At 40.5% G+C, this 144179-nt stretch overlaps 7 protein-coding genes and 1 long non-coding RNA gene across 13 annotated transcripts in view; 3 read left to right on the top strand and 5 right to left on the bottom strand.

The window, feature by feature from the left end:
- Positions 1 to 316, top strand: part of LOC117815317 (golgin subfamily A member 6-like protein 1) — a 3051-nt gene extending 2735 nt beyond the window's left edge. The window contains exon 1 of the mRNA XM_034686957.1: positions 1 to 316. This exon is cut by the window's left edge and continues 2735 nt beyond it. Within this exon, the coding sequence (XP_034542848.1) occupies positions 1 to 131 (131 nt within the window). The 3' untranslated portion in view covers positions 132 to 316.
- Positions 317 to 21625: 21309 nt separating this feature from the next.
- Positions 21626 to 29297, bottom strand: LOC117816038 (polymeric immunoglobulin receptor-like). 5 transcript variants are annotated; one of them, XM_034688118.1, is made up of 9 exons: positions 29274 to 29297; positions 29044 to 29107; positions 28614 to 28940; positions 26694 to 27014; positions 25060 to 25356; positions 24893 to 24970; positions 24558 to 24668; positions 24398 to 24468; positions 21626 to 22499 (listed from the first exon to the last, which is right to left on the bottom strand). In XM_034688118.1, exons 2-9 carry the CDS (start codon positions 29084 to 29086, stop codon positions 22347 to 22349), a joined length of 1401 nt encoding a protein of 466 aa, XP_034544009.1. In that variant the 5' UTR covers positions 29087 to 29107; positions 29274 to 29297; the 3' UTR covers positions 21626 to 22346. The 5 variants fall into 5 exon arrangements, with proteins under 5 accessions (XP_034544009.1, XP_034544008.1, XP_034544010.1 ...); XM_034688117.1 differs by lacking the exon at positions 29274 to 29297 and having other exon boundaries at positions 29044 to 29153; XM_034688119.1 differs by lacking the exon at positions 29274 to 29297 and having other exon boundaries at positions 24398 to 24465; positions 29044 to 29153.
- Positions 29298 to 39711: 10414 nt separating this feature from the next.
- metrnlb (meteorin like, glial cell differentiation regulator b) lies at positions 39712 to 49495 on the bottom strand. Its single transcript, XM_034688141.1, has 5 exons — positions 49176 to 49495; positions 47808 to 47991; positions 47478 to 47703; positions 44133 to 44192; positions 39712 to 41587 (listed from the first exon to the last, which is right to left on the bottom strand). Exons 1-5 carry the CDS (start codon positions 49268 to 49270, stop codon positions 41271 to 41273), a joined length of 882 nt encoding a protein of 293 aa, XP_034544032.1. The 5' UTR covers positions 49271 to 49495; the 3' UTR covers positions 39712 to 41270.
- An 8451-nt stretch (positions 49496 to 57946) lies between these two features.
- On the bottom strand, positions 57947 to 78218 carry b3gntl1 (UDP-GlcNAc:betaGal beta-1,3-N-acetylglucosaminyltransferase-like 1). Its single transcript, XM_034689043.1, has 12 exons — positions 77811 to 78218; positions 77303 to 77419; positions 77101 to 77200; positions 75813 to 75877; positions 73708 to 73773; positions 71485 to 71580; positions 65310 to 65405; positions 63451 to 63575; positions 60782 to 60917; positions 60624 to 60692; positions 60374 to 60448; positions 57947 to 59445 (listed from the first exon to the last, which is right to left on the bottom strand). The coding sequence occupies exons 1-12, from the start codon at positions 77898 to 77900 to the stop codon at positions 59365 to 59367; spliced, it is 1116 nt and encodes a 371-aa protein (XP_034544934.1). The 5' UTR covers positions 77901 to 78218; the 3' UTR covers positions 57947 to 59364.
- A 4683-nt stretch (positions 78219 to 82901) lies between these two features.
- Positions 82902 to 106829, bottom strand: epn3b (epsin 3b). Its single transcript, XM_034687121.1, is given in 12 exon segments — positions 82902 to 85433; positions 85435 to 85526; positions 85614 to 85907; positions 88102 to 88197; positions 88283 to 88453; positions 88570 to 88693; positions 93315 to 93401; positions 95786 to 95904; positions 101524 to 101839; positions 102177 to 102260; positions 106334 to 106492; positions 106707 to 106829. Coding segments are annotated over 12 exon segments (1818 nt in total). The 5' UTR covers positions 106776 to 106829; the 3' UTR covers positions 82902 to 85226.
- Positions 106830 to 112438: 5609 nt separating this feature from the next.
- Positions 112439 to 112736, top strand: LOC117815419. Its single transcript, XR_004631814.1, has 2 exons — positions 112439 to 112554; positions 112677 to 112736. It is a non-coding gene; the product is annotated as an uncharacterized LOC117815419 (long non-coding RNA).
- Positions 112737 to 115806: 3070 nt separating this feature from the next.
- On the bottom strand, positions 115807 to 140519 carry mycbpap (mycbp associated protein). 2 transcript variants are annotated; one of them, XM_034689073.1, is made up of 19 exons: positions 140410 to 140519; positions 137143 to 137247; positions 136900 to 137035; positions 134903 to 135000; positions 134586 to 134769; positions 134274 to 134389; positions 133976 to 134126; positions 133747 to 133865; positions 128477 to 128598; positions 127882 to 127990; positions 124454 to 124646; positions 124120 to 124307; positions 123846 to 123992; positions 122052 to 122150; positions 121760 to 121887; positions 121509 to 121636; positions 121283 to 121422; positions 118999 to 119178; positions 115807 to 115973 (listed from the first exon to the last, which is right to left on the bottom strand). In XM_034689073.1, exons 3-19 carry the CDS (start codon positions 136985 to 136987, stop codon positions 115890 to 115892), a joined length of 2274 nt encoding a protein of 757 aa, XP_034544964.1. In that variant the 5' UTR covers positions 136988 to 137035; positions 137143 to 137247; positions 140410 to 140519; the 3' UTR covers positions 115807 to 115889. The 2 variants fall into 2 exon arrangements, with proteins under 2 accessions (XP_034544964.1, XP_034544963.1); XM_034689072.1 differs by having other exon boundaries at positions 136900 to 137037; positions 137146 to 137247.
- A 1270-nt stretch (positions 140520 to 141789) lies between these two features.
- Positions 141790 to 143342, top strand: si:dkey-27j5.5 (GTP-binding protein Rhes). The gene is made up of 2 exons (XM_034689074.1): positions 141790 to 142495; positions 142658 to 143342. Exons 1-2 carry the CDS (start codon positions 141868 to 141870, stop codon positions 143203 to 143205), a joined length of 1176 nt encoding a protein of 391 aa, XP_034544965.1. The 5' UTR covers positions 141790 to 141867; the 3' UTR covers positions 143206 to 143342.
- Positions 143343 to 144179: the final 837 nt, after the last annotated feature.

Genomic DNA, 144179 nt, shown 5'->3' with positions numbered 1-144179 from the left:
CTTTAGTGGGTATTTTGTCCAGTGGATTGGTTGTTCACATTAATTCAAACCCGTACTGTAGCCCGCTGGATTTCCTCCCCTCCGTGTTGGAACAATACGTCACCATAAACAACGCAGGATGCCCCTTCTAAACAGACAAACTGCTTCCACCTGAGACACAGTTTCCAATGTCCCCCCCGTCAAAATGCAAATTTGGGTTTACCCCAGGAACTCTGGTTTCTCCCAAAAAAACACAAGGTAGTTAGGTATGAATGAGATTATGTATGTATATATATATAAATGTATTATAAATACATATATTGCAAATAAATGTATGAAATGATTACATGAAGGAGGTGTGTTTTTTTAAAGGCGGCCCAGTTCACCACTTAGGAGCTGAGGCTCCAGTTCATGCTGAGGCTGATATAAATAGGCTTCATCATAACCTTAATCCTATAGGCCACTGGACTCTGTTGAAGTTCTTGTAGTTGTCTCAGCTCTCATTTAAGGGGCTTGTCTCTATCTTAACAGCCCATTAAAATCAAATAAGAGGTCCTTTCAGTGTACAGTCAGTGGTCGGGAGCAGCAAAATAGTCACATGAGGATTATTTAGACAATTAATCAGTTAGAACTCTGAACCAGACCATGTCCCCGGCAAATTGGGCAAATTCTAGTGACGTCTTAATGTGTCGACATATCTGAACTTTTATATAATATTAACTAAGATATAATTATCTTTGTTATATTAAATCATGTTATATTACATTAGAATGGTTTACTACAACTTGCATTCATATGATATACACATATTTATTTATTATATTGCTTAATTGGTCATTACTAAACCATAATCACACCACGTCAACCTGTCACTACTAAATCATTTTTAATAATGCCTGTAATTACCAAGCGGCAACCTCCGGTCTAAAAATATGAGTCCAATGCAGAAGTGCTAAAAACTGCAGTTCATCGAGGATCCGCTTGAGGCTGGCTCTTGAAGTACCAGAAACCACATACACACCAATTAAAAAAAAGCCGATCTTTACAGCAGAAATAAACATGTTTACAGTCCAGTACAAAGGACGAGTGTAGTCTGGATAGCTCATTTCTCGATCGGCACACACTGTACGGAGGGTGCATTTTTTTTCTTACACTGCAATTTCGAAGATATTGAAATTATGAGTCTTCCAATGAGAGGCACAGCTGACTTGATTGGCAGGTGGGAACACTGTAGCTGTTGGCGATGAGGCTCAAAGCCCGGCTCTTCGCGTCACAATCGCTCGACGGCAGCAATATGGCTGCCGCTGCCGATTGGCTTCAAAACAGCGCTTCAGAAACAGATGGTTGACGTCAAGGAGACTACGTCCATATGTAATACAGTCTATGGTAATCACTACTATTCAAACCATTTGTGACACTTGTATATATCTAAATTTGTATTCTAGCTTTATTTTTACTTATTTTGTTTTACTAATAGAAGCTTTTTTCTTAATGTGCTTATGTCTGGGTTGCTGCAAAAAACAAAAACAAACGGGGATCAATAAAGTAATATCTTATCTTAAAGTGCGCATTGAACATTGGAGTTTGTTACACAAACACAAGCGTCTAACTATTACAATGATTCACACCTCAGTGGCTATTTTAGATGATATAAGTATTTTTTAAAAGTACAGTGGCCACGTTTACATGATGTTTTTAATTCTTCTTTAATTCAGAATGAAAATTAAATCCTCTTTACAAAGATTAAAAATGACCTTGTAAACACCTAATTCCAAATGAAAATGACCATTCTGAATTAAACTTAAATCTGAAGTAAGTGTCTGGTTTATTCTGATTTTAAATCCAAATTGAATAATTCCTCCATCATGTATACGTTGATTCCACTTTAAATCAATTCCGGTCATTCTGCACATGCTCGTTCCCTTGTCCTGTCGCGATGACGCACATATTCCGTGCTGGCGGGCACATATTCCAGGATGGCCGCCCGAAGCAAGCGTTGGACTCGAGCCGAGACTATTTATTTCATAGGAGCCTTAGAAGAAATGGATGTCATGAAAAGAGTTGATGGACGGAAGCATAAAAATGTGGACCTTTTTAAAGCTGTAGCGTTCAAGTTAATCGAGGGACTTGTCACTTGTGTGGTCTTCCATGTTGTAACCGAAAATAAAAGAAGCAGGACCTGGAGTCTGTTTTCTTCCGGTAGACTTAAATACGTCACGCCCGTCCCTGTCCAATCAGAACCCTTCCCAACCCCCAGACCTTAAGTGGAATTGAATAAAGACGATTAAAGGTATTTTCCATGTAAACCTCAATTCGCGAAGTAGAATACTTTAATTCTGAATTATTTAATTCTGAATAATTAATTCCAAATTAAAAAACATCATGTAACCGTGGCCAGTGTGTAGAAATGGGACTATTTATGGGTCAAATTCTCGGTTGGATAACTCCCTTACTCACTCTTGTCAGTAATGCAACGTTGGCCTTAAAGGACAAAAAGCTCCTGTTATGATCCTTCTTTTTGTCAGATTTTTAACATCAACAACATCTAGTATATATATATATATATATATATATATATATATATATATATATATATATATATATATATATATATATATATATGGCAAGCCGTTCAGGAAATTAATATATATGGAATGAAGTCTGAATATATGGAATGAAACTTGATATATATGGAATGAAGTCTGAATATATGGAATGAAACTCGATATATATGGAATGAAGTCTGAATATATCGATTGAAAGTCTGAATATATTGAATGAAACTCGATATATATGGAATGAAAGTCTGAATATATTGAATGAAACTCGATATATATGGAATGAAACTTGATATATATGGAATGAAGTCTGAATATATTGAATGAAACTTGATATATATTGAATGAAACTCGATATATATGGAATGAAACTTGATATATATGGAATGAAGTCTGAATATATTGAATGCAACTCGATATATATGGAATGAAGTCTGAATATATTGAATGAAACTCGATATATATGGAATGAAACTTGATATATATGGAATGAAGTCTGAATATATTGAATGAAACTTGATATATATTGAATGAAACTCGATATATTTGGAATGAAAGTCTGAATATATTGAATGAAACTCGATATATATGGAATGAAACTTGATATATATGGAATGAAGTCTGAATATATTGAATGAAACTTGATATATATTGAATGAAACTCGATATATATGGAATGAAACTCGATATATATGGAATGAAGTCTGAATATATTGAATGAAACTCGATATATATGGAATGAAGTCTGAATATATTGAATGCAACTCGATATATATGGAATGAAGTCTGAATATATTGAATGAAACTCGATATATTTGGAATGAAAGTCTGAATATATTGAATGAAACTCGATATATATGGAATGAAACTTGATATGGAATGAAGTCTGAATATATTGAATGAAACTTGATATATATTGAATGAAACTCGATATATTTGGAATGAAAGTCTGAATATATTGAATGAAACTCGATATATATGGAATGAAACTTGATATGTATGGAATGAAGTCTGAGAATATTGAATGAAACTTGATATATATTGAATGAAACTCAATATATATGGAATGAAACTCGATATATATGGAATGAAGTCTGAATATATTGAATGAAACTCGATATATATGGAATGAAGTCTGAATATATTGAATGAAACTTGATATATATGGAATGAAACTCGATATATATGGAATGAAGTCTGAATATATTGAATGAAACTTGATATATATGGAATGAAACTCGATATATTTGGAATGAAAGTCTGAATATATTGAATGAAACTCGATATATATGGAATGAAACTTGATATGGAATGAAGTCTAAATATATTGAATGAAACTTGATATATATTGAATGAAACTCGATATATTTGGAATGAAAGTCTGAATATATTGAATGAAACTCGATATATATGGAATGAAACTTGATATATATGGAATGAAGTCTGAATATATTGAATGAAACTTGATATATATTGAATGAAACTCAATATATATGGAATGAAACTCGATATATATGGAATGAAGTCTGAATATATTGAATGAAACTCGATATATATGGAATGAAGTCTGAATATATTGAATGAAACTTGATATATACGGAATGAAACTCGATATATATGGAATGAAGTCTGAATATATTGAATGAAACTTGATATATATGGAATGAAACTTGATATATATGGAATGAAACTCGGAATATATGGAATGAAAAATCACGTCATGTATGGCCTGCGCCATCTTGTCTTTCTGGGGTGTGATCATAGGGGTGTGATTCTGTTTTCCGGTTAGACGTAGCTTTTAGTAATGCAACCATGAGGGAGGCACGAGATGTTTTCACTGCAATTTTAATTAATGAAGGGGTTATCAACCCCTTGGGTAATGCATGTGCTGTTTAGTCAATCCGTATAGGAAAAAGGAACCCACCCCTCCTCTCTATTAAGTTGCTTTCATCCAAAAGTGATGATCGGACCGTCTGCACAGAGAGACGAGAGGAACAAGAAGCAGTGGGCTGCAGAAGCATTTAGGAGGGTAGTAAACAAGTGAAAATACGAAAATATTAAATGTCACAGGTTGTACACACTTCTACAAAGGCTAAAGATATTGCCCCTTCTTTATTCAGGTGGTTCAGTCCTCTAGCTCGCTAGCTAACTTTTGTTATGACTTGTGATAATGTAGCATCCTGTTCAATGTTAACAGGTGGAGCTCATACCTGTGTGCATCATCTGACAGTGAGTGAGTGTAATGAAAAAGTACGACCAAATTACCACAGGTTACAGAGGTAGAGGAAAATGTGTCCCCTCAGAAACACTAAAAAGAAGTGCAAAAGGTTATTTTCAGAGAGACATTAATAAAAGATGAGTCTCTTTGATGACAATAAAACAATACGATTATAAGTGGTGTTCAGAGTACTTATTTAAGCTTTCATTCAATATATTCAGACTTCATTCCATATATATCAAGTTTCATTCAATATATTCAGACTTTCATTCCATATATTCAGACTTCATTCCATATATATCAAGTTTCATTCAATATATTCAGACTTCATTCCATATATATCAAGTTTCATTCAATATATTCAGACTTTCATTCCATATATTCAGACTTCATTCCATATATATCAAGTTTCATTCAATATATTCAGACTTCATTCCATATATATCAAGTTTCATTCAATATATTCAGACTTTCATTCCATATATTCAGACTTCATTCCATATATATCAAGTTTCATTCAATATATTCAGACTTCATTCCATATATATCAAGTTTCATTCAATATATTCAGACTTTCATTCCATATATTCAGACTTCATTCCATATATATCAAGTTTCATTCAATATATTCAGACTTTCATTCAATATATTATTTCCTGAACGGCTTGCCATAATATATATATATATATATATAGTGTGAACATAGTGTGAAACATCTATAACAATCAAACAATTAAATTGAACACAGGACTTGCCCTGGAAAAAGTAGAAATAAAACTGCACATATGAAAAAACATAAGGCAATAAAAAATATGATGTGCAAACACAGGACTTGTCCTGGTGGTGGTTCAAAGAACAATAAGTTTAAAATACAAAAAAACACACTCACATGAACACTTTAGTGCAAGTTTTTCAATAACTTAATATAAGTACTTCAACATCCTCATATTAGCTGCAATTGCACACTGTCCATGTTCTCCTGCCACTGGAACAACAGTCTGTGCGTCTCAAACATTGCAGCTCCTCTCTGGTCTTCTGGCAACCTCCTAATGAGGTCTGTCCGAACCGCACATACTCATCAGTCCCCATCAACAGTGTCTGCTGTAACTGGAGTTTACGCTCCTCCAGTTGCACTTTCAGAGCCTCATCCTGCTCCCTTCTCTTCCTCTTTCCTGCCATCTTTACTCTAGAGGCTTGAGGAGATTGCAGATTGGGCAGTGGGGATGACTGGGAGGGAAAGGGTGCAGGCGATGGAGAGGGCGCAGGCGTTGGCCGGTACAGGACAGGCGATGGAGAAGGCACAGGCGATGGAGAAGGCACAGGCGACGGACAGTCTGAAGACAACGGGGAGAGTTCACTGGTGGAGCCCCAGGCGTCTGCAAGCCCCAGGCGTCTGCAAGCTCCAGCTGGGCACTGCATCCAGCAGTGGATCTAGCTTCTATCTGGGATCATGAAAGAGAAAGAAAATATTCAGTGACTTTGAAATGACATGTATCCATATGATTACATGCTGAAAATTTTTACCTACACACAGTGATAGGTGACAGTGATTTAAAAATGCTATATGGCGACACTGATATAATGCAAGTCTGTTTGTTTTCTTACAAACCACAAAGAAAGGCAACATTCAACGGTCAATAGTACTGCTTCATGCATGTTCACGCTGTGTTTACAACTTATTAGCATTGTTAGCTCAGGCTGCTAGCTACCCTTTGTGAAGCACATAGGGTTAATGATTCAAACAATATATTTACCTTCTCATCGTAGTTGGACTCTGTCTCACGATGCTTTATGTGAGGTGAGAGCCAGGACAACAAGATAAACAGGGCTGGAACCTTCTTTACCCCTGGATCGCCACTCTTTCCAGACATTTTCCTGCGGAGGCGGACAAACTTGTCGCGACTGTTCTTCCACCGCTTCGTGCATTCTTGGATTTCCATCCCGGTGTTCGTGGAGATTTCTCTCCACGAATTCACGGCCATCTTGCAGTCCTTATAGTGAACCGAGGACGAATCGTACAGATGAGGGTACCTCCTCGCACAGTCTCTCGTTGGCTTGCTCCATGGTTTAATCGGTGAAACCTTGAAAACCTTGTAACCTGATTACTGATTACTCCTTTAAAAAGTAACTCAGTTACTTTACTGACTACTTGATTTTAAAAGTAACTAAGTTAGATTACTAGTTACTTTTGGCAGCTGCTGAAAACAACCCCCGCCTCAACATAAAAATGACATCCGGTTTTGCCAATACTCACCTTATTGGAAGTGCATTTTTAACACATCGATACGAAAAACAAAAAATAAACAATGTATCTCCTGACATTTTAAAGGGGCTATGGGGACTTTCCGTCGAGCGTTGTTTGCAGTGACACCTTTGGACTGAATCGGTAGCGCTTTTCTGGGATAAAGACTCAATTTCCCATGAGCACTGTAACGGGTTGAGTTAGGACCCACAAGCAGTACCGGAAGCCAAGAGATCAGTTGGTAATGACCTTTATTGAACAGTTCATCAATAGACACGGGCAACAGGTGAATAGTCTCTCTACCTTGAACACAGGTAGGGAATCGAGTCTCTCTGGGCTCGATGACAGCCTGACGAATCAAGCACCTGTGACAGACAGATCCTGGAGAGAGTTGAAGAACAGACTCACTCGAACTCCACAGGAGGACAGGACACCAAACGGCCACGAGGACGGACAGGCAGAACCCCGGAAGGGCGAAGGCAGAACTCGTAGTCAGGGACAGAAGGCGTAGGTGTTTTCCTGGGAAGCGGTGAGGAGGGATGGTCACAGGCAGGCAGGGTCGGCAACGGGAGATCAGTCCGGAGAAGAACGCTGGAAAGTCTTGCATGAGGTCAAAGAACAATCTGGCAAGGAGTGGAGAGTGGCTGCTGCTTGTAAACCGGCTTGATTGCAGATGAGGAGCAGGTGAGTGTGCAGGTGAATTGGGTTGCCTGATGAGGGGGCGTGGCTGGCCAGCAGAGTGGAGCAGAGGCAAGGAGAGTGGAAAATTACTGACAGAGGGGAGGAGGTGAGCAGACTGTGACAAGCACCCTTGCCCACTGTCGCAAAGACGTGCCTCTTACCAAGGCGTGCATTTGTTTTGGGAGCAACAGATGGAGAACAGATCGTCTTTTTAACTCTACTTTTCTTCGTGCAAGACAACTTTCTGCAGGATGCAAAGTGACGAGGTAAAGTATTTATCTGTATTTACGTAGCTTTATTGTCTGAAAAGTGACAACAAGTAAACTTTGTAAACTCTGTATGTACCGTAGTTTAGTTTATAAAGTGTGAGCAGACTGTCTGTGTAACGTTACTCCTCACAGCCCGGTGCCCTAAGACGAGTCTGAATAATGTGAATATACACGTTTTAATTCTTTAGTCCTCTTAGAGCAGTAAAGCATTCACACACCGGTATAAACATTATATCCCGTCCACAGTCATCTTACTCTGACCCTGCTCAGCCCTGGTTTAGCTGCTGTCTGTAACGATGCTGTTGTAGGTGGTGGAGGAATCCCAGGAAGATGTCAAAGTCTCCTTTGGTCATCAGGTCTTAGTGTTCTTGTTTTGGGAAGTCTCCTCCCAGATTTCAACCATCTTCCAATGATTCTTTTCTGAAAATGAGGGATGTAAAGTTACATGGGAGACTACAGTTGTGCAGTCTTACGGCTTCTTCACTGTAGATGCTCCATGTTTTGGTCGTCTTATTGTGGTAGCTTTTGTTCCCGTCACAATGCAGAATTTATAATTCAACGTTAGTGAATGATTTTTTCTTCCCCTGTTTTGAAAATTCCACACAGGTAAATCGCAAATATTTTAGTAATATTATGTGTTTATGAATGCATTTTGTACTGAAGGCAGAGAAATGTCTAATAAGAAACTTTTAGTATTAATGCCATCACTCACATTGTTACCATCAGAGTCCCGGGCTGCAGGCCTGTGGTGCCAGAGGAGTGTGCGCCTCATACGCTGAATGAAAAGCGTTTTGCAGCATACAAGAGGATGTGGTTCTGAAAGGATTCCAGGTCCATTTACAGTTCATCAGTAATTGCCATAATTTATATTAGTAAGATTCATCAATGAATGATTTTGTCTTGAAATACGTTTGTCTTACTGAAAGTTGTTAAACTTCTTCACATCCTTCATCCAGCGTTTATCTAGGAAGATGGATGCACGAGCCTGATGTAATCATAGACTGTAAATAAAAATGGACAGCGTTGCTCCGCCTCTTCCCGTTGTACGGTTCTGAAGCCAAAAAATCCCGCTCCTGGGCGCCGCCATTGTGCAGCCAGAGCCTGGGAAGCCACTGTAATAAGCTCTGCCCTACAGCGTGACGTTACAAGACGCTGTGTGTCCTTTGAAGTTTCATTCCACGGCGGCTGTGAATCAAAGGAAACCCGGAAGTAATACCCCGTTTTTTAAACTCTAATAACTAACGAAAAATAAACTTTTCAGGAAAAAGAGGCCTTGAACACAAAACACTCAAATACTAACTACATATCACCACAGCATACGGATGTGAGAAACATTCGTACGATGTGTATTTATTTTTTAAAGTTTGACTGCTCCCCCATTCAAATGAATGGGGGAGACGGATTTTTTGACCTATACTGCAGCCAGCCACCAGGGGGCAGTCACACTGCTGAAAGCCTCCCCACCAGCCACCAGAACCTCTCCCTTGGATGTGATGGAGAGCCTGTGTAAAACATAACGGAGAACATTGTAGGATCAAATCATCAGCTCAGTATTTGAGACTTCAGTGTAGAGATCTAAAACATAATCACATAGTCTGACAACTCACCTCACACCCTCCATGGCTTATCTCTGCTGCTCTCATCAAGTGGCCTGGGGTCACAGCTTCCAAAAGAGCAGCAGTGCTGGTCTCTGACATGGAGGAGGACACGTTACCACATTATCTGAGGAGACATCACAGTGAAACACATAACGAATTGTTCAATAAAATCCTTCCCTACTGACATCTAATTGATAATGTTTAGTTAGCACGTAGTTATGTATAATAGCATTTCATGGTACAAAAACTCTCAACTCTCGGACTGAGCCCCTACATCGGAAACTGGGTCCTGGACTTCCTCTCGAACAGGAAGCAGGCTGTTAAAATCCACGACATCTCCTCCTCCTCTGTCACCCTCAACACTGGCTCCCCCCAGGGCTGCGTGCTGAGCCCCCTCCTGTTCACCCTACTGACATATGACTGCTCAGCCAAACACCAGAGCTGTCATATTGTTAAGTTTGTGGACGACACAGCTGGGGTGGGATGCATCACAAACAACGACGAGTCCCAGTACAGACATCTGGAGGGTTGGTGCAGGGAGAACAACCTCTGCATCAACTCCAAAAAGACAAAGGAGATGATCGTGGACTTCAGGAAGGGCAGACACCAACCCCCTCCCCTGCACATCGGAGGAGCAGCTGTGGAAGTGGTCCCCAGCTTCAGGTACCTGTGAATACATCTTTCCGAGGACCTCACCTGGAGAATGAACACTTCCTGTCTGGTAAAGAAGGCCCACCAGCGCCTCTACTTTCTTAGGAAGCTGAGGTGTGCAGGACTTGGGAGCTCAGCTTTGAACTTCTTCTACAGATGTGTGGTGGAGAGCGTCCTGTGCTCCTGCATCACTGTGTGGCATGGCAGCTGCTCTGCTGCGGAGAAGAAGACTCTGCAGATGGTGGTGAAGGCCACACAGAGGATTGAAGGGAACAGCTTACCACCAACCACTGACATTTACACCAGCAGATGCAGAAACAGGGCCTCTGGCATCATGAAGGACACCTCCCACCCTGCACACAAACTGTTTGCTCCTCTTCCCTCAGGCAGGAGGCTGCGGAGCATCAAGAGCAGAACCACCAGAATGAGGAACAGCTTCTTTCCTGAGGCTGTAAGACTGCTGAACTCTGGTGGTGCTCTGTAGTCTCGGCCGCTCCCAGCCATACAGACTCTGACATGAACAGTACAAGAAAATGGACTACCTCAAAACTTGCACACTGTACATTTGCACATTCAATTGCACTATGCACTATATTTTTTTGTATTTATATTTTTACATTTTTACTATGTCTTCCCTTAATTGTATGTTCTTTTTTGGCTTAATACGGGACCTGAGAAACCGAATTTTGTTCTATATCATGCGATGGCTTGTATTGGTATGACAATAAAAAACCTTGAATCCCTGAGCTAACGCTAAAGAGCTAGCCGTGTGGCTAACGCTGTTTGACTTACATACAGACGATTATTATAGTGAAATAAAATATTACATTGTGATTTACAACAGAAATGCAGCATTGCGTACCTGTCTCAAGGAAGAGGGTCCACCCAGCATCTGTTTTCAGTCATTTTAACTCCTTTAGTTCTCTCCATCTCTGAGAAGCTATCCCGAAGTGTTTCAGATGGGGCTCTGTCACTCTCCGGTTTGCTTTCTTCATCTCTTCTGTCCTTTCTCTGTTTGCCAGTCCAGCTCCAGAGTCCACCATAACTTCAAAATATTTCAAATAAATTGATTTCTTCAAGGAAAAGGCCACCGATCACTTTGTTGCTTCTCTCTCACTCTGCTCACGTCTCTCTGCTAAACTTAGCCGGTTGGCGTAGTGTAAACAAGGGGACACCCGGGTACTGCCGTATATCGTTCCATTTGTTCGCAGTAAATGGTCGGGTCGGACAGGGATTTCTGACTGTTCTGAGAAATAGCATTTAGAAATGACCTTTTTTTGAGCTGATAATCTCATTTTATAACATGGATTAAGAGCAGGAATATATATAAAGGTGAGACTATTTCAAGATCACTTATAAAGTCCTCATAGCCCCTTTAAGTTGAACTCAAAGTGATTTAATGTGGCTTCATTTAGCTGGTCTGCAGAAAAAAAAAACATTCTGGAAGACATCTCACGACCCCCCATTTGTGTCTCGCGACCCCCCAGGGGGTCCCGACCCACACTTTGGGAACCCCTGCTCTACAACATACCTCCCGACCAACTCCTTCAACTCTCCCCCACTTACTGGTTTTGCACCTAATTCCAGCTTGCGTGGGTGGGGGACCTCCTGCAGAAGTCGATGTCAAGGCTTTGCTCGCTGCTCTCTGCTTAGCATCACCTGGTGGGACTTGCTCTGTAAGCTTGACTGTGCTGTGCTGCGATTCCAAATGTTTCTTCGAATTAGACGTAGTGTTTTTGAAGCTAGATAGTACTTTGTTACCAGCAGCACAGAGTTTACAACAAACCTTAATATTGTCATCTTTAGCTGACATGAACTGAAAATAGTGACTATATTTCCAGCTAGAAAACGCATATCTCTCCTCCCTCCATAGTTGTTTACGTTTGGGGAGCCGTGTATGGTGGTACACGTGAGTTCGTTCTTGACCGGCCGCATGCTGAAAACATGACTTGTCGCATACGTGATGTCACTCCCCGAGACGCAAGAAGAAAACAAAAAATACATATATTTCTACTATCAGAAATGACAAAAACAGTAGTAACACAAGGTGACTGGATAAGTAACTTTAATCTGATTACTGGTTTGTAAATATTAACGTGTTAGATTACTTGTTACTGAAAAAAAGTGGTCAGAACGCGTTACCGCCATCACTGATAGAGATATTATGGCCAGTAAAGGCCTCATTGTATTATGTCACTTCAAGATGTACTGTGGTTAAGGCTGATTTTTGAGACCTGATGAATTCTCCGGTGTTCATTCTCGAGCTGTCAACAAAAGAATTGGGGATAACCAGTGTTGCCAACTCCTCAGTAAGGAAAGTAGCTATTGGCTGTCCTAAAAGTCGCTAGAAGTCGCTAAATGACGTCATGGCCTAATTTGCACAATCTGAATTGTAATAGACGCTGTCAGAGAGACGTGTAACGTCGAGGGAGAGACATAAATAGGTTAAAAAACACCCTAAATTTGTTCATAACTACACTTAGGAGTCTAAAATAAATCAAAGTAAAACATTTCATTTTTCAACAATATCATTTTCAAAATATTTATTGTGTACAATCTACATGAACTATCTAAATGGATCGGCCAGCGGTGTCTTTGTACATACACGATTCATTTGCAGTCTGGACGCGGAGGGGTTAACATCTCTGCTCTGACTGCAGGTATGAGGGACTGCTGCGGGACTGAGCCGTCTGTGAGTGCTTTTGGACAGGGGAGGGGGCAACTGCAGCACCCGCTACTCATTTAGAACGATACATGCTTTCATTTCAGAGTCTCCAAAAGTTTCAAACAACACCAGTCGCTTTTTTGAAAAAGAGTCGCTAGAGGGGTCTGAGAACTCGCTAAAAATAGAGACAAAGTCGCTAAGTAGGCAGCACTGGGGCTAACCATAGACTGTATACAAAATGGACAGCTTTTCCCGTTGTACGGTTTTGAAGCCAAAATTTCTGCTCCAATGCACAGCCATTGTGCAGCCAGAGTCTGAGTGTCGCCACGGTAACGAGCTCCGCCCTGCTGAAGCTCCACCTTTAAAAAAGTTCAATGCATGATGGGAGTGTGTGCACAGTTATGATGTCATAGTCACATTATGACAGGCAAAGATCAAAGGACATTTAATTTTTCTGTCTCTTTTAGATCAATGCTAACCTGCGGTTGGACAAACACTGGTTTGTATTAATTAGTATAACATCTTTCATTGTGTTATCTTTTAGTTATTTAGCAGTAACTTTGCCCATCAACAAATATGTCTCAAAGTAACTCTCATTCCACTAAATCACCAATGTTGGAAACTAAATTGGAAGAAAAACAGACAGAGAATGAAAGTCTGCATGAACGCGTGCTCGACTTACAGGAAGAGAATAAGAGCCTCAGAGACTGCCTCACTGCTAAACAGGAACAACTTCAGCATCTGGAGGAACAATTTTACGAAAAGACGATCCTGGAAGAAAGAAACGCTTACATAAGGAACCTAGAAGAGGAAAAATTGTTTCTAAAGAACAAGAACCAATGTATGACTGAGGAGCTTGAATCCCTTCAATCTAAGAATACAGTTCTCCAGGAAGCAGTGCATGCAATGAGGAGTGAACTACAAGAAGAAGAGGAGATCAAAAGAACTGACATGATACAGAATCAGATGCAGGCTGAATCTTTTAATGAAGAGATGCAGAGAGAGATCCATCAGTTAAAGTATGCACTGCAAAAGAAAAAGGAGTGGGAAGAAGTTCTGGAAGGAAATAATAACGACCTAGTAGAGAAGCTGGCAGAACAAGAGGCTCTGACAAAGAAACAAAGGGAACGTATTGATAACTTGAATTCTAAAATACATATCCTAAAGTTGGAACTGGACGAAGCTGATCTGACAATCAGTGAGCACAATGAGAGTGTTGCAAAGCTAAACAATGAAATTGTCAATAAGCAGGAAATCGCAGACAATCTGCACGCTCACAACACCAATCTGAAACAAAGACTGAACGAGCTTGAAGAACAGCTAGAGGCGAAGCAGGAGGAGGAGATTCTAGCTGGCATAACTTTCACAAGGGAATGCAAGCAGGCTGAAAATGCAGAACATCTTAACTGGCCACAGGAGGAGGAGACGGACCAAAGCCCCCTTGAGACCACACAAGCTGCTGAGGTTCAGGAAGCAGTGCATGCAATGAGGAGTGAACTGCAAGAAGAAGAGGAGGTCAACAGGACTAACATGTTACAGAATCAGATGCAGGCTGGATCTTTTAATGAAGAGATGCAGAGAGAGATCCATCAGTTAAGGCATGCACTACAAAAGAAAAATGAGTGGGAAGAAGTTCTGGAAGGAAATAATAACGACCTAGTAGAGAAGCTGGCAGAACAAGAGGCTCTGACCAAGAAACAAAGGGAACGTATTGATAACTTGAATTCTAAAATACATACCCAAGTGTTGGAACTGGACGAAGCTGATCTGACAATCAGTGCGCACAATGAGAGTGTCGCAAAGCTAAACAATGAAATTGTCAATAAGCAGGAAATCGCAGACAATCTGCACGCCCACAACACCGATCTGAAACAAAGACTGAACGAGCTTGAAGAACAGCTAGAGGCGAAGCAGGAGGAGGAGATTCTAGCTGGCATAACTTTCACAGAGGAATGCAAACAGGCTGAAAATGCAGAACATCTTAACTGGCCACAGGAGGAGGAGACGGACCAAAGCCCCCTTGAGACCACACCAGCTGCTGAGGTTCCGAAGACAAGTTCGTGGAGACGCTGTTTTAGAGGCCTACTGAAAGCTGGGATGTATGTTGGAGTTGCCTCTGCATGTACACTTGCTTTAGTGGGTATTTTGTCCAGTGGATTGGTTGTTCACTGTAATTCAAACCCGTACTGTAGCCCGCTGGATTTCCTCCCCTCCGTGTTGGAACAATACGTCACCATAAACAACGCAGGATGCCCCTTCTAAACAGACAAACTGCTTCCACCTGAGACACAGTTTCCAATGTCCCCCCCGTCAAAATGCAAATTTGGGTTTACCCCAGGAACTCTGGTTTCTCCCAAAAAAACACAAGGTAGTTAGGTATGAATGAGATTATGTATGTATATATATATAAATGTATTATAAATACATATATTGCAAATAAATGTATGAAATGATTACATGAAGGATGTGTGTTTTTTTAAAGGTGGCCCAGTTCACCACTTAGGAGCAGAGGCTCCAGTTCATGCTGAGGCTGATATAAATAGGCTTCATCATAACCTTAATCCTATAGGCCACTGGACTCTGTTGAAGTTCTTGTAGTTGTCTCAGCTCTCATTTAAGTGGCTTGTCTCTATCTTAACAGCCCATTAAAATCAAATAAGAGGTCCTTTCAGTGTACAGTCAGTGGTCGGGAGCAGCAAAATAGTCACATGAGGATTATTTAGACAATTAATCAGTTAGAACAAGCTCTGAACCAGACCATGTCCCCGGCAAATTGGGCAAATTCTAGTGACGTCTTAATGTGTCGACATATCTGAACTTTTATATAATATTAACTAAGATATAATTATCTTTTTTATATCATATCATTATTGTTTACTACAACTTGCATTCATATGATATACACATATTTATTTATTATATTGCTTAATTGGTCATAACTAAACCCTAATCACACCACGTCAACATGTCACTACTAAATCATTTTTAATACTGCCTGTAATTACTACTATTTAAACCATTTGTAACACTTGTATATATTTAAATTTGTGTTATATCTTTATTTATCTATTTTTAGTTTTACTTTTTTTATTTTACTAATTGAAACTTTTTCTGGATTGTACTTATGTCTGGGTTGCTGCAACAAACGAATCCCCCCCCCCGGATCAATAAAGTAATATCTTAAAGTGTGTATTTTTATAGTGCGCATTGAACATTGGAGTTTGTTACTTAAACACAAGTGTCTAAATATTAGACAATATCTAACTCATGGGCTATTTTAGATGATGTTAGTATTTTTTAAAACTACACTGGCCACAGTTACATGATGTTTTCTAATTCGGAATTAATTATTCAGAATTAAATAATTCCGAATTAAAGTATTCTACTTCGCGTTTACATGGAAATAGTAATCCCAAATTGAGGTTTACATGGAAAATACCTTTAATCGTCTTTATTCAATTCCGCTTAAGGTTCAGGGCTTGGGAAGGGTTCTGATTGGACAGGGGCGGGCGTGATGTATTTAAGTCTACCGGAAGAAAACAGACTCCAGTTCCTGCTTCTTTTATTTTCGATTACAACATGGAAGACCACACAAGTGACAAGTCCCTCGATTAACTTGGACGCTACAGCTTTAAAAAGGTCCACATTTTTATGCCCCTGTCCATCAACTCTTTTCATGACATCCATTTCTTCTAAGGCTCCTATGAAATAAATAGTCTCGGCTCGAGTCCAACGCTTACTTCGGGCGGACATCCTAGAATATGTCCCTGCCAGCACGGAATATGCGCGTCATTGCGACAGGACAAGGGAACGAGCATGTGCAGAACAACCGGAATTAATTTAAAGTGGAACGAACGTATACATGATCGAGGAATTATTCAATTTGGATTTAAAATCAGAATAAACCAGACACTTAAGATTTAAGTTTAATTCAGAATGGTCATTTTCATTCGGAATTAGGTATTTCCAAGGTCATTTTTAATCTTTTTAAAGTGGATTTAATTTTTATTCTGAATTAAAGAGGAATTAAAGACGTCATGTAAACGCGGCCAATGTTGCCTTAACGGTATAAGTTATGTTAATGGGAATAAGGATAAGCCTTGGCTTCAGCCTAATCCTTATTCTGTCATAATGTGATTGGCTAAAATATATGTGGATGTGTACGTATGCATGTTTATATGTATGCATGTTTATACGTATGAATGCATGTGTTCATAATCGATGCATGTTTATATGTAGGTATGCATGTTTATATGAACATATGCATGAGTACATGTATGCATGTTTATATGTAGGTGTGCATGTTTATATGTATGCATGTTGACATGTATGTTTATATGTACGTATGCATGTTTACATGTATGAATGTTTATATGTATGCATGTTTACATGTATACATGTTTATATGTACGTATGCATGTTTATATGTAGGTATGCATGTGTACATGTATGCATGTTTATACGTAGGTATGCATGTTTATATGAACGTATGCATGTTTATATGAACGTATGCATGAGTACATGTATGCATGTTTATATGTAAAAATGGATGTTTGTATGTACGTATGCATGTTTATATGTAGGTATGCATGTTTATATGAACGTATGCATGAGTACATGTATGCATGTTTATATGTAGGTATGCATGTTTATATGAACGTATGCATAAGTACATGTATGCATGTTTATATGTAGGTATGCATGTTTATATGAACGTATGCATGAGTACATGTATGCATGTTTATATGTAGGTATGCATGTTTATATGAACGTATGCATGAGTACATGTATGCATGTTTATATGTAGGTGTGCATGTTTATATGTATGCATGTTGACATGTATGTTTATATGTACGTATGCATGTTTACATGTATGCATGTTTACATGTATGCATGTTTATATGTATGCATGTTTACATGTATACATGTTTATATGTACATATGCATGTACATACCGATTTTTGTGTGTATGTACATGCTTGACTCTATATATTTTCTGGATGAATCCCTCAGTGGTTGTTTTGGGTTTTTTTTACTTTTATTTGTAAGGAATATTTATTTGGAGGGAAGTGTTGGTTGTTGATGCAGACCATTTTAAACCTTATCATTTAAATCAAACACAACTCATATACAAGATAAAGAACACCATATAGATTAAAAATAAAAAACAGCACTGACTTACTGAGGAAACTCAATCATGAGAACTGACCCCTTTCTTATCTCGTTTGAGGTCTGTGGTTTTTGTAATGCAACAGCTTCTACAGTGTTTATTGGTACCATGGTGTTAGTAGTCAGATGTGAAGTGACTTGAGAGAGAAGGATTCATAAGAGCCTGAATCTGCAATGAGTGTGATCTTTATTTAAAATAGATATATTTAAATGACATCCTTTCTCTAATGCTGTTTTCATATTCTTACTGACAGCTAAATCTTCTGCTGGTTTCCAACTGGCCACTGTGGGATAATAATACAACATGACCTATAACCCTCTGCTTTCAATACAATATATTTGATCATATTTAGCAAATTAATGCTTCATTCAACACAATAACCTTTAACTAAAGCTGCTAGATAAATATGATGAGTGAAAAGCAGAGTATTTTCCTCTAAAGTAAGTAACTTCAATAGAGTAAAGGCTGGCACACATTACAGGATTCTTCAAACCTTCACACATTTAGAGACCACTCACTTGATGACAACAAAAGACAGATCACACAAAATCTCTCTCTTCTGATCTTATAGTGTGTGGTGTGCACTACGGAGCACACCGCACACTAACCGATTCTTCAGCAGAGTATCAGGTTCTTCACGATCAGTATTCCAAATCTTGCGTAGTTAAACGTGACTTTGGTGTAAACAAACATGGCCGACCAACGGACCAACAGGAAGAGGCAATGATAATTGTTTTCGGCCTCTTACTTTCCGAAAACACACACACAAAAAAAAAACCGATTATGGGAAAAGTTTTCACCGGTGTCATGTTTTTGTTTGTTTTTACTTCCTCTTACTTCAGTCAGCTGAGTCAGCTCGCATCTTGATTGGCTTTTGCTCCGCTACACGTGACATTACACACTGTGCGTGCTCGGATCCTCTCGGTAGTGATGTGTGGATCGATACTGAAATATCGATACTTCCGATACCAGATCTTTGTGCTCTAAAATCGATTCTCAAATCAAAATATCAATACCTTTGATACTTCAGTCATTTGAGGCAATGTATATCATTAACAGGAACACAGTGGAAAGAAACTAAACCATTGAGATCTTGTCTAAATGATACGCGGTTGGTGGGAACTACTAGTTCTAGTTCTTAATAAACAATAATTTATTTTAATGGTGTTATTGTTTTACTTATTTTCTTTTTTGTGTGTGTTTAAAACACCATTTTCACATATTTTGTATGATTGTGTCCTCTGTTTGGTTTTTCTGTTGTGTTAGATTTGCTATATTGTAAATGAGGCCACTACCTTGACATATTTACGAGTTTAAAATAAATAAATAAATAACTCAGAAATACACTACCTTTTTTAGATTTACCAGACACATTAGGTGTATTTGCACAAAGTATCGGTATCGGATCGGTATCGCCGATACCAGCGTGAATTTTACTCAGTATTGGATTGGAAAGGAAATCGGTGGTATTGAACATTACTACCTGTCGGAGCATCCCACACACTACAGGATTTCTAGTCGCAAATATTAAACATGTTCATTATTTACGATATCTACTTCTGAGGCCTTCCAAGCGGCTCCGACCGGACAAAATCACTCTTAACACACCCCACACCACAGGAACATCAGACACCATACACCATATTGTTTGCAAACATCAGACAATCGGGCCTTTGCTGGCTTTGATCGTAAGGGGGAGATCGGGACTAAAATCAGCCCGATTATCCTGTAGTATGTACACCTTCCCATAGTTTTATTTACGCTTGAAAGATATGCCCACACCACACTCCTCTTTCTCTCAGCCCTGCTTCACCTCAGACGTGCACAGCCAACAGACTGAACGGTAGCTAGCAGGCTAAAAACAGCTAACTGGAGCACCACCGCTACGCCACAGTCATGGAGCGCTGCCTGCAAGCTAGTTCAGGCAGACAACTCGAGCCGCGCTCATCATACTGACACGTCACCACCTCTCCATCAGCTGATCTCAACATCCTCATTCGGCGGTCTATTTAAACGGCAAGCCTCCTGTCTCTGCCTCTGCTTGCAGTGCTCCTGCTGTTCTGCTCAGTGCTGTGTGAAGTTTGTCCCCACCTCCTCCCCGGCTTCCACCTGCGGGCTCCAGGGGGGTTAGTCCTCTCTCATTGCTCCTAATGTCTGCATTTAAATAATCTACGAGGAGTAATGAAATTCGGAGCCCACACGCCAAACACAATACTGTATGCTGCAATAAACTTATTAAGTAAACGTGAGTTGTCTGACTGAATTATGTTTGTTTGTTTGTACTCACTGCTCTGGCATGCAAACTCCAGCATTTTATTTATTTTTTTGCATTTTTGCATTAATAAGTGATGGGGCTGTTGATGGGGTTGTTCTTATATAAACAAGACCTCAATGTACTTTGACACAATCTCCCTCGCATGCACTTAGTGTGAAAAAAATAAGTGTTAATGCAAAAGTGATGCTCAGCCCCACAGTTCCTGTCATTACTAAGAATGGAGTGTTTGTCTTCTACAGTAGACTCTGAATATAAACCAATGTGTGAGAAACCTGACTAACAAATACAGAGGTGAGAGAGAGAGGAGCTATGTTTGCTGTCATGGTCAGACTTTTCTACCTTAGCTTCAACAGAAAATAAGTCTGGTCTTGTTTATAGACGTTAATCTAAGAGCTAACTGAGTTAGTTTTAAATGAAACTGCACATACTAAGGGATCTTCAGTCTCATTCAAAACATGTGTAACTATTACTTAACTCTATAATGCATAAATAAGACAAGTCATTTTGTTCAAAAACCTGGAACAACTTCACGTTTTTAATTGACCGGTGGATCCACATCTTCTGCATCCAAGTTAAAAGGGAGTTCTTCACTTTGAGGATGTATACGTCTTAGCCCTCATAAATGTTCTTCTTTCTTAGCCTCAGTCCTCTAGATCAGACACACACTTATCTGTGCACAGATGTACTTCTCAAAGGATACGAATCCCCTTTTTAACAAAACACAACTCTAAATTAATTCCTTTCAAAAACAAACAAGGCTAAAGGATTAATACTGTGAAATAAAAGAATGAAAAGAATATTCAGATATCGAGGTAAAATCCTTCTCTTAAGGAACTCATAAATGTATTTGCTTAATCTCAATCTGAATAATCACTGATAAGATAAATCTCCAAGGTAATGATGGTGATTAAAAAAGTTAGATATTACCATCTGAAATTCAGAGGATCATATTTAAGCTTTAGTTTTTTTTTTTTTTTTTTCTGTTTCTTTGCGCACACACTACACGTTATAACAAGAAAAAAACAGGAAAACAAGAAAGTGTGTCAATATGTGTCGGAGAGGTATGAAACCTGTGAGAGGGCCTCCAAGAAAGAAGACAAAAAGAAAAAAAGAAAATTAAGGGGACTTCATTTTTTGTAGAAAAAGACAAAAATAGAAAAAAATAATAAAATAAGATTGAAAATGTTAATCATAAAAGAACATAAAAAGTAAATTATGAAATTATGAAACAAAACAACAACAACAAACATTCACTAAATTAGCTCAGAATCTGCTGAAATGACTTATTTTTAGTTCAGACTGATGAGCGGCTCTTTGAGATGATTTTTAATGTCAGATTTTATTGATATAATGTTCAGTTAACTGATCTCACATGGTCTTAAAGAGAGCAGTGTGAAGATCAGATGACATCCTGGTGGAGTAACTGTGCACTTGATTTTTTGAAGATCCACATTACAGAAATGATTGAGTTACAGATTCAGTCTTTGTTGAGACACAAACAACCAAAGAAACTTAGCACAGATTTATTTCATTATATGAAGCATTTTAAGATTTGGAAAGAGGAGCCTGAGCTGAAATATGTGTCGGAAAATCAAATTTTTCTTTTAAAGCACTTCTGCACAGCAATGTTAAAAGTTTGATTTGTAAGCCCTTTCCCAGACACGTGGTCAGAGAGGTAAGGATATGTTATATTGTAACAGAGAGAAAGCAGAGTATTAAGTCTGGAAACTGTATGTACATGAATGATATATTTAATTTTACAATTCAGTTTCACATCAGTAAAACACCCTGGAACTTAGCGTGCTGTGCTCTAGCTCTGTTAGAGACATATCCTGTGTCCTTGGCTATAAAGAGCATGTAAGATTTTGTTTACACGTGGTTCTGTCGTTCAAATCCTGATCATTTTGTCCGACATGAAGGTAAGACAAGACAAAGTTTGGACAACACTGACCCAGGAATATGTGCTGCTGCTAATGGAGACAATATAAAAAGGATATGTTATTTACAAAAGTGCCCAGAGATGAATCAACAGGTTATGACTCATCTCTTGGATGCAGCATACATCTGGTTACAGTAGATCTCGTCTGTCGAAAAGTTCTGGTACACTGAGTCGTCCTCATTCTGGTGTTGGGGGCTGAGCGGTCTGGAGGTCCTCTGCTTTGAGCGCACAATCACATCACTATTCTCATAATCCTAAAAAAAGAAGGAACAGAAAAAGAGAGAGGACATGTTTCGATGTCAGGCGCACTGAACATGAATCATATTTTTTTATTTCTGCATGGGTGTGTGAATCTCTGCAGGCGCACTAAACATGAATCATATTTTCAATTTCTTCAATTTGCATCTGCATAGGCGTGTAAGTCATAATTCAACAGATCCTTAAAAATGTAACTTGGTCTTTAAAGGGATATTTCAGTTTTTTTGAAGTGGGGTCGTATGAGTTACATTACACTATTGCTCCTGCTAGCCACAATGAGACCTGGTGAGCTCTTCCCCTTTAATGAGAAAATTCCCAGAGGACCAGCTAGTAAGCTAGGCTATTTTCTCTGTGTACGGGGACACCTATTTTTAGCGTAATTTCACTAAAGTTAAGAAAATATGGTCCAGGAACTCATCACAGTGCAAATGCATGAACCAGTAGAAAAATTTGGAGCCCTTTGTTTTGGCACTATTTTCAGACGAACCTCGCAGACAGGTGTTCTTGCGCTGCATGAGCACGGATACACGGCGATCAGCTGTTTGGATCTGCCTGCACTTTTAGGAACAAAAACTACAAACTGCAGAAATTAGTGATTCTGACAGCGACGATGACATGCCTTTAACTGTGGACACAAGAGGATACCTCTATGAACCAGAGTTTACAGAGGAAGAACTCCACATGCAGACCCAACGTACCAACGAAGAAGAGAGGGGAGAAAGTTCTGTGCTAACAAGAGAGCAGGAGAGATCCCAGGTTACCTGGTGGTGCCGGTGTGTAAACTGTGAGCCCATGTCAACGAACCCAGAGAGCATCTGCTGTCAGGAGCGGGACTTAGTGACAACAATACTTTAGGACCTTTCAGAATCAGAGGATACCAGCGGCTCACATACGGCTCCAGTCTGCATCACTCATCATCCAGAGTTCCCTGCCTTACAGGAGGTTTGCTTGTTTGAACAGCTGGGATAAAGACACGTACGTACCATCTTTTAAATTAGCAGAAGGTGAGTTTAATTCACAGTAAAGACCGATACTGCTACTTGATCCTGCTACGTGCTTGTTGATCCAAACAGCTGATCGGCGTGTATCCGTGCTCATACAGCGGAAGAACACCAGTCTGCGAGGTGCGTCTGAAAATAGTGCCAAAACAAAGGGGGTTTCTGACGGCAAACTGAATAGCTCCATTTTTTTCTACTGGTTCATGCATTTGCACCGTGATGAGTGCCTGGACCATATGTTCTTAACTTTAGCGAAATTACACGAAATAGGTGTCCCCGTCCGCAGAGAATTGTAGCCTAGCTTGCCGGCCGGTCCTCTGGGAATTTTTCTTATTAAGGGGAAGAGCTCACCGGCACTCATTGTGGCTAACAGGAGCAATAGTGTAATGTAACTCATACGACCCCACTTCAAAAAAACTGAAATATCCCTTTAACTTCTCCATTTAAAGACATTCTTCATTACTTGCTCAGTTTTCTGTGAAATCAGTGATCAGTCAACATCGGCCAAGGGGAAGGATTGCTCATGAGAAACATATTAACTGTAGCACCACTGTCAAGTAACTAAGTCAAATGTTGTTGAGTGGCTCTGCAGGAAGTTGGTCACAAACCACAGAGGGGGCAAGCTGACATTTTCGCCTCATGGTTAAAACAAATGAGGCCACATCTGAACTTAAGCGTAACATGTTTTCAACATCTGTGCAAGGTTTCATTCAACATTCATCTCAGCTTGAGGGAGAACTTAGGGATATGTGGCCTCAGAGTGAAACTGATCGATTTTGAAACTCTTGCTCTTTTTCATTAGAGCCTCACCTTAAGAAAACAATCTTTTCACATTCAGCATACTCTCAATAGGTTTCTATTTTCATGAGCAAATCTTTGGACTTTCGTTTCCTTACATCTGCCACACTGATCACCTCATCTGCTTCTGCTTTCTTGGTTTGGTTCCTTTTCCCACTGACTTCAGCTCCTCAAAACACAGAAACATAGACAGTTAAACAAGCTGTCAGCAGGCACAAGAGTATGTGTGTCTTTATAATGTGCATTTGTTAAACATACCTTTAACTTTGCGACACTTGTATCTGCAAATCATGACTGAGGAAAAGGTTAGAGCGAGCAGCAGAAAGACACACACAGTGGGCACCGCGACTCCCACAGAGAGGAAGTGTGCTGCATGTTGAAGAGAAATAAGAGGGTATTTTTAACCACTTCCTCAGGTCTAATCAGAATCACATATTTGGTTATATGTTAGTCAGTGTGGGTTTTTAACAGTGAGTGCAAAACACACACACACACCACACACACCACACACACGCACACACACACACACACACACACACACACACACACACACACACACACACACACACACACACACACACACACACACACACCTGTGACATTTCTGTCAGTGGGAGATGCTGGTTTTGACCCATCAGGGTTCACCACTATGGCGGTCAGATGTGGAAAGTCTGTCAGGGAGAACACTCTGAGGATCATGACTATTTCTTTGAAACGCTCTTATCATATCATAACTCTGTGGCTCTCATTACAATCTTACCTACTGACAGCTGAATCTTGGTGTAGTTTGCCACCTTCCACTGTGGGTCTGAACCACACCAGTATGTCCCAGTATCCTCTGCTTTAATCTCTCTGACCCTCACCAAGAAAAAGCTTGAAGTGACATTTTCCTGCAGTGAGAACCTGCTGTCGCTCATCATGTCTGTGCAGGTTGCACGTTGGTCTCCCTTGCAGATGAACTTCCTGTTATCCCTGTGCTGTGGTGGATGGAGACACTGTAAGGTAACCGGACGTCCCACAGTGCCGCTCAGCTGACTGGATCTCACGCAGCACCACTCTGTCAAACACAAGGACATTTTTAGGATTTGAAAAACCCTGCAGCCTGTAGGGAGCTTGGCGCATTCACTGCAAAACCTCAAAATCTTACCAAGTGTAATTGTCTCATTTTTAGTCTAAATGTCTTCTCCCACTTGATTTAAATAACTTTACTTAACAAGTAACATTTGAGCAAGACAGAGGGACTTGTTTTAAGACATCCTAAATATCTTGTTAAGTCAAACAATCTTGAAAGGATCTTGTTTTGAGTTGTAATTTAGAAGAAACAAGGTTTATTTTACATTTCATACATTTTTCAAGCTGAGATCTTATTTGTAGAAGATGGATGATCTTGATTTAAGAAAAACACTTTACGTGATTTAAGTAAATGCATTTTATTGGAGAATCTATCAGAAAACAGCTCCATTGATAAAAGAAAGAAAGAAAGAAAGAAAGAAAGAAAGAAAGAAAGAAAGAAAGAAAGAACAGTTGTTTTTTTAAGGGTGTGTTTCATTTTTCAGGCACTGTGTCTTCTAAATCAGATAAAAATAAACATCCTCAAACTACATGCACACAATGAAACACCTACTTTAGATCATAGCTGGCTTATCCTAAAAAACAACATGACTGAATATTAGTATATCCAGCTCACTATGAGAAGACATTATATCTCTAAATGCTCAAATTAAACTTTGTCATCTTATTTCAAGTACAAGATGGTCTTAAACCTAGAGAAGTGCTGCTATAATACAACTCAAATTAAGGTGGATATATCTCAAATGAAGAAGTTGACATGAAATGTATTAGTGCAAAAATCTTTTTTTGAGTGAAAAAATACTAATTGTTATCATTCCTGTCTTATTCTGAGACACTAAGCTTTAAAATACTGGTCAAGTATTGATTCAAATAAGTTTTCCCTGCTTATTTTAAGATCACAGTTTTCTAAATATTATGCCTTATTTTAAGAAATCTTACCAAGCAAATTTTCACTTGTTCTATTGGCAGATTTTTTAGCTTATTTCAAGGTAAAAGTAGCTTTTTTCTCTCTTTTTTGTTCCTCTATTTATTTTTTTTACTTTATTTATGTGCAAAGAGATATAGGGGGTGGGGGGTTAAAGGGAAGTAAAAAGTTTTTATTTGTGAGTGTTTTGGGGGGTTTTTCTTGTTTTTGGAGGGGCATTTTTTCCAGTGTAACTCACATTTTCTTTGAAGAGTTCATACATTGTAAAGCTTTTCCCCCTGTTTTAGACATTTATTCCCACTATTTTCTACCCCACCCCTCACACACACTTCTTTCTGACTTCTGAACACAAAGGTTTACTTAAATAGGATTTTTTTTTTTTTTTAAAGAACTCTGACCTTTGACTTCCAGATCAACAGCAGTGAAAACATCCAGGTTGTTGTTTCTTTGGACACCGCAGAGGTACGACCCAGCATCCTTTAGGATCAGACTTGCAATGCTGACTGTGAACTCGTTGGACCGCTTGTTATCGGTGAGATTGAACCGTCCCTGTTGGTTGTTGTTAGATGTGATCAGTGCCTGCTGCAGACACGTGGAGGTCTGCCTTCCTCTGCAGATGTACTTCAGGTTCTTCTGATCCTTAGGCTCGTATGGACAACTGAAGGACACCGAGCTTTCCTCGTAGCTTTGATGTTGGGTCGACTGATCACAGCAGCTGTCTGCAGAGAAATAGTTTACACCAGAGAAGATTAAAGACACAGATTTACATATTCCAGTTTTTCTCTGGAGCCTGAGTCAAGCCTGTCACAGACAGTGGGATCACTGCAGGGGTGTAAAATCACCCGCTATTGACCAGAAACATCTTGGACCCAGTGGTTGAGTCATATAGTTGTTAACATCACAGCTAGCTTGCTAAAAGTAACATTATCAACAGTCTGAGTAACTCTAGCATCTCACTTTTCTATGTGCAGCCTGGGCATTTGTCTGTTGCCGTCTCCTCCTTTTTTATTTTAACATATCCTACATGTTGCATTGAGTCCTTTTCTGTCAAATCATTCATTTCAGCATTCATTCCCATTGCTCAAAAATGAATAAATAATTAGTGCCAAATACAGTATATATACACACAAGTATGATGATACAAATATACACTACCTTCTCATTCAACAGTTTCATTTATTTTAATTATTGTAAACACTGTAGATTAATACCAAAGACATCATAATTATGAAAGAACATATATGGAATTTTTCATGTTTTAAAAAGTGTTAAACAAAGCAGAATATGTTTTATATTTTAGATTCTGTAAAGTAGCCCCCTTTTTCCTTCATGACAGCTTTGCACACTCTTGGTATTCTCTCAGTCTGCTTCATGAAGTGGTCTCCTGGAATGGTTTCTAATGAACATGAGCCTTGTCAAGAGTTCATTTGTAGAATGACTTGCCTTCTTAATGTGTTTGAGACCATCAGTTGTGTTGTTCAGAGGTAGGGTTAGTACACAATGGATAGCCCTATTTGACTACTGTTGTAATCCAGATTATGGAAAAACAGATGATTTCATAGTGTTGATGTCTTCAGTATTAATCTACAATGTTGAAAATAATTAAAATAAATAAAAACCATTGAATGAGAAGGTGTGTCCAAACTTTTGACTTGTAGTGTATATATATTACATATATATAAAGGTGCTGTGATATATGACATTTAGGTTGATCCATAGAAATATTTTAAACATATGGTCTTCAGTTCAAGCTGGTCTTTTCTCCTCTTATTGATTCTATACTCTACAGTGAAACTTTCCATTTCACTCAGTAACTGTGTATTGTTGTGTATTGTTGTATGTTGTTGTGTATGGTTGGTGGTTCTCGTAGGTTGTTTCCTCCCCCGGTCACACAGCACTTCAGCGTGGTCAGCGTGGGTTGTTTTCAGACGTGCTTTATGAATACATTTTACCTGACTTGGTCTTTCACTTTCTAACTGGCGATACAAACAATACATTAACTTCTATAGCATTATCATATTTTTGATGTAAAAGACATTTAAAATGTAAACACAAACATCAGTCAGATCTGAGTAAGCCTTACATTTACCAAATAAAAAGCAGAGGTATAAAGTAGGAGGACATTTAGGATGGTCTTTAAAATCTTTATGAATGCTGAAGTCCCTGAAGTATACATTTGGTAATTTTCCTCTTTTTCTGACAAGACTAAAAGTTTAATGTTTAACATTTGAAACACATTTTAAGTGTTTGAAAGAGAGTCTAACAACATGTATTGAAATGTTGAACACTGAGGACATTTTATCTATTGTGTCACGTACCTTTTCCAACTTCCAGCTTCACCTCTGAGAACAAATCCTTACCAGTCTTGGTCACCCCACACCAGTACTTCCCAGCATCGTTACTGGTCAGACCAGAGATGGTTGTAGTGAAGACTCGTTTCTGTTTGTCATCAGTGATGGAGTATTTGTTTTTCTTTGGTCCTGTCGTCTTAATAAGAACATCATTATCGTCGCAGTTGTCCCTGCACAGGTACTTCTCATAGGATTCATAACCAGCAGGGTAGGAACAAGAAATATCAACTGCATGTCCCTCATATCCAAGTGCAATGATCAGCTGTGCTGTTCTGGTGACAAAGCTCAGAGCGACTGTGAAGAAACACAAGAAAGAATGAAAACAGGTCCTCAGAACATCTTTTATGGTGCTTTTTTTAAATTCATCTTTACACAAAGAAACAGAAACAACACTTACTGCACAGGATGAGCATCAAGCTTTGTAGGCTCAACATCTTCATGCTGTTTCAAGAAAAAAGAAACTACATAGGAAGTCTCTCCGTGAGAAAATGTCACACCCAGATGATACGTCAGCAGTCATGTTGAGCCCTTTCACTTCTGCATTTATATCACTGGGCTTAATCACATCATAACTTTTGTGAAATGAAAAATGACTTTTAGTCCCAGTTAAAGTTTAGAATGACTGACCTGTTTCCTGTATGATGGCTCTAAATCTGTGAAACAAAATGGGACTGTGTGACTGTGTGGTCAAACTAAAACAAAGTCCCCTTCACTTAACTGAGACCAGCATGTTAGAATTATTATTTATGTTGGTATTCATTTATGTATGTGGAATTTTTAGACTCGGGTGGAGTTACTCAATTATTATGCCTTTTATAAAATAGAAATTAAGCATTCTTCTACAGTTTAGAGTCTAAAAAAAGAAAATGTGCTACATTTAAATATAAAGAAATCTACCAGCAGCCTGTTGAAACACAGTCCAAACAGCTCATTCTAACATTAGTCCCTGACACTGCAAAGTATCCAGTCATACAGTGGAGTATCCAGGACCTTTCTACTGAGGTGAAGAAGATGGGAAACTGAGCTAGTGTGGGGTGACCATACCGGGAGAACTGTGTCATTAGAGGTGGAAGCTGATTCAGGTGCCATCTTGTGGTTAAATTAAAACCCACCAATCCACTCAAAAGAACACACATAAAGTCAAATTCTATCATGTGCACCAAATTGTCTTAAAGTTGAAATAATAAATGATAAACTATTTTTGTTGGTAATACTTGATACAGTATGGTCAACATTCTACAAGAGTTTGTGTTATAAGTTTTGTCTTTTGACTGACTGCCTCAGTGTCTTAAGTAGATAGAGGTAACAATGCAGGTGATACAGATGATGGCCTGATGACTGAATGTCATTTCCTAAAACGCCAAATGCAATTCAGTCAATCAATCAATCAATCAATCAATCAATCAATCAATCAATCAATCAATCAATCAATCAATCAGTCAATCAGTCAATCTGTCAATCAATCATTAACTATAACTTCCATGTCCCGCTAACTGTCCAGAGATCAGCTCACACAGCCTCAGCCCAACAACACTATCACAGTTGGAAAGTAAAACTGGCCCTGGGTCAGCATAGCTCCAATTCAACGTATCACCTCCACCATTGATTGACAGGCATTTCTTGATTCTTAAGATGAACTTCCAGCTACCAATCAGGTCTCAACTACTTCCAGAGGGGTGGCAATGGGCCCCCATTGAAATCTGATTTGTCACACCAAAACCCTTCAACAATGAAGTCAACAAGGGATTTAGGGTGGCCAATCAGATTTCAAGACGAGCTCATGTGTACCCTGGACACGCATCTGAAAGTAGGAACTGCAACTTTGAATTAATAGGTAGTTAATTTGATGCAGAAGTTCAATCATGATGTCCACATGTAGCCACCAAGAGACTATCTGAGGGTATACAAATAAATCAACAAGGTACAAGGTGTGTTACAGCAACTGGAGAGTTAATGAACTTATATTATATATTTAACTAAATATGTTAATATGATTGAATTCCCTCAAAAGATGTAATTTACAGCCTCCCTGCCACCTTCAAGTGGTAATCAATTTGTCCACTTGTACAGCAGGGGGAGCTACTGCCCTTCATTTGTCTTAGCTTGTCTAGCTTCAACATATACAGCATGATTAGTTTAATGTAAGCCCCTGGAGCCAGATCTATTCACCTAAAGTCTACAAACAGATCAGAGAGCAGCAGATATCTCATGAACTGGATACTTCCTCACATGTCTGTCGTATAACCAAGTGACATGATCGCTTGCTGCTCCAAAACAGCAATCTCCTCAGTTCCAACACTGTATTGCTGCATCAACCAGGTATGTATGACAAGTCTGCAACATGAGTTTTATTCTTTTAACAGTTTTATTTCACCTTACTTTATTTATTTATTTATTTATTTATTTATTTATTTATTTATTTATTTATTTATTTATTTATTTATTTATTTATTATCTAGTTCACATTTTAATCACTTTTTATTTATTTATTTATTTTAAGTATAGCATCTTATTTTCTTTTAATGGTTTAATGTTTTAGTGTTATTAATGTGTTTTATTTTGGTGAGTTTAATTTCCTGTGTTGAGTTTTAACATCTTATTTTACCTCCAGTGTTTCCTCATTAAGATATCATGAGAGCGTTTCCTCAGTTCGTACAGCAACTTCTTTTATCTTTATTTTATTATTATTATTATTATTATTATTATTATTATTATTATTATTATTATTATTATTATTATTATTATTATTATTATTAATTTATTTTATTTTCTATTATTTTAATATTGTTGCATATATTTTGTTCTTAACTTTAGGATTGTGGGGTGGGTTTGGGATTAGGATGGGGAGGGTCTTTTTATTTTTATTTCTCTATATATATAATTGTTTTCCTTTTTATTCTATTTTAAGTTGTTTTTATGTACAGTACTTTTCATTAAAATTTCATTGTATGAAAAGCCCTTTATAAATAGAGTCTGATTGATTGATTGATTGATTGAGCGGTGGCTGTGGGAAGAGATGCATGGTGAGCAATCAATTGAAGGTTTGAACGTTTTCCTGAAGTCTTCGTAATCCTTTCCATGGTCAGGACTCTAAACTCTGAATGAATATGTTAGTAAGAAATGAACAGATTGACACTTTTTTGTGAAAGGTTGATAGTGACTTGAGTAGTTTGAAGCCGCTATAAAAGTGCTGTCCACTTACCTTTAACTCTTAACCTCATCTATCAACGAACCCTTCCTTAACAGGTCATGAAAGGCTCAATAATGAAGTTCATTCACTTGCAGCCCTATTGTAAGTAGGTCAATCTTATGCACTGTTCCTTTGGAATAACTTCTGTCTGTTCCAAAGTTGTAATAAATACTGAAAGGGTTTGTACAGTAATGCTTTTGGACACTTGAAAGCCTCACAGTCAACTTTCTGCACTTTAGGCCTTCCATCCAACCATCTCATATATATCATTTGCAGCTGCTGCAATGTGATGCAATGTTCTGATTTATGACCAGCCACTGCCGGATTTGTGAGGCCAAAATCCTTCAGAAATTGGACCTTAAAAATATTTAGCACGTCAGCCTGCCACCTTCATGTCTACTCTGTCTGTTTAAGGGCCTGTTTTGACTTCTGCACACTGAGTACATCCGTGGGGTCAACAGCTCCGGTCTGCATATCCCTGTTTTACTAAGTTTTACCACTTTAAGACACAACACTCCTGAAAATGCTCACGTCAATATGAGGATGCAAATCTCAGACTTGGAGCAGGATTTTCATAACAGTCACTTAGTCCTAAATCTGTGTGCAGTCTGTCCCCCCACCTCTTACCCAAACCAAACGGATTCATACTAGTAATGAAAATAACAGCGATATGGACAGTGTCCAGCTGTGTGGTACACAAGTTAGAAGCAGGGTAATAAGCAAAAAAATGTGAAATTGACAGACGGATCAGGGCAGCTTCGGCAGTGGTGCGGACACTGTAGGCTACTGGTGTGTCATGGTGAAGAGAGAGCTGAGCCAGAAGGCAAAGCTCTCAATTTACCGGTCAATCTACGTTCCAACCCTCACCTATGGTCACGAGCTGTGGGTAGTAACCGAAAGAACAAGATTGCAAATACAAGCGGCCGAAAGGAGCTTTCTCCGCAGGGTGTCTGGGCTCAGCCTTAGAGATAGGGTCAGGAGCTCAGAAATCCAGGAGAGGCTCAAAGTAGAGCCGCTGCTCCTCCGCATCGAGAGGAGCCAGATGAGGTGGTTCAAGCATCTGGTCAGGATGCCTCCCGGACGTCTCCCTGGGGAGATGTTTCGGGCATGTCCGTCTGGGAGGAGGCCACAGGGAAGACCCAGGACATGCTGGCCAGATTATATCTCTCAGCTGGCCTGGGAATGCCTCGGTATCCTCCCAGAAGAGCTGGTGGAAGTAACAGGGGAGAGGAGTGTCTGGGCTTCCCTGCTGAGACTGCTGCCCTGGACCCGGATAAGCCGAGGAAGATGGATGTAGAGTGAACAGGTGGTTGTGCAAATTTAAATCCCTTTGAGGTGAGACAAGACTCAGATGTGAAGTGTTTTGTCTCAGTGTACCGGGAATCAGTTGTAGACCCACACCTGGTATCAGTTCAAAGCAGCTGCTCAGTCGAAAACCCCAAATCAGACAACTTGTCAGCCTCCTTCAGTGCCAAAGTACCAACCACTACAAGATTTCACTGTCCAGCCTGATAACCATCATATTTATCAGCCTCTTTCCACAAGGCTCACATAGCACAGCGTCTTTTTAGGGTGACACCAAACAGGGCCACTAACTCTCTCTCTCTCTCTCTCTCTCTCTCTCTCTCTCTCTCTCTCTCTCTCTCTCTCTCTCTGCAGGAAAGCCAAACAGTGCTTCACATAGAAAATAATACAACTTAAGGTTCTTCATTTCACTGCTCAGTTTTCCATGAAAACTCACACTTTTATTTATCAAATGAGTTACAAAATTAATAGAAAATATAGTCAAGACATTGAGAATGTTAAAAATAATGATTTTTAGTTGAAATAATAATTTTGTCCTTCAAACTTTGCTTTCATCAAAGAATGCTCCCTTTGCAGTAATTACAGCATTGCAGACCTTTGGCATTCTAGCTGTTAATTTGTTGAGGGAATCTGAAGAAATATCATCCCACGCTTCCTGAAGCAACTCCAACAAGTTGGATTGACTTGATGGGCACTTCTTGCGTACCATACGGTCAAGCTGCTCCCACAACAGCTCAATGGGGTTGAGATCTGGTGACTGCGCTGTCCACTCCATTACAGACAGAATACCAGCTGCCTGCTTCTTCCCTAAATAGTTCTTGCATAATCTGGAGGTGTGCTTTGGGTCGTTGTCCTATTGTAGGAGGAAATTGGCTCCAATCAAGCGCTGTCCACAGGGTATGGCATGGCGTTGCAAAATTGAGTGATAGCCTTCATTATTCAAAATCCCTTTTTTTTTTTTTTTTACAAATCTCCCACTTTACCTGCACCAAAGCAGCCCCAGACCATCACATTACCTCCACCATGCTTAATAGATGGCGTCAGGCACTCTTCCAGCATCTTTTCACTTGTTCTGCATCTCACTAATCTTCTTCTGTGTGATCCAAACACCTCAAACTTTGATTCGTCTGTCCATAACACTAAATTCCAATCTTCCTCTGTCCAATGTCTGTGTTCTTTTGCCCATATTAATCTTTTCCTTTTATTGGCCAACTGTTGGCCTTTTATTATATATCTCAGATATGGCTTTTTCTTTGCCACTCTGCCTAGAAGGCCAGCATCCTGGAGTCGCCTCTTCACTGTAGACGTTCACACTGGCGTTTTGCGGGTACCATTTAATGAAGCTGCCAGTTCAGGACCTGTGAGGTGTCTATTTCTCAAACTAGAGACTCTACTGTACTTGTCTTCTTGTTCAGTTGTGCACCGGGGCCTCCTACTTCTCTTTCTACTCTGGTTAGAGCCTGTTTGTGCTGTTCTCTGAAAGGAGTAGTACACATAGTTGTAGGAAATGTTCAGTTTCTTGGAAATTTCTCGCATGGAATAGCCTTCATTTCTAAGAACAAGAATAGACTGTGGAGTTTCATATGAAAGTTCTCTTTTTCTGGCCATTCTGAGAGTATAATCGAACCCACAAATGTGATGCTCCAGATACTCAACTAGCTCAAAGAAAGGCCAGTTTTACAGCTTCTCTAACCAGCAAAACCGTTTTCAGCTGTGCTAACGTAACTGCACAAGGGTTTTCAAGATGTTTCTAATCATCCATTAGCTTTCTTTTTTTTTTTTTTTTATCCTGATGATTGAAGGTTATCTTGTTGTAAACAATGAAAGGATTGTCAATAATTATGAGCCACGGTGACAGATTGAAACAGGAACATTAAGGCTACAGGTTTCACTGAGCATAGCTTCATCAAGTGCCTTTTTTATTTACTTTGGACCCCAAGCAGAAGCCAGTCATACTAACAAGCAAAAATACTGTACCACCATTTAAGATAACTGACCCCACCCAGGGCAGCGCATTGTAAAATACCAGCAGTGGTTTATGTGGGTGAAAGCATGCGTCTGTATTTTCCCCGAGCTCAGCCATTCCCTGGACTCCAGCTGACCGCTCAGCTGTGCCGCTCGCATACTGCAGCCCAAACTGTTTCCATATCTCACACACTCTCACACCCAAAGGTTAGCTTTAAGACCCGCGAGCAGAAGGATAAGTGTGTCCTGAATTAGCGAGGATGCCAAGGCGAGCTGGGACGTTGCCAGGTTGGGTTGCCAAAGGGGTTTCTGGTGTTTCGACTCTGGGTTAGGTTTCTGCACTGTGGCCTGTTTGCATGTCAGCAGTGTGCAAGACGCGTGTCTTATGGTCTCCTCAAAGTACTACCCAAGACAAACACACACACACACACACACACACACACAAACACACATAGCCCTTGGCGTGTGAGGGAGTAACAGTTATATATATTTATAGCTGACCCTCTTAAGTCTTTGGGGTGTATCTTAAAAAGCTATGTCTTAATGTCCCCTCTTATGTCTGACTCTTCTTTGCTTATGCATTTGGATTCTTTATCTTAATGTTCGGGATCATTTCATATCAACAAACAAACTGAACATTAGATTTGAAGGCTGTTGTTTGGTAACCAGACAGGGACAGTCCTACAAAACATACACGGGGTTGATTTTAACACTTAATGTAGCTAATTCTGAGAAGGCTATCGGTGCACACTGTACGGGAGTGAATTTATTTCGAAGGCGACAGTTCAGAAGATATTAAGATTACAAGTTTTTGCCCAAATAAGGACATGACTGACTTGACTGACAGGTGGGAACACATAGCTGTTGGCTAGGAGGCTCAAACTCCGCCTCTTTATGTCACACTAAGCTTGGTTGAGTTCAGCATTTCCAATATGACTCCCGCCGATGATTGGCTTCAAAACAGCACTCAGGAACAGATGGGTGACATCACAGATACTACGTCCATTATTTATTCAGTCTATGCTCATGACCAGCGGATCACATTCGCTGCAGTCTGCATCACTCACCATCCAGATGTCCCTGCCGTACTGAGAATCGGTGTTTCATTAATTCTCAGAAGTTAAACTAGAAAAGCAGAAGTACATCCTCAAAGTATATTTTCATCTCTCACTGTTTGTCATTGCACAATGTCCCAAACCACGGTCCTCACGATATGCTGACCTCATCGTTATACAATGTGTTAGCTGCTGAACAGGAAGACTGAGAGGGAGTAACAAACTCTGCAGACATGACTGTCAGCGGATAATGATCAACATTTATTGCTTAAATTATTGCAAAATGTGATGCACTACTATGAAAATGAACAACTTCACTATCAATGAACAGGTCAAGTTGACATCTGATCAGTGCTCTGCAGGTGGAGGAACACATTTATGTTGGGTTTGGTGAGTTGTGCTGAAAGACAACAAAGTGAAATGCTAAAAAATGTCTTGATATAGTGTTTATTTACGCTGGCCTTAAAGCTGGGGTTGGTAGTCAGATTTAGATCCACTTTTTGTTATACTGCTTAAAATGATGTTTATGTCCCGATGGCAATCAATACATAATGTGTTCTTAAAAAAGAGGTAAAAAAAGCTGCTATCTACAGCCGGAGTAAACCTGGGAAAACACCAACCAATCCCTGCCATCAGGAGCCAAATAATGAAACCAATCAAATCCTGTCCTGCCGTTCTGCCCGCCTCCTGCAAAGCGTACATTTCATGTTTGTTTGTGTTTTTAACTTTCACTATGAGAATGTTTTGGTGTTTTCTCACCGCTGAGTGAGACATGAGTTGACGTAGTGCAAAACACAAACCATGTGCTGAGGACCGGTTTTGAATCAGACACCATCATATGGTTGAGAATCAGCGGCGCTCCTGCATGTGAGCGGGGGCGTCGTGTTGGAGGAGCTCCGAGGGGAGGGAGGAGAGGGGTTAGACGGAGTCCTGAGGAAATACTACATTCAAATGCATGCTAGTTTTCCGTGACTTCCAACCCTAGCTTTAATGTTTGGGTTGGAGCTCTCTTGATATGAGCTAACTTGGGCGTTGATATTGACCATGTTTGCAGTGCTCGATAGTGTATCCTCTGTATTGGTAATCCAGCCGCTTTCTTAACAAAGCGGCCAACTGAGCCGTAATACATTCACTATTAATAACAACATGACTGAACCATTCTTTATATCTTTGTTTTTCTTTCTGTCTTAGCTGTGGCATCGCAGCAAACATATGAAGTTTCACAGACCTGCATGTTTTTGAAATGTTCAGGATTTAAGAGTGGTTTGTTTGATTCTGTGTGTGTGTGTGTGTGTGTGTGTGTGTGTGTGTGTGTGTGTGTGTGTGTGTGTGTGTGTGTGTGTGTGTGTGTGTGTGCGTGTGTGTGTGTGTGTGTGCGTGTGTGTGTGTTTGTCGGTGTGTGTGTCAGTGGGCTGGGACATTCCAACCATTCTTGGTCTTCCTGAGGAAAGAGGGAAAGCATCACACACACAACTGCTGACAGCAGGCGGAGGGAGAGGTGCAAAGACACTCCTCCTCAGTCATTCATACATCCGCCTTTCCTTTCAGCTCTCCACCCATTCAGCTCTCATAGTCTCATCCATCCATCTGAAATGTATTAAAACCGTTACAGGCAACTTACTGCTGCTTCCCTGCTGCATTAGACTTACAAAAAATACTCACCTGTCTTGTAACTTTTTCTCCAGGCAGAAACGGCACCTTTAGTCCTGAAATAACTGAATACACACAGTGTTCATCATGCCTCACCTTCAGCTCAGCCATTAGCTGGTTGTCTTTATAATGAGATATCACAGTGACAGTATCAGACGTTGAAATAACATTGTATTTGTGCTCATAGTTTCAGCTTAGGTGCATTTCGACCCAGAGTTCCAGGGTCTCTTAGCCCCCAGGACTACTTTACCCTGAACTAAAAGGTTCCTGTGCCCCCATTGTTGTCTGCGTTTCGACCACGGGCTGAAGTCCCGGGTAGATTGTGCAAATCAGGCCAGTGACGTATGGAGGAAAAAAAAAGTAAATGCACTACACCACCAGACCAGTAGAGGGCAGTAAAACAAAGACGAATGCCATTCATTACAGAGGACACCATAGAAGCAAATGGACAGGCAGGTATCATTATGAGCAACACAACAGTTAGCCTGTTAGCATGAAGACACTCAGCTGGCGCTGTTTTAGATGGTGCTATATTTCATTACAGATGGATTCACTGAATCAACACGTGAGAGGAGATAAGCGCGAGTAGCAAAGACGTTTCAACACGGCTTTAAAATCCTTTTGAACTCAAAAAGCTGTGGCAGAGATCGGCCGGTGTTTTGGTTTAAACAGCGACCCTGTTAACTGGAGACTTTCAGCCGGATGCATCCCTCATAAACGTCTTTAGACGATCATTAAATATCTGATGAGGATATTTAGAAATCTTAATAAAAACCAAACTAGTTTGCATTCCCAGGAACTCCCTCTGTGTTTCAACAGCTGTGTAAACTCCACAAACACTGACATGTTCAGCTGAAGGCCTCCAGTTTACAGGGTCACTTTTAAAACCGTAACACCGGGAGAGACACATTCACGGTGGGCTGAGAGAAGACTACTGTTACAAGCTGCTAAATCAAGAGAATCACAGCTTCTTCTTTTGAAAAGTACACACACATACAAAAAAGATAGAACAAATAAAAACTAATGAAAGAAAGAGAAATCAAGTGAATCACAGATGTGTGTGATGTTAGTGTGGACGGCAGGCGGAACAAAAACACTGCGGTTAATCTACCAATGAGACACGTTCAGCATTGCAGGCCCTGCCCCCCGAAAAGTACTACCCCCCTAGCAGGGGCTTTTTAGGGGGGAGATTATCTACCCCTGAACTAAATGTAGACACGCTCGTAGTTCTGGGGTAAAGTTCCTATGGTCACCTCTAGTATGCAAATTCAGGCCTCAAGCGTCAGCCTTTATAAAGAGCACGAGCACTTTTATCTTTTGAACCAGACCTGTTTGGCTGTGTAGTAAAATATAATTGCTTCTCTCTCTCAGCCTGATAACCATCACATTTATCAGCCTCTTTCCACAAGGCTCGCATAGCACAGCGTCTTTTTAGGGTGACACCAAACAAGGCCACTAACTCTCTCTCTCTCTCTCTCTCTCTCTCTCTCTCTCTCTCTCTCAGCTGTGAACGCACACAGGAACAGGAGATGCCAACCAGAACAGTGGCTCCTCAAAGCTCCACAGGAGCAGCAACGCCAGCACTGACGCACGGCTGCTCTGCTGCCAGATAATGGTCACTGAACACTCACAATGCTTTTTTCTTTTGGGGAGTTCAGTGAACAATATCTCTTTGTTAGCATCCGTGCAAGCAAACGGAGAGGCTGGCAACTTTCAGTCCTTTAATTTTTTTGCTCCTACTACTAAGTTGAGTCAATGTTTGTTATTAATTATCTGCAAAACCGACCACACTCGGCGTCTTTGTGCCAAACAGGATAAGATACATATGAACAGGATAGATATACAGTTCAAACAACAGGGAGGTGCCTGAGTCAGACTCCTATGAATTAGAAACACAAGCTAAAGGATTGTTTTTTATTTTCTGTAAATATAAAGACCATTTGAACTCATTAGCAAAACTTACACACACACGCGCACCCGCACACGCACACACACACACACACACACACAGTAGATAAAGACTCACAGAGCTGCATACTTTACACTTCTGTCAGAAGACTCCTAAATTTTACAGAAAGCTTTTTACAAAGCAAACTTTCATTTCAAGAATGATCACACAAGCAGGAAAAAAAATGAAACCAGTTAGAAACAAAACTAATTTAAATTCATTTTTCATTCATTCGCTGTCTTACTCATGTGCAAACACTTCAACACACACACACACACACACACACACACACACACACACACACACACACACACACACACACACACACACACACATTCACACACAAGGGTTGCCACCTTGGATTTGTGAAAAAAATGGGACACTCGACTGATTGTTTGGGGCGAAGGACTCGGCCACTACCAGTTCATTACCAGTTCAGACTGACCAAATGAACATCAAATTCAGGCATAGGACACTGGTAAGCTCTGTCGCTGCAACCTCATCTTCTTCTGGTGAACCTTCTTTGGTATTGAAAGTTTCAATGGCTGCCTGTTTTTGTATGTTTGATTCCACAGCTTGATGCCTTTTTGTTTCTGTATGGATTTCCAATGCTTTTTTTCCTTCATATTTTACGGAGATTTTCGCCAGACACAAAACGCATGTGGCAGAAACATTGTCTCCCTGGGTCGGCCGTACCCATTCAAACTCTGACAGTGTCCCCAGTCAGGATTGTAACTAGTATATGTTTTTTTTCGTGCTGGTGGCTTGCATGTATTTGCTCTATCTCCTTCCTTGTCAGTCGTCTCTCCTCCCATTTCAAGTGGTGACGCCAAAAGTTGGTGAAAAGAAGACTTCAGCGTGGAGAACGTCAGTCAATTTAACTTGCTGTCTCTCTTCGGTCAAGTTTCCCTCCCTGCTTGAGCCGCTTTAGAGGGTTAGGGTGCGGGTGTGTGACATACCCATAGACGGGAAGAAAACAGAGACAATTTTAAATAGCTGCAGAAACACGGGGGACCTTTCTAGACTACAGACCGAAGGAAATCAAATGAGGTTTTTGCATTTTCCCCCAAAAAACGGGACAAATTGAGAACAAAAGAGAACTGTCCTCTTTTTTCACAAGCTGTCCCGGAAAAATAAAAATCTCTCCTGGGACAGCTGGTGAAAAACAGAGAACAATTCTTGGAGAAACGGGACGGTAGGCAACTCTATCACACACACACACACACACACACACACACACACACACACACACACACACACACACACACACACACACACACCACAAATATCAGTCAAAGTTCGGGACATGTTAAATTGGGCCTCTTGGAATAATCCAACTGTCCAAACTGTCTTCTCGGCTGCAAGGCATCAATGAGTCGCACAGCACTACGAAAGAGAGCAGAAGTAGTCTGAAATAACGTCTGCAGGTTTATTCCTCTGCTTATATTACTGTCGCTCCATCCATTTTAGTCCTGGACCTCCTGTTTCACTCAGAAACATGAGAGCATCTTTCAGTCTGTGTCTATCTCACATGGGTTTGTTCCAGCTTTCAGAGCTCTGCTGTAAATCCTCAAGAAGTCCTTGTAGCGAGGCGCACAGCCAAGCCAGGCTTCGCCAAAATGAACCGAGCCGGTGAAAAGATACTCATCCCCCCGAAGGTCCACACCACACTGTGCAGGAACATTGATACGTCCGCCCCAACGCCGCCCTCGGGCTCTGCTCCAAGAGAACACCCTGCTCTTCTGACGGAACAGACGAGTCAGAGTCACAACAGCAGGAGAGTGGTTGCTCGTACCCGATGACACACCTTGGAAGACGCCACTGCCGGCTACAAGAGGACACAGATGGAGATTCAAACAAGGGTTTTATGTATAAGTATAACTGAGTCTTTTTGATGACTTTGCAAAGTGGTTGGTGTTACGTTGTATTTAATGACCTGGCTCAGGAAAATCTTTGTAAATACAGGGACATTCAATGTGCCAATTTCTTACACCTTTGTCAAAAAAGGGCCACTTCTGCTGAGGTGTAGTTGTGAGGAATATCTTGTTATGAAAAAGACTGAAATGATTATCCATACCTCTGTGTGACTTACAAAAGCAACCAGATCATCAGCGTAAAGATTGACTGTTACTGAGTTACTTTTAAAGTCTGAAATACACTGCAGGAGTGAGGCAAAGGGATTGACAGAGAGCTGCAGAAACCGCTTATCTTACATTCTTAATTAGAAAAACTCCCCATGACTTATTTAATTTACTGTTAAAACCATAGACTGTATAAAATGTGGACGTAGTATCCGTGACGTCACCCATCTGTTTCTGAAGCGCTGTTTTGAGACAAATCGTCTGCGGCAGCCATATTGCTGCTGTCGAGCGATTGTGACGTGAAGAGGCGGGCTTTGAGCCTCCTCGCCAACAGCTACAGTATTCCCGCCTGTCAATCAAGTCAGCTGTGCCTCTCATTGGAAGACTCATAATCTTAATATCTTCAATATTGCAGCATTAGAAAAAAAATTCACCCCCCTACAGTGTGTGCTGATCGAGAAATTAGCTATCCAGATTACACTCGTCTTTTGTACCAGGCTGTAAACATGTTTATTTCTGTTGTAAAGATCGTCTTCTTTGAATCGGTGTGTATGTGGTTTCCAGTACTTCTGGAGCCAGCCTCAAGCGGATCCTTGATGAACTGCAGTTTTTAGCACTTCTGCATTGGCCTCACATTTTTAGACCAGAGGTTGCCGCTTGGTTAAAATCCAAGTGAATGTTATAAAACAAGTAAAAAAAAACACAACTCCATGTGTATGGGACAAGCAGAAAACTCTGGGGTTAAAATATGAAGCCAATGCAGAAGTGCAAAAAAACTGCAGTTCCCCTAGTTTCCACTTGAGGCCGGCTTCAAAAGCCAAGGAAACCCCATAGACACCCATGTTAAAGACTCATTTTGCAGCAGTAATAAAAATATACAGCCTGGTACAAAAAAGTTATTTACTAATTTTTTTATTTCTCTACCTCAGCTGCTTCAACATTTCTCTGTTTTTACACACTGTTCTTGGGGAACTTTTTTTGGAACATTAAGGCTACAAGTTCTGTATAATTGGACATTCAAATGAACACAACTGATTTCAGTGACAGCTCCAAGCATTGCAGCTGTTAGCCAAATGCTAAATACCCGCCTTAACTCTGACTCTTTGCCTAAGGACTAAAAGTTATGTAGAGTCAACATTCCCAATAAGACGACCGCCATTGTTGCGCTTAAATCCCTGCATCAGGAACCAGTGAGTCAGCATGTTTACATGATGTTAAGAATGACATCTATTGCATTAGTCTAACTAAATCTGAAGTTTTAAAATATACACTACCAGTCAAAAGTTTGGACACACCTTCTCATTGAAGGGTTTGTATTTATTATTTATCTTAATGATTATAAACACTGTAGATTAATACCAGAGACATGACAACTATGAAAGAACATATATGGAATTATTGAATGAACAACAAAGTGTTAAACAAAGCAGAATATGTTTTATATTTTAGATTCTGTAAAGTAGCCCCCTTTTTCCTTCATGACAGCTTTGCACACTCCTGGTATTCTCTCAGTCTGCTTCATGAAGTGGTCTCCTGGAATGGTTTCTAATTAACATGAGCCTTGTCAAAAGTTCATTTTATAGAATGAATTGCCTTCTTAATGTGTTTGGGACCATCAGTTGTGTTGTTCAGAGGTAGGGTTAGTACACAATGGATAGACCTATAGGGTTAAAGCCCTATAGTAGTCAAATAGAGCTATCCATTGTGTGCTAACCCTACCTCTGAACAACACAACTGATGGTCTCAAACACATTAAGAAGGCAAGTCATTCTACAAATGAACTCTTGACAAGGCTCATGTTAATTAGAAACCATTCCAGGAGACCACTTCATGAAGCAGACTGAGAGAATACCAAGAGTGTGCAAAGCTGTCATGAAGGAAAAAGGGGGCTACTTTACAGAATCTAAAATATAAAACATATTCTGCTTTGTTTAACACTTTGTTGTTCATTCAATATTTCCATATATGTTCTTCCATAGTTGGGATGTCTTCAGTATTAATCTACAGTGTTTACAATCATTAAAATAAATACAAACCCTTGAATGAGAAGGTGTGTCCAAACTTTTGACTGGTAGTGTAGTCTGGCACACAGTTTTGCATGGCTAAAAGAAACCAATATAAATTGCTGGTTAATGAGATAATAATTTGCCCTTGGGCCAGTTTTGTGAACAATGTGACTGAATCTTAACACAAATTTGTGGCATCCAAATAAATAAGTTTATTCACAAACTGCAATCATTCCTTAGATGTATGTTTGTGTGTGTTTGTGTGTGTTTGTGTGCGTGTGTTTACCGAAGTCACTGGTGCAGACGGCCAGAAGGACCTCTTCGTCTGAGCACGGTTTACATGTGACTGAAACAAGAAGAAAGGAAACATTAGACACTTTAAAATAGGAAACCATATAAGATCTCTGTTTCCTTCCCTCATCTGCTTTACGTCATCCTGTGAGAAGCTTCTCTCTCAGTCTGCCTCCTGTTCCCTCCTTCTCTTTTAAATGTTCACGAGACCAAAGAGACATCCAGAGAGTGTGAATGAAGACAGCAGGTGAGCGAGGAGACATAATCACAGGAGCGCCCCTTGACCCTGTCAGCTATAAAAACAGCTATAAAGCACTCAGACTCCCTCTCACACACACACACACACACACACACAGACTCAGAGAGGCTTTCTTCTGTCTCATTAGGGGAGCAGTCCAGCCCTCTTCTCCACCCACAGTCTCTCCTCTCTCCCAGACAGATTCTGTATTCTGGTGTGCTGCCTAAACTGCCCCTGGTCGTCGGGGGAGGTCTGGTCTTGATTGACAGTTGAGAGACGATTGGCTGACACTTGTGTTTGACCCGAGCGTGATCTTTTGATTGGCCTGCTTGTTTTTATAAGTCTGGCAGAGACAGGGGAGTGTTGGAGTGAGGAAGTGGGGGAGGAGAGGGTGTGAGAGAGGGGCAGCATGTAGGTGAGCTGAAGAAACTGGAGTGAAAGAGTAATGTGGCGTTTTGTCACCTTCACTTTCTGTCAGTGCAGCCTTTGTCCAGGAAAAGTAAAACTTCTGTTTGAGTGTAAAACATTAATCTGCAAAGAAACTAGCAACTAACCTAGCAGATAAATGTTATTGGAAAAACACTCATGTGTTAAGAAGTTTTTTTTGGAAATAAGCATTGAGTTCATGTTAAATTTGCATCCATAGAATACAGAAGAACATGGACAGGGACAACAGCTCCCCAAAGTGAAGCCAAAACTTCCAGAGCTCCCCTGGTGACTGGCTGCAAAAGGTCATAAAGCCAACCTTCACCATTATAAGAGATAAAACATGGGTCAAACTAGAAAACCTAAATGTGCATCAATTAATTTTTTCTCAAACATACTTTCTGGGGTAGCTGTCGGTTCTTATTGAGCTGATTAATGAGAAGAGCTCATTGTTCTTAGATGTTTAGTTTAGCACTTAATTGTTTTATTTGATGCCGAAATGAGGGGATGTGACATCATGATTGACAGCTCTGTTCTTTAAAAGCGACAACCTGCGGTCTACAAATGTGAGTCTAATGCGGAAGTGCTAAAAACTGCAGTTCATCGAGGATCCGCTTGAGGCTGGCTCCAGAAGTACCGGAAACCACATACACACCAATTCAAAGAAGACGATCTTTACAGCAGAAATAAACATGTTTACAGCCTGGTACAAAAGACTAGTGTGGTCTGGATAGCTCATTTCTTGATAGGCACACACTGTACGGGGGGGTGAATTTTTTTTATAACGCGGCAATATATAAGATATTGAGATTATGAGTCTTCTAATGAGAGGCACAGCTGACTTGATTGACAGGCGGGAACACTGTAGCTGTCGGCGAGGAGGCTCAAAGCCCGCCTCTTCACGTCACAATCCCTCGACAGCAGCAACATGGCTGCCATTGACGATTGGCCTCAAAACAACGCTTCATAAACAGATGGGTGAGGTCACGAATACTACGTCCATATTTTATACAGTCTATGGCCCCAAATGAAGCCTATTGTACGACCCAATTAATTTGAAAGAGTTGAAAAATCTGAACTCCAGGGAATCATTCATGCTGCGGTAGCCAATCAGCGTGCAGATCATCTGCCGGAGGTTCATCATTGATCATCTCTCTGTGCAGCTTCTCCAAACTTTGTGACACTACCTACTTTTCATGGGAACGGGAATAAACAGGAGCTCACTTTTAAGAAAGTGAATGAGGAGGTTGGATTATCTGCTAAAGCCTGATTAATACTTCTGCGTCGAATTGACGGCGTAGCCTACGCACGTAGCTGACGGGCACCTCCTCCGAAATGTAACTAGCCTTAGAAGTGACGCGGACGGCAAGCCCTGTGATTGGTTCGCTCGGCTGCATTGTATTTACAGCATTTACAGCACTTCCGGGATCCCAGCTCAACGGCCACACATCGGCCGTGTATTTCATCTCCTCCTCTCTATTCTTCATGTAATCATGTCTGTATGATAAACAGCAACATGTATCTGCTGTAGATTAACATAACACGCTCTGAATCTCTGTGGAAAAGTAAACAGAGATCGTAGCGGGGCCGGAAGAAGGCGACCTGCTATCAGAGAGACCACACTGCCCTCAAGCGTTTCAGCAGAGAATTGCTGCACGACACGGACACATCGACGCACAAGTATGTGGGGCTCATGTCCGCGTCAGCCCCTGCTGTGTGGGGTGACGCAGAAGTATAAATCAGCCTCTCGTTGTGAAAACCTTTGTCTGCCTGTGATTCCAGCTGTCGGTTGTACTATGAAGTTAGAATCCCCCCCTTTGGCAAAACCGGCTTCCTCATTCAATGTAGTCAAGATCAACCTTCGTTCGTATTTGCGTGAATAACATGATCGTTCACGTTTGTTGATAACACTACATAAGGAGCAGTGCAAGGAAACGTAACACTTACACAAGAGTCATTGAACTTTCCATAACCATGAGTGTCCGCTTCAAATTAGAACCAGAATCTGTTCCGCTGGGGACTGTACCAACCTGAGGGTTGTTTGCTGTTTTAGGGGTAAGTTAAATGTGTGCTTTGGTTCAAGGGAGAGGCGTAACATCATCATCATGAAGTCCACCAGCCAGATCGCTTCTGCACACGTCTACGTTTCAAAATGTTTCACCAGAGCAAAATGTCAGCAGATTTTGGCTCCAGTTTTTTTTTAAATGGGAGGAGATGGAGGCGTGTCGTCCATGTCAATATACAGTCAATGTTTGCATTTCTACAGTGTCTATGACTGTTCAACAACACATCATGATTTCAATGAATTTAAAGCTGGATCAGTTAAATGCATCTGAAATGTGTGAAATCAGTTTAAATACTTGTGGTAGGATGTGATAGACGGTCATTAGTGCTAGATTCTGGAATAAAAGGCAGTGATGTGTTTTTACTGAGATATATCTAAAATTAGAATCACTTTGTGCGTAATGACCCTGTGTGAAAATGAGACATGAAGATTTCAAAAGCAGCATGAAGCAAGCGGAAAGATCACGAGGCAAAATCAGCAGAAAATTAGTTTTTCTGGTGGCACAAGTCTCAACAGTTATTAATGAGAGCTACAAAAGAGCATTATACCAGTCAATAGGTCTTTGTCTCTTTACCCTACATGTACAGTCAGAAAGCAATGCTTTTTCTTACCTAAACCAGGGTTCAGGTATGGGTACATGTGCGCTCCAGGCCCCTGACTGGGAACCAGCTCGTACTGGAAAGCGGTGATCCTGCGACTGATGTCTGTCTGGGGCACGGCCTCCACAAAGAGAACCCTCTCTGTGAGGCTGAAGCAGTGAACCGAGCCCTTAGCCTGGTCCTTCTCTGTCATCAGCAGGGTCAGATCCCCGGCATGCTCCAGATACACGTTAGAGCCCTGAACATGAATACATGTAAGCTCCTTTCTTCGAATATACGACACTGTAATAGTCATACCTGAGTGTTTGACTTTGAATTCTAAAAAGGTGTTTGTGTTGCTACCTTGGAGTACGCTTTGGGTTTGATGCACACATGGAGACCTGCCATGCGTCCTGATGAAGGCTCTGTGTTTGGCCGCAGGTTGATAATGATGGCTCCTGTGGGGTAGATCCACTCCAGAGAGCCTTGAGAGCAGCGGAGGTAGATCTGCTCCACATCTCTGCGATGAGACTCATGGCTCAGACCACTGCAGAGAGAATACAGATATTGATTTCATGATTTTGATGTTAGGCATTCTCTGTCCTCTCTCAGCCACACAGGACCAGATACCAAAAAAAACTCACAGTTGATCAGAAAACAGAGCATTAAGGACTCTTGAGAGGTAGTGTGCTGTAGAAGCACACATATCTAAAGGAAATGAAGAGTTAAAGAAACAGGGGACAGATAATCCATCACTGATTCAGAGTAACGTTGGCGCAGCTGTCTGCCGACAAATCTCCCACTTCAGACGGATGTGGTTGCTTGCCTCTGATGTGCATAAGCTACCTCAACACCAGGAACTGATTGGGCTATTAAGTCGTTAGAAGTCTGAGGCTGGTAAACTTTACAGCACAGGGTGCGGAGCACTGGCTTTCATTTTTATGACTTGGGGACTTGGAGGAGGGATCAAAGGGGCCCGTACAGCCGTATTTGCTTTAGATAAGAGCTGGAGCTGAAACACTTCTGTGATCATTCATTTCCAAAATCTTAAAGGGGCCACATTTCGAATAATGCATCATGTGGGGAACCCTGTAAAAAGAAACTCTTGTGTCAAATAAAGCACCTCCTGTCCACATATAATTGGTTTCCGTCGTTTTATGAGTCATTTTCCACTCTGACTAGACATTCAGTAAAATTAGAGATTTTAATTAAGATTTTAACTTGATTTACAAAGATCTGATGTCACAAGATTTCTGAATCATGCAACTGAAACAGCCAAATACATCCTTAACTAGTTGAACACGGACAAGAAAATGAAACTGACTTAGTTTCCTCTAACCTTTTGGTGACCTTCTTGGGGAGAACATATAATCTTTAATTAAAAACCACGAAGCTAGTTATTCTTCTATGCTTAAACCCCCTGTAATGCACCAAAAAAAAGTTCAAAGTCCCCCCCTCCCTCTCACAATCAGGAGACAGTTTTTTACATGACCCCACACAAAATGTAATATCCATAGATTCAAGTCTGCATTGCATGAAAGTAAAGATCACTTTAAAAATGTAGTAGGGTCTTGTTTTGGAAAGGTAGTGACTAAAACATGCACAAACATCCCTGGATTATGAGCCGGGTGTGTTTTCTTTGGCATCTTAAATAATCGAAAGTTTGTTAAGGCATCAGAGTTGCTTCTAAACTAAGATGATCAAAAGTCCTTTGTCCAGCTTCCCCCTCACCTTCCTCTCCAGCTACACTCGTCGCTGGAATACTGCGCCACCGCCTCGCACAGGAGCACAGCTGTGATCCAAGGCGCAGCCCACAGCCGGAGCATGGTGGCCCGTCCGCCCCGGAATTTCCCCGGACCCCGCACAGCAGACCAGCAAGCCGCGCGCTCTTCTGCTCCAAGGCTGCAAAATCCAGAAAGGATTCCCCCAGAGCTCCTCTCAGCACACGCGTGCTACATGGCAGGCTCAGCCGAGGTAAAGGTCGGGTCTGAGGCGGAAAACATTTTGATAAGAGGTGCGTCAAAGGAGCAGTGTGCGCGCGCTGCAGACCAGGACAACAGACTGTTTGACAAAACTGGGTCTTTGTGCGCTCCGCTTCACGTCAGCAGGGGCGCGTGCCAGGAGCTAAAGCCGCTTGAATGACACGCGAGCGCTCGCTCCAAACCACTCCCACTGAAAGATGTTTGCAGAGAAATGCCTCGTGCTCTCATGTAAACATAAAAATACCATCAAACGTTACGCACACCAAAAGAGCTCGTGATTCTGAGTATTTTTTATTTATTTATTTTTCATTTAAAAGGACCATGCATATAAATTAACACTTCTGTAAATATGCCAGAATAAGCCAAAAGGCTAGTTATAAGTAGTTCCTTGCCAGATGTTAAAAAGGCTCCCTAAAAAGATCAAGATTAAACAAAAACAAAAAATAAAATAAAGTAAAATAAAATAAAAATAAGAAGCGAGAGGAGAAACCAAAACACAAACAAAAAAAGAAAAGAAGAAAAGATGAACAAATAGCACCAAGATTAAAAAGGACTAAAAGCTCCATAAGGACATGATGTGACAGTCTTTGAGAAAGTGGCAATGGACATAAAATACATGGAGCAAGACAATCAGGAAGCAGCAACAAGGGAATGTTAAGGAAGACAACCGCACATTGGACAACATTTTAGAGTGCTGTACACATTTGCATCCGACAGTGACTATCAGTCATTAAACTAGCTGCATACAATTCAAGTGAAGCAATGGGTGACATGTCTCGGTTTTTTTAAACAGTATAAGAATATCAAAACCAAAAAGTAACTCGTTTAAAAAGTGTCCTATAAGTTGTGCAATATACAAAAAAAGTCATGGAAGTATCAAAATGTATTATCACCTAAAAAATAATGACGTCTAAACTTGGATAATAGCCGATCTTGTGTGTGTGTGTGTGTGTGTGTGTGTGTGTGTGTGTGTGTGTGTGTGTGTGTGTCTGTGTCTGTGTCTGTGTGTGTTAGTTTATTAGCTTCATAACCAGATGGATCATCTTATGACAAGGACAATTAGAGCAACATGCAGGTTTGGAACAACAGCACCCTATAATAACCCAACCAGAGCTAACGCTGTCAGTGCCAGACTTTAAACATGATGCAGATATGCTCTGTTTGAAGGTTATAGCCTGGATATGATCATGAGATACACATACTACTCTATACTCTTATCAGTTTAGGTCTGTGTCAATTACTTCTTAATCTCGAATCATTATTACCAAGTCATATCAATAGTCGACCTCACTGGAAAAAGAGGCTCTGACTCAACAAACAGTCACACATGTGCGCTAAACGCCTGTTTGGTTCTCTGGCGGTTTTCCCGTGAGAAAACAGTCAGGACAGCAAGCATGTTACTGACTCGTCACATTCCCCCACACAGCCTGAGCTATGTAACGCATTTCGAGAAATACCGAAACACAGACTCCCCTTACACAACCGCACCCCACGTACACACACACACACAAGTACCCACCCACCCCTCACACACGCATCTACACACACGTCTTCCATTATGTCGCTCCCTGGAAATGAGAATTTAGAGCTGCTATTGTTTTGTGTCTCACTGTGTACATGGCCTGCAGTCGAAATATCAAGGGTCATGCAAGGACATATTCCTTTTGTTCAGTGGATGATATTCTCCCTGTTGACATAGGTTGACACATTTCACAACATTTTTAAAGGGGAATGCCACTTTTAACTCTTTTAGATGACTACTTGTTAACTTTATCATATTTATCATTATCATGAAAAAAAATGTAATGAAGTTGCTGTCATATCTTTCAGTGGCTTTCAGTTAATCATGTTCAGTTACTCCATTGAGTCAATCAGATAAACACTACCAGTCAAAAGTTTGGATACACCTTCTCATTCAAGGGTTCAAGGGTCCCTGCTGTAAGACAAATAAAGGAATATCTTATCTTATCTTATCTTATCTTATCTTACATATGGAAGTGGTCTATTTGGGCCAGATTTGAGTGTTCACACTGCCTCTGAAAAATCTGACCTGGTCACTTGACCCCCCAAAAATCTAATTTGGGCCACTTTTATCTGTAGTTTAAACATAGCCTTAGAGCCTCTGGTTAAGATAGTGAAATAAGTACCAACAAAAAATAAAATTGAAAAAAACCCCATCAGAATCAGCTATGAGTTTAATTTCTGCACTTCATTGCAGTCAGCATCGGCCTAGTTTTATTAATGTTTTACTATTAGTGCACCACTGTTAATCAGATATCACACTTTAAAGTGAGGTTGACATTTTCCCCTGTCTGTTTCAACCCTTCCTGGTGAAGCTGTGCTTTAAGGAGAATGACAGCAACTTTACGCTTATCTGTAAATCTGCAGAACTCAACTGAATCAACAGAAACTGAATGAATGAGTCACTGTTTTCCACTTTCTGATAAGACTTCTTTTCATACGGTTTGATGCGTTGTAACTTATGGCTTCGTTCATGGTTTATTAAACAGTTTACTAATGCACTGCAGATCAGATATAGAACATCAATGAGGGCAACATTAATGAGGTTATTACATCTCTTGTACAGACCATATGACCGCTCGTGTCCTGGAAAAGTGACAATTAGCTCGGACAAATTTGAGGGAATTTATAAATAGACATTTTACACCAACATTTTACAACAGCATTCAAGAAAAGGATGGACACTAAAGCAAAGGAGGTGGTCCCAACATGGCAACCCTAAAATGCGCTTATTAATGTTCAAAAAGCATCAATTTGTGATTTAATCGTTAAAGCTGTAAGTTATGACTTTCATGAAGGTGATTTATTCAAAGGTTATAGATTTTAGGATCATTTTAAACTCACAAAAACAAGATTTGGTTGGCCTCTTTGTATAAAGCGCTGCACATCTGCACCACTCCTGTCCAGAAAAGTCCCCCAATCCCTAGATCCGAGAAGTATCCCCATTAACACACCTGAAACCCAAATATCTGGAGGTTGCAGGCAGCGGGAGTCTGATCTGAGTCTAATCCTGTCATCACAGCAGAAGACGTCTGAGCCGCCGACGTGCTGTTTGACCTCATGTGCCCCTTCACCATGCTGAGTATTTACAGAGCAGCAGAGCCTCTGACCTGCCCTCTTGTCCCCCACACTCCTCCCCCAGCTGTCACCTGGCTCTTCTCAAGCTGCCTGACAGGAGGAACGCTCTGTCCGTCCACACACACACACACACACACACGCACAAATACACACATTCTTGTATCTCTGATTTCAGCCTGTGTGACCTTTGTTTTCCTCACTACAGCACACTCCTTTCCTTTTTAAAACCTTTATTTACCTACGAGGGGCCACAGAGCGGCTCCACCGGATCTGTTGAGGGTGGGTGGGTTGAGTGCCTTGCTCGAAGGCAGTTTGAAAGTAGTTGATGATGGAAGTAAACAACGTCACCTATTCAGCTGCAGGGCTTACAACTGACGAGGTCCCATCAGCATGAGTGTCACAGTTTGAATTTAGCTTCTGCTTTATTCAGTATAGGGATAACAATATGACCTCTGACTGACAGATGTTGGTTTATCAGAGTGGATATTTTACACTTGACTAAGATCAAGTTAGCTTTATCAGAGGCTGGTAGGGTTGCCACCTTGGATTTGTGAAAAAAAGGGACACTCAACCAATTGTTTGGGGCGGAGGGCTCGGCCACTATTATCAGTTCAGACTGGCCAAACACTACAAAAACTCAAAATCTTACCAAGTGAAATAGTCTCATTTTTAGTCTAAATGTCTTCTCCCACTTAATTTAAGATACATTTACTTAACAAGTAACATTTGATCAAGATAGAGGGACTTGTTTTAAGACATCCTAAATATCTTGTTAAGTCAAACAATCTTGAAATGATCTTGTTTTGAGTTGTAATTTAGAAGAAACAAGGTTTATTTTACGTCATACATTTTTCAAGCTGAGATCTTATTTGTAGAAGATGGATAATCTTGATTTAAGACAAACCCTTTACTTGATTTAAGTAAATGCATTTTATCGGAGAATCTATCTGAAAACAGCTCCATTGATAAAAGAAAGAAAGAAAGAAAAGTTGTTTTTTTAAGGGTGGGTTACAGTTTTCAGACACTGTTTCTTCTAAATCAGTTAAAAATAAACATCCTCAAACTACATGCACACAATGAAACACCTACTTTAGAGCATAGCTGGCTTATCCTAAAAAACAACATGACTGAATATTAGTATATCCAGCTCACTATGAGAAGACATTATATCTCAAAATGCTCAAATTAAACTTTGTCATCTTATTTCAAGTACAAGATCATCTTAAACCTAGAGAAGTGCTGCTATAATACAACTCAAATGAAGGTGAATATATCTCAAATGAAGAAGTTGACATGAAATGTATTAGTGCAAAAATATTTTTTTGAGTGAAAAAATACTAATTGTTATCATTCCTGTCTTATTCTGAGACACCAAGCTTTAAAATACTGATCAAATATTATTTAAAATAAGTTTTCCTTGCTAATTCTAAGATCACAGTTTTCTAAATATTACGTCTTATTTTAAAAAATCTTACTAAGCAAATTTTCACTTTTTCTAGTGGCAGATTTTTTTTGCTTATTTCAAGGTAAAAGGTTTTTTCTTGTTTTTGGAGGGGCATTTTTTCCATTGAATGAACATCAAATTCGGACATAGGACACTGGTAAGCTCTTTCACTGCAATCTTGTCTTCTTCTGGTGAACCTTTTTTGGTCATATGGCCGTCTGTTTTTGTTTGTGTGATTCCACAGCTTGATGCCTTTTGTTTCTGCATGGATTTCCGATGCGTTTTTTCCTTCATATTTTACCAAGATTTTCGCCAGACACAAAGCGCATGTGGCGGAAACATTGTTTCCCTGGGTCGGCCGTACCCATTCAAACTCTGACAGTGTCCCCAGTCAGGATTGTAACTAGTATATGGTTTTATTCGTGCTGGTGGTGTGCATGAATTTGCACCATCTCCTTCCTCGTCAGTCGTCTCTTCTCCCATTTCAAATGGAGACGCCAAAAGTTTGTGAAAAGAAGACTTCAGCGCGAAGTACATCAGTCTCTCGTCGGTCAAGTTTTCCTCCCTGCTTGAGCCGCTTTGAGCGCTAGGGTGCGGGTGTGTGATATAAGCATAGACGGCAAGAAAACAGAGACAATTTTAAATAGCTGCAGAAGTACAGGGGACCTTTCTAGACTACAGAGCCAAGGAAATCAAATGAGGTTTTTGCATTTTCCCCAAAAAAAGGTACAAATTGTGTCCCAGGAGAGATTTTTGTTTTCCCGGGACAGCTGGTGAAAAAAGAGAACAATTCTGGGAAAAAGTGGACGGGTGGAAGCTCTACTGGCTAGCATTTCTTTGATACGGTGTTAGCTCTTTCACCGAAGCACTCTATTTGTCCGGCCCTGTGACATTTATACACCACTTTAAAGAAACTGTCAATCCTTAGAACATATCTGAGGTCAAGAAGTCAGACTGAGGCATCAACAAAATAGTAGACTCTGTACTGCACTTTGACTTTGGCAGATTTGTCTCCCTTAAAAGGCACACTATACACACACACACACACCTTGCTTTTTTAAACAGAGCAATGTTGAAAGAGAGGAATGTGGTGAAGTTCCAGGTGAATGAAAAAGCCTTCAGTGTCTGACCTCCCTGAGCTCTCTTCACCCAAACATACCAGCCTGTTATCTCTTCCTCCTATCAGCTGCACTGCCAGAGGTCAAAGGTCATATAGTCTAGTTAGTGCATATGGGTTTTTGTGTGTGCACAATCAGTTTATACACAGGGTTTGACCAGTGAGTGCAGCAGGTCCTGGGTCAGGGTCATTCATTGAGTGTGTGTGTGTGTGTGTGTGTGTGTGTGTGTGTTATCAGGTCTGATGTCTGCAGAGAGATAAAGTGTAAACACTGAAAGAAGCTCTGTTTACTTTTTTTCATAGTTTCTCCATTAGAGCTCCCTTTGATTATAGACCTGGTGCTTCATCATGAGGGCAGAGCGGGTTGAGAGGACAGCATGTGTGTAGACGGCAGCGTGGTCGTACTTAAACTAAACACTGTGGTTTGTATCATTTTAGAATATATGGTGTGCATTAGGTGGACACTCATCCAAGACACCTTATAGCTCATTGAGGACCACTGACTAAGATCCACTTGAGTACTTTGCAACAGGCTTGGTGCACGGAGGAGGGAAACACTCAGTGTTCAGTCAAGTGTTTAAACGAAATACTGTCTGCATGCAAATATACTCAAAATGTCCATGACCTTGTCCAAACTCACAATCTATCATATGTTTTATTATCAGTGTGGCATCACATGAAGTACACTACCAGTCAAAAGTTTGGATACACCTTCTCATTGAAGGGTTTGTATTTATTTTAATTATTGTAAACACTGTATATTAATACTGAAGACATCAAAGCTATGAAAGAACATATATGGAATTATTGAATGAACAACAAAGTGTTAAACAAAGCAGAATATGTTTTATATTTTAGATTCTGTAAAGTAGCCCCCTTTTTCCTTCATGACAGCTTTGCACACTCTTGGTATTCTCTCAGTCTGCTTCATGAAGTGGTCTCCTGGAATGGTTTCTAATGAACATGAGCCTTGTCAAGAGTTCATTTGTAGAATGACTTGCCTTCTTAATGTGTTTGAGACCATCAGTTGTGTTGTTCAGAGGTAGGGTTAGTACACAATGGATAGCCCTATTTGACTACTGTTGTAATCCAGATTATGGAAAAACCAGATTATTTCATAGTTTTGATGTCTTCAGTATTAATCTACAATGTTGAAAATAATTAAAGTAAATAAAAAACATTGAATGAGAAGGTGTGTCCAAACTTTTGACTGGTAGTGTACGTGCAATGTTCCCAATTCAAAGCATGCAATTTTGTGTATGTGAGAAATGCCCAAATGTGATTCCCCTCCATACTCCTCCCATTGGGAGATGTAAAGCCAGAATGCCGCCTCTCTAGGTGCTGACATATTGCATGGGTGGAGCCAAGGCATGCACAGAAGTATAAATTCCACTGTCCCAACTGGTTGGACTTCTTAATCAGAAAAGATGTACTTTGTTTCTTTGTCTTTTGTGACTTGTAACTAAATATATTTTATTTTAAAGCTACTGTGAGGGATTTTTAAGTAGTTATGAACCAGAATGAACTTAGTAGAGATGCCTTTTTAAGTGCTACAAAAGCAGACAAGAGTATAAAAAACAAGAACATATCTATTTGTAATTCGTCATACCTGTAACTACTGAGGGGGGAGGTATCACACCAGGTTATTGACACCACGCTGACAAAAAAAAGCTGTTAACTACTTCCATAGGAAAGATTAACAGTGATCCGTTTGACTGTTAAAACAACACAGGATGAGATTTTATTGTTAGAAAATTATTGAAAGGTGCACAAACAAGATCAGCATAAAGTTTAGAGGAACAGCTTTGTCCACAGGGGGCACCAAAATCAACAAAAACCAGGAGCTTTAAGAGACTTGTAAGAGAAAATAAATTTCTTCATTGTTCAACCTTAGGTTTGAAGAAAATTGAAGTACACGTCTGCATTTATTTGCCTCCTGATAGATAAAGTAAGTGAAACTGCCTAAAATAGTGAATCAGCAAAAAATATAATGAATCCAAAGCTGTCAAACTGCAAAGAAGCACATCTCAGAGGATGACACCTTCTTGTTCAAGTGTTTGTGTGTACAAACACAGAGAGAGAGAGACGAGGTGGAGACTAAGTGCTAAGTAGACGTGATATTTTTCCCAGCGTCTACACAGCACTGGACTGTGGGTGGCAGAGGGCTGGAGTTTTCAAACCTCAGGCTGAATCATATCCAAACAGTCCTCCTAGTCATCAAACACAATAAATTCAAGTCTGACTTTTAATACGGTACAGTGACTCTGCCTCTCACACCACCGTGAAGCTGTGTGTTCAGTCTACTGTAACAAACAAAGGTAACACAAATAAAAGAGCCCGTCTCCAGAGTCGCTGCCACTGTTGCTTCCCTACAAATTGCTGCGGCCGCATTTACAGTAAGACGGACCACGTCGCCGACCTAGGAAACTACGGGGGAGAGTTTGTGGAGAAAGGTCTGTTTACCTTTGGGTAGAAAAAAGCCTGCACTCTGTGAGGTAAAATAAACTCTTTGGGTGTGTTTATGTATCAGAACTGCTCACTCTTAAAGACGTTATTGTTCTTAAGATTTCATAAGAGACCCAGGGAATGAAAAACAAACATGTGCAGGATCCATGTTTGAAGCAGATGTGTGGGTGTGTGGGTGTGTGTGTGTGTGTGTGTGTTGTGTGTGTGTGTGTGTGTGTGTGTGTGTGTGTGTGTGTGATTTTGCATGGTTGCATCAGGGAGAACTGCCAACACTGTGATCCCACACATGAGACATCCTACCTTCTATAAATTGTGGTAAGGGATTGACACGGAACACCTCATTTGACATAAAATATGAGTTTTACAGACTGGTTCATAAAAAGTCTCAGTCCACTTCATTAGAAACAAAACAACACTTTAATCCTCCAACAGTCAACATCGGTAATCTCTTTCTCTACTGCATGTTAAACATGTGTTCTCTATTGAGTCAAATACAAGGAAGTAACATCACTTTAATTTTCATACAATCAATGAATCATCCATCTTTTTTTCCTTTCTTGTCTTTTCCTTTTTAGTTTAAGGCTACTCATATCAGTTGAAGCCCCCATTCTCAAGCTTCAAGATAATAACTTCACATTAAAATAAAACAAATATTCCTCTTCTAGTCTACTTTGAGACAAAAGATAGAAACCGATCTGATATCTGTCAGTTATGTAAATGTGAACAAAAGCCAGGGGATTTTTGACTTAGCTTAGCATTAGCACTACCTGGCCACATCCATCCATTATCTTGACCGCTTATCCCGTTCGGGGTCACGAGGGTCTGGAGTCAATCCCAGCTGACTTCGGTGGAAGGCAGGGTACACCCTGGACAGGTCACCAACCTATCACAGGTCAAACATGGAGACATCCATACACGCACACACTCACACCTACGGGCAATATAGAGTGATCAATTAACCTGGAGAGCATGTTTTTGGACTGTGGGAGGAAGCTGGAGTACCCGGAGAACCCACACATGCTCGGGGAGAACATGCAAACTCCACACAGAAAGGTACCTGCCAGACGGGGGACTTCAACTAGGAACCTTCTCGCTGTAAGGCAACAGCACTACCCACTGCATCACCATGCAACCCAACTGGCTACATATGAAAGGTAAATACAATTTGGATTCATGTGTGTCTAAAGTTCCTGTTGTAAGCAAGCTGAAACCTCTGGTGTTGAGAAATGAAGCTGTTTGCGGAAGTGCAAAAACCTGCAGTTCCTTGAGTGTCCATTCGAAGCAGGCAGCAAAAGCCAAACCCCATCAGACGCTGTATTAAAATGATGTTTACTGCCTGGTTCAAAATACCATGTTGGTCTTAATGGCTCATTTCTTTGTTCGCAAATTTTCAATCTGGGTGGCTCATGCGTTTTGATTTTATTAAGGCTAAGAAATATGCAAAAGTTTGATCTTTCGGGGTAGATTGGTAGATTTGAGAAGCTCTGCATGTTTGTAGCTGTTTGTCAAGCAACAAGACGACGCCCACAACTCCACCTATTTGCAGATTTGGAGATTAGATTGAAGTTACCTGGAGTCAGCATTTTTAATATAATACTCCAATATTATCATCATGTCAGGGAATCTACATCCACATTTGACACCTTTTGTGACCCACTCTCAGTGTTTTCAGTGTTCAGTTCACACTCCTCCTGATATCACCTGCTTATTGCTCAGTTTGTGTATTTGTGCATGAGGACTCCAGTAATCCTCTGCATTCCTCTCATCTAAACCCATCAGAGCTGCTCTGGTCTTTCCCAACGCTCCGAGCGGTCAGTTGAAATGGTAGTAATCCTTTCCTTCCTTTAGCAGTAAAGAGTTGAGGTTTTCCTCCAGAACGCCTCCCGTCATGTCCTGCAGAAGAAGAAACAGAAACACAAAACATGCAAGAAGCACGCTGCAATTACCATTTTCTGAGTCTGTTATAATAAAAGTCTTTCATTTTAATGCACTCAGCAGCAATACTTCAGTTTAATCATGGAAAAGTACAAGGTCGGAGTCATTTGTATATTTGTTGTAATAGTTATTCGACATCTGGATATAAAAAACAATGTGTGATTGAGTCCAGGTGTTTATGTATGTTAGTGTGTGTGAGTCATGGGGAAGAAGAGAGAGAGAGAGAGAGAGAGAGAGAGAGAGAGAGAGAGAGAGAGAGAGAGAGAGAGAGAGAGAGAGAGAGAGAGAGAGAGAGAGAGAGATGTAGTCCAGGTCTGCAGTCCTCTGGCTGTGATTACTTCTTCCAATTCGCATAATTGAGCAATTAGCGGCCCCCCATAGGTGGGGTCACTCTAGATTTGATGTCTGGAAAGGTGGTAGCTGGGCAATTAGGGATTTGGTTGCCACAGCCACAACTTGTGTGTGTGTGTGTGTGTGTGTGTGTGTGTGTGTGTGTGTGTGTGTGTGTGTGTGTGTGTGTGTGTGTGTTAGTTGTAAGATAATGTATAAAACATTGTATATTGTTATCTAAGGCGATGGCTGAGCAGTAGCTTTGAAACCTGAAAATAAACTAAAGAACAAAATGTACAAAACTGAAAGGTAGCAAAACATCTGATGTTTGTACAAGCATCATGTGATCAAAGATCAGGCTCCTGTCTCTACCCATTTCCTGATGGCCTTCTTCATGTGTGTGTGTGTGTGTGTGTGTGTGAGTGTGTGTATGTGTGTGATGTCCTGTGCCGGGCACACGCCCTCGCTCATTATGTTGTTAACTTAGATTACAGACCTGAGGGACAGGCGGTCAGAAACAGCAAACATACAACACACAAACACACGTCCTGCTCACCAGTTTGACACAGACAATGAAAGGAGCCGAGGCCTCTTTGTAGTGCAGTATGGGGATTTTTGGTTTGGGTCTTTCCTGCAGAGATATTAACCAAAAGAGAAACACAAAAAACACTTTTCATTGTTCTCATATTAACTGGAAAAAAAGTTAGGGGGAGCTCATAAATTAGAAACATATCTTTAGAGCTCATATCCTCTGTCTTACATTGAAAACAACAACAGCATGTAACGTCAAAAGTGGTTCACCTCACCTTGGACTCTTCATACGTATAATAACCCTTCTGGATCTTGTTCTCATCGACGTCACAGAAGCCCTTCACCTGATACACAAACCAAATAAAAGCTGGTGCTCATAAACAGGAACAAAGATGTTGCTCTCTTTAAATGGCACATGTTAGAGGAATCGTACCTTCTCCTGATGGCTCGCGCTCAGGGATCGGTACAGCTTCCTGCCTTGTTTCCCAGCGTTCCATATAGTGAAGCTCTCCCATTGGCTGAGAGCTCTCTCCTGCAGGAAGTCGACTCGCAGCTTCCAAATGGTTTCCCTGGAAGAGAGTTATTACATTATTACTCCTGATGATAGGATGAGATGACTTCCTGGGCAATTAATGATCATTTACTCACTGATTAACATTTCTCTACAACCTTAGAACGCTGTGTGAAATGTTGATACAACAGATCTTGATGTAAAATGGAAAACTGACCTGGGTGTTGTTTTGAAGCCAATTGTCAGCGGGAGCCATATTGGTAATGCTGAACTCAACCATACTTAAGGCTGGTTTATACTTCTACATCGCCCCTAAGCAGCAGGGGCTGACGCGGACATGAGCCCCACATACTTGTGCGCCGTTGTGTCCGTGTCGCGCAGCAATTCTACCCCGAAATGCTAGAGGGCAGTGTGTTCTCTCTGATAGCCGGTGAACTCCTTCCGGCCCCGCTACGATCTCTGTTTACTTTTCCACAGAGATTCAGAGCGTGTTCTGTTAACCTACAGCTGATACATGTTGCTGTTTATCATACAGACATGATTACATGAAGAATAGAGAGGAGGAGATGAAATACACGGACGATGTGCGGCGGTTGAGCGGGGATCCCGGAAGTGCTGTAAATGCGGGAAACACAATGCCGCTGAGCGGACCAATCACAGGGCTTGTGGCCCGCGTCGATTCTACGCCTAGTTACATTTTGGAGGAGGTGCTCGTCAGCTACGTGAGTAGGCCTCTGTGTAGGTACAGGAGCTACGCGGACCTCCGGCGTAGGCTAAGCCATCGATTCGACGCAGAAGTATAAATCTGGCTTTAGTGTGAGGAAAAGAGGCGGTGTTTGTTCCCGCCTGTCAATCAAGTCAGTCATGTCCTTATTTGGGCAAAACTCTTAATCTTAATATCTCCTGAACTGTCGCGTATATAAAAAAATTCACCTCGTACAGTGTGTGCCGATAAAGAAGTTATCTACGTATACCCAGCGTTTTTTTGTACCAGGCTGTAAACATTTTTATTTCTGCTGTAAAGATGTGGTTTCCGATATTTCTGCAGCCAGGCTCTAGTGGACGCTCAATGAATTGCACTTTTTAACACTTCAGCATGGGCTTCATATTTTCAGACCGGAGGTTGCCGCTTAGTTGGGACTCTAATTTACAAAACTAAACGTTCACCGTGCATCATCCCTTACTCATGCTCTTTCCCCCGTTCCCACTAACTCTCTCTCCCACACACACACACTCACACTGGTCCTTAGTAATCACACAGACACGTTCTCAGGAGGTTCTCCGCTCTCTTCTTTGATGTGAGCGTCTCACTGGGTCTAACACCAGGCCTCATATGACAAACAAACACAAACCCATCCCCATGTTGGAACACGGGTGGTCTCTGCAGAACCTCGGTTCAGGCTTTGATTGTAAAGCATGGCAGAAACATGGCAGACGCTTACTATAAACTGTATCTGTATACACACGCTGAAGCTGTTATCCTCCTAATACCGCACAGATCACAAAGGCAAACACACTTCCATGCACTCTGATGTACATTCTCTCACAAACACACAGAGCGGACAGATGCCTAACTTCAATCCTCATCTCAGTTATGTTTATCCAGCATCTCCACCTTTAGAGATACACCCCTCTCTCACCTTTCTGACACACTCTTTACAATGAAACGTGTGCTGGTGTGAGAGGCAGCAGGAAGAGGATGGTTCCATTTGGCTAAAGGGAGGAAGTTGGTTTGCTGTTGGTGTGAATAGATGACAAGAAGTGGGGGACAGTGGAAAGCAGCTTGAAATAGACATCCCGAAATAGACGGATGATAGATGAAGACGGAGAGGAGGATGATGGGTGAAGGAGTGCGTCAACACAAGCAGATATACGAGACATGGTCACACGTAGGAGGGAAGGAAGGAAGGAAGGAAGGAAGGGAGGAGGAATGGAAGGAGAGATAACAGGAAAGAAGGGATGAAAGGCAGGGAGGACAAGGTGTGTGTGTATGGGGGGCAGAAAAGACCTTCTCCTTTGGTGTCTTATACATTTTTAGGCACACACACCTGCAGACACTTTATGACCTTGCTGAAAAACAGGCAACAGCAGGAGTTTCAGGCACTTCAGACACACACATTCACACACACACACACACACACACACACACACACACACACACACACACACACACACACACACACACACACACACACACACACACACACCATCTCAAACACAGTGTGTGTGAGAGATAGTGAACGTTCCACCAAGGAGAAAGCAGATTTAAATTCCTGACTCATTCGCTGGGAAAGTTTCTGGAATTCCAAAATAATACTCCAAAAATCTCCAGATTACGAAAACATGCCTGTCCGTGTGTGTGTGTGTGTGTGTGTGTGTGTGTGTGTTTGTGTGTGTGTGGTTGCATATACATGAGTCTCAAGCCCTGAGAAACTCTGGGATGCCAATGGGCAGCTGTGAGTAGGTGGGGGATCAACACAGTGTCCAAGTATCTGGTGTGTGTGTATGTGTGTTTCTCTCTTTGTGTGTGTGTGTGTGTGTGTGTGTGTGTGTGTGTGTGTGTGTGTGTGTGTGTGTGTGTTGAGACTGACTCTGTTACAGAGTGAGTTGCAGCCTTCTCATGGTAACGGTACACCAGCAGGCACTCCTCCACTCTGGCCACGCCCCCTCCTTGACGGATACTCTGGTAGAAGAAGAGTAGGTCCTCCGGGACTCCCTGCGGGGGGAGGAAGTTAGGTGTGAAATACTTGTTGCAGATGTTCAATACTTGCTGATATTTAAGGGCTGGGTGGGGATATTTGTATTCACCCTTTACCCTAACAAGTCCAAACCAGTAGACGAGGTTGGTCATTTTAAGAGGACCAACTGGACACATTATTTTCTGCCAAAGAAAACTGACACATGAAGAAAGGTAAATGACAGAAAAATGACGAGACCGTTAAAGTCTGCACCTCTTTAATGCCTGCAGGCTACATTAGCTGCTCCCTGTGTACACCGACCAGCCATGAGATTAAGACCGCTCACAGGGGAAGGGATAATGATGTCAGGGAGCGGGGGAACAGTTTGTTCTCAAAGTTGAAGTGTTGAAAGCAGGAACATTTGGGCAAGGGTAAGGATGTGAGTGACTTTGACAATGACCTAATAGTGATGGTTCAACAACTGGCTCACAGCATCTCCAAAGCTGCAGCTCTTGTGGAGTGCTCCAGGTCAGAGGCTGCCAGGACTCATTGATGTCTGCTGAATGCCTTAAAGCTAGGGTTGGTAGTCACGGAAAACTAGCATGAATTTGAATGTAGCATTTCCTCAGGACCTCCTCCCCCCCTTGTAGCTCCTCCAAAACGATGCCCCCGCTCACATGCACGAGCGCTGCTGATTCACGACCAAATGATCGTGACTGATTCAAAACCGGTCCTCAGCACAATCGTTTGTGTTTTGCACGACGTCAACTCATGTCTCAAAACACCAAAACATTCTCATAGTGAAAGTTAAAAACACAAGGGAGGCGGGCAGAACGGCATCACAGGATTTGATTGGTTTCATCATTTGGCTCCTGATGGCAGGGATTGGTTGGTGTTTTCCCAGGTTTACTCCGGCTGTAGATAGCAGTTTTTTTTACCTCTTTTTTTAAGAACACATTATGTATTGATTACCATCGGCACATAAAGATCATATTAACCAGTATAACAAAAAGTGGATCTAAATCTGACTACCAACCCCAGCTTTAATGCTGGTTTGGACAGAAAGGTTGAAGAACACACACAGCATCATAGATTGCCAGGTATGAAGTTGTGTAATCCAACAAGGATCAGGGTGCCCATGCTACCCCTGTCAACCACCTAAAGCACCAACAGTGGACACATGAGCTTCAGAACTGGACCACAGAGCAATGCAAGAAGGGGACTTAAACAAGTACAAGGTTTGTTGACTTCTCCTCCAGACTCTCAATGAAATTTAACATGTGTGGGATGTGCTGAAGTCTGATCCACGGAGGCCCCACCTCACAACCCACAGGACTTGACTCCTGCTAACATCTTGGTGCCAGATACCACAGTGCACCTTTAGGGGTCAAGCAGAGTCCACGTCTCTTCAGGTCAGGGCGAAAACAGCCGTGACCCGAAGAGTAGGAGTCTACACAATATCAGACAGATGGTGAACATGTTATGGCTGATCTGTTTGTCCAAAAGGACAGAGTCAAGTTTCTAGGTGAGTGATGCAGGGCCAAGGTTCTCACAAGGAGCTCATAAAGTGGCCTCAATGTGAATTTCAGTCCGTTTCATTTCCAGATTAAGCTTCTCACAGGAGCTTTAATATAAACATGGACAAAGGAAGGAGGCTCATTCGAGATGGACTGATGCTTGGACATGAGATATCAAAGTCAGATAAGGGTTTCTAAGAAACAAACAAAAACAGCAAAGAGGCTTCGGGAACAGTTGTGGGTGTGGTTGCTCACCTTGCCTCCCTCGTCAAATGGTCCAACCTTCAGGAACCAGTCCCTTGAACAGAACCATGTTGGCATTATGACTGTGGGTCCGTGAGACGTGTACACCTAAGACACATGAACATAACACAGAATATTTAGATACTTGCAAAACAGAATTCATATCGTATAAAACCACTACTTGTTGTGTGTATCCAAACTGTTTAAAGGAGGAAAGTCTGATTTCAAGAGTTAAAGAGTGCTGATAACAGTTATGTTTGGTAAGGTGAGGAAGCAAAGAAATATAAATTATGTATCGTATGTACGTCGCTTTGGATAAAAGTGTCTGCTAAATGACATTGTAACATTGTAACATTGTAAATTAAGAGAGGCCTGTAGATCTTCTGGAGTAGCTTTTACACCCCTCAACAAGACCAAAGTCTCTGAATTCAAAATATATTGTTTTGCTACTTTATTGTAAGCAATATTTACTTAAAGCTCCACTGAGGACATTTTAGCCGGGTATGAAACAAGACAATCAACGACAAGACTGCCAGTTTGTGTAATGTAAATTGTAAAGCCTGTAAATACTTTGATCCAACACCTAATGGATAGGTGTCAGGTGGCTAAGAGGGTCCTCCCAGGGTTGTGGCAGAGAGTCAAACCAGCAACCGGAGAGTAGGGATGGGCAATGATTACTGAATATTCAAATATTCGTTCACTTATTAAAAATTGAAGAGTTACTTTGAATCTTCTCTCATTTTAAAAGTACAATAGTCCATCATTTGTACCGGTGCCTGGTTGTAATACGGTATTCCCGTATATGAAGGGAACACTTAAAAAATACAATGTCACCCCCTAATCAATCACACTTATATAATATCAACCTGTCCAGTTAGGAAGCAACACTGATTGTGAATCAACTACACCTGCTGTTGTGCAAATTGAACAGACAACAGGTAGAAATGAGAGGCAATTAGCAAGACAACCCCTGTAAAGGAATGGTTCTGCAGGTGGAGGTCACAGACCATTTTCCTGTCCTCATCCTTCCTGCCGGATTTTTGGTCACTTTTGCATTTCACCAGTGCCCTCACCACTAGAGGTAGCATGCGGCGGTGTCTGCAACCCACAGAAGTTGCTCAGGTAGTGCAGCTCATCCAGGGTGACACATCAATGCGCTCTGTGGCAAGAAGGTTTGCTGTGTCTCCCAGCACAGTGTCAAGAGCATGGAGGAGATACCAGGAGACAGGCCAGTACACCAGGAGACCTGGATGGGGCCATAGGAGGACAACAACCCAGCAGCAGGACCGCTATCTGCTCGTTTGTGCAAGGAGGAACAGGAGGAGCACTGCCAGAGCCCTACGAAATGACCTCCAGCAGGCCACTAATGTGCATGTTTCTGCTCAAACTGTGAGAAACAGACTCCATGAGGGTGGTATGAGGGCCAGGCGTCCACAAGTGGGGCCTGTACTCACAGCCCAACACCGTGCATGCCGATTGGTATTTGCCAGAGAACACCAGGATTGGCAGATTCGCCATTGGCGCCCTGTGCTCTTCACGGATGAGAGCAGGTTCACACTGAGCACATGTGACAGACGTGACAGAGTCTGGAGACGCCGTGGAGAACGTTCTACTGCCTGCAACATCCTCCAGCATGACCGGTTTGGCGGTGGGTCAGTGATGGTTTGGGGAGGTATAACCTTGGATGGCCGCACAGACCTCCATGTGCTAGCCAGAGGTACCCTGACTGTCATTAGGTACCGGGGTGTGATCATTAGACCCATTGTAAGACCTGCTGGTGCAGTGGGTCCTGGGTTCCTTCTGATGCATGACAATGCCCAACCTCATGTGGCTGGAGTGTGTCAGCGGTTCCTGCATGATGAAGGCATTGATGTTATGGACTGGCCTGCCCATTCCCCAGACCTGAATCCAATAGAGCAACTCCAGGGCATCATGTCTAGTACCATCCACGACGCCACGTCGCACCACAGACTGTCCAGGAGGTGATTGATGCCTTGATCCAGGTCTGGGAGGAGATCCCTCAGGAGAACATCTGTCGTCTCATCAGGAGCATGCCCAGACATTGTAGGGAGTGTATACAGGCACGTGGAGGCCACACACACTACTGAGCCTCATTTTGAATTGTCTTGAAGAATTTTCACAGAAGTTGGATCAGCCTGTGATCTGATTTTCCACTTTGATTTTAAGTATGATTCTGAATCCAGACCTCCATGGGTTAATGATTTTGATTTCCATTGATCATTTTTATGTTATTTGGTTCTCAACACAATCCACTTTGTAATGAATAAAGATTTTCAACTGGAATACTTCACTAATCGAGACCTAGGAAGGGTTGTTTAAGTGTTCCCTTTATTTTTTTGAGCAGTGTATATATTTCAGTGATCACTTTGATAAGTTGATAGTTTTGCACCCAGTGACGTATATAGATGGGCAGGTACGATAGGAGGGGCGGACACCAGGGAAGGTCTCTTCGTCTATTTAAAAAGGAAAACCCAAAACCCAAAACCAAACCAGCAACGGGACACAGGATAAGTGAGAGGACCAAAACGCTTCTAATTGTAAGAAGGCTTTTTTGGTTAATAAAACACCAAAAACATACTTCATTTCTGACTGGACATTTACAGTCTTTAGATCCTGTGTATGATCCACTCTCCCTGTGTGCCATTGCCAGTTTGAGATTGAGTTTCTTTTCTTTTAAATAGACAAAGTCAATTGGCCCTCTCACAAATCTTGCAAGAGTTACAGTATCTAAAGACATCCACTCCCCTGAGTTAATCTGTCAAACAAACACACACACACTCTGTGCAGGAAACAGCACTTTATTTCAGCCTCAACTTCAAATCAAAGAAACATTTGGTTTCCTGGTAATGTAACACTCACATCAGATCAAACCTGTGCAGAATCTGGCGGCTGGCTACGGGAAATTTCCCACTTGGCTTTCAGGACGGAGAAGGAGTCTGCAAAAGTTAACTTCTGATCCAGCAAACACAACAGGTTAGAGTGCAACCACATGTGCTCGAGCACAAGAGTGTGTGCTTCCTGAAGCCAAGACCGAGGACACACACTTCCATCCCCTTTAACTTGATCTCTGACTAATGAGCTTGTTTTGGCCTTTCTGTCTTGTTCTAACCGCAGTGTGTCTTTAACACACAGGGACTGATTTACGGCCGCTCCATTTCTTCCTCGACTCGTGCCTACCCCTCTCTCCAGACCCCGGCTCATCTTGTTCCTCTTTTCTTTTCATGTTTGTGTGTTTTGTCGTTAAATCGGAGGGGTCATATCAGGTTGATCTGCTTCTTTGTCCAACTGCGTCACTTTGTTTCGTATGCTCCCAGTTGCCATGTGTGTGTGTGTGGATGTGTGTGTGCGTGTAACCATTCTCTGCTGAGGCATAATACTACTGTATTCAACTGGAATGAATCACAGATGAAAACTGTGAAAAACATCTGGATTCAGCCAACTGAACAGCTGGACAAAATCTAGTGATTGTGTGTGTGTGTGTGTGTGTGTGTGTTTGTGTTTGTGTTTGTGTTTGTGCGTGTGTGTGTGTGTGTGTGTGTTTGTGTGTGTGTGTGTGTGTGTGTGTGTGTGTGTGTGTGTGTGTGTGTGTGTGTGTGTGTGTGTGTGTTTGTGTTTGTGTGTGTGTCCACCTACGTACAACTCCTCTCCTTTCTCTTGTGATATTGCAACACTTTGCAGATGCAATCTGTGGCCAAAGGCATGAATAAGAGGAATCAAAATGAGTTCTGGGAAACCGGGGGACACAGAGGGAGTGGATGGGGTAGTAAAGGTTTAGGATCACCATATCTAATGGCCAACAGATGAACACCCAGGGAACAGCTCTGGATCAAGTTAGACTAGCACCACTTGGAGTAAATCTCTGCTTTAACACAGTTAGATTCTGTTTCTTTCCCTACAAACCTGAAAGTTAAAGCAGCTAAAGAGAAGAAAGAGAAGGAGCTGCTTTTAAGCCTTCAGAATCAAAGTATGATCTCATTCTCATGCTCCATGAAACTTAATATCACATGAATAACCTGGAATGTCTGCTAAGGAGTTATGCAGACGTGTGTGTGTTTCTCTCTCTGTGTGTGTGTGTGTGTGTGTGTGTGTGTGTGTGTGTGTTAAGGAGAGACTGGGTCCAGGCTGTCTTGTATCCTTGGTGACAGTGTGTGTTGTTCAGATGACAACAGTAGGAATCCATCTCTACGTAAATAGAAATCCATCAAGTGGTTTTGTGATGCTGTGACTGGCTCTGCTGTCATTTAATGATTAATGTTACGATCGAATAAGATAAGAGTGGATGTGAGCTCTAAATGTTGGATGCAAAATGCTTCAGATTGGTGTTGTTAAAATTGTGGCAATCGTGGTTAAGCGGCGACCTCTGGGTTTAGAAATGGGAGCCAATGCAGAAGCGCAAAAACTGCAGTTCCACGAGTGTCCACTTGAGGCAGACTGCATGTGCCAAGGAATCCCTTTCAGGTTCCTGCTCATTATTACAGCAGAAACAAACATTTTTGTGGCCTGTTTGGTTTTTGGTTAGTTGGGCTTATTCGTGTATTCGTGCACTCTATGGAGACCAATCGCTCTACAGCACGTTGGTTAGAATAACATAAAGGCTGCTGGTTATACACTACCAGTCAAAAGTTTGGAAACACCTTCTCATTGAAGGGTTTGTATTTATTTTAATTATTGTAAACTCTGTAGATTAATACCAAAAACATCAAAACTATGAAAGAAAATATATGGAATTATTTAATGAACAACAAAGTGTTAAACAAAGCAGAATATGTTTTATATTTTAGATTCTGTAAAGTAGCCCCCTTTTTCCTTCATGACAGCTTTGCACACTCTTGGTATTCTCTCAGTCTGCTTCATGAAGTGGTCTCCTGGAATGGTTTCTAATTAACATGAGCCTTGTCAAGAGTTCATTTGTAGAATGACTTGCCTTCTTAATGTGTTTGAGACCATCAGTTGTGTTGTTCAGAGGTAGGGTTAGCACACAATGTATAGCCCTATTTGACTACTGTTATAATCCAGATTATGGCAAAACCAGATGATTTCATAGTTTTGATGTCTTCAGTATTAATCTACAATGTTGAAAATAATTCAAATAAATAAAAACCATTGAATGAGAAGGTGTGTCCAAACTTTTGACTGGTAGTGTATATAAATTTGCATTATGAGGGGCACTGTTGTGTTGACTGTCAGGTGGGCGCATTGCAGCCCTAGTCCAGGGGACTAAAAGCTCACCTCAACTCATCCTCTTTGTCCTTTTTTATTGAAAGCAGATCAAGTCAGCATTCCCAATATGACGACCGACAATTCACTGAAACAACTGGCCATGTCTTATACATTTTGCGATCATGACTCATCATTTCATTGGTTGTGTCCAGCTATCATGTCTATGAATAGTGTATAAGATTCCTCCCTTATCTCCAACGTTTTGCATTTTGGGCAGTAAGCCTGATAATAAAAGCTAGTCCCATCATGCACCTCTGGGCTGTAAGCTGCCCTTAAGTTAAAATACCAATGCATCTTAAATGTAAGGAATGAAAACTGATGCTTCTTTGAGGAGTCACAGCTGTAAGAGTACTCAGACATGCAGAACATGGAGAGAGTAACCAGTTAACTAAAAGAGGGTCTTAATGGGCAATAAGAAGTGGTGACCTCAAAGTCTTTCCTCCTCGCCCTCCATAGTTTGTATATGTTTTGAGGTAGAAGACAAAGGGGTTCATTCACAGCTTTAACAAGCTTTTGAATCATGATAGTGGATTTGCTTTACTTCACTGTTGTCTTCACTGATCATCATGTCTGATTTGCTGCAGAATCAGTAGAAGCTGGCACAACATTCTCATTAAGCTCTTTTTTCTGTCTCTCTGTATAATGTACTTTCCATTGCCAACAGTTTCCCCTGTTAGCCCCACTCAGCAGACAGCTGGCAGCGTGATCTGTTTCCTCTGGAGGGACCAACATGAACACAGAGGTCGGAGCGATGCTGCGTCCTCCATACAGTCCAGTGCCACATTTCCGTGGAAACTGCAGACAGCAGGTATGTATCCTGTTTCTGTCTGACCTGCCTGCTGCCTGGCACATGACCTCTCACACACACACACACACACACACACACACACAAACACACACACTGTCACAGTGTGAGTACAGAAAACATGTATCTGTGAGTGTATACCTGTGTGATGAGCTGCTCCTGAGTGAGTGTGTTGATCCAGCGAGTGTAACGCTCTGTCGATCCTTCAGGAACCCTCCGAACTTTACAGCCTATCAGCTGACACAAGAAACAGACACATAAATAAATGCACACACATTTTGCCCCAGACATTATTAGCTAAGTTTTGTTATAAACCTTCATAATAAAAGTACAATCAAACTAATAGTGTTTAACAGAAAATCAGGACACAGCAATATCTCCATTGTCAAGGTTATAAAATCATTCAAATGTTACATCTCGTGTGAGAAACTTTGAGATTGTGTTGATTTTGGCGCCCCCTTTGGACAAAGTGTTACATCACATCTATTTGCAGAATTAGTCAAAGCAGCAACCCGGTGTTGAAAAAATGAAGTCAATGTGGTGCAAAAACTGCAGTTCCTTTAATGTCCACTTGAGGCTGGGTTGAAAAGTCAAAGAATTCCCATTAACAGCTACATTTAGAGCTCATTGTTGCCTTAACAGCTTTAGTCTGAGTAGCTTATTTCATTATTCATTTAAAGTTTGATGGGGATTATTTGTTTTTTACTTTTATCTTTTACATAACATATATTTTGAAGATATCAAGAATGACAGTTTTGCATTTATCTGCATAATTAAAGGTTGAGTTGACTGGCAGGCAGGCACGATGCAGCTTCACCTCAACAACGGTTGATGTCACTGAGACTACATCCATGTTTTGTACAGTCTTTGATTTGTGCTGCATTCGTGTACGTCACGTTTTCTGGTGACAAATCTCTTCCTGATTTTCTTAAAATGTCGAAAGGAAACTCACAACAAAGTGAAAATGTTGAAAAAGGCTTTTCTGCTGTGTGGTGTTAACGCCTTTGATATAGACCACATAAGAAGGAGTGACAGGGATCAAAGCCTCTGGGAACCCAAATCAACAAAAAAATGATCTACCTATGATATTTCAGACCATATGTAAATACTAAAAACTATGCAAAAATATCATAACACAACTTCGGTCAATTTTTCAAATATGTTCAATTCCGTTTTTTAACACGTTTTCACACTGGGTTTTAAGGGGGCTGGTTTAACCTGATATTTATTACATAATAAATATCCAACTAATCAGAAATGAAACACTGAGTCAAGTGCACACATGTTCACTCAGATTTATGTTGAAGCTTGATTACACATTCAATTTTGACATTCTATATGCATTTTTAATATTCCATTTATGTTTCCTGAGGCTTTAATTATGTCTAAACAGAAAGAATCAGTCTCCTCACTGTATGGTTTACTTGTGTAGGTCACATAGAGGCATAGGCATTCATTTTAGTCTATTTAAAACTCTGCACAGACACTTTAATGTTGTTAAACTGAAACGATTAGAAGCATTTTTCCTACATAGACAATAATAGCAAATTTGTAAAATTATAGACAATCCATAAATTGTTTATTTTTTGTTATTTTCAGGATATAAAATGTCATAAATATTTGACCTTTTTTTAATGAGTGCATGAAAGTAAATCTCCAGGTGTTAAAAATAACCTCCTATTGTTCTTAGATGTCATCTTGGCCCCTTTCACATTTTTTAACTTTTTTTTAAGGTCTTGTTTCTCCAAATTGTTTGAATAATTGTGAAAATGCTAAGATAATGCATGATGAAATAAATATTCATTTCAAGCTCCAGTTTTCTACATTAATTTCCAGTGTGGCCAAACTGTGTCCAAAGTGTGTCTAAGTCTCATCCTTGTACCTTTGTCACATGCACAGTCCGAATCTCAGGGAAGGGAGGTTAAAGCCGAGTAAAGATTGTCTGACATAGAGGAGGGAGAGGTTCAGGACCAAACTCATTTCATCCAAGGCCATAAAATATCAGAGTCATAACAGAGAGAGGCAGGCTGTTTGTGCACGGCAGCAAGCCCTCTGTCTCCATGCTGTCTCCCTCACTTCCCTCACACACACGACCTTTAACCTCCGACCTGGCAGGCCACAGAAAGTATCAACACCGGATACTCACACTGTTCTGCGTGCCAACTGCATGGAAGCACACACACCCAGAAGTGAAAACACACACGCCTGCTCACAAAAACAACATGAATATTTTTGATCTTGCCGGGAGAATTGGTGTGATGATATCAGACAGAGAAGAGGGGGGAGGGCACCAGAAGGGAGAAGTGGTGAAGGGTAACAGCGAGGGAAGGAAGTGAGTAAGCAAATACTTAAGGGGGGACTTACAGAGTTTGGGTGGTGGAGAGACGCTTCATACTGCAGACGAACTCTTTGGGGCAACATAACGTCATCCTGGAGAATAAAACATCAATAAAACACATTTTATTTACAGCAGGGTTTTAGTGTCATCATGAGACATCACATAAATAGATTCATTTAAGACCAGAAACATGAACTGAATACGCTTATCTTTCAGTTCAGGCTTCATTTTGCATCACCATGCGTGTATTTTTATGTGCCGTTTCCTGTTGGAATCACTTTCAGTTGGCTCTGTCGGAGATTGTGTCATGAAAAACACTTTAATCTACAGAAATAAGTTATCTGAAGTTGGTTCAGAAAGGTCAAAGGCCAGCATCAATCTTAATAATGTAATGGAAGTAATTTTTAGGGTTGTTTCTATCTTGATGTAACTCTAATGTACACTACTAGTCTAAAGTTTGGACACACCTTCTCATTCAATTGTTTTTTATTTATTTTAACTATTTTCAACATTGTAGATTAATACTGAAGACAAACTATGATATAATCTGGTTTTGCCATAATCTGGATTACAACAGTAGTCAAATAGGGCTATCCATCGTGTACTAACCCTACCTCTGAACAACACAACTGATGGTCTCAAACACATTAAGAAGGCAAGTCATTCTACAAATGAACTCTTGACAAGGCTCATGTTCATTAGAAACCATTCCAGGAGACCACTTCATGAAGCAGACTGAGAGAATACCAAGAGTGTGCAAAGCTGTCATGAAGGAAAAAGGGGGCTACTTTACAGAATCTAAAATATAAAACATATTCTGCTTTGTTTAACACTTTGTTGTTCATTAAATAATTCAATATATGTTCTTCCATAGTTTTGATGTCTCTGGTTTTAATCTACAGTTTTTAAAATAATTAAAATAAATAAAAAATGTTAAATGAGAAGGTGTTTCCAAACTTGTGACTGGTAGCGTATATAAACCTGAGAGATGAGACATTGAGAACAATTCAATGTGAAATTATAAACAATACCACCTATTGAACCATGTATTCTAATAATGACAAAATTAAAGGAGCAAAAACCGTTGCAATATCCTTTAACTTTTACTATACAAGGTTAAAAAACATTACTTCACTGGACTTAAAGCTGAAATGGAAACAAGGGAGTGTTAGAACAAGGAGCTAAAAGGTAAAGAATGAATGTAAAGCTAATCTTATGCACGTGTCAGCAGTATTTTCTCCTCCTTTATTTTAAACAGCTAATGTGAAACTCAGTGGTTTTTATAAAGGCAGTTTATGCAGTGTGTCGTTTATCTCCCCCTTTGACAGCTGCAGCACAGCAGCAGTTTCAGGCTTTAAAAATAACATTACAGAAATAGACACTTTCTCCCTGATGGGCTTGTTTGCATTTGCAAGTTATAAAGAGGCATCAGTGTTCGTTTCAGTCTGATTCATAACCAGCTTAAAACTCTGTACTGTAGCTTTAAGGTTTCAGAGGAAGCAGCCCAGGGATACGGCCGGTTTCAAGAACAGTTTCAAGAAGTAGAAGAGAAACAAACACAAGAGAACACAGAAGGAAGTTGAGTGTTTTCTGAGAAAGCAATCTCACTGTCATCAAGTCTTTGTATTTCAGAAACAGTGTATTAAAAGAAAAGACTCTTTGACACATGATACACACTCAGTCTGTTTAAAGTTGGACTTTAAAGATCACAGATTAGGATATTTGGGGCCTTTGATTCACAGTTTTGATGATGTAGCCTCTAGAGGGGCAACGCTTCAGCTGTGTGTTTGAAAGGCCGAGCTGCCACCCGTGTAAACACGCGCAATAAAACACATATACATCAAACACGGCGCTGAGCTCATTAGTCATGTGTCCTGACAGATCTGACACACAGTCACTGAGCGGCTGAGTTTGTGTGTGTGTGTGTGTGTGTGTGTGTGTGTGTGTGTGTGTGTGTGTGTGTGTGTGTGTGTGTGTGTGTGTGTGTGTGTGTGTGTGTGTGTGTGTGTGTGTGTGTCCATGTACAGCCTGTATATTTTGAAAAAGCAGTATGATTTAATTAGCTTTGACTCACTACTCACTATGAAAAACATCTGCACAAAGAAATGAAACAGAGAGAACACACACTCACCGCATCCTGAAAGCACAAGTATTGTCCACAGCTCTGAGATATTGCCTTATTCTTTGCGTATCCCACTGAAAGACAAAGAGCAGAGCATGTTTATGTGCACGTTATTTTCTGTGTGTGCATGTGGTCTGGCATTTGTTCATACTCCTGCCCACTGACTCTTTCCATTTGCCCGTGTGTTAGCGACCATCAAATTCAATGAACAGATATGTGAAAACATGAAAAGTAACATGTTTTTGTTCATGTCTGTCACATGCACGTGGAAGGAAATCTGTCAATGATCTTTATGCAAAAGTAAAAAACGATGATGCACGATAAATAAACACAGAGCGTCACATCTTCTGTGTCATTGTGCAGAACCTGCAAACGTTTTCCATGTCTAAAACAATGCCCCCCCAGCTGAGCGTCTCCACTGCAACACCTTCAGTCAGCTGATTCACATCAAAACAAGCTTTAAACTTAAAACACTTGTTTGGCAGAATTTTGTTAAGTTGTTGTGGTCACTAACCATTGAAACTGCAGGACTATTCTTTCAGCTGTATAAATAAACAATTTGTTAATCAATAAAAATCATCTTAAGATCAATACTCAGTGTCAGCTTGGTTGTATATTTAGTTGTTATCCGGGTAATAAGCTTCCCCAGTGATGCTATTTTGTACAGAATCCGACTTTAATCAGGGTTCCCACTCTTTTCCAGAGATCATTTTCCAGGACATTTCCAGGACATTTTCAGTGATGATCAAGCTGGCTTGACAGTCTAAATTGAGTTCCTAATTTAGTTCCTAAATAGTCTAATATGTTCCTCTCAGTGGAAGTCTACATTGAAAGACGTGCAGTCTATGGCTATCCATGAAATCAGCTCTTACATGCTTAAAAAGTATGGCAAATTAATTATAGAACAATGCAACCACAGATGTACAGTACAGCACTTTATTAGTGCAACCAATTTACAATGATGGCCAACTCTCATCTCAGCTTTCTCTTTTCTCAAAAAATATAAAATTATCTAAGTAAAAAACAAAAGAGCCAGCAAAGAAATCTGGAAGCTGCCTCACTGAAATAAATAAATAAATACTAATAATAATCAGAGGATCAGTGCATAAATTGTCCAGGACGCGTGGGAACCCTGTTTAATGTTCATTTTATGGACTTTTTCCATAACAATTGTGTCATCATTTCTTCGTCTTCGTCTTGTCTTTACATTCACCTTTCTGGCCCACACATGAAATGACCTGCTGAGGCCAAATGCTAGAAGATGGGCTAATGATCAAACACCCAATAGTCCACTTACCTCCTTGGGGTTGAGCACAATTGTGACCAGAGATCAATACAGAAATGCCTTTAGCCTCCAACCTCTCCCTCCAAACCTCCACCACCTTCCTGGAGTCATCCTTAGGGACACAGAGACAGGAGGGAAATTCATCATCAATCATTTTATGCTTTTCAATCAAATATTGGCAAGTACGCACAAACAAACAAACAAATACACTTACAGTACTTGCATCATCAAAGACAGAGAGCTCCATGCTCCCAGTGAAGTCTTGGTTTGTGATGGCCTGCAGACATTCATCCAGCCAACAGGATGCATTGTACATTGGCATGACAATACTCTGAGTGCACAAAACACAGAGGCAGAGATCTTACTGTCAATGCAACAAATTAATACATGCATGAACTGTCACACATATGCCATCAATGACAATGAAATCATCCAAGTAGAGGGAACGTTTGGATAATGAGGAATACTGCTGCAGTGCCCCTGAGATTTTCTGAAAGATGTGTGATGAAATTGTGAACATTGGGATGCAGGTCGTCATATTACTTTAGCAGATTCAACTTTAAAGTATTAATGTATTAATATGGCTGAATTTAATATGCAAATTTAATAAGCCAGATAACTCCCGGAAGTGGCCCCATTCAGGCTGTCCTCATCCTGCCTGCATGTCCTCTTTAATAAAAGTGCATAAAGCTATGAAGGGGACTCTTGTGTCCATCACCAACCACGTCCACAGCACGCCTCTCCTCCTCTCTCCCTCCTGTCGGTGCTTCAGATTCATCCTCCGAGGTCCGGAGCCGCTTCGGTTTGTTCATGTCTTCCTTAATTAAATCAAATGTGCACTTTAATAAGACGAAGCAGCTTCAGCAAAGCTTTTATACGTTCTATGCAGCAAAGGCATGCTGTTCAGAGAGACAACCGGTGACGAGCAGTGACCCAAGGGGGAAACACGTGAATACAAATAAAAGGAAACACTCATTTTGAAACTGCTCTCTCTATAAAGTAGATTCAGGTTGACGTAAGGCATCTACAAATATCATATTTGGTCATTTCAATGTGAGAAAAACCACAGTTTTTCCAAAACCCGTATTCTTCACTGGCAGCGTGGAGGACAGTTTCTCAACTTCCGCAAACAGTACATCAAGCACGCTCATTGGCTCCTACAAAACACGGACAGACATGTGATTGGCTGTAGCTCCCGTCAATCATTAGTGAGGGTGACGTCACCCCACACTGCGACAAACAGGCTAGTTGGCAGGAACAGAAGATAAATGCTTATAATTCTGTCGTTTTTTATGTTTTATGTAACTTTATGTATTTAGAAAAAAGAGAAGAAATATTTTGTTAATATTAAAACGCAAACTCAACTCTCGCTCTTAACTGAGTTTCATTCATTCTTATAACAGTTGTATTAATTAATTGATTAATTCGTTTATTTATTCAGTTGTTTTCTAGTTCAAATTTTAGTCACTTTGATTCTATTTTATTTATTTATGTACTTATTCATTGTATTTTTTAGGTAAAGCATCTTATTTTCTTTTAATGGTTTATTATTTTAGTGTTTTATTATCTTAGAAATGTATTTCATTTTGGTGAATTTAATTTCCTGTATTGAGTTTTAACATCTTATTTTACCTTCAGTGTTTCCTCATTAAGATATCATGAGAACCTCAGTTCGTTAAGCAACTTCTTTGTCTTTTCTTTTTCTTTTTCTTTTTCTTTTTCTTTTTTTTTAAGGTTTCTTAACCTTAAGATTGTGGGGTGGGTTTGGGGTTGGGGCCTGGGTTGGGATTAGGATGGGTGGGGGTCTTGTTTATACCTTTTTTTTAAGATCTATTTTAAGATGTTTTTTATGTACAGCACTTTGTGTTACAATGTCAGTGTATGAAAAGCGCTTTATAAATAAAGTCTGATTGACTGATTGATGATCTTCTGAGGCCAATTTGTATACTTACCTAATGTTAGTGTTTTGGTCGTCAGTAGAAAGTACTTTGACAAAAGAATCTTTGCAAAATATCTGCTGGACAATATCCAGAGCTATCTGCAGGTTTAGTAAGATTGTTCATTGTTCTGGTAACGGGTCTCTGATTATCATTTCCAATGTTAGTAGTAAACTTCATTGTTGAATGTGAAATAAATCCAGATAAAAAAACTAAACTTTTTGTTCCATAAAAGCAACAGCATGAAGAGTGTTAAGGAAATATGGTCACAAACAGTTTCATCTCTGTGCATAAAATGTTGTAGAGATGCATCCATGCTTTGTACAAAAAGGGTTCATGATCACGTTAGTGGTGTGTTAAAGAATAAGGCAGAGGTTCCCAAAGTGCGGGTTGGTACCCCTAGGGGGGTCGCGAGACACAAATGGGGGGTTGTGAGATAACTTCCAGAATATTTTTGTTTTTTGGGGTTATTTAAAAATAGTACATTTTACCCATAATAGTAGAAAATATCGATAAAAACTGCAGCTAAACTTCAAATAAAACCTTGAAAATAGAAAATGTAATGAGTTTCCTGCCTTTCTTTGTTACCAGATGACTCCTCAGTTTAGGGTTAGTGAACAGTTAATTATCAAAAGCATCAGTAGCAGCAGGTTAATTCATAACGGCACAGGAAACACAGCCACATGTTCGTATATATATATATATATTATATATTGTATTCTCTAATAAAACTAATTTTGATGACATGTAACAGTGCAGCTTTCTTTCTTGGGCTTGCAGTATAATCAGATCAGAGTTTTTCTCTTTCTTTCTTTCTTTTTTTTTTGATGTTAGCATCGATCAGCGGCTGCATGGGAGGTTTGTCTCTGAGCAGAGGGAAAAACAGGATGGGCTGAAATATTGTTTTTGACCATTGTTTTTTCACCAACACAGGAAAGTAAATGGATAATGAGAGAAATTTTGTATTACTCTTTTTAAACTCCCTAGTGTTTATAAGTAAGAGTTAGTCGTCCTTTCAATTAACATGTATTTAAAAGCACCCCAAAAGACAGTTTGCAATATTCACACAATACTACACAAAACACTGCAGCACTCAGTGGAGGCATGAATCCAGCAGAATCAGGTCTGGATCTTATAATGATCAAATCTCTCTTCTCCTTTAGATTTGCAATACATCAACTAATTGGACCCCTTTTACTTTCCCATTAATCATCCTTACTTTTATTTTTGTGAGTGTCCTGAAAGAATTACGATTTCTTAGTTAAACTAAAGAAATATTGAAATTAGTTTGGCAGGAGTCAGAGTAGAAATTGCAACGCAGAATATTTATTTTTCCTCTGCATCTTCATCAGAATAGGTCACATTTTTTAACTTTTAATGAATGCATCAGTAAATCAGACAAATATTTCACTGCAGGGCAGGAACAACAGCTCCAGAAGGGGAGCGATGAACCAGTGCCAAGACCAGGACTACTCTCTCATGCTTGAGTGCTGATATAAAAGAGAGAATTTGGCCCGTTTGTAGAAATGCAACAGCACAAGCACACACACCTGCTTAATAGGGAAAAGACTGCATGCTTGCCTACTCTTATGGAAACAGCTAACAAAGGCATGAGTCATTTTTGTGCTTCTGTCTTTTGAATAACAGCTAAGGTCCAGAGGAACCATCCGTCTTCTCTCTGGAGTTTTGCACTGGGCCTGTAAAGAAAACCAGACTAATTTAAAGACTTATGGAGATTGATAGTTGCAGACAGTCATGTGAGATCAGCTACAAGATGATTATAATACTCAGATGGCTGAATCATTGTGGTTCAGGTTGCCTGGCAGGGTCTCTGACATACAGATGTACTTTCGCAATAGAACAAACTGTGCATTTACTCTCATAGCTGTTCTCACTATCAATCACTACTGTATGTTTACTTCTCTTCTTCTATTAAATCACCACCACATGGTGGTTCTGAATCTTGAGGTCAGCTTCACTGCAGCTGTTTAGGTCCGTGATATCAGACTGCACTTGGTTTTGTTTGGACAGAAATGCCAGACATGAAAGGGAGGGGAAGTCTGTAATTGTGTCCGGAGTTATGACATGATTGGATTTCCTTTATTCAGCCACTTTTCGCTCTGAGGGTTGTGTGTGTTTGACCTTTTCACTGAGTTTCTGGTCTCTTTAATCACCTTTTGCAGCAGCACATGCAGATGCTCACATATATGAGATTACACAGGGCAGAAGAAATAGTTTGCTCTGCTGGTTCAATACATTATTTTTCAAGTAGTGTACACTACCAGTCAAAAGTTTGGACACACCTTCTCATTCAATAGTTTTTATTTATTTTAATTATTTTCAACATTGTAGATTAATACTGAAGACATCAAAAATATGGTTTTGCCATAATCTGGATTACAACAGTAGTCAAACAGGGCTATCCATTGTGTACTAACCCTACCTCTGAACAACACAACTGATGGTCTCAAACACATTAAGAAGGCAAGTCATTCTGCAAATGAACTCTTGACAAGGCTCATGTTCATTAGAAACCATTCCAGGAGACCACTTCATGAAGCAGACTGAGAGAATACCAAGAGTGTGCAAAGCTGTCATAAAGGAAAAAGGGGGCTACTTTACAGAATATAAAATATAAAACAGATTCTGCTTTGTTTAACACTTTTTTTTAACATTAAATGATTCCATATATGTTCTCTCATAGTTTTGATGTCTTCAGTATTAATCTACAGTGTTTACAATCATTAAAATAAATACAAACCCTTGAATGAGAAGGTATTTCCAAACTTTTGACTGGTAGTGTATTTTTATGGGCTTGTTTCGGCTCTACCTGCATTACCAGTAAATACCGGCGTGTTTCATGCTGTAAAGAAAGCTATGCTCACTCTTTTGAAATACTGTAGATGTTCCCTTCATCAGGGGAATTCAACAGAGTTTACTGTAATTAACATATATCTATTTTTTTACAGGACTCCTTATTGAACACATAAAGCTGCTGCTTTACACCTTCACAAATAATCATGATATGGTCACCATTCACTGACAGCTGGAGCAGGAGGAGTACAAAAGATGCAATATGAGATGTACACTGTGTTTATACCACCATCTAGTGGTCAATGAGTATAACTTTTGCAGTGTAAACATCATCCAGTGAGCTGCTAGATGAACAGAAACAAAGAGACATTGTGAGTTTGGCATGAATGATTTCTCATTTTGTGGCCTGAATATAATCAAACCTGGAGGAACAGAGACTTGTGTGCATGTGGAGATAATGTGGCTTATCAGGATCAGAATCAGAAATACTTCATTTATCCCGGGGAGGGAAATTCTGTCACTACAGAGCTCTTATAAACAGCACGTAAGAAAGTCAAATATCAATAGAAGAAGGAATAAAATAAGATTTAAATACAAATAAATTAAAATAAGATGAAATAATAATAAAGTATATACAGATGCGCAGAATAGTTAGAAATCATCTTTGTAAAAAAGCGCTGGAAATGAAGGTGATATATAAAAGGATGTTAAAGAGGCAGGGATATATTTCTATTCAATAAAAGGGGATGAACTTGTGTTCATTATTTCCACTGAAAAACTCACCTTTTCCAGCAAGCATACTCACTCTAATCTGTCTCTTTGAGCCTGGAATGACTTCCCCTCCCCTTTCATTTTTCTAGTATTGTATCTTTATTCTAATGTATTTATGTATTTATTTACTGCTGAGTGTTGCTTTTATTATTGCTATGTTGTAATGTGACCTTGAGTGTCCAGAAAGGGGCCTATAAATAAAATGAATTATTATTATTACTTTCACAGAGTCTGTATCCTAAAGAATGAAGAGAGTGAATGAATGAAAAATCCAACTCATGACCACTCTGATTTATAATGCAAACATTTATTGGTATAATATCTCATATTATTTAATAGATATCATTCTGTTAAATACATATGTACTCAGCCTGTGTGTATCTATGGGCAGGCGTTTCACATTCAGGTCCAGTTGGGTTCAGTGCAGTGATGAACAGATCATTGTCTTGTCAGATTCTCTTCATCCCAACATACGAGCAAATTTAGAGCTGACGTTAATCTAACATTTCACTTTGTTTTTGTTTGTTATTCTTCACTTTACCCTCCTTCATTTTTCATACTTAAAAGAAAGTCATCAAATTTCCTTGACAATGCCTTTCTATTCACCAAGCATCAGTCTCCTTAGAGGAGGGACAGAGTGTCCTCCCTGAGGTCCTCCTCCATGGTGCTAATGTGAACCTTCGGGGGAATGCATTGTGGGTCAGCTGTGGAGACAGGCACGGGGGGCTGATAGGGAACAATCAGTGATCAGTGAAGGTCCAGGTGGAGACACTACAATCTTTCAGGGGCTGGGTTAGTCCAGTTTTCAAACTAACATGGACTCTGCTGGGACTAGGGGACGATACCTAACTTAGGATCAGGTGCTTTTGAACTTGCAAGGGAACAAGGCAATTCAATATTATAGTGTCCATGTCAGGAAGAATACCGGAGTCAATTAGTTCTTGAGCAGAGCTTTAAGAGATAGTTAAATTGTTTTAAGTTGGGCTGTGTGAGGCAAATGTCAAAATGAACTTCATCACCCACAGGTCATCTCTGTTTACAGGTTCTAAAGCGGATTAGGCAGGCGGGCTTTGGTGTATTCAGGGAAAACTGTGCATGTGGAGAGCAAAAGCAGGCAGACACACTGCCATCATGACTGCCTGACTTCTCTGTGGCCACCTGATGATAATTTATTTATCTCTATAAAGATACATCTTCATGTAAGTGCAGCTGACACAAAGTTTAAGATCAAATATTTAAACTTCAGAGACAGAAACACCTGAGTTATTAAAAGTAATTTTCACTTCCTGACTCTTTTGAATGCATCGGAAATTATTAATCCCATCATTTCAACAAATATTTTAGTACAGACCTGAAAAAGTTTACATTTTACCACTTCACAGACACCATCATGATTCTGCTATTTCTGCAAACTTCAGACTTGAAAATTCTTTCTTGTTTGGGCTCAAACCGCTGAAGTAAGCCCGAGTGAAGCCTCTGTTTAACTTACTATCTACTGTTAAACTGAGGCTCACTTGAAACAGATGCATGGGCGCTACTCCAGGGATGCATTGGACCAAAAGGTAGCCTGGAAATTGTTGAACGCTGGCTATCGGCTACACTGACATTTTTAAAAAGTTGGCATCAGTGCCTGGAGGAGATGTCAATCATAGTCTTTGTTGAGAATCTGTCCCGATAATCGTCTCTGAAGCTAGGCTATACACTGCTGCAGGTGGGGTCAACACACCTTTACCCAAATTTAGCTACTTTTAAACAATTCTGAATCTAATCATTGAGACATTTTGCACTTTGTTTCGGCATAATTTGCATATGAACTCTTGCATGCTCTTCAGCCTGTTGTGTACTGGTCAGCTGTTGGAGTGTGCAAGTGTTGAATGAGAGAAATCTTCTGTGGACTCTCCTGTGGGTTATAAACTCACTATTGACAAATACCTCACACAACCCCACTTAATTAAATCCCTTTAATGCTTTTGTGAATCTTTAATTTATAGACCTCCTCCACGTTTTCACTTGTGCCAATAAAGCTCAAGACACTACTTGACTCCTCTGAGACAGAGCGTGTTTGTGAAGAACTCATCCAGGTGCTCTGCAGGATAAATTAGTTTGGTTTTTCAGGGGTGGGATGCATTCATGCTTTTGTCGGTGAAGCAGCAGCGGTAAGGATCCTGATGGTGGACAATCTTTGTAAGTGGATTCATCCCTAAGAGTACAGTTCCGTCTGTGGTCTGAGGGTGCTCAGAAGGAGTGTCACTGTTGATGGAGAAAGGCATCAAGGGGACTGTTGAGATACACCCTGTTTGTTTGGTGGTGTGTGTGTGTGTTTGTGTCCATGTGCGCCTGAGTGTGTAAGTGTGTGTGTTTGTGTGTGTGACTTAGCTTTGCTTCAAGAGTTCAGGTAAATATAGCAGCTGATGTGTCTTCAGACAGACACAAATACATCCAGTCCAAGTTTGATCTGCTTCAAGTGTGCACAATGACATCAGAACACAATCTTGGGTTCAGTTCAGGCTCGTTTGAACAAATCTCATTGTAGTCAGCATAGATTGATCCCAAAAAAAAAAGAGTCCATTCTGTGGTCTTGTTCTTTCTGTGCAGATGTGGACCGATGCAGGGGTCTCAGAGGAAAGGGTTGTGGCTGTGTGTGTGTGTCTGGGACTGGGTGCGAGTTGCCGGGCGAGGAGAGAGCGGGAGGAGGGGCTGCGGGAGGTTGGAGGGAAGGTCCAGGAGTCCGGCAGGAGGTTGTGTCATGGATGAAGGGAGGACAGGCGGGTGGTGGTGCAGAGGGAGAGGCAGAGATGGGCTGTAGGAGAGCATGTGGGGGGGGCAGTGGGGATGTGGAGTGTGGTCGCATTTGGTTGAGGGTGAGGCGAGGCTGGTCGCAGTGGAAGGGGTTGGTGGGAGACGGAGCACTCAGACCTGGATTGAGAGAAGAAAGACCTTTAAATAAATAAAAACAATCTTCTGCACGTGCATTATGCGACTCCTAGGATAGCTGTATGTTACCTGAGAGGAAGGGGTTGTTGTGCATTTTGGAAGTGGCATTTGTGGGTATCAGGGCATCTAAGTTCACCAGCGAGGCCCCTGTAGGGCCAAGGAAGGTCTCTGGGGTTCGACACACACGTGTAGCCGGGGCGCTGAGAGGTGGAGCTAGCCGCGACAGATCGAACATCTCTGGGCTGGATGATTCTCGTCCATTCACCAAGGGTTTCACCGGAGTGTCGGCCCCAAAGGGATCTGTCTTTGAATCCGCTTCAACAAAAGGGTCAGAGTCCACCTTTACTCCGAACAGCTCAGCCTCTGCGAGAATAAAGATTGTCACAAAATTAGATTAAAGTCAAATCAATAAATGTAATAACTAGAAAACCATGATCGTGAAAATGGACTACACAAGTGTTCATGTTCCTTCCTGTGATCATCCTTGGAATTTTCCATTCAGTGCACGACGACTTGTACCACAAGCTGATTTGATTTACAAGGACACCACAGTGGGTCTTACTTAACTTTGTACAAACATGTTTCTCTACACCAGTGTTAATTTTGGCGGCTATTTTAGATTTAGTCTTAATCTTTAGACGAAAATGCCTGGTAGTTTTAGTCACATTTTAGTCTTTTCAGCCCTTTATAGTTTTAGTCTAGTTTTAGTAGACAAATCTCAAAACGTTTAAAGGTGACATATCATGCAAAATTGACTTTTTAATGGTTCTCTACCTGAAATATGTGTCCCTGGCATGTCTACAAACCCCCCGAGAATGAAAAAAATCCATTCTGCCCGTTTTGATTTCTCCACCTTTCTGTAAATGTGTGTGAAACGAGCCGTTTCAGACTTCTGTGTTTTTGTTACGTAACAACAATATCCGGTCTGTCACGGAGTCAGAGCTCGGAGCTTGTTCAGCCCACAGAATGTATAGAATAATACTGAATCCCCCCTCCGTTTTTCATTACCTGCAACACAAAGGTCGGTTTTACTCCCCACGTCTGCAGATTTGAAGATCTAGTGGATGATTTTTATTTATCATGGATAAGTGCTAGCGCTAGTTAGCATAGCTACATAGCTACATGTCGTAGCTGTAGCTGTGTACCAAGACACACGTCTACAGGCGCCTCTCCGTCAGGATCAGATTCTGGATCAGATTCAGAGGGTTGAAGTAACGTGATCTTCCTGAGGGGGCGTGGTCAGAGGGAAAACAGAGTGTTCTGAGTAGAACTGAAGAAGAGGGCTTTTCAGGCATGCCAAAATCTGATTTCAAAGTGTTTTTTTGAGCATAAACTTTAAAGGCATGTTTTGGGGACCTCTTAGACCAATATATATATTGATGAAAAAAGCGTGATATGTCACCTTTAAGTCTTTGATTTTTGCCGAAACATCTTCACTCTTTAAATAATTCATGTAGTCGATCAGATATCTGTATCAGGGTTATACCAAGTGTTAAAATCCTCAACATTTCACTCCTTTAACACTTTTGCTTGTGTAATATCTTAAGTTAAATAATTCAGCCTGTCCCTGTTAAAAAGTCAAAAGAAAACATTCTTGATGTGACCGCTGTGACTGTATTTTGATTCTCTTGATTCACAGAAAAATGCCATGTAAGGGCTGTAATGCATATTTACGGCGGTCCTTGAATGTACAGTTGTGCTCATAAGTTTACATACCCTGGCAGAATTTATGGTTTCTTGAGTAGTTTCTGTTTTCTTTATGATACAAAAAGAGTAAACACAGTTGTTTGATAAAAATTTTGCTTCACCCAACCACTAACCATGAGTGAAAAAAAAAATTATCTTATCATTCATATTCTCTGAAAAATGGGCAAAAAAAATCACAAATTCTGCCAGGGTATGTAAACTTATGCGCACAACTGTACCTGCAGTGACAGACGCACTGGACAGACAGCCAGTTCATGGCACTCTGAAATGCATCTGCATCTTTGATGACAAGGAGTTGATCCAAACTTACTAAATGTGTCTGATGTTTCACCAAACTGGATTAAATCAAGCTCTAGACGCAGAGCTTTTTATAGTGAGAGAGGCAAAAAACGGCAAACATCAAATAGCCCTTAAACAGAAACAGACGTCCCCCTGTTGTGTCTTTGTCACTAACGCACACCAGGGGTAAAAATCCTCCAAGAAGATGAGACAGATGCATGGAGGCGGGGTTCATAAAGCACACCTGCTGCAGGTAGAGACCAAGCTAACACTGAGCCCCTCAGATAATAACTCAGCCTGTCACAGGAATGCATCACTTTTATCTTTAAAGATGCACAGCGTGTCTCGTCAACAAAATCAAAACATACTTTCATCAGTTTTTATTATCAGTGATGCACTTTAGCTCGTCATAGTCTTGTTTGCCTCATGAAAAGAGTGTCGTTGACGAACATTTATCGTCATAATTCTTGTTAAAGAAGTTAACACTGCTCTCCACATACTGTCAATAAAGGAGACTTTTCATCTCTGTATGATCTGTGCTGCAGCTTGTCTGGCTGTTCTGTGTCACTACCTGTAGGACTTGCAGGTTGAGGGGAGGACAACTGAGGAACCTCTGATTTCGGCTTCTCCTCTTCCTGTCCATCAAATGGATCGGCCCCATCTCCGTCTGCATGTCCGACAGAGAACAGTTTCAGCCAACATCACACATAATTCTCTGCATATTGATAAGGGGAGTGTTTTCTGAAAGGTACCTCCGTCTGTTGGGCTCTCCCATGAGTGGTTGACAGGACTGGAGGAGACGGGCACAGCTTCCCAGGGGTCTGTGTGTGAGTTTTCACACGGAGCCCACGGATTGGATGCCGTTGAGGATGAAGGTGGGGCTGCCCAAGGGCTGCCGATCACAGGAGTGCTGGACTGAACTGCTGTGAAGGAGACAAGGAACACAAAGTCAGTTTAAAGTTTGAAGCTGACACAAAGAAATGGAGCGTCTTTGAGCTCCTGTGTGGATGAGTTGGTACGTCCATGTTGAGACACCCACCTGCGGTCTCCCAGGGGTCAGAGGTGACTTCACAGGTGGGTTGGGAAGAGTTCCAAGGGTCCTTCGAGGGAGGTTTGCCCTCGGATGAAGGGCCAAATATGTCCACCAGGTCCAGCATGGCTGACTAAAGAGGGGGGAAAAATGTTGGAAAAACCTCTTTCAGACCTGAGGTATTGGAGCTAATAACGTCACTCAGCAGATTACTATAATTAAGTTAATGTAAAACACAAGTTAAATATTCAAGGTGCAAATCTCAGTGAAGTTAAACGGTTGAGTCAGAATTTGTGGTTCAATCAAGCAAATATGGGAAGGCTGTGCTTAATTGATTTTAATGACCGTCCAATGACATTCATGCGTCCTCAGATCGTAATATTTCAGATGTACTCAAATGATTAAAGACATTATCATTCATCCACAGATATATAAACTGTAAGCATGGTTCTGACAAACAACAGACAAACAGAAAGACAAACAAATACAAATTTAAGTCTATTTATTTTACAGTATTTTCTTCATGCCCCCACCAGGAAATAGCTGGTTCATAAAGGTGTTGCTCTTTACCCTCATAATAAATATAAAGTTGCCTATGTCCCCCTGCACCTCTACAAAGACCTGTATATTTATAACATATTTATATCAGCAGGTGCATTTCAAAGTTTCTTGGGAGACTCTTTCTTCTTCACTGATCTGTTATTGTAAAGATTTTTTTAACACACCGGGGAGTCAATGCTGGATAACACAGATGTTTTGTCATATAAATATAATATTATAATATAATATGATTTATTTCACCTAAAGAGATGCATTATCTGGGTCTTTACAGCAGAGTTAAGAGCTTGAATGCTTCAGGATGAGTTTGTCAGGTTGCATCTGCTCTGTCACATTTCCTCTGCAGCAGCTGGCAGAGCAGCTTCTCTCAGCAGAGCACGCAGCAGTGCAGGCTGTTATAAAACTGTTTACTGCTCAACTTCAACACACCCTGCACGTATGACTTTACTCTGACAACAGACTGTAACCTAACTAAGCTTAGACATATTTTAATAATAAAGGTTACACAGCTGATCTCTAATCCATGGATGTCTATGGTACTCATCCTAAACAGCAGTATCAGATAGATCATAGAAAATCAAAGGTCATGGTTGATGATAGAGATAATCCTAACTTTGACGTGTACCTGACCTTTATGAAAATGTTGTTTCAGGACAGTGACGTTCTCAGCAAATCACCTCAAAACAAAGTGAGTTTGACTTCTTTGTAATCAGTGATCAGTTTTCTTGCTTTGAACTCAAACAGTGTTGACTTGTGATCATCTGTGTGTTTGTCCATTACATTGAGGAGTGGGAGGGGCTGAACGAGTGGAAAGTGCACTCACTCTTTTCATCTCCAAGGAAAAAAATACATTTCAAGCCTCATGTGGGTTAATTAAAAAATATATTTAAAATGGGCCTTAGAGTCTCTGGAAACGTAAATGGAATATTTAAAATTCACATAGAATATCAAAATGTAATGTTGAATCAAGCTTCTACAAAAAACTGAGTGATAATAAACATCAATAACTCTGAAAAAACTCTGTTAAAAGCAGCTTATTTTACAGGTCAGAGCATTTCTCAGGACTGTGTGGGCGTGGCCTGTCTCTTTGATTGAAAATAAAAGTTTCATACCGATCTACTCTAGTGTCTCTTTCACTTTAAGCTATGATCCGCTTAATTGTAAATGGTTATGTGTATTATCGTCATACGGTCACCATAATGCAGTCTTTGGGTCAGTGAAGAAAAAAACCAAACATTAGATGATTCGTCGACTAAGGCAAGAACTGATGAATCAGATTCGACGAAGCAAATCCTTAGTCGGGGTCACCCCTAGTTTTATCACTCCGTAGTCTCCGGGGCATCAGGACCATGGGACACCCGGAGCAGAGGAGGCTGAAGTGTAGTATGTGCACGCAGAGGAGCTCGGCTCCGAGTGTCAGACGGAGCTGTTTGTCTAAACTCTGAGCTGTTTGGGGAAAGTTAGTGAACTGGTCCTGGGGAAAGTTAGTGAACTGGTCCTGAGGAAAGTTAGTGAACCGGTCCTGGGGAAAGTTAGTGAACCGGTCCTGAGGGAAAGTTAGTGAACTGGTCCTGGGGAAAGTTAGTGAACCGGTCCTGGGGAAAGTTAGTGAACCGGTCCTTGGGAAAGTTAGTGAACCGGTCCTGGGGAAAGTTAGTGAACCGGTCCTGAGGGAAAGTTAGTGAACTGGTCCTGGGGAAAGTTAGTGAACCGGTCCTTGGGAAAGTTAGTGAACCGGTCCTGGGGAAAGTTAGTGAACCGGTCCTGAGGGAAAGTTAGTGAACTGGTCCTGGGGAAAGTTAGTGAACCGGTCCTGGGGAAAGTTAGTGAACCGGTCCTGAGGGAAAGTTAGTGAACTGGTCCTGGGGAAAGTTAGTGAACCGGTCCTGGGGAAAGTTAGTGAACCGGTCCTGAGGAAAGTTAGTGAACCAGTCCTGGGGAAAGTTAGTGAACCGGTCCTGGGGAAAGTTAGTGAACCGGTCCTGAGGAAAGTTAGTGAACCGGTCCTGAGGAAAGTTAGTGAACCGGTCCTGGGGAAAGTTAGTGAACCGGTCCTGAGGAAAGTTAGTGAACTGGTCCTGAGGAAAGTTAGTGAACTGGTCCTGGGGAAAGTTAGTGAACCGGTCCTGGGGAAAGTTAGTGAACCGGTCCTGAGGAAAGTTAGTGAACCAGTCCTGGGGAAAGTTAGTGGATGGATCCTGAGGAAAAGTTAGTGAACCAGTACTGAGGAAAGTTAGTGAACCAGTCCTGGGGAAAGTCATTGAACCAGTCCTGGGGAAAGTCATTGAACCAGTCCTGTGGAAAGTCAGTGAACTGGTCCTGGGGAAAGTTAGTGAACCGGTCCTGGGGAAAGTTAGTGAACTGGTCCTGGGGACAGTCCAGTCCTGAGGAAAGTTAGAGGACGGGTCCTGAGGGAAAGTTAGTGAACTGGTCCTGGGGACAGTCCAGTCCTGAGGAAAGTTAGAGGACGGGTCCTGGGTAAAGTTAGTAAACCGGTCCTGAGGAAAATTAGTGAACTGGTCCTGGGGAAAGTTAGTGAACCGGTCCTTAGGAAAGTCAGTGGACTGGTCCTGGGGAAAGTTAGTGAACTGGGAAATGAGCCGAGCATGTGCGGGACTGCTTTAGCCACTCGACCGCAACTCAACTCAACCGCATCCCAAAGTGTCCTCAAATCCACCGCATTTATGAAAACAGAAGAATGACAACAAGCTGTCATCTTCATGGTGGATGTGCAGACAGGGACACACGAGCACAGCGGTGCAAAGAGCAGAGAGACAGCTATACAGACAGATTTATAGGCAGTACGTGATTAGCAAACAAGCTAACAGCTAAGACAACACTGAGGGGAGCTGACTGAGACGTCAGGAGACGGTCCGAGCAGGAGCGGAGTAGTCTTGTTGAACATGTGTGCGCGTGACTCAGTGTTTCATTTCTGATTGGTTGGATATTTATTACGTAATGAAATCAGGTTAAACCAGCCCCCTTAAAACCCAGTGTGAAAACGTGTTCGAAAACGTAATTGAACAAAAGTAATTGAAGTTCAGTTCTAATATTTTTACATCATTTTTAGTATTTACATATGGTCTGAAATATCATAGGTAGAATGTTTTTGTTGATTTGGGGTTCCCAGGGCCTCTAAGACTCGCCTCAAAACACACTCTTATATTTTGGCATTTGAGTCCTCTCGCCCTGAAAAGGTTTCAATTCCCAATGCTGTGCTTTCCTTCCCGTTTTTTTTGTCTCTTTTTCAAATAATTGATTGGTTTGGTCTCACATCGTGTTTTTTGTTTTATTTTATTGATTGATTTAATTTATTTTTTTCATGTATTTTACAGCACTTTGGTCAGCTTCTGCTGTGTTTTTAAATGTGCTTTATAAATAAATTTGACTTGACTTGAAATACTTCATCATATTTGAAGAGATCTGCTTAGAGTATCACAATAAATCGTATCGCCAGATTCTTGTTAATACACATCTGCGTTCACACCTCTGTTCACCTCAACTTCACTTAGAAATGTTACCAGGGGGCTGGCAGGATATATTCGAGGTAGTGTCTCCATGTTTCTGTCACACACGCAGCTCACCTGAAAAATTCCAAAAGTTTCTCCCTTCCTTTTCTGGTTTTCTGTCTTCTATATTTTTTCTATGGAGCACCCGAGAGCTCAAAGGTTTCACATATAAGAAACATTAGAAACTCAATTACAAGGTGTGGCGACCTTTACATAAGGCAGCCGCTGACTCTGATTGGCTCTTTGACAGGCCAATGAGTAAGGGAGCTGGTGTGCAACGAGATAAGGAGTACGCTTTCAGGGAAATGTCATGCTGAGCTCAAGGTTAGCGAACAGAGTCATTATTATTCGACAGACTCCCCTTCTCTCTCTTTCTCCCTCTCTCTCTCTCTCTCTCTCTCTCAGCCCTCGAGTGTTTCTCTCTCACTCCTTCCCTCGTGGTTTTCATCCAAGTCTTCTTGTTTTGTTTCTGTCCCTTTTCTCTTTGTCCGCACTACAAACTCCACTTCACTCGCCAAATGTCTGCCAGCTACCACCTACAAACAAACCCGCCCACCTCTCAATGCAAACACACACTCTCGTAGCATGCATGCGCCCACACACATACTGTACAGCACACACACACACACACACACACACACACACACACACACACACACACACACACACACACGTTTCTATGCTCACCTCCTGTGTCCTCGACTGGCTCTCTCTCCTGCTCTCATCCAGGGCCTTCTGCAACTGAGAATCGTCTCCTTGGCGACAGCATTGCTCCTGCAGGGGCGGCATCGTGACATCATCAACATTATCGCCATGAGGGTGAATGCAAAACACACACACACACACACGCATGCACGCACGCACGCACGCACGCACGCACGCACGCACGCACGCACGCACGCACACACACACACACACACACACACACACACACACACACACACACACACACAAACACTCCAGCTTGAAATGAAACACTTGTGGTTTTGGCTCAAAGAAAACTTGTGATGCTTTTGTTTGGTTGAAATAATGAGCCAAGTTATCGAGTCGACACCAAACCTTCTCTCTCCTTCTTTTCTCTCTTTCTCTGTAGATCCAGACTAGTGAAGGAAATGTTTGCACTTTGTTTCCCATGAATATAAACTTACTGTACTGAAAGATCAGCTGATGCTACCTCTGTCCCTTTGTCTTGAACTATTCCTTTGCATTATACCAAACCTTATTCTCCTCTTATTCTATTCTTCTGAACAAACTATTCATGTAGCATCGTAATCCTTGAAAAACAACATTTCCTCTCAGTGTATAAGGTTTTAATTACAATACAGAAACTTGAGCTGAGGTTTTCAGTCTGTGACTGTGCCCGGGTTGTTTTTCAGGGACAATTTAATCAATTTAAAAAAGTTAGGGCCATTAAAACATTCATTTTGGAACTTTTACCTCAAGAGAAATATTAACTTGATTAAGGCAACATATACTGTATTATCCTATTTAAAAAAATAAGTAAAATCCTGACAAATCAAATTAGACAGCAGTTTATCTGTAAATGCATTCTAAAGCATCTGATTTTTTAAAAATAAACTACATTAAGGATAAAAAAACCAACTGATAATATACAAAGTGGATGTAGCGCCTACAACGAGCCAAAAGCCGCTGAGAGGCTGAGGTTGGACCTAGTAAAGTGTCTGACGCACTAATAGCAGTAATCACTGATTTACTTAAAAGGAAGTTTAACCTTTTATTAATGAAAAAGGATAATCAACTCATGAAAAAGTGCACAAAGAGATGATTAAAGTGATCAAAAGAAAATAGCGGTCAACATAAAGTAGGGAGACCCAGCTCACCCTCTCTCTCCATCCTCCAAACCAAAGAAAACAGGTTGCCTAAATGATCTGAATATCCCGTCCCTAACACATGACCCCTATATAACCTAATTAACGGACCCCACAATAAACCATATCATAAACAAACAACAAAGATAACACCACAAACAATAACCTACCCTAAACCTCAAAACTCAAATCCTTAGTGGCTCCTACAGTGGAGCCAGATATTACAGCCTTTATTGGATTGATTTTTATGTATGCTGAGCTTTGGCTGTCAGACTTGTCTTAAGTGAATTAATTTTCATACACACACACAAAAAAAATGTATCAGTTTGAAAAAAAATATCTTGTTAAGTTTGGAGATTTTAAAATCCAGTTTAAGAGTTAAAAGTTGAGTGCATAAGAAGTGTGGTGCATTTATTGCACGATGATTTAAGCTCTATTAAGTGTGCTTTTATTGGTTTATTAAACACATAATGTAAACAATAACTTACAAAACTGCAGAATGCATCAATTATGATTTAAAATAAACCTCATACATGCATTATGTTATCTATAACTTGTACAAATGAATTTGTACACCTCACAGGGTTAAATCCTTCAAAGTTTTAATGGCCGTTTTAACATTTCATCACTATTTTGGGCATACTGTATAGATATCTTAAACTCCATTAGTCTTTGATGATAGGTGTTAATAAAAGTGTTTGCCCTGAGCTTTTATTAAGAAGAAGAGGAGAGGTGAACAACATCTAAACGCTTTAGGAGAAAACAGCGGAGGCCCAGAGAAGAAGACAGAAGGTGTTTCATGTACACAGAAGCGTTTTGGTAAAGATGTATGAGCAACGCCATCAAATCCCCACAAGGACACACACTGGAGGGTTAGGAGTACGAGTGATGAGGACTGAGGTGTGTCTTTGTGTGTGTGTGTACCTACTCGTGCTCCTTTTGGATAAGGCTTAAAGCGATCTGTACTTGTGTGTCTTCATCCATCTCTATGGTAACAGGGGAAGGGAAGGCGAGCTCGAGGCAGGTGGGCGAATGTTCAGAGTTTGTAACAAATTTTTATTATTGGAATTATCATGAGGCAATGAGACATGTGGCTGCAGCACAGAGGAAGAGCTTGTGTGTGTGTGTGTGTGTGTGTGTGTGTGTGTGTGTGTGTGTGTGTGTGTGTGTGTGTGTGTGTGTGTGTGTTTGGTGGGAGAGTATGATGACGCACCAGAAGAGGACAGTATCATAAAATCAGTGCTTGTGTATGCGTGTGTGTGTGTGTGTGTGTGTGTGTGTGTGTGTGTGTGCGTGTGCGTGTGCGTGTGTGTGCATGTGTGTGTGTACCTTTTGACTCTCCTCCCTGCTCATGGCTAAAGCCAGCTGGAGCTGCAGCTCTTCCTCCCCGCTGGTCTGAGGTCGGGCCTGCTCCAGGTCTGAGGCGGCGCGAGGGGACGAGGACGAGGCTGCAGAGGGAAGAAGTGAGGGAGGAACAAATTGGTCGGCCTGACGTGAGTTTGCATTAGCCAACGCACAGAGGCGAGGAGCGCAGGAAGTGCTGGGCTGATCTGAATATTTCCAGGCCTGCACTGCGGTATTGATAATCTATGAGGTGGATTGTCCAAAGTGCTGGGCAACAGCACAAAATCACATTTCAGCGGGGATCAGCCTTGAATACAGAGGTGTATTTTTATCACTCTATCCATTTATTCACCGCGGCGCTAACACAGGAATAAGCTGAGTGCTCCAGAAAGGTCCTAAATTTAAAGTATCAATAATGCTTCTGGTATATACACTACCAGTCCAAAGTTTGGACACAACTTCTCATTCAATGGTTTGCATTTATTTTAATTATTTTCAACATTTTAGATTAATACTGAAGACATCAAAACTATGAAATAATCTGGTTTTCCCATAATCTGGATTACAACAGTAGTCAAATAGGGCTATCCATTGTGTACTAACCCTACCTCTGAACAACACAACTGATGGTCTCAAACACATTAAGAAGGCAAGTCATTCTACAAATGAACTCTTGACAAGGCTCATGTTAATTAGAAACCATTCCAGGAGACCACTTCATGAAGCAGACTGAGAGAATACCAAGAGTATGCAAAGCTGTCATGAAGGAAAAAGGGGGCTACTTTACAGAATCTAAAATATAAAACATATTCTGCTTTGTTGAACACTTTTTTGTTCATTAAATAATTCTATATATGTTCTTTCATAGTTTTGATGTCTGTGGTATTAATCTACAGTGTTTACAATCATTAAAATAAATACAAACCCTTCAATGAGAAGGTGTTTCCAAACTTTTGACTGGTAGTGTATAACCAGCAGCCTTTATGTTATTCTAACCAACGTGCTGTAGAGCGATGGGTCTCCATAGAGTGCACGAATACACGAATAAGACCAACTAACCAAAAACCAAACAGGCCACAAAAATGTTTGTCTCTGCTGTCATACTGAGCAGGAACCTGAAAGGGTGTCCAAACTTTTGACTGGTAGTGTACCAATGTATCAAATGACAGAGTGACAATGTGAACAGGGATTGTAAATGTACAAGTTGATAAACTTGAGTAAAAACTAAAGGTGTCAGGACCTTTGCGGTCAGAGCCCCCCGACAGTGGAACAGCCTGCCAGAGGAAATCAGACACGCAGAGTCAGTCCCTCATTTTATTTCACCACTCACGACACACCTTTATAGTAAAGCTTTTATTTTGTGAATTTATTTTAATTTTTAACGCTTTACCTCTCTGCTTTTACTGTCAGTTTGCTTTTATTACTTCTCTGCTTTTATTGTGTTTTTATTATTATTATTATTATTTTGGGCCGAGCACCGACAAGGTCAGTGAAGGCCAAATGGGAACCCTAAGGATTTTTTTATTCTTTCTTTCTTTCTTTCTTTCTTTCTTTCTTTCTTTCTTTCTTTCTTTCTTTCTTTCTGTCTACCCTCATAATGAATTGCCTTGAATTGGGAGCTGTCAACATACCCCGAATATCCCCAAAAAATTCCACATGCATCAGGCCTGTCGAAAAATGTGTTATTTTGGTGGTCCTGTGAAAGAACTTGCAAAAGTGGCTCAATAGCGCCCCCTTCAATTTACAAATTTCAAAGGGCCAGCCCCTCAACACGGTTCAACCTACATGCATGACATTTTTACATCTATCAGGCCAAGACCTACAAAAAAGCCTCTGAACGTCGTGGTGAAATCCAGGAAGTTGGCCGTCTTTTGTTTTCCTCAGTTTTTCACCTGAATTCTCAAGGGTACGAAAAAGAGATCCTGGCCTCTGCCTTTTCTCTGATCAAGTCCAAAGCATATTCTGTAGTTATTAATATTATTCATATTATTCATATTATTATTATAAACAGGAAACTATCTGCAGCTTCTACTTAGCTGATTAAAGCTTTCTCCAGAGTTTTTCTAGAAGTTAAATTTTGGGTCTAAGCCTTATTCCAGAGACATGATGCTGACAGTACAAAGACCGACAAGGACAGATGATCTGCCCACGACCTCACCGGCCTCTTTAATGATAACCTGTTCTTGTCTCCAGTTAAGGGATCACTGAAACAGCTCATCTTGGTGAAGGTAATGACAGACTGGAGGGTAGAGGAGAGTCATAGGCTGTGTTTGAAATCATTTACTCATTCAGTACTTTCTACCCAGTGAGTTCTCTGTCAAGGTCTGGATATTGAGCTTATCAGCATGGTCAAAACCAGCGTCAGACACGACTCGCTGTCTCGCCACGCATGTATAATGACATCAATGCTGTCGCACTTGTCATGAGTTGCTTTTGTAAGGTTCTGTCTCCTCCCTGTTTGTTATTTCCTGGGTTATTTTGTAGTCTCATGTCTTGCGTTGCAGCATTCCATATAACATTTCCTGTTTTATTTTGTAGTTCTTCCTGCCTGAGTGTTTGTTAGTTTTACTTCCTGCCCGTGTGTTTCCCTCCAGTTTTTGTTGCATACCTGTCACACCTGTGTTAGATTACCCTCTGTGGATGTAGTCTCTGTGTTTCCTCTCTTGTGCTGCGAACTTCCCTGCGATTACCAGTTTCTTGTGAATTTTAGTTGTAAGTTTTTGTTTTAACTCGGTTTTGGTTTATTAAATGTTTTTTTGTTTAAAGGTGACATATCACGCTTTTTTCATCAATATATATTGGTCTAAGAGGTCCCCAAAACATGTCTTTAAAGTTTATGCTCAAAAAAACACTTTGAAATCAGATTTTGGCATGCCTGAAAAGCCCTCTTCTTCAGTCCTCCTCAGAACAGTCTGTTTTCTCTCTGACCACGCCCCCTCAGGAAGTGGATGTGCGTCGGCTCTCCAGCACGTTGATCTAATGTTTACATGTTGGCTGAATATACACGGCTGCTGTTACTTCAACCCTCTGCATCTGATCCAGAATCTGATCCTGACGGAGAGGCGCCTGTAGCAGGACCTTTCTGAAGGATTGGTCACAGATTTTGTGTTTCTTGTTGTTTTATTTGTCAGTATGTCGACGTGTGTCTTGGTACACAGCTACAGCTACAGCTATGAACATGTGGCTATGCTAACTAGCGCTAGCACTTATCCATGATAAATAAAAATCATCCACTAGATCTTCAAATCTGCAGACGTTGGGAGTAAAACCGCCCTTTGTGTTTATTAAGACAGCCTACAACTAGCATGCCTCCCTCCTAAGCTCCTTGTTAGCACACATTTGTGCAGGTAATGAAAAACAGAGGGGGGATTCAGTATTATTTTATACAGTCTATGGGCTGAACAAGCTCTGAGCTCTGACTCCGTGATAGACCGGATATTGTTGTTACGTAACAAAAACACGGAAGTCTGAAACGGCTCGTTTCACACACATTTACAGAAAGGTGGAGAAATCAGAACAGGGGCAGAATGGATTTTTTTCATTCTCGGGGGGTTTGTAGACATGCCAGGGAAACATATTTCAGGTAGAGAACCATTAAAAAGTCCATTTTGCATGATATGTCACCTTTAAGTCTGCACTTCTTGCACAGTGAAAATGTGCAGCTCAATGCTGACTGGGGATCAATTTCAAATAACTGCATGAATAACACTGATTACCAATATTATGCTGAGTGTATTTATACATAATAATCAATACAACAAACCTAAAATAAAGTCTTTTGAATAAACAATGAAACAAATGTTTCCTGCCACAACTCACTTATTTCTCTCACATCTCTAATCACCACCTCGTCCCTCTGCGGTTTTCCTTTGCACCACGATGCATTGTGGGATACAATGAGTCTATATGGTACGATAATTCTCACTCATTATTGGTCCAGCTCTACAAAACAATGACTTCCCTTACAGTGTATTTTGTAGTGAGTAGTGGTTGATTACAGACACAGTCTTAAGCTCACTGCAAACACAAAACCAGCTGAGCCTCAACAGAGAGCCCAGAGAGGGACAGAAAACCACTGAACAGACTGATCAGGAGGGCCAGCTCTGTCCCTGGGCTCCATAGAGGAGGTGGGTGAGAGGAGGATGTAAGCCAAGCTGACATCCATCATGAACAATCCCTCTCTGCCCCTGCATGAGATGGTGGAGTCCCTGAGCAGCTCCTTCAGCAGCAGGCTGAGACACCCACCCTACAAGCTACCGCAGGTCCTTCATCCCGTCTGCAATCAGACAGCAGCACTGGATTCTAACTAATTCACAAGACGCTGTGCAGATACTCAAAACATCTCTTATCGCTGCTGTGCAATAACTCTGTAACTATTGTTCTTTCTCGGGCTATGCTCACTGCATCATTCACTGCACATCATTATGGTTCATACTGAGTGTGTTTAGCAACATGGTGCAATAACTAAACTATGCACAAGTAGAAAGTTTCCGTAGTGAATATTTCATATATTTATTATTTTATTATATTTTATATTATTTGAATTTTTACCTTTAATTATTGTATTATAACTTTGTATGTATATCATCATACTCTCCTGTCTCTTGCTGAAGACTACTGTAACAAAAAACATTCCCCCTATAGGGGATCAGTAAAGTCTATCTTATCTTATCTTACAGGAAGGGTTGTCATTCCTGTGCCTTATTGCCAAATGTTACTGTGTTGTTATTGAATGTTACCTTATTAATAACAACTTCTTTTGTCCGCTAACACAAAAAATATCTGCTTTTCAGTCTCCTGTTGAGGTTTGCTCCTACTTTCTGAAAGCTAGGGTTGGTAGCCACAGAGAACTAGCATACATTTTTAAAGAAGCATTTCCTCAGGACTCCGTCTACCCCCCCCCCCCCCTTGGAGCTCCTCCAAAACGGCGCCCCCGCTCACATGCACAAGCACCGCTAATTCCTGACCATATGATGGTGACTGATTCCAAACCGGTCCTCAGCACATTGTTTGTGTTGTGCACTACGTCAACTCATGTCTCACTCAGCGGTAAGAAAACATCAAAACATTCTCATAGTGAAAGTTAAAAACACAAACAAACATGAAATGTACGCTTTGCAGGAGGCGGGCAGAACGGCAGGACGGGATTTGATTGGTTTCATCATTTGGCTCCTGATGGCAGGGATTGGTTGGTGTTTTCCCAGGTATGCTCCTTTTGTTCGCTCTTTTTTAAGAACACATTATGTATTGATTGCCATCCGGACATAAAGATCATTTTAACCAGTATAACAAAAAGTGTATCTAAATCTGACTACCAACCCCAGCGTAAAATGTGTAATGACCTCATTGTAGATTAAAAAATCTACATCTGCTGTTTTGATCATCACCTATAAGATCTACGAGAAAACTAAATCACACATAACAGAAGTGTAAGATTAAATCTTCATCATAAGGGTTAGTAAAAGGTGTTTCATGGTCTCATTGTTTTGGACTGTCTAAACAGAGTTAATAATCAGTCACGACTCTGGCTCTTAAAATCCACTGTGCACTCACTGCTCGGCTCCAGAGAGTGGACAGACACTGTTAAAGACCAGCTTGTGAACATAATTGAGTACCTCGCCGCTACAGTGCCAGATATTTCCCTCAGGAGTTTGTGAAGAACCAAAAAAAGATCCAAAACACAATTCCAAAAAGAGCGCCTGATGGTCAAAGCTTTAACTCACAGTTAAAGGAGGATGGGGAGCCTCTGGAGCGGCTGAACTCCTCCCCATACAGCACGGCCATGCTGGGCTGGCTTGTTCGCCTGCCTGGGTGGTAAGATGGCGGTATACCTCCATACACACCACTACCACCACTACTACTACCACCGCCGCCACTTCCTCCCCCAGCCATCCGCTCCTTGGTCTTCAGGGCCTGACTCCTCTCCTGACGGAGCCGCTCCTCATCACGGAGGAGACACACCAGTTGTCGAGCCTTTTCTCTCACGTTGGCTCCCTGGTCTCTGCCGTCTCGGTCTACGTACTGGAAGTCACGCAGCGTCTGAACCAAACATAGACGAGAGATAGTTACATGATCGCACAGAACACAATGTCATCTTTTTTATCACTCCTCTGTGTGATTCTCTTTTTTCTCCATATTTTACTTTTACTCTTTGATATAGGATGATTGTTCCCTCCAAGTGTTTGATCGTTTTGTGTCGACTGTACTGATAATTTCCTTTCTTTATCAGTAACAAGATATTCAGATTATCTAAAAAAGAACTCCAGGATGAGTGGCGCATGTGAAGGTAACAACAAAAGGTAATCTAAATGAACAATAAACTATAAAGAAGCACTTTTAATGTAACATCCTCGTTCCTGAGGTTCACCTCCAGTACCTGAATAGTGAATGCGTTCTCCCGGCACTGCTGAGCCACTCTCTCTGATCCTGTCTTCAGTAGGTAATCCAACAGAGTCAGGGCCTGCAGGATAACACTCATTAACACACACCAAAATAACATACTACTCTTTTAGGGATAGAAATATGTCAAAATAACATAAACATGATTCAATAGCGCGGCTGCAGGGATGTGTTTCAGGAGATATAGACAGAAGAGAATGATAAAACTATACTTAAGATATCTTACATATATGAATCTCTCCAAAACATTGGTGTAAAGAACTATAAAGTGATCACATAGTGGTAGGGAAGGGGAAAGTAGAGCAATATATCAGAGGTGAGGACCGTCTCAAAAAAATGCTGCAACAAGTCAGAGTCTTCAGCTAAATGGCATTTTTCTAAAGCAAAATTAAACGTGTTTACAGCCTGCTTTCAGCCTCATTTCTTTATTTGTAACCCATTTTAGGAACTACTCCTCAAAGCAGACGGCCATATTTGATTCCAACATGCAGCCCTTTACCACATGTTTCTCCCCTCTTCCTATGTTTCTCTTCCGGTCTATCTCAATAATGACATAAAATAAAAAACACCTCAAAACAACAATGTTTTAAAAAAACATCAAGGTGCAGCTGAAGGTGAAAACTGCATGTTTTGGAGATCAAAGTTAACCAATTCAGAAGATTTCTGTCCGCACAAAATTCGATGATAATTTAGGAAGTGGTTTGGAGGCTTTGAGGCTTTAACAAAGTGGCTCACCAACCAGCCATCAAATGCCTTCCTGAAAGCTGTGCTGCAAACTGAAACTGGCAGAGACTCTTAGAAAAACCCTCAGACATAAATAAAAAGTACAAACAGCAGGCTGAAGTGTGAAGGTGAAGTGTGTTTGAGAAGTAGGAGAAGAAAGGGAACAAGGGAAGGATGAAAGTGTTGTTCAGTGGAGTCAGGGATGAGCTGAAGAATAGTTACAGCTACTTTACCATAGACTGTATAAAATAATGGACGTAGTATCCTCGACGTCACCCATCTGTTTCTGAAGCGCTGTTTTGAGGCCAATCGGTGGTGGGAGCCATATTGCTGCTGTTGAGTGATTGTGACGTAAAGAGGCGGGCTTTGAGCCTCCTAGCCAACAGCTACAGTGTTCCCGCCTGTCAATCAAGTCAGCTGTACCTCTCATTGGAAGGCTCATAATCTCAATATATTTGAAATTACTGTGCTGTGAATAAATTCAACCCGTTCAGTGTGTGCCGATTGAGAAATGAGCTATCCAGACTACGCTCGTCTTTTGTACCAGGCTGTAAACATGTTTATTTCTGCTGTAAAGATCGTCTTTTTTAAATTGGTGTGTATGTGGTTTACGGTTCTTCATATTTTTAGACCGGAGGTTGCAGCTTGATAATTGCTCCTTGTTTCTCCTCCTAGCTAACATATCTGTAATGATTCTTCAGCTAGTTAATGTAGCTAACGTACAAGCAACAACCGCTGGTCTAAAAATATGAGGCCAATGCGGAAGTGTTAAAAACTGCAGTTCATCGAGGATCCACTTGAGGCTGGCTCCGGAAGTCACATACACACCAATTTAAAAAAGCCGATCTTTACAGCAGAAATAAACATGTTTACAGCCTGGTACAAAAGACAAGTGTAGTCTGGATAAGGCTGTCAACGAATATTTTAAATTCGAATATATATTCGAATATTAAAAAAAAACGGAGATTTGATTGTGAAAATGAATATTCGACTGTGGAAAAAAAACACGTCGGCGGCTGCTTTGCGAGTGGGCGCACTGCATGACGGGTCAGGGACAGGTCACAGGAGTCACACATGCACAGCGTGAAGCAGACGGCAGAGAGAAATCCTTCCGTCCCCGGATCCTCAGTGCGCTCTGAACGCGTCTTTTCCTCCGCTGGGAACATAGTGAATAAAAAGAGATCGGGCCTCTTCACATGTGGACTGTCTTGTGTTTTTGGCAAATAACCTGTCAGGCCTAAGACCCTACACTGACAGTAGACTAAAAGAGCCCGACAATCAGTGACACTGGGATAAAATGCAGTTTTTCCTCTTTTTTTTTATACAAGCGCCAAGAATGTAAGTGGACTACTTTTTCGCTTTTAACTTCAATTAATGTTAATAATATTTGCTTCAATCACTGAATGAAGCCTGCTTATATTAGGGACAAGAGTCAGGACCTTTAATTGCTCGCACAAGTCTTGTTTAGCACTCACGCAGCGCATTACCATAGACTGTAAATAAAAATGGACAGCATTGCTCCGCCTCTTCCCATTGTACAGTTTTGAAGCCAAAAAATCCCTCTCCTGGGCGCCGCCATTGTGCAGCCAGAGCCTGTGAAGCCACTGTAATAAGCTCCACCCTACAGAATAGCGTCACAAGACGCTGTGTGTCCTTTGAAGTTTCCCTCTACGGCGGCTGTGAATCAAAGCAAACCCGGAAGTAAAACCCCGTTTTTAAACTCTAATAATTAACGAAAAAGAAACTTTTCAGAAAAAAGAGGCCTTGAACACAAAACAGTCAAATACTAACTACATATCACCACAGCATACGGATGTGAGAAACATTCGTACGACGTGTATTTATTTTTTAAAGTTTGACTGCTCCCCCATTCAAATGAATGGGGGAGACAGCTTTTTTGACCTATACTGCAGCCAGCCACCAGGGGGCAGTCACAGTGCTGAAAGCCTCACCACCAGCCACCGGAACCTCTCCTTTACGCATTACACACAGAGAGGGGAGGGGGGCGAGCGAGCGGTCTCCGGTGTTACGGTATAGACCATTAGGTAATTTACAATGTTAAAATGTCATTTAGCAGACGCTTTTATCCAAAGCGACGTACATACGAGAACAAGAACAACACAAGCAAAGATCTAGACAAGAGGAAACAAGATCAATACGAGTAACAAAGTGCTTCAAGTCAATTTGGGTGCAGGTACTGCCAAGCAGTGTAAAGGCAATGCACAAAAATAAGTAAGGAATTTTTAATTTTTTTTCGAAATAAGGAACATCTACAATGAAGCAACCAAACAATTTATGACCTTCCATTATCATCATCAACAATTAACATCACCACAATAATGACCAAAGTACCAAGTGCTCACTCAAGAGCTGAACACAGATTCCCAGAGTAGAGCAGGACAGTGTGAGTCAACTGTAGCTGGAAGACATGATCTGCCACTGGGGACAACAGTGGAGAACAGTCTAGCTAAGTGCATAGTGCTTCCTAAAGAGCTGGGTCTTTAGCTGTCTTTTGAAAGTAGAGAGGGACTCTGCAGATCGAATGGAGTTGGCCAATTCATTCCAACATTTAGGGGCAACAGAAGAGAAGAGTCGAGCTAGTGGTTTTGAGGCCTAGTGTGCTGGGAGCACTAGGCGCTTTTCAGAGGCTGAGCGTAGCGGGCGAGAAGGGCAGTAATTTACTTGTTTTGTAATGTGTAGGTATGTTTTAGGCATGTTATATCTTAAATAAAAATACATATACAAGTAGTTATGTCTCCTTGTATTAGTTTGTCCACCTGTTATTGACATAATGCGCAAATATAGATATTCGAATGGTTCGAACCTATGGGTTTTTTTAGAGCGAAAAATATTCGAACGTCATTATGGAGCAATTTTGACAGGCCTAAGTCTGGGTAGCTCATTTCTCGATCGACACACACTGTATGGGGGGTGAACTTTTTCATAACACGGCAATTTCGAAGACATTAAGATTACAAGTCTTCCAATGAGAGGCACAGCTGACTTGATTGACAGGCGGGAACACTGTAGCTGTTGGCGAGGAGGCTCAAAGCCCGCCTCTTTACGACACAATGCAACATTCAACATTTCCAACTTGGCTGCCGCTGACGATTGGCCTCAAAACAGCTCTTCAGAAACAGATGGGTGACGTCACGGATACTACGTCCATATTTTATACAGTCTATTGCAATTAATCACTAAACATTAATGGATGAGTGTGATTGAAGCAGCTTGCTCTAATTTGTTCTGATATTCTTCTTTCTCATGCTGCTCAGATACAGTATGTGTTGTTTTAAACTCTGTGTTGTTGCACTTTGAGATTAGCTTTAAATGTTTATCCATAAAATATATCATTACTGTTGTTATCATTTGGTGAAATCTGACAGCAGCTCGTCTTCGTCATCTTCTCACCTTGTAGACATGTCTCCAGTTCTTGCCGCTGTCGTTGAGGCGTTTCCACACCATGCCCATGACCTCTGCAAACGCCACCACGTTAAAGGTCAGGTCAGCGATCTCTGACATGAGAGACGAGGACGGGCCCCATGGATCGTTCGAGGTGGCCTCACGGACCTGCACATCACCAGCAGAGAAACAATGAACTCATTTTGTCTTCATATTTACATTTTATATTTTAAGCTCCTGTAATCCAGCGATACTGTCTCAATTAAAAAAAAGTCTGATATTAAAGAGTAGAAATAAGGGTCATTAGTTAAAGTTAACCTCATCGTTCTTCTAATAAGAGCAGCAGCAAATCAACAACACTCGAAGACAGCATTCAAAATACCTTGATCTCCGCCTCCGAATAGTTGTGCACAATATTCTTCACCTGTCGTCGTAGGGCTGAGGTTGTCATGGTGACAGATGATGGAGGATGTAGAGGGATAGAAAGAAAACAAACACTCAACAGGTGAAGAGGGGGGGGGGCAAGGACTGGAGGAGAAGAGAGGGGGGGAGAGGAGCGGCAGCTACGGCAATGAAGGCTCCTCTTCTCTGTCAGGACGCCACTGGAAGACAGAGATAAACAAAATATTACCACAAAGTCAACACAGCTCTTTTCATAATCTATAACTGATCATGGGCTTTATTCTGTTTTTCAAAGACTGGCACTGTGACCACACAGACGTCACCGGTCATCCAGTCTCTAGAGTCTGGCACTGCAAGTCCCATAATCCCCGGCATGTAAACACAGGTTATAGATCCAGTGAGTGAACGTGAGTAATGCTGACAGATACGTCTTCTTCAGCTCAGATGTGCCATGCTAACATGTTTATGTAACAGTAGGTAAGGAATGCCGATTGTATCAACCATCTAATTTCTCTCTCTGGGCAACACAGAGAGACTGATTCACGCTTTTATAACCAGCAGGCTCGACTACTTCAAAGCTCTCATTTCTGGTCTTCCAAAGAATATAATAAACAAACTGCAATAAAGACAAAAAGGAGCAGCAAGAGTTTTAACGAAGACCAGAAGGAGAGCACACATTGCGCCTGTTTTAAAATCTTCACATTGGCTGGCTGTTTCTTTTCGTGTTGATTTTAAAATGATTTTACTAGTTTTTAATGTGCTGCATGGCCTCGCACCAGACTACATCTCTGAGATGCTTTAGGTGTTTAAACCAGGAAGGCTTCTCAGATTCTCTGGCTCCTCTCTTTTAGCTGTTCCTCAGAGGAGAACAGAAACTTTTGGTGACTTTTGTTTGGGTTTAAGAATTGAATTATTTTACTTTTTAAATTTATATTGATTTAAATGTTGTTTTATTGTTATTTATTTATTTTTTTAATCTAATTAAAAAATATATATATAATAATCTACTCAGCATTATTGACATTTTTTAGCCTAAATTTTATTATCAACTCTCATCCTTACCATTTTTAAATCTATATATTTTAGCTATTTACATTCTTAATATTAATTTGATGCTTTAACTTGTTTTAATTACACATATTTTATTGTTGTTGGTGTGCATTAGTCTCTATTTTAAAATGCATTTTAGTTCTTTAAAGGTGACATATCACGCTCTTTTTCATCAATATATATTGGTCTAGAGGTCCCCAAAACATGTCTTTAAAGTTTATGCTCAAAAAAACACTTTGAAATCAGATTTTGGCATGCCTGAAAAACTCTCTTTGTCAGCCCTGCTCAGAACAGTCTGTTTTCTCTCTGACCACGCCCCCTCAGGAAGTGGATGTGCCTCGGCTGTCCAGCACGTTGATCTAATGTTTACATGTTGGCTGAATATACACGGCTGCTCAGAGATCGCGTTACTTCAACCCTCTGAATCTGATCCAGAATCTGATCCTGACGGAGAGGCGCCTGCAGCAGGACCTTTCTGAACGATTGGTCACAGATTTAGTGTTTCTTGTTGTTTTGTTTGTCAGTATGTCGATGTGTGTCTTGGTACACAGCTACGAACATGTAGCTATGTGGCTATGCTAACTAGCGCTAGCACTTATCCATGATAAATAAAAATCATCCACTAGATCTTCAAATCTGCAGACGTGGGGAGTAAAACCGACCTCTGTGTTTATTAAGACAGCCTACAACTAGCATGCCTCCCTCCTAAGCTCCTTGTTAGCACACATTTGTGCAGGTAATGAAAAACAGAGGAGGGATTCAGTATTATTTTGTACAGTCTATGGGCTGAACAAGCTCCGAGCTCTGACTCCGTGACAGACCGGATATTGTTGTGACGTAACAAAAACACGGAAGTCTGAAACGGCTCGTTTCACACACATTTACAGAAAGGTGGAGAAATCAAAATAGGGGCAGAATGGATTTTTTTCATTCTCGGGGGGTTTGTAGACATGCCAGGGAAACATATTTCAGGTAGAGAACCATTAAAAAGTCGATTTTGCATGATATGTCACCTTTAATATGTCTTGCCATTATTTTATTTCTGCTTCTTTCTTGTTTTTCAGTCACTGTAAAGCACTTTGAATTGCATTTGATTTGTATGAAAAGTGCTGTATAACTAAAGCTTGATTGATTGATTGATTGATTGATTGATGGATTGAATATTTGTCCTTAACACCAAATACAGCAGAAGCTAACACAGAAGTCAAAGGTTTCAAAGGTTTTTGAGCTTGAGTCTATCGGGCAACGTGTGCAGCATGATGCTAAAAACATTGTTTCAAGTCAGAGCTGCACTCATTCATTGATCGACTCATTGATCGTTTCATAACAATGACCACAACGAGCAGCATGAGCGAGGACGGATCATAGTCGCCATGTGAGTGATTTAAAAGTGGTGCCCACACAGGAAGTGGGTCACGCTAAAGCTCTGGCACTCAGGTGTCTGATGAAGCTTCTTGGTAGCTTAAGTTATTTAGGCCAACACACACACACACACACACACACACACACACACACACACACACACACACACACACACACACACAGCTGTCTGTGTGCGCACTAACACAGCACAGAGCCTATTTTTCTCTTCCAAATTCATATCTCCGAGGGGACACCGGGGAATTGATCATTAAGGGTTTCTGTGATACTTCTCTCTCTGCCTGGGACTGAGACGACACTGACACAGAAATCGTTCTGTATCAGACCAAACCTCAGGATTCTCCTCTAAACCAAACCTCCACTTTATCAGTTACACACTCACTAAACTGTCACACTGTTAAAGACTGATGTTTTTCAAAATCAGACATCACTCGAACAGCCCTGCGCAGAGCAGGCGACCCCTCCCACCCGCCTCACAGCCTCTTCAGCCTGTTGCCATCAGAAAGGAGATTACGCAGTCTCCGGGCCAGAACCAGCAGACTGAGGGACAGTTTTGTACACCAGGCAGCCAGGAATGGATGCTGAACTCTCTCCCTGTTTTGCCCCCTCTTCCCATAGTGCTCCCTTTACAGACTTAACCCGGTCACTGACCCAGCGCTGAGGTCTGTCATCGTCAGGACTGAACACGCACACACTCACTTTGATTTTTTGAAGTTTTTGCACTGTTTTAAACTGTATTTTATTATTTTTATTAGCTTACTTCTTCTCTTTTTCTAGCTTTCCTATGTTTATCTGTTGTTGTCGTTGCTAGGGTCTGAGAGAGAAACGTAATATAAAATCCTCTGTATGTCTAGTGCATACTGCAGTTTATTTGACAATAAAGAAGACTTTGAACTTTTTGAACTTTGAATCCTTCTGTTCTAGTTTGGTATAAAATCACTTGTTTCTGTGTCTTGGATCATCCCATCCAACAAAAGGATGAATTACACAATGAAGGGAATTCTTTTAATCCAGGAGATTCACTCTGGGTTATTAATCTGTTCAGCACTGTCATGAGATTTAATCTTCCATAATAAGAAGTAGCTTTTTACATGATATCAGTATCCTGAGATAGTGTTAGCTGTGGCCAAACAAGGTCTGTAGGACATAGTAAGATCTACAGGAGGAAGAATAACATTAAAATGCACGCTGTAATTCCAGTGAGGATGAATGTTTCATGTTCATGTTTCATAAAGTTGATCATCACCTCTGGTCGTAGTATCGGCGAGGTCACCCTTCTGTTTCTGAAGCACTGTTTTGAGGCCAATCGACGGTGGGAGCCATATTGCTGCTGTCGAGTGATTGTGACGTAAAGAGGCGGGCTTTGATACTCCTGGCCAATAGCTTCAGTGTTCTCGCCTGTCAATCAAGTCAGCTGTGCCTCTCATTAGAAGACTCGTAATCTTAATATCTTCAAAATTGCAGCATTATCAAAAAATTGCCTATCGAGAAATGAGCTATCCAGACTACGCTCGTTTTTTGTACCAGGCTGTAAACATGTTTATTTCTGCTGTAAAGATTGTCTTTTTTGAATGGGTGTGTATGTGGTTTCCTGTACTTCTGCAGCCAGCCTCAAGTGGATCCTCGATGAACTGCAGTTTTTAGCACTTGTGCATTGGCCTCATAATTTTAGACTGGCGGTTGCCGCTTGAGCTGAACATAGTTATTGGTTCAATGTCTTACATTAAAGACACTTAAACTGCAGGAGACTCAGGATCGTACTGTCAGTAATTTGGTCAATGGATGACCCACCCTGCCCTCTGAATCACAGCTGCTGCATAAAACAATGCAAAATCAAACATACTCAGACTGTCTCTGCTGTTATCAAGACTATCAACATGAGATATATTTTACACTAATGGATTTGTATGCATTCTTCTTGCAATCACTCTCCATGTCATCGTATACTGCTGCTCCATGACAACTCAGAATGCTGCCACACGGGGACGAGTCACAGGAAGTCTCATCCTGCTGAAACGCAAACATCAGCACAAGCACAGAGCAACTGAGACGCACACAGCGGGGACGCAGACACAAAACTCAGAGGAGGAGCAGTGGCATGGTTGTATGTGCAAAAGAGAGAGAGAGAGAGAGAGAGAGAGAGAGAGGAGAGAGAGGAGAGAGAGAGAGAGAGAGAGAGAGAGAGAGAGGGGGAGAGAGAGAGGGGAGAGAGAGAGAGAAGAGAGAGAGGAGAGCGGAGAGAGAGTAGAGATAGAGGTGAGAGAAGAGAGGGGAGGAGAGGGATAAGAAAGAGAGAGAGAGAGAGAGAGAGAGAGAGGAGAGAGAGAGGGGGGAGAGGAGAGAGAGAGAGAGAGAGGGGGAGGAGAGAGAGAGAGAGAGGGGGAGAGAGAGAGGGGGAGAGAGAGAGAGGAGAGAGAGAGAGGGGGAGAGAGAGAGAGAAGGACATGAAGAAGAGAGTGAAGCTCAGCAACTTCAACCATGTATCACTTTTCTGCAAGATCATCTCCAGCCTTGTGTTCAGACCGACACACACAACACACAACACACAACACACAACACACACAGACACAGATAGGCAAAAACATACAAAGGTTATTAAAGGTCGGCACTGTGTATGAGATGTTTAAAACTATTGTTCTTTTAACACTGACCCTTACACCACAAGTGATGGTTCATATTGCAGGAGTGATATAATGTCTGAGTGCACAACAACTCAAAAACACTTAGAGGACAAAGGGAATCTGATACGGCAAAACTGAGCTGCAATGTGTGGCAGAGGTGAGACTTCATGTTTATACTCAATCTATAATTTGAAATACAACAACCTGTGAAAAAAATGTTCCCATTGTGCATTAACTCTGCACAGCTTACAGTCACTGTTTGACAGTATGTGAAGAAGCATTCAAATCATATACCAGAGGAATCAACCCAGAACTGAAGCACCCCAACACCCAAATACAGCCCTGATAACCTCATTTAATATATCACTCAGATAAAGATATAGCAGCATTACAGTTTTTAAAGATTATTTTGGCTAATTTATGGAAACAGTCTTAACTTTCTCTAAACTGTAAGCGTACTCTTCACAATAGTTGCACAATAATAAGTGGTTTTGTTCTGGTTGGAGGCACGCTGGTCAAAATTTAGAGACCCTTTTTTTACTGTAATGTGGTGCAAGAAATTTGTATTTTAGTTTCCCCCTACTGGTTATGTAAGGTATTGCATTGTTGTGGTGTAATGCATCCCATTATTTTCATTGACCAGGTAAGTCATGTGACTCAGCTTGATCACATGATCGAGTCTGTCAGGGGAAGCTGAAGCTAATACCACATGGTCAGCAGACAGCTCCGGCCACCTCAGTCTTTCCTCCTTTTGATGTGCCTTGGAAAGCTTTGCTTGTAAGTTTATTTGCATTGTCAGTTTATGTTGTTACTGAAGTGCTGCTTAATTGTAATATTCATACGGCCAAATGTTACTTGTATTTACTTGTTTCTGTTTTTGCTTTTTTGTATAATTTCAGTTATACAACAATGAATATCTTCAGGAGAATGATGACAACAGTAAAGGACATTGAACTTTCCTTCAGCCCCTGAATTTCTCTTAAAGTCTGTAAGCTATCTGTCGATTTGTGTACAGACACACATTGGGGACAGAATATTCACCATGACAGTCCCAAGTAACATTATGAGTTTGATTACCACAACTCAACTTTATTTACATAGCTACTTTCGTACATACAAGCATGCAGCCCAAAGTGCTCCACAAAAAAAACAGAAGGACAGAAAACAACAGAAATGGGTAAAATAATAAAAAAGAATCATTAAAACTTAAAATCAAATCAAATCAATACAGCAAAATTAATAAAATGAATAAGAGTAGAAATCAAAACTAAAAATCTGTTGAAGTTTTAAAATCAGATATATACAATAAATAAATAAATACAATAATACATTAATAAGATGAATAAATGTTAAAACAATGACTAATGCAGCCCAACACTACTGCATTGGCTTCAATTCTCACGGCCAGAGGTTGCTGCTTGAGTTGGAACTAATCTAATTATGAGTACTGTTAAATAATTTAATCTAAAACTCAGCAACACATTTTATAAAAAGGTGGAATGATTAAAATATCACCATCAGACAGAAGCGCTTACATAATTTGACTTGATGAATTGAAGATATTCTTCAAAGTTGCCTTAGTGGAGCTGTCAGTATGTTCATCCAGGGGTTCCCAAACTTTTCATCTCAAGACTCCGAACAGACACTCACTTATCTATGCTGCTGTAAACTCACCTGCAGAAACAGATGCTTCATTAATCTGCTGTGATCATCTCAGGGGTCTTGTGGGAACACAGACAAGCAGAAAGCTAGTGACACATTTTCATCTGCATGGTTTTACTTGAGATTTGAACTTCTGTTTTTGATCATATTTCACTAATTATAAAATATGCTACTCTAGATCATTTAAAAATATGTGTTTTAGCTCGTAGAGGAATTCTGTTATTATGGAAATCACCTCAGCCACCTTCAATCAAAGTCTGGCTAATGACACATTATACATGAGAAGGTGAAGTTCACGCTCAGAGGCTCATCTAACAGATTCTGTACACACTGGAGACCATTACTTACTTATTTTGATAATCTTCCAGCCCAAGAAGTATCTTTAAATTGAATTCACTTCGGCCCGTCCGCCGGCAAGCGGGCCCAACATGACCCTAACAAGCAAAAGTGGGCCCCACATGACAAGTAAGTGGAGTCAACCAAGACGCAAGCAGTCACCTTCAGCTGTTTTAAGTGGTAGTTTATACTATATATAGCAACTCTTTGTACCTGAACTATTCTGTACAGAACATTACTATTTGTACATGTTTGTTGATTTTTACCTAATTTATTTGAATGTATTTTGATTGTATTCTATTTATTTTACATTATTATTATGATTATTAATATAAACCTGTTGGTCGTTACTGTTGTTATTTTGGTAGTCGCTGTCACTGTGTTTATTATATTTTATATTGTTATACTTATCCGTCTGACTGTACAACAGGTTTGCAGGAGGGAGAAGGGGAGGGAGGGTGTTCTTGTTTGTATTTGTTCAGAAAAAAACTAAAACCAATGTATGAAACTACACGAAGATTTATACCTGCTTTTTGAAAAATACAAATTTAAAATATTTGTTTTCTTTGAAGGGCATCTTGTGACCCTCCATCAGTGTCTCACGACCCTCACTTTGAGAACCTCTGTGTTAATCCACAACGACATGTGTTCTTAAACCCCTGGAGTAAAACCTTCTCCTGGATTGTGATTAACCAGATATCTGTGACACACTTCGCAGCTCAGTTTGAATGAATGTTTTTCATTAATTGTCATGTAGTGCTTGTTGGTGATGAAGTCATCCAGGGACACACTGTGGTGCTGCTCCGTGAATAATGCAGCATCTCCGTGGACACAGTGAGAGCACCCACGGTGCTTTTAGCGGGATATGGACACATTTTCTGATTCACAGCTACAAGCCCTAAGTGACTCATCTGGTTGTAGGGACTTCAATTCACTCTGAGCCACATGCAGCCTGAGCATCATCTCATGAAATCACCGGCTCGAGTCGTGATGTTAGACTCCAGAGGGGCACGTGAGTTGGTTGTAACGAAGAAGCGTGACGTAAATCATGATATAGATGCAGCACACACACACTGTGATTGCTCCTCTCTCCCACCGACTGCTGTTTCAACGTGCGTAAAAGAGCTTTAACATATGGTCGGCTCACATGCGTCAAATTGCTCTAACACAGAACTACGTCACTCCGTCGTCCACGTTTAAAGATGCGCATGCGTGCTGTGGTAGCAGGTGTACTGTATATTCCAGGTGGCGATAGAGTGGAGGAGGGCACCCATGGTGGGTCTGCATTATGCATAACATTACTCAACCTTCCCACACATACTCATACACACACACACGCACACACTGCTCACACACGCAGTGGATCCATACTGTTGCCATGTGTAGCATGGATTCCTTCGTAAGGCCAACCAAACACTGTATCTACATGGAGCTGGGTGAAATACCTCGATACATTGTTGTCTATATTCATATTAAACTCCAAAGACAGCCGTCGACATTCAACAGAATGAACCTCCAGGTCATTTCAACGACATGCAGCTTACCTTGGCCATCGCTCATCTCCCGCCTCGTCCACTCAGCATCCTCGCAACCTCCTCTCCAAGTCCCGATAATACCCCCTCCTCTGGGATCCTCTAACCAGAGCGACCACGGTTATTCCCTCACGCGCCTTTACCCGGCGAACGTCAGACAGGAGCTGCACAGGGAGCAGGTTTCACAGGACGCCTGTGTGGGGATGTCAGCGTTTAAAGCCCGGCCTGCTAGTGCTGATGCTGCGAGCCGCTCCGGCAGGCAGGCAGCGCTGAAATCCGCATAGGACAAGGATAAGCCACAGCACACGGCTCACTCTCTCCCTCTTCTCTCTCACACACGCATACGGCACCCGGCAGTCCACGCACGCACAGCACACACAGCAATCACAACGTGGAGCGTAAAAAGAGAGGCAGTGATGGGGGCGCGTCGTTTGCAGAGTCAGCGGGACTGAGTGAGTGAACAGTGAATGAGACAGAGTGAATACTAAAACAAAGCCACTGCTCAACCAAAACTAAAAGTTTATTGATTTCATGTAAAGTAAGCCTGTAACTCTAAGTTTAGTGCGCTCTGGTGTCTGCCTTTCAGGAGCTCAGATCATCTCTGTGATGAAGATCATCCATCAGGTCACACAGGCTGTCCACCAGGTCTTCAATCCGAGCATAAACCTGCCAGGTGAACAGATATATACATTATTATACAGAGAACAAGAGAAACCTTAAATGAACTCATTCAGCATTCAGCAAAAAGATATTTAAACAAGGTTTGTAAATCCCTTGTATGGGACAAGCTCCAAAAACACAGGAGCCTACATTTACCAAACTGCAACTCAGGATTTCAATGTTAACTTAGGTTGAAACAAGGCAGAATGTCCAAGACCTGATTTCATCTGACGCTAAATGTGTCAGAACACTGAAGGAAGGAAACTGCAATGAGCATTTTTGTCAGATACTTAAACATGTACAAAACGAGATCAGCAAAGAGGTATTAGCTACACAATGAAACGCAAGTTCACGACCCATAGTTACTGTGGTGTAATTTCATATGATCATCACTATGATTACACAGTATGTCTGTGAATGTGTGATTCATTTTTCTTGAGATTTGCTAAATTGTATTTAGTGGTTTGTTGTGATATCTAATTTGTATACAGACGTTTAATTGATGTTCACCCCTAAAAGCTGCTCACTGGGATCATCAAATGTTAAAGGATATATACACACAATTTGGTAAACTTCTCCTGAGCCAGGGCATATGTTAGAGTCGGGAAGTGGTTAATTGCAAGGCAGTTAAAAATATATAGAAACATGATAAATAATACAATAACAAATATAATAATACACATAATAAAACATCCATCCATCATCTTAACAGTTTATCTCATTCAGGGGGCTGGAGCCTAATCCAGCTATCATTGGGCGGTAGGCGGGGTACACCCTGCACAGGTCAACAGACCATCACATTAAGTAACAATAATACAATAATAATAGTACATTTTATTTGTTACGCACTTTACTTTCAGAAACAAATCCCAAAGTGCTACAAAACAGGGTTAAAACAGACAATAAATTACAGACACTTGTTAAAAACAGTATAGTTAAATAAAACAGATAAAAGCAGCAGGGGAGGTCAGATAAAAGCTAAGTGCCCTCTGAAAGAGAAAGTGCTAACAGAGACAACCTTTTATGCACACACTCACACCTACAGGCAGTTTAGAGTCACCAATCAACCTGAAGAGCATGTTTTTGGACTGTAGGAGGAGGCCAGAGAACCCATGCATGCACAGAGAGAACAAGCCCAGCCAAGGATTTGAACCAGAAACCTTCTGGCTGTGAGGCAACGGTGCAAACTACTCCATCACCGTGCAGCCCAATGATAAAACATTCTAAATTATAGATTTATTTCTTTTTCTGCGGTAACTGAAATCCTGTCGATCCTCAAACATAATTTCAATGCTTCTGATTTTTCATAGTAATATTAAGAATACTGCACATCATGGACTTTGTGGTGTAAACAAGCAGGCCCAGAGATATCGTAAAGGGAGCAGTTTATTATTCTCCACAGTACGAGGAAAAGAAGACTGGGCATGCTCAGACATTCAGGCTGCCAACTCTGACGATGAAGGCAGGAAGAGCCCTGGATGCTGATATAGTTGATTAATACGTAAGGACAGCATTGATAAACTGATCTCAGTGGCCAACAACGATGAGAGATGGACTTGTAAGTAGGCGTTGCATGTTCTATTTCAGGTCCTGCATGTAAGGTGTCAGTGGTGACGGTGATACCCTGATCACCTTCACAATCATCTGAGCTACTAGATTTATGAGCTTGAAAATCACCATTAATATGTCTGAATGTGTAATGAGTCTGGTGACAGAAGCAGATTTCCTAGTGATGCATAGTCTAAATATAGACCTTGAGTAGAATCTACAAATAGATGCTCATAACTTTTTCATTTTTGAACCATTTTCACTTCTTTTCAGCGTCTGCTTTAGACGTTTCTTAAATGCCATTACAACTGAGAAGTGCTCACTGACACTGTAAACCCATAGCCATTAAGAGTACAGCACTCAAAATCAGCTATTTAGTTGAACCAACAATTAATTATTGAGATATCTGAACGATTAATGTTGTTTTAATTATATGTGGATACATTTCATTGAGTTAATATCCATGACCAAATAACAACTTTTGAGTGTACAGAGGGACCCTGCGTATGACGTCATCAACGTCACCACGGAAGTCTGCACACACTTGAAAAACCACAATGGCTGTGCTTCACGAAGCAACAAAACTAAACTGGAGTCAAGGATTCAGAACTTCAAAATAAAACAGGAAACACAAGACTAGACTAAGAAAACACAACAAGAGACATGGATCACTAAACACTCAATGGAGACAAAGGATAACTAATACAGAATAAACACGGGGAGGAACCAAGGCGGGCTGCACGTTGGTGCGGTAGCTCTGTTGCCTCACAGTGTGAAGGTTCCTGTTGTCTCTGGTTGGGCAGGTGCCTTTCTGTGTGGAGTTTGCAGGTTCTCTCTGTGGTTCTCTCTGGGTAATCCGGGCTTCCTCCCACAGTCCAGAAACCTGCTCACCAGGTTAATTGATCACACTAAATTGCCCGTGTGAATGCCTTGTGATAGGTTGGCGACCTGTCCGGGGTGTACCCTACCTTCCGCCTGAAGTCAGCTGGGATTGGCTCCAGCCCCAGTGACCCCGAAACGGGATAAGCAATCAAGATAATGGATGGATGAATGGAACCAAGGCATGAAACACAAGGAACAAACTAAACTAACAAAACCATGACATGTACTCTGTTTGATCTATGTATGAATTAAAAATGTAACGAGTAAATTTGAGTTTTGGAAACTTGAAAATTTAAATAAAAGAATGAAAGAAAGTAAACTGAAATCGTATTTTAAATTTTCAGTTTACTTAAAAATTGTATTTCCGCTACTTAAAAACTCTTATGTCATCAGTTACAACAAACAACTCAAGTAATTTCATCTTGTTCAGGTTTACAGTGTGGGGTTGAAAGAAACTCAACTTAGCATGCAACATGAAACATACACAAATATGTACATTCAAGAGTGAGAGGTGTGTATCTTAACAAGACTACTGTAGATTTAGTTCTGTGCAGGATGAAAATAAAATATAAAAGCTGTGCTTACAGATGGTTGGACTCACCTTTCTGTGCAGGAGCCTCGTGTATATTTCCATCACCTCTGGCTCCTCGGTCGGCTCAGCTTCAGGAGTTTGCTGACTGACGTTCTCTGTCTGTGTGCCAGTCAGCGAGGGTGATTCATTCCCCTTTTTTCCCCTGGAGCGTTTCCCCACTTCATCCCTTCTTTTCCCCTTCTTGCTCTCCTGCACAGAAGACGGACAGAAAAACAAACAAACAAACAAACACACAAAGTGAAAGGGAGCACATTAGAGGAGGACATAAATACTAATTACTGCTTGATTACAGTGTTTGCTCACTTCTGTGGTTTTATGTTTTACATCATGAAAACTGCCTCCCACATATTTCACGGCATCATATAGACTGGATTAAGTTACTGTGTGGGCTAATGTAAAGCTGTGTGTGTGTGTGTGTGTGTGTGTGTATGTGTGTGTGTGTGTATGTGTGTGTGTGTGTGTGTGTACCACAGATGGCTTGGACTGGTCCAGGTGCTAATAATTCGCACCCTTAGCTCACTACCTGAGAGCAGGTGCATATTTTCATGCAGGCACACTGAGTAATCGGTTGCACCTTACCCCATGACTCAACTGTCGCACAGAGGAAAACATCACTCAGCAAAATTCATATTCACACAGACGAGACTGTGTCGCCGAGCAGCTTCTAAATTTAATATGGTGTTGTCTCTTCTTTTGTGCCTTTGTTGGCTGACAATGAAGGTGTGAACCATTAGAAGGGAGAAGCAACAGGCTCTGAGCCAGATTTAGTCCTGGACTGAAGTCAGGGTGACATCAAACTGTGACGGTAGGTAAGCTAAGGTTGTTCTTGAGCCTGGTGGGACAGTTCAGGCAAGTAAGTTCTTTATTTGATTATTTTATTTATTTATTTATTTATTTAATTTATTAATTTATTTCATGTATTATTTTAATGTTCCTAATTTATCCTTTTCACTTTTTCTAATTTTCCCGATGTGATGTCTCCTATCATTCTGAAAACCTCTTTTATTGTCTTTTTAATGCTTTTATTTACTTATCCATTTTATTTATTTATTTTATTTACCTATCCTTTTTTATTTATTTATCTTTATTTATTTGTTATATTTACCTATCCTTTTATATTTATCTATTTATTTATTGTATTTACCTATCCATTTTTATTTATTTTATTCATTTAATTTACTCATCCATTTTTATTTATTTGTTTTATTTACTTATCCATTTTTATCTTTTTATTTATTTATTGTATTTACTTATCCATTTTTATCGTTTTATATTTATTTATTTAATTTATTTATCCTTTTTTTATTTATTTGATTTACTAATCAATTTTCAGTTATTTATTTAATTTACTTATCCATTTTTATTTATTATTTTTTATTTATCCACGTCATTTACTTATCCATTTTAATTTATTTATTGTATTTACTTATCCATTTTTATTTATTTTATTCATTTAATTTACTCATCCATTTTTATTTATTTGTTTTATTTATTTATCCATTTTTATCTTTTTATTTATTTACTGTATTTACTTATCCATTTTCATTTATTTATTCATTTTATTTACTTGTCTATTTTTATTTATTTATTTATTTTATTCATTTATCCTTGAAAACAATGATTTATTGGTCTATTGTCACAACACTTCATTCTGTTTAATTTACGTGTATTCTTTTCAACCTCTTGTGTTGTATTCTGTTTTGCATTGTTAAAATTCCCCCTCCCTGTCTGTTAAAAGGTTTACTTTGTTATTCCAACCATGCTTTGTTTGTCAAAGCACTTTGTAAACATTTTGTTTTTAACCCTAGAACACTATCACCGGGTGATTTTCACCCGAGCAAACACATTTACATGATATTCATTATGTTGTGTTTGTCTGAGTGTCATGGGTCCCTGGGTAGCTTCAGCATCGTCTTTGATGACTATTGTCATGTTTTAATATATTTTGATGACAAGTACTTTTTATTGGGTTTATCATATCGGGTAAAAAACACCCGGCGTTAGTGATGGTGTTACTAATTTTAACAATAGTGTTCTAGGGTTGTTGCTATATAGATACAGTTAGTATTATTATTATTACTATTATAAAGATATTTTCAAAAAGTGTAGGGCAGATAAATAGATGATGAAGTGACAGCATGTTGAATATGGTGATAGTGACTCATGAGTGGATCAGCTGGAGGTCGGTTGTATTGACGTGTCATGCCCATCATTAAAATACTCTTGAATCTGAGGCCGCTCGGTGACTAATCACAACAGTGAGACACCTACATAAACACCTTTTCCCCCTCACCTCCGCTTGTTTGTCCGTCCCTGCTGATTTGGACACGCCTTTATTGTCTTCTTTATTGCTGGACTTTGTCCTGCTCCTCTCCTCTTTGGCAGCTACTCCATCCTTTTTCTCACTCATCTCATCTTTGTTATCAGCCACATCTGGGATGTTATAACACAGAATTCAGAGGCATGTATTCATTATATATTCATCAATCAGTGTCTGAGTGAAAGTCTGTGAATCTGACTAGCTTCTGAGATCACGGATTCCTCCATTTTCTTGCTCCATGTGTCCCTCTGTGGAAGACCCAGCATGTTTCTGAGCCACCTGGCCTCATCATCCATCGTGTCCAGCAGTTTCCTCCACAGCTGCTGCCTGCAGGGGGCAGTGCACACCACACAAAGCTATTGAAGCTACAGGTGTGAGTGTGTGAGTGTGTACAGCAGAGCCAAGATGCTGCGATAGAGACCAGGAATGACTCGTGTGTTTGTGTCTCACCCTGCAGCAGCTGCTGTTTGGTGTTTGTGTTTCTGAGCAGGTGGTTCAGAGAGCTGCAGAAGCAGAGAGTTGAGCTGGGCCAGGTTCTTTTCTTGAGCTGATTCCTGACTGGGCTGAGCCAGCACAGCCTACATCAGAGGAACAGATGATTGCACAAACATCTCATGTCCTCAGTGAATCAATATGATGTAAAATTGTAAAGAAGGGTGCACTCAGACAACCTGCTGTATGCATCAACCTGCGAGTGTGTTAGAGTGTTATCACTTACTATAACAATACATAATGTCTCTACCTGTCGGAGTGTATCCACAGAAAGATCCCAGCTGTGTCCTGGATTCACTCCTTGCCACAGTTTCTTCAGGTCCTCCACTGAGTCATCAAGAAACTGCAGCTGAAGCCGTGAATAAAGCAGTGATTACTGAGAGGAGTATAAACGTGAACTCAAAGTCACATGAACTCATGTGAACAGGAATGAGTGCCCTGCTCCTCCGCAGCTATAATAAAGATCATCAGTTCATACTGTCTCCTGTCTCTGAGGTTAAACAAGGTGAGAATGCACAGTGCTGAATCAAAGAGGTGTTATTACATGATATTTGTTAATGACATGCAGCTTTGTAAACTCAGTAGTTAAAATCAGTTTTTATCTGAGGCTTTATTCCAAACTTAAATCTGTTGTATCTTTTAATGATTTTGAGTGCTTGATTCATTCTTTTATCTCGACCCGTTTGGACTGCTGTAATGCACTTTACACTGGCATTAACCAGGCCTCCCTCGCTCACTTACAGTCAGTCCAAAACGCGGCTGCTCGCCTTTTAACAGGAACCCGCAAGCACAAACATATCAGCCCCATTCTCACCTCCCTCCACTGGCTCCCTGTCCAATTTAGAAAAATGTTAAGATTTTTATGTTTGTTTTTAAGTCACTAAATGGTCTGGCACTTCAGTACATCTTTGACCTCATACTCATTTTTACTCCCTGGCTTTTAATACAGCATGAGAGTTAATGTTGGTCTCTGTTTGTCTTTTAATTTACTGTATTTTAAATTGGACTATTGTTTTTTTATACTGTATATATTTGTTGTGCAGCACTTTGGTAACCTTGCTGTTTTTAAAATGTGCTATATAAATCAAATGGATTGGATTGGATTGGATTTGTTATGAAAAAAAATCTCCCTATAATCAAAGTGCAGACAGTGATGTCATTTTCATTCACTCGCTGTGTTTCCATTAGAGCCTTTTACATTTAAATGAACTGCAACATATCTCATTCTGCATGCTATTGAGTTACTGGTTCAATATATTAAAGGTTATGTATAATGATGCTCAAGCGGCTACCTCAGGTCTCAAAATATGAAGCCAATGAGGAAGTGTTATAAACAGCAGTTCATCGAGAATCCACTTGAGGCTGGCTGCAGAAACACCAGAAACCACATATACACCAATTCAAAGAAGACGATCTTTGCAGCATTAATAAACATGTTTACAGCCTGGTACAAAAACAGCTTGGCTCTACGTAGCTAATTTCTCTATCGGCACACACTGTACGGGGGTGAATTTTTTTCTAATGTGACGGTTCAGAAGATATTAAGATTATGCGTTTTTGCCCAAATAAGGACATGACTGAATTGACTGACAGGCGGGGACACATAGCTGTTGGCTAGGAGGCTCAAACCCCGCCTCTTTACTTCACACTCTTTTGGATGAGTTCCACATTTCCAATATGGCTGCCGCCGCCGATTGGTTTCAAAACAGCGCTCAGGAAGAGATGGGTGACATCACGGATACTACGTCCATTAATTATACAGTCTATGGTGTGAACTGAACTTTTAGCAAGCTCTGTTTTAGTGTGAGCTTGTACAACACTTCAGTCTATGCATACGACAAAGACAAATGTCTAACACATCATTATTTCCTGGCTTTGGGCCATCCCACATTATGAAGAGTTAAATGCCTCAACCGCACTAGAGAGAAAGGTCAAAATGTATTTGAGGTATCAGTATTTGTAAGAAGGATTAAAATACTCTCATTCATTGATCTCTATTTAATGTGAGTTGTTTCATGACACTACTTGCACCTGAAGGGTTTACCTTTGGGTTTTTGCTCACAAACGTCTGCTCTTCAGTGATGTAGAGCTCTGGTGGAGAGCTGGGTCTCTCTGGGGATCGGACCCTCTGCAGCATCTCATTCACGATGGATTGACACAGTTTAACCGTCACTATCTTTTCCAGCTTGGTCTGCTCTCAAAACAAACCCAGGAGACAAATATATGTATATTAAGATAACTTTCTGAAAAACCTGGAGCTTCAGTTTTCATGTTATTCTGTCCTGTTTCCAGACACTCAGTTTGATTGTGTACACCACCTCAATGAAAAGCCTCTGGTCTGCGGTTTTGTCCTGGTACAGGGCGACTCCTCTCAAAGTGACCTGCATGGAGGCTCCTCCCAGCAACATGGGTCGGGTGTTGAGCTGCCACAGCTCAGTTGTGATGCCTGGCTTGACTGACTTAAAAAGGAACTCCACCCGCTTGGTATCACCTGGTAGAATCACACCTAGGACAGAGAGGGGGTAGGCCGAATGGAGAGCAGACAGGCGGGTTGAACTCTGGTTGAAAGAGCCAGAAAGATGTGCTGACAGAGGAATAAACAGTGTGTGACGTAAGAGTGGGGCAGCAGGTGTGGACGGTGTTTGTGTGTACCAGATGAGGAGTTGAAGTAAAAGTGTGGACTGTTTGTTTGCGATGGCAGGATGGGGAAGCTGTGTGGCACACGAAGCTGCTCCCAACTGTAGAAGATGGCTCCGCTGCCCTCATTGTGCAGCTCCAGGAGGGAGGAGGCTATTTCTCCTGTCAGGGCCTCAAACAACATGGTGGCACTGATTCCCACTTCTCCCTAATCAGTAAGAGTTGGGGAGAGAAAAATTAAGATAATTTAGCGAACATAGGCTTCAAGTGTGAAAGGTCTTAAGCAAATAACATATCAATCATTATTAATATATCCATTAGTAATACATATTTGTTTAAATTCTTAGCTCTTCTTATTTCTGTTCCTCGTTTTAACTGGAATAACTGTTTCATATTCTGTTTACACTTAAAAAATCTTACCAAGTGATACTGTCTCATTTTTAGTCTAAATGTCTTCTCCCACTGGAATTAAATAACTTTACTTAACAAGTAACATTTGAGCAAGATAGAGGGACTTGTTTTAAGACATCTTAAAAATATTGTTAAGTCAAACAATCTTGAAATGATCTTGTTTTGAGTTGTAATTTAGAAGAAACAAGGTTTGTTTTACATGTCATACATTTTTCAAGCTGAGATCTTATTTGTAGAAGACGGATAATCTTGATTTAAGACACACACTTTACTTTATTTAAGTAAATGCATTTTATTGGAGAATCTATCAGAAAACAGCTCCACTGATAAAAGAAAGAAAGAAAGAAAGAAAGAAAGAAAGAAAGAAAGAAAGTTGTTTTTTAAGGGTGGGTTACAGTTTTCAGACACTGTTTCCTCTAAATCAGATAAAAATATACATCCTCAAACTACATGCACACAATGAAACACCTACTTTAGAGTGTGGCTGGCTTATCCTAAAAAACAACATGAATGAATATTAGTATATCCAGCTCACTATGAGAAGACATTATATCTCTAAATGCTCAAATTTAACTTTGTCATCTTATTTCAAGTACAAGATGGTCTTAAACCTAGAGAAGTGCCGCTATAATACAACTCAAATGAAGGTGAATATATCTCAAATGAAGAAGTTGACATGAAACGTATTAGTGCAAAAATCTTTTTTTGATTGAAAAAATACTAACTGTTATCATTCCTGTCTTATTCTGAGACACTAAGCTTTAAAATACTGGTCAAACATTATTTAAAATAAGTTTTCCTGCTAATTTTAAGATCACAGTTTAAAATATTACATCTTATTTTAGGAAATCTTTCCAAGCACATTTCACTTCTTCTATTGGCAGATTTTTTTGCTTATTTCAAGGTAAAAGTACATTGAAATAAGTTTTTTTTTTTTTTTTTTTTGGAGGGGCATTTTTTCCAGTGCAGGATCTGGGACTGGTTTACTCCCTGAGCATTGAGCAAGGCAGAGAGCGGCTCCCTCACTTTGACACCCTGCCTTTAATGCATGTCCATGAGGCCATGTTTGTGTCCGTGTGCCATCAGAGAAATTGTGAACTACTGCAAGTGAAAATGTGTTTGGCGTGATTCATTTAAAGTGATGATTCGATTTTGATCTGTGCCTTCTTTTTTTCTGTCTCTGCAATGAGACATCCAGAAGTTGCCTCCTTTGTTGTCGTTCGCGGGGAATCGCATTTTAAGGTAAATGCAGCCGTTTTCAGTCCTGTGTGGCCTCGGTGACTACACTGCACGTAGAGTGACACTTGTTATCTTGTTCTTTGTTATGAGGCACACAAACATGCACTCATCCACCCACACACAGACCTGAACCCACATAAACAAACGGGCATTTTTTCCTGTGCAAAAGGGTCTTTAGCTGCTTTTTAAAAGTCTCAGTGGAATCAGCACAGCACACTTGAGGTGGAAGATTCTTCCACAGAGTTGGATCCACGACATACCTGTCAAGTTTTGGATTTGAAAATAAGGGAAATTTTCCAGCGCTTGCTGTGAGCTGTCCCACCACCCCAACCAAGCTCCAGTATCCCTTACATTTTAAGACAGGAGTACAAGATATCTAAAAAAACAACTTGTCAACAGCTTACTAATTAGTTAGGTGATCAGAATCTTGTTGTTTTTGGCACACAACATTGCCATTTTAACCTCCGCATTTATGACCTGGTCTGCCTCGGTGGTATTCCTAGTCACAAATGTTGACATCGCCTGGGAATGTTTCTGTGCCTCTAGCCAGCGGTTGTGCTTGGTTGATTTCTCGTGCTGACTTACGTCGTTCCTTCCCCGTGGGAGACACTGAAGTCGCAATTACAAATCTTGCAGAACGCGTGGCTGTGCCCCATCCTGCTCCTCTTTAGGAATGTAAATTCGCTGTCCCATTTTTCTAGATATTTACATGACTTCTTTGTTTTTTTTGGCAGGAATGCCTTCTCTCTCCTCACTTTCATCCATCATCTCATTCATCTCTCTCCTCTGTTGTCCCGGGTTTGTTGTTCCCGCTCGACCCGCTGTCGTCACTAACCTCGCGACAACTGCCACCCAGGCGACTGCATGTGGCAGTTCTCGCGAGGCTAGTGACGGGAGCAGAGGCAGAGGAATGTTTTTTTCTTAATACGGGAGAATTACGGGAAAATAGTAATACGGGAGGACGGCGGGAAAGAGGGGTAAAATACGGTAGTTTCCCGGCCAAAACGGGAGACTTGACAGGTATGATCCACGAGCTCAATGTCACGGTCACCTTTAGTTTTTAGCCTCACATGACGCACAGCAAGCAGACCCTGGTCTGGGGATCTGAGGGGTCTACTGGGGATGTAAGCGTGGAGCAGGTTGGAGATATATGAGGGTGCTTGATGATGGATAGCTTTGTATGTTAATATGAGGATCTTAAACTGTATTCTGAATTTGATTGGCAGCCAGTGTAAGGAGATAGGATGGGGGTGATGTGGGTTGCTGGTTAACAGTCTTGCTGCAGTGTTTTGGATTAATTGTAGTCGGTCAAGAGAAGATTTACAGGGGCTGGTGAAAAGAAACTTGCAATAGTCAAGCTGTGAGGAAATAAAAGCATGAACCAGCATCTCTAACTCTGTGTGAGACCAGGGATTTCATTTTAATTAAGTTTCTTAGCTAAAGAAGCATGACCGGGTTATTAATTTAATGTTTTGGTCAAAAAGCAATCCATGATCAAAAGTGACACCAAGATTTCTTAGAGTTTTTTCTACAGAGGTAGAAAGAGAACCCAAATAATCATTAAGCCTGGCTGCATTGCTGTCAGGGCGATAATGAGGACCTCTGTTTTTTTGTGTTTAACTGAAGGAAAATGTCATTCATCAAGTCCTGTATGTCAGTCTGACAGCTGAGCAGAGTGGACAGTTTTTTAGTGTCATCAGGCTTAAAAGAAATATAAAATTGAATGTCATCAGCATACCAATATTTAAGTGTTTACATGATTTCTACATCTACAATCCCTGACCTGTACGTACCTGGTGATCCTTAGAATTTCCGATCCAGCTTGCGAGCTGACCGCAGAACCTCAGAGCTGGAACAAGGAGGACTGCTGAGTGAACATCGTCATACGGTGCCAGTGGATCACTGTGGAGGGGACCACAACATTATTCTGCCCATGAGGTGAACAATGACTGGATGAGTCATTTTTTTTCATTAGCTGTGTCCCTGTTCAAAGGTTTGATCTTAAAAAGACACAGAACATGAGTCAGACTGTGCCCTCTCCAACTCCTCAAGGAACACTGACCCAGCCATAACATGTTACATCTTCATAACACTACATCTCTTTTAGTCTTAAATGAAAGACACGGTGTTAACACTTCTGGTGAACATGTCATTTCTCATCACATTTTCTCACACTCAACGTTTGAAGGACACATCCCCAGCTGTGACTGCGCAAATCAATGTTAAATACAACAAAGCATTTCCTGGATTTGATCATTTGGTAAGTGCACAGGTCATTGACTTCATAATCATGAATATGCATATTTAAAGGCCGGATTTTGACTCAGCACAAGAAGAATGGGAAGCATCAAATGAATCAGTAAAGCACAGTGTAGATTTTTCCCTCACAGGTTCCTCTTCATCTTTTTGTGCTCCTTTTCTTGTTCCCACTTCTCCAGTGAGGGGCTTCGACATACTGTGACATGAGTAAACGGCTTGCAGGAGCCAATCACCTCCAGTCGGCTGATGTCCTGGAACCAGAGAGGAAGAAGAGGAGGCAGGGGGGGGGGGGTAAAGGAAGAAAAAAGGTTATCTTTGTGCATTCAACAGTCTGTTTCCTGTTATTGAAAGTTAACCCAAAGTCCTTTTAAGCCCAACTTTCAGAGTGTGTGATGTCAACTAGAGTACAACCAGAGAGAACAGGGTTAATGAAACCTTTGATGTGACACGAGGAGGTTACTTTTGTGCTTATATTATAAAACCATTTGATAAACATTACCTTTAAAATGTCTTCTTTCAATGTGTTTTCTCTGACCTTAGTCTGATTCTTCTAATGTCTTTGTATTGGCTATTTGACTTGGTCAACTTCACATTACTCAAAACTCAAATAAAAAAAACGGCCATGGAGCATGGGGAGAGTGGATCATACAACAATAATAGTGCTAACAATAAAAATAAATAAATAATTAATACATAAATAAATAAATTAAAAAATAATTTAAAAAATAGATTAAAAAATAAACAAATATAAATATAAATAATTAAAAAAAAAAAAAAAGTTACTGAACGAACTGAGGAAACACTCTCATGATATCTTAGCGAGGAAACACTGGAGGTAAAATAAGATGTTAAAACTCAACACAGGAAATTAAACTCACCAAAATAAAATACATTTCTAAGATAATAAAAAACTAAAATATTAAACCATTAAAAGAAAATAAGATGCTATACTTAAAATAAATAAATATATAAAATAAGATAAAATAAAATAGATTAAAAGTGACTAAAACTTGAACTAGATAATAAATAAATAAAACAAATAAAAAAGTGACTAAATTTTGAACTAAATAAAGTAAGTAAGTAAGTAAGCAAGTAAGTAAGTAAGTAAGTAAGTATCTAAGTAAATAAAACTGTGTCAAGAATAAAACTCAGTTGAAAATGAGACTAAAAAGTTTGGTCTTGAGTTTGCTTTTAAAAAGTGTGATGCTCTGTGCAGCCCTCAGATCTTCAGGTAGGATGTTCCACGGACGTGGGCCGTGATGATAAAGAAGCTGCCTCGCCGTGAGTCTTAGTTCTTACTTTTGGTACCATTAAAAGTCAACTACCTGAAGACCTGAGGGGTCTCAATGGTTCATAAGATAAAAGCAGATCTGATAAATACGAAGGAGCAAGACCATTAAGAGATTTAAAAACCAATAAAATCTTAAAATCTAAAAGATACAGGAAGCCAATGCAGAGACTTTAAAATTGGTGAAGTGTGTGCTCTCTTTCTGGTCTTTGTCAGCGTTCTAGCAATGATATGTGATAAAATGCATTAAACAAACTGAAAATAAAAACGTGCTGTCTCTCCTTCTCCTCTTACTCTCCCCATCCCCTCTCTTATTTTCTCTCTCTCCTATTCTCCTAGTTACTCATCCTTGTTCCTTTCATCTCTTTCCTCTCTCTGCACAGCGGGTCACAGAGCCATAGACAAGTCTGCTGCTGACAGGACGATCTGTCTCTGACCGCGTGTCAGAAAGTACTCCAGACCGCAAATCATCTCAGCATCACGTTAACTATCAACCCGACAGAACACACTGCTATCATTTCATCTTATGTGACGGACTGTGTGTGTGTGTGTGTGTGTGTGTGTGTGTGTGTGTGTGCGTGCGTGCGTGCGTGCGTGTGTGTGAGTGAGAAAGGCAGAGAGAAAGCAAGAGAAGGGCACCAAGTGAGAGTGGGAATAAAATGCAATTAGAATAAACCTGACTATAATGAGCACCTGTTACTAATCGACTTAATAGGATGAAATAGGAACTGGCTGTGCAGAGATGTGCACATTTGTCTAAGTGTTTACCCCGTCACCTCCTGGCCCCACTGATAGAGTCATTCTCATGCAGAGCGGTTAGCAGTTTCCTGCCCCTTTCCTTTGGCTCTGTTACACCATAGATCCATCTATATGCCTGGACAAACTCTATATTTCATAACTGTGCCCTCTCGGTGTGATGTAAACAGATATGAGTGTTTATGGTCAGGCTGCAAAACTTCATTAAAGCTTCTGGGAGGACATTTGGGCTGGTTATGAAACAGACTGAGATATATATTGATGTTTTTTTTATAAACTACATGTGATTATTTATTTTTAGTCATGCTAAAACCTGACGTTGCTAACACTGAAGGGTGGTCAGACAAAACGATTACAAGCACACACCCAAAATAGCCTTTGTTTACCTTTTCCACTTTTAAGATTCACTAAGATCTGACTGTTGAGGTAAAACAGGATACGATTCTTTTTGTAACAAAACTGAAATTATGCATCTGCAGGACATCATCAGCAAAGACAATGAGACCCATTTGTCCACAGGGGGCGCCAAAATCAACACAAACATTAATTCCTCAGAGCTTTAATCTTACGGCCAAATTTCACCAGATCTGTGTCCGGTCTGTCTCCAATCCGTCACAGCACCAGATCTGATAGGTTTCTATTCTAGTCAATGTGTTAACTTCCACTGGATCCGCTCTGTTGTGTTCCGGCTATGTCTCTGATTAGGCAGGTTGGAACACAACGGATCAGATACACAAGACTTCTATTTTTGCCGGATGCCGGAGCACGATGCATAAATCTCAACAGAGCAGATGGAGCGGGACAGGAAGTCAGGCTTCAAAACAAAATGAAAACATCTGGTTAATTTTCAGAATAAAACACTCTGTGTTATCACCAGATCGTATTTCACTTAACTACAACAACAAACCGTCATGATGAGTGGAGCCAGGACTAGAGTCAACAGGTCAGAGGTTTTCAGAGGACCAGAAAGACAACATGGATGAGGAGAGGAGGAGGAGAATCCTTCATTCAGTAATTACCGCGGAAAAATCTCTGTCACATGACTCCGGCTGTCTGGCAGTCCTGCTCCGTGCTGCGTTCCGAAAACCTAACCGGTGGGTGTTGACGGAAGAGAGAGCATGGAGCCGGACCGGACACGAATCTGGTGGAAGTCCTGTGTAAATGTGCATGTGCAAAAAAAAAAAAAGGAAGCTGACTCACTGCAAACAAAATCTACCTTGAACCTTGAACCTTGAACCTTGAACCTTAAACCTTAAACCTTGAACCTTGGACCTTGGACCTTGATATGCAAACTGAGATCATGTTTTACTTATAATAAAATCTACTGTCACATTATTTCAAAACCTTAGATTTTTTGAGTCACGTGTGCTTACACGTTCCTGCATACGTGCTGGCCCTGGTCGTGCATGAACATGTGCCTGAACATGTGCCCATGTTTTGCTGTTAGCTCTTGAACAGAAAACCCAGAACAGTGTGCCAAAAGCAGGATGATCACAGGCTGTTAGAGAAGATACAGACTGATCATGAGCAGCTAGCAGCTCCGGAGGGACAGAGTGTCCTGAGGGTGTGAGCAGCTTCAGTGGGCTGTGTGCTTGGACAAGGAGCAGGCCAATAATGAAGATGTCTGGAGTCAAAACAAAACAAACGCTATCTAGATCTGTGCCATGCATATGAGATTAGGTTTCTGTACATAAAGAGAACAGAATAAACGTGTTTGGAAATTGTTGCATCACATCCTATTTATTGCCTTGTTGAGGTAAAATAAAACTGATTGTATCTCAGTTGTTTTATGCATTTGACTTTAATTGCTGGAGCTACAACACCAGTCAAAAGTTTGGAAACACCTTCTCATTGAAGGGTTTGTATTTATTTTAATTATTGTAAACACTGTAGATTTATACCAAAGGCATCAAAACTATGAAAGAACATATATGGAATTATTGAATGAACAACAAAGTGTTAAACAAAGCAGAATATGTTCTATATTTTAGATTCTGTAAAGTAGCCCCCTTTTTCCTTCATGACAGCTTTGCACACTCCTGGTATTCTCTCAGACTGCTTCATGAAGTGGTCTCCTGGAATGGTTTCTAATGAACATGAGCCTTGTCAAGAGTTCGTTTGTAGAATGACTTGCCTTCTTAATGTGTTTGAGACCATCAGTTGTGTTGTTCAGACGTAGGGTTACACAATGGATAGCCCTATTTGACTACTGTTGTAATCCAGATTATGGCAAAACCAGTTTATTTCCTAGTTTTGATGTCTTCAGTATTAATCTACAATGTTGAAAATAATTCAAATAAATAAAAACCATTGAATGAGAAGGTGTGTCCAAACGTTTGACTGGTAATGTAAGTCAGAGGACATCACAAAACTATCTGACAACAAGTGCAACATTAATAGACACCTCGTGCTTTCAAGTTTAACTCCTCCTAGAGGTGTGACATACACTACCAGTCAATAGTTTGGACACACCTTCTAATTCAATGGTATTTATTTTAATTATTTTCAACATTGTAGATTAATACTGAGGATATCAACACTATGAAATAATCTGTTGTTTTTTTTGCCATAATCTGGATTACAACAGCAGTCAAATAAGTACATAATATATCTTATCAATTACTTCTTATGTTAATATTATTTTATATTCTTAATTATTGTGTATAGGAGAATCTTTAATGACTGAATTTCCCCCTGGGATAAATAAAGTATTTCTGATTCTGATTTCTGAAATAGGGCTATCCATTGTCAAGTCAAGTCAACTTTATTTATATAGCACATTTAAAAACAACCAGTGGTGGCCAAAGTGCTTTGCAAGGTAAAATGGTGTGCTAACCCTACCTCTGAACAACACAACTGATGGTCTCAAACACATTAAGAAGGCAAGTCATTCTACAAATGAACTCTTGACAAGGCTCATGTTCATTAGAAACCATTCCAGGAGACCACTTCATGAAGCAGACTGAGAGAATACCAAGAGTGTGCAAAGCTGTCATGAAGGAAAAAGGGGGCTACTTTACAGAATCTAAAATATAAAACAGATTCTGCTTTGTTTAACACTTTGTTGTTCATTCAATAATTCCATATATGTTCTTTCATAGTTTTGATGTCTTCAGTATTAATCTACAGTGTTTACAATAATTAAAATAAATACAAACTACTGAATGAGAAGGTGTTTCCAAACTTTTGACTGGTAGTGTATATCAGCCAGATAGCTGATGTATCTGTGTGGGTCTTGAAAAACAGGAATTGATCCTGCAACTATGAGGACTGCAGCTACCCACTGAGTGAACCCAGTGCCCTCAAACCCTGTTGTGTTTCTGAACCAAAGCAGCTTTCAATGATGTTTTTTTACCGGCTTTTTGATGTCCAAGTCTTGCAGAATCTCTCTAAGCTCCTCCTGCTGGTGCTGCAGGTATGCACTCTGGCCCCAAGTCCAAGATGCTGGACGCAGGGTTTCATCACACATTACTCCTACAGAAGGAAGAATTTATGTAAGAGATGAGAGCATCTGTCACTGTTTAGGAGAGTCCTCCAGGAAAAGGATGTTCTCATTCAGTTTACATCACACACAGTGTGTTTACCTGATTCCTGCTGTATGCTGCTAGGCTGCCCCACGTGTGTCAGAGGTGCCCTTCTGCCCTGCTCTGTCTGAGTCAGAGTGGCTGTTATGCCACTCATCTCATCTCCATAATGTGTGGGGAGACTCCAAAACTCACTGCCCACACGATAACCCTAAGAAATCGAAACGACACAGCACAACAAAATAGATGATGCAGAGACTGATTTTAAAACTCCACAGACTTCAGTTCTCATAAACGTTTAAGAAGAAGAGTCTGACAGGTTGAAGTGGAGCAGAGAAAGTAAGTGTGTCTGTCATACATATCCAGAGTGGATCAGAGGCATAACTTGGTTTAGAAATTCCCTCTGCTCCTGAGTTTCTCTGAATCGGTTCCCTTGGTTCATCAGTAGGTTTTCCACTGGCCTGTCAAGCAGGCCTTTGAGGAGAGGAGGGTAGCAGCAGATGAAAAGAAAGGAAGATGGATAGAGATAACATACTTTAATACTGTGCCTTTAGTTTATTCAAAAAAGAAACCAATTTAAAGATTATGCATGTATGAAGATTAAGTATATTTCTTCTTTGTTCTTTTAAAGTGCAGTTATGTAAGTCATTGCACTCTCTAATCCGCTTACCTGCTAAGAAGTCCTGTTGCTGTCTGCGCTGACTCATATGTGTTTGCCAATGCTGCAGAGCATTACTCTGAATGTTTCGTAAACACGAAGGGATCCCACGGCTCTTTATCCCAGCCTCAGTGTGAGGCCTTCCTGAAGCCTCAGATGTAGACTCTCTCGGGGATGCTGGAATTTGTTTCACCAGCTGGATGGTGGAGAGAGAAGAGATGGCATTCAAATGAATTATACTTTCTGTTTATTTTTCAGAGTAAGTCAAACTAAGTATGTTAAAAAAAGATTTATTTTACATATGTCACTTGCATTGATATTAATTTTACCTCGGTCTCTCCTTCAGCCTCCAGATAACTTCTGAAATCATCCAAACTACCCAGGATGCTGTGTGGAAGAACCATCCCATGGTTGTCTAACTGAAGTCCTGTAGGTCCAGAAAGAGGAAATAATGGACTCAACAGTCTAAAGGATGCTTATTATTAACAAGTTCACTTACCCCAACTTTCTATTCTTTATTTCAGGACATAATTTATGCTTATGTAAAATTAAGACAGTAAATATCAATAAATCAGACTTTATTTATAAAGCCAGTTTCATAAAATGACATTGTAACACAAAGGGCTACACATAAAAACAACTTAAAATAGAATAAATAAAAAATAAATATATATACACTATCGTTCAAAAGTTTGGGGTCACTTAGAAATGTCCTTATTTTTGAAAAAAAAGCACTGTTTTTTTCAATGAAGATAACATTAAATTAATCAGAAATACTCTCTATACATTGTTAATGTGGTAAATGACTATTCTAGCTGCAAACGTCTGGTTTTTAATGGAATATCTACAAAGGTGTATAGAGGCTCATTTCCAGCAACCATCACTCCAGTGTTCTAATGGTACATTGTGTTTGCTAATTGCGTTAGAAAGCTAATGGATGATTAGAAACATCTTGAAAACCCTTGTGCAGTTACGTTAGCACAGCTGAAAACGGTTTTGCTGGTTAGAGAAGCTGTAAAACTGGCCTTTCTTTGAGCTAGTTGAGTATCTGGAGCATCACATTTGTGGGTTCGATTATACTCTCAGAATGACCAGAAAAAAAGAACTTTCATATGAAACTCCACAGTCTATTCTTGTTCTTAGAAATGAAGGCTATTCCATGCAAGAAATTGCCAAGAAACTGAACATTTCCTACAACGATGTGTACTACTCCCTTCAGAGAACAGCACAAACAGGCTCTAACCAGAGTAGAAAGAGAAGTGGGAGGCCCCGGTGCACAACTGAACAAGAAGACAAGTACAGTAGAGTCTCTAGTTTGAGAAATAGACACCTCACAGGTCCTGAACTGGCAGCTTCATTAAATGGTACCCGCAAAACGCCAGTGTAAACGTCTACAGTGACGAGGCGACTCCGGGATGCTGGCCTCCTAGGCAGAGTGGCAAAGAAAAAGTCATATCTGAGACTGGCCAATAGAAGGAAGAGATTAATATGGGCAGAAGAACACAGACATTGGACAGAAGAAGATTGGAAAAAAGTGTTATGGACAGACGAATCGAAGTTTCAGGTGTTTGGATCACACAGAAGAAGATTAGTGAGATGCAGAACAAGTGAAAAGATGCTGGAAGAGTACCTGGCGCCATCTATTAAGCATGGTGGAGGTAATGTGATGGTCTGGGGCTGCTTTGGTGCAGGTAAAGTGGGAGATTTGTACAAGATAAAAGGGATTTTGAATAATGAAGGCTATCACTCAATTTTGCAACGCCATGCCATACCCTGTGGACAGCGCTTGATTGGAGCCAATTTCCTCCTACAACAGGACAACGACCCAAAGCACACTTCCAAATTATGCAAGAACTATTTAGGGAAGAAGCAGGCAGCTGGTATTCTGTCTGTAATGGAGTGGACAGTGCAGTCACCAGATCTCAACCCCATTGAGCTGTTGTGGGAGCAGCTTGACCGTATGGTACGCAAGAAGTGTCCATCAAGCCAATCAAACTTGTTGGAGTTGCTTCAGGAAGCGTGGGGTGAAATGTCTTCAGATTCCCTCAACAAATTAACAGCTAGAATGCCAAAGGTCTGCAATGTTGTAATTACTGCAAAGGGAGCATTCTTTGATGAAAGCAACGTTTGAAGGACAAAATTATTATTTCAACTAAAAATCATTATTTCTAACATTCTCAATGTCTTGACTATATTTTCTATTCATTTTGTAACTCATTTGATAAATAAAAGTGTGAGTTTTCATGGAAAACAAAAAATTGTCTGGGTGACCCCAAACTTTTGAACAGTAGTGTATATATATTCATTTTTTTCCGATGTAGCTAACCTGTGTAGTCCAGAGGTTGGAGGTCAGGGTCCATATTCACCGGGTAAACCCCCTGAAGAACATTTCTGGCTTCATCAGCTGGCTGCATCTTATGACCTGGTCTGTGGTGTGTATTGAGTGGTTCAGGGAAATGAAGCTGCAGACAAACACACAAACACAATAATACACACAACTGCATCAAAACTGAAGTATCTGGGTGATACAGAAAAACTGATTAGAACAGATTTTATATCAGTTTCTTACCTTTTTTGTAAATAATGCTGTTGGTTGACTTTATGAATGTCTCTGCCCTGGACTTCTTGAGCCGGTCATGACTTCATATGTAGTCTCTCTGGATGTTCTGGTTTTCTGAAGGAGAGAAGAGGAAACACCACAGTGTGTGTTTGTTATGTGTACCACTCTCTGGTATCTGTACAGGTGCATCATTACACAAAGACTACCCAGAAAAATGTATATGGTTATACAAGTCTGTTAGTGACCCACTATACAACACTTCCTTGGTATAATACTGATGCCCTCAATCACAGGTCTTTGTCCCATCCTGCAACAGCTCCACTGGCTCCCCATCACACACCGGATCAACTACAAAATACTTTTCCTCACCTTCAAATCCATACACAACCTCGCCCCTCCATATCTCTCTGACCTCCTCCATACTGCCACACCCGTCACACCCTCAGATCCTCCTCCTCCATCCACCTCCCTGTCCCCCCTGCTCGCCTTGTTACCATGGTGAGCAGAGCAGCTCTGGAACTCTCTCCCACCTGACCTCCGCAACACTGACATTTTAAATCCAAACTCAAAACCCATCTGTTTAAACTGGCTTACTCCATCTGACCACAACTCCTCTGTCCATTCATTTAAAACTTTTTAAATTGTGTTTTATTTACTGTTTGCTATTTAAACTCTGTTTGTTTTTAATGTTGTAAGGTGACCTTGAGTGCCAAGAAAGGCACCTATAAATAAAATGCATTATTATTCTTATTATTATTATTGGCTTTTGTGCTTCATGATTCCCTTTTCTTCCTTCAGTGTTTTTCCCTTCTTTCAAAAGGCAGGAGATGTCCTTGGCTGCTTTGGAACACTTTTTTGTCATTTTTTCAAAACAGACTTACAGAAGCAGATGATGATGACCCACTTTCTGTGCAGGACTTTGTGCATTCCTCCTTCCACGTGCATCTTTTTAACAGTAATGGTACATTTAATGAGGTCAATGTATGGATAGCCGTTCTGTTAACTCTGCAGATCTTTAAACCTAATAAACTTGTAGTCTAACATCATCAACAAGTATGCATTAAAAGTCAATATCAAACTCAAATGTGTTTGTGCTGTCACCAATAAGGGAAAACAAAAGAAAGAGGACTCAAAATGCAGACACAAAAACTTACACTGAACAAAAATATAAACACAACACTTTTGTTTTTGCTCCCATTTTTCATGAGCTGAACTCTAAAGGCCTATTTCTCTCACATATGTTGCAGCAGCTGTCTGGGTGGTCCTGAGCTGGTGTGGTTACACGTGGTCTGGTTGGATGTACAGCCAAATTCTCTGAAACACCTTTGGAGATGACTTATGGTAGAGAAATGAACATTCAGTTCACGGGCAATTGCTCTAGTAGACATTCCTGCAGTCAGCATGGTAATTGCATGCTCCCTCAAAACTTTTGACATCTGTGGCATCATGCTGTGTGATAAAACTGCACATTTTAGAGTGGCCTTTTATTGTGGCCTGCCTAAGGCGCACCTTTGCAATAATCATGCTGTCTAATCAGCATCTTGATATGACACACCTGTGAGGTGGATGGATTATCTTGGAAACGGAGAAGTGCTCAGTAACACACATTTAGACAAATTGTGAACAATATTTGAGAGAAATAGACCTTGAGTGCACGTAGAAAAAGACTTAGATCTTTGAGTTCATGGGAGCAAAACCAAAAGTGTTGCGTTCATATTTTTGTTCAGTGTACTTCAAACAAAAAGCACTGGGAACCGGAACACAGGGTGGGACTACACATGACATATTACAATGAACGGACACAGAAGGGAGGAAACACAGAGGCTATATACACACTTGGTAAGGAGTAATGAGACACAGGTGAGACCAACAAGACACAGGTGAGGACAATCAAAAAGCAGGGAAAACATAAAGTAAAATAATAATAGTGATAAAATAATAAAATAATAATAATATACTAATAATAATAATAATAATAAAAATAATAATAATAATAATAATTATTATTATTGTTATTATTATTATTATTATTATTATTATTATTGTTATTATTATTATAATAGCAATAATAATAATAATAATAATAATAATAATAATAATAATAACGTCATTTGTACAGCCCCTTTAAATACAAATGTTTACCTGGGCTATAAAGGCAGGACAGGTATTTATTACAGATATTATTAGCTGGTAGTAAGAAAGCCATAACCAGGAAATGGCTGAATAAAGAATCCCCAACAATCAATGAATGGAAAGAAATGCACTTTTTTCTATATAACTGTACAATAGTATTAATGTCAAGTGTAATACCAGGAACTGTGAAAACTTTTATATATTTGCAATTATCTTAAACCCAAATATCTCTTTTCCTGACCTGACTGTATATATTCGACAATTGTTTTATATTATTACTATATTTATATTGTCTTTTATAAATATTTTCTACCTGTTTTTATTTTATTTGTATTTATAACATGCACCTTCAGGAGCAGCGCTTCTAATTTCATTGTACACCTGACAATGACAAATACAGGCTATTCTATTCTATTCTAAACTTTTTGACAGACAGAGAGGAGGAATTTTAGCAATGCAAAACAGAATGCAATGCAAGGTTAAAAAAATGAAATGAAACAGTATGAAGTGGTGTGACAATAGACCAATAAATCATTGTTTAAGAGGTATTATAAGGATAAATAAATTAAATACATTTTTGAAAAATTGAAAAATGAATAAGTAAATAAAAGCATTGAAAGGACAATAAAAGAGGTTTTCAGAATAAGAGGACGACATCCCATCGGGAAAATTACAAAACGTGAAAAGGATAAATTAGGAACATTCAAATAATTAATGAAAAAAATAAAAAGTAAAGAAAAAATAAATAAAATAAATAAAAAAACAAAAAACAAAAATAAAAAATACACAGACATGAGTAGCCAAAAAAGGAGAACATATACCACAAGGGAAATCAACACAAGACAAGGTACCAAAAGACTCAACTGGAAATCCAAGAAGTAAAATACAACACAAACAAAAGCAGCTCATGACATGTGCCTCATGGGATACATAGCACAATGGCAGTAACCACATTTTTATAAACTAGTTCTCAACATCACATCCATAATCATACTGAGTAGGCTACGTTACTAATATAGGCCTTTTGTACACTGAAATCCTCTTTACAACACTGCTGTAAAGAAAGGTAGACTGCCTGACTTAGCTTCTTGAAAGGAGGAGGAGAAAGGAGTAGAAATAGTGACATGTTTGGTTGTAGCTCACCTATGTGAATCTGAGGTAGCGACAGGTAATAGCGCTTCGCTTCAAGTGTGTTTGGTTGTGGTTGCTGAGAGACGAGCTTTTATCGTCACCATGACAAAGGACGCCTTACTGACGGGGGGAGGAGTCCTTCTCTCCGTCTTCCTGTTTCACTCTCAATGTTTTGCGTAAAACTGTTCAAAATCTGTTCCCAAAGTAAGAGAAGGCACATATTTAAATCATTACTCCGATTTGAAGGGGAAAAAATAATTTACAATAAAATCTTCGCTTTCAATTTCAAGTGTTCGATCATATTTAGCTACTACAGACAATGCTGTACACTTGAGGCAGCACGAAAAAAGGCCAGGAGAAGAGAAAACATATCTATTTAGGGAGCCTAACTCACAGAAACTATGATAAGTTATTATTATTAATAATAATAATAATAATAATAATAATAATAATAATAATAATAATAATAATAATAATAAAAGAACATTTTATTTATGAGCGCCTTTCAAGACACTCAAAGTCTTGTCACCTTAAAAATGCAACAATAAAAACAGACTTAATATAATTTTAAACTGTGATAATAATGTCATTAATAATGATGTTAACAAGAATAATGATAATGATAATAATAATAATTAAAAAAAATAAAATAATAATAATAATAATAATAATAATAATATTATTATTAATAATAATGATAATAAAATTATAATTATAATAATAGTAACAATAACGATAATATAATTAATAAGAATAATTATAACAATAATATAATAATAATAATAATAACAATAACAATGATATAATTCATAATAATAATAATAATAACAATAAAAAGAATAATAATATTGTTGTTATTGTTAATATTATTATTTTTTATTATTATTATTTTTATTATTATTATTATTATTATTATTATTATTGTTGTTATTATTATCATTATTTTATTATTATCATTCTTATTCTTATTATTATTACTTTTTTTTTTTTTTTTTAATTATTATTATTATTATTATTATTATTATTATTATTATTGTTGTTATTATTATTATTATAATTATTATTATTATTGTTATTATTATTATTATTATTATTATTATTATTATTATTATCATTATCATTATCATTTAGCTTCTAATAATCATAATTATATTACTAATAGGTCGAACAATAACTTATTAATGGTCTCCTGAAACATGAAAGAATAACATAAAAAGATCAAAATATAGTTTATGCTTTAAATGCGGTCTAAAGCCATAATATTAATGAGCACATTTATTTACCTCCAGTTTTTTTCTAGAACAACCCAACAGCACCCCTGTCAATCAGCATGACGCGCATAACCACGGGGTGCTTGATGGCTATATAAAGACAACTCACAGCCACTGCGCCAAAGGCAAGTCTCACCAACGTCAGAACACACACTCCGCTTTGTTGCGTTAACCTAGGGCGCACAACTATTTCAAAACGATGGACAGAAGCAGCATCTCCGCTGGCGCACAGACCGCCTCCGTCCCTGCTCCGCACCAGCACAGCTGTCCCACCATGGATGGGTCTCATTTTCATGGGAAGGTGGATGGACAGTGTGCCGGGTCCTCTAAAGTCTTGCTTGCTTACAAAAACGCGTCGCAGCATCTGAGTTCCTCAGGGATAAAAGCAGGCTTGGGGATACTTAAACTCGCCACGTCTCAGTGGAAACAGGAGAAGAAGACGCGGTCAGGGTCCACCATGAGGCAACTGTCCTCTTCAAACAGCAGCCATCCCCTCAAAAGATCTCCCCTGGATCAGCTAGCAGCTCTGGTTCTTCACGGTCAAACCCGCCAGCGCCAGATTAGCCAAGAGCACCGACAAGACTCTGTTTCCTGCACTAAGCCGCAGAACTGTAAGCGCATCGTGGTTCTTGGTGCGCCACGGGTAGGAAAGTCCTCCATCCTGAGAAGATACCTTCGCGACGGATTTGTAGAGGACTATAACCCAACCTCCGAGGATTTCCTCAGGAAACTCTTTCGTATCCGAGGAGAGACCTACCAAATCGACATCCTGGATGCGTCGAGGGAGAGGGATTTTCCAGCCAAACGGCGGCTGTCCATCCTCACTGGTGCGTAAAACTCAAAAATGCATGATAGTCTTAAGTTGCCTTTAACAAAAGAGCCACTATGGGTGGTTAGTGCATGCGTTAATGTTTGCTTACGCTGAGGAATGCATTGGTATAAAAAAGACAACTTCAAGAGAAAATAAATTGCTTTCTTTATTTTTGCAGGAGACATATTTCTTCTTGTCTTCAGTCTGGATGACCGGAGCTCTTTCGATGAGGTGTGCGCACTGCGAACGGAGATTCTGGCTGCAAAATCCAAACTCACCAAATCCTCTGCACCAGAGCAGTGCGCACAGCTGCAAGTTCCCCTCGTGATTTGCGCCAACAAAGTGGATCTCCTGGAGTCTGAGAGAGAAATATCCAAGGCAGAAGTGCTTCAAGCTGTCGGTGAAGACTGCGCCTACTTTGAAACATCTGCAAAGGACAGCACAAATCTCGAGAAAGTCTTCGAATCTTTGGCAAAGCGAGGTGGACTCCCGGCTGAAACTGGCCCGTCTCAGCACCGCAAACTCTCCCTCAGGTCGTATCAGGCAATGCGCACGGGCCGTGTGCAGGGGGGAAGGGGGAACCGGAACCTGGGAGGCGAAGATGCATGCGGTGCCTTGTACCCACTGGCCCGGCGGCCGAGTTTTAGCACAGATCTGCGGCAGGTGATTGGACCACATACGGCGAGGAAGGCCGGCAAAGGACTGGACAAATGTCAAATTCAGTGAGAGACAGTGAGAGCACGAGGCCAAGTGTTACAGAGCGAATTAAACAATAAAAGCACTGACTTTATTCAGATGCATTCAGGTTGTCTAATTACATGAACCTTGAGATTTTTTAAAAATAAAATATTTTGATAGAAAAATTGTGTGTTTTATTTCTTATATAAAAACCTTGCTTGTGTGCTTGTGTGAATTTCCCAAACAAAAACAAAAATATAACCTATCTATCTGTCTATCTATCTATCTATCTATCTATCTATCTATCTATCTATCTATCTATCTATCTATCTATCTATCTATCTATCCATCCATCCATCCATCCATCCATCTATCTATCTATCTATATATCCATCTATCCTTGTGTGTGTGTTTTTTTTGTGTTGCTACCCATTCACACACACTGAAGGAGAAGGTAGGAGGATGCTGAGTCAGGAACTGACGGTTTGATTACTGTGTGATTATTGCATAATATACAGAAATCTGGTCAACTCTTTCTCTTGCTTGCCCACTCTTTTTCTTCTTCCCTGTGTGTGTGTGTGCACCAATGCGCGTGCATGCATGTTATGCTGTTTTCGTGATAGCCAGAAGTCCACAGCTTGAAACCCACACATCCTCAACCACCAGATTCAAGCAGAGGTTTCCAGTTGGCATACCTTCCCATCCTACACTGCTCTCTATAAATGGCTTCTTATGTGGGCCCATCATTCTGCGGGTCCTTCCTGCCTGTCCACTAAGAATCAACAAAGGGCTTTATCATCCATGAAAGTCCCCCTCAGAATCGATGATGCAAAATAAAGGAGGGATCTACAAATCATAAAATACATCAAAGATCTGCCTCTTTGTTGTGGGATCCACAGTGACAGTTACTCATGAGTTCATGATTCATTTATGCAGAGAACAACAGACTTCAGAGGGTTTACAGTTTTTCTCAGTCGCTTTGGTACATTTCTGGAATCATCCTCGACATTTGCAAAACAGTA

The sequence above is a fragment of the Notolabrus celidotus genome, chromosome 7 (assembly GCF_009762535.1).
Source record: "Notolabrus celidotus isolate fNotCel1 chromosome 7, fNotCel1.pri, whole genome shotgun sequence".
In the NCBI taxonomy this organism is placed as follows: Eukaryota; Metazoa; Chordata; class Actinopteri; order Labriformes; family Labridae; genus Notolabrus; species Notolabrus celidotus.
Note: the sequence above shows the minus strand (reverse complement) of the source record. Positions and strands in the feature narration are given on the sequence as shown.

Excerpts from the sequence above, each read along its gene's own strand:
- LOC117816038 (XM_034688118.1), bottom strand. The coding sequence starts at position 29,086 with ATGAAGATGTTGAGCCTACAAAGCTTGATGCTCATCCTGTGCA. Across the intron at positions 25,357-26,693 it reads TGTTGATCTGGAAGTCAAAG|AGTGGTGCTGCGTGAGATCC; the intron begins GTCAGAGTTCTT and ends TGTGTTTGACAG. Across the intron at positions 22,500-24,397 it reads AGGTGATCAGTGTGGCAGAT|GATTATGAGAATAGTGATGT; the intron begins GTAAGGAAACGA and ends TTCTTTTTTTAG.
- metrnlb (XM_034688141.1), bottom strand. The coding sequence starts at position 49,270 with ATGCTCCGGCTGTGGGCTGCGCCTTGGATCACAGCTGTGCTCCTGTGC. Across the intron at positions 44,193-47,477 it reads ATACCTGAACCCTGGTTTAG|TCACATGTAAACCGTGCTCA; the intron begins GTAAGAAAAAGC and ends TTCTTGTTTCAG. Across the intron at positions 41,588-44,132 it reads CGTCTGCACCAGTGACTTCG|CCGGCAGTGGCGTCTTCCAA; the intron begins GTAAACACACGC and ends GTCCTCTTGTAG.
- b3gntl1 (XM_034689043.1), bottom strand. The coding sequence starts at position 77,900 with ATGAACAAACCGAAGCGGCTCCGGACCTCGGAGGATGAATCTGAAGCA. Across the intron at positions 77,420-77,810 it reads AGAGGCGTGCTGTGGACGTG|AGTATTGTCATGCCAATGTA; the intron begins GTTGGTGATGGA and ends TTGTGCACTCAG. Across the intron at positions 60,449-60,623 it reads ATACGTATGAAGAGTCCAAG|GAAAGACCCAAACCAAAAAT; the intron begins GTGAGGTGAACC and ends ATATCTCTGCAG.
- mycbpap (XM_034689073.1), bottom strand. The coding sequence starts at position 136,987 with ATGCAGCCAGCTGATGAAGCCAGAAATGTTCTTCAGGGGGTTTACCCG. Across the intron at positions 124,308-124,453 it reads TTACTTCAACTCCTCATCTG|GTGTGATTCTACCAGGTGAT; the intron begins GTACACACAAAC and ends TCTCTGTCCTAG. Across the intron at positions 121,888-122,051 it reads CTGTGGATACACTCCGACAG|GCTGTGCTGGCTCAGCCCAG; the intron begins GTAGAGACATTA and ends CCTCTGATGTAG.
- si:dkey-27j5.5 (XM_034689074.1), top strand. The coding sequence starts at position 141,868 with ATGGACAGAAGCAGCATCTCCGCTGGCGCACAGACCGCCTCCGTCCCT. Across the intron at positions 142,496-142,657 it reads GCGGCTGTCCATCCTCACTG|GAGACATATTTCTTCTTGTC; the intron begins GTGCGTAAAACT and ends TTATTTTTGCAG.